Source organism: Chrysemys picta, chromosome 14 (genome assembly GCF_011386835.1).
Source record: "Chrysemys picta bellii isolate R12L10 chromosome 14, ASM1138683v2, whole genome shotgun sequence".
In the NCBI taxonomy this organism is placed as follows: Eukaryota; Metazoa; Chordata; order Testudines; family Emydidae; genus Chrysemys; species Chrysemys picta.
In genome coordinates, this window is record NC_088804.1 from 21,457,092 (window position 1) to 21,601,270 (window position 144,179).

A 144,179-nucleotide genomic window follows, 5' to 3' on the forward strand; every position below is an offset into this window, starting at 1 on the left:
CATGGACTGAGCTACTCGGCGGTTGAGACCAGACACCCAAATGGTGGGAGAGATTATGGACAAGGTGATCCTTGAACAATTTGTGCAGGGCCTCCCAGAAAACCTACAAGTCTGGGTCCGGCGGCACCAGCCGAATACAGTGGAGGCCGCTGTTAAACTGACAGAGGAATACGCGGAGGCGGATTTTCCTCGAAAAGAGGGTCGGGTAGGCCAGGGCCTCCAGGAGAAGCCCATAGAAAGGAAAGAGACTAAGGAAGCCCCTAGTTACCCGGGACAGCTGGTGTGCTGGTGATGTGGGCAGCCGGGACACACATGCCGGGACTGCCTGGAAATGGAGTGTGGACTAGCTGAGTTTTGGGACTGGATGAATGGTGGAGGGCGGAAGAAGGGGCGAGGACTGGCCACCATCTCCGTGCAGGTGGGGAGGAAGCCCCAGAGGGGCTTAGTGGACACAGCCTCAGCCCGGGGATCACCTAGTGGAAAATAGTGGGCTCCCCCGGAGCAACCTTCCAGGCAGAGGGAGAAATGGCCAGACCAGGCCCGCCGGCTGTTGCTTAAGGGGGGAGGTGTGTGGCAGGGTACTGCTGGAGAAGCCTTTAGTGAGCTCCTGCCACTCCAGCCCCAATCAGGGAGAATGGATTGGGGTTGGGCGAACTGCCCTGTGTTTGCCTGGTAACTGACCACACCTTCCAGCCTCATTAGCAGGAGCTATAAGGCTGGAAGGAAGTGAGAGAAGTGGCGGGGGGTCTAAGAGGGGGAGTCAAGCTCAGAGGGAGTAGGAGCCTCCTAGTCTGTTGCTGGCCAGGCCTGTGGTAGGCGAAGTAGTTGTAAAGCCTGTATATAGTTGGAAACTAGTGGTGGGGAAACTGATCACAAATAAAGAACATGGGTATTGCACCAGACTGAAGTGTCCCTGATTCACAGAGGAGAAAGGCCAAGGGGCCGAATCCGGAGAGGTGCAGTGTGTACCGTTACATCCCCCTCCATTTGTTAAACTTTTGAATACCTTATTTTAATTTTAAGTCTAACTGAAATATACTAACATCAAGAAATTGAACTGTGCACCAACATTGGGAAGACCAGTATTAAATAGTGTTACTGTAGATGACAGCCTTAGAATGTTAACCCTAGTCATTTAGTTCAAAAGCTTGCTTTTCTCGCCTTTGCGAACTGAAGCACATCATCAGAGAGATCCAAAGACTGGCCAATGGCATTTTCATGTGATCAAATAGCAAGGCATGTCAGTCTCTCATCGGCAATCAAGTCTTAAAACACAAGTGCACTTCCACAACGTTCTAGGAGGTTGAAGGAAAAGTCTGGAAGGTTCCACAAAATTCTACAAAGGTCCAGAACATTCTAGAAGGTTAGTGAAAAATGACTCCTCATACGGAATACCTGAGACATTTTACTTCATCCATACAACCTTTCACTTCTAGGTTGCTGATTCAAATCTATACCATATGGGCAGTGACTGAAATAAATATGGAGGCCACACAATCTAGTTTCTACCTAGCACAGTGGAATCATCACAATTGGCATCCCTGTTGACATCCCCACCAACAGGAACAGGGCAAATTATCGAATGAACCTGATAATTGAACCTCACAAAAATCTTTCTTCTCATTCAGAGTTGAGGAACATGGATGGGATTTTTCTGGGGAAGCAGGCATACTATTGCTAGTGCTGCTTCACGTGCATGAATAAACAAGACTGCATTCCCACTCAGCTCCTCTGGCTAATGTCTCCAGTGACTGGCAATGCAATGATGAGCCCTGCGAGCCCAAGTCAGCTGGCACAGGCCAGCCATGGGTATCTATGAGTAGACATACCCTTAGTCTGCCTCCAGTTTACCCTGTTCTCCTTGTCCAGTGGGCAGGAAACCTCAGACTTACACTTGTTCAGATAGTTCTTTGTACTAGTCCTGGGTTTATGGGTAATATTTTTTTTGCCCTTGCCTATATGTCTGGATGCTGTTCTGTGGCATCCCTCTAATTTAAACAGGATTAAACAGGCATCTGATGCATGGAATACCATTGCTTTAGGGGAAAAAGTGTGAGTGTGGGCTTAGCAGACACCATTTGTGGTCATCCCACTCTTGTGGTGAAGCTCTATGCAGGTTTTCCCTGTTTTGTCCTGTGGGAGAAAGATGATACCCGGCATGCAACTCCACTCACAGACTCCACTCATAAGTTTACAAATGAAGCTATGTAGCCAAAATTGTAGCAAAAGCTGTTACTAAGGGACAATTCAAGGTGACCATTCAGGTCACCTGCATAACACTTCCAGAAGATGAGACTGGGAGCTTAACATAATAACTTTGCTAGACACTAAAAATCGTGGTCTTAATAAAGACACTGAATTTATGGCTTATTACAACAATCTGTAACCCACTAAACCCCCTTTTTTGTCCTATGACTATAGGGGCGTTAATGGGCCACTTCACCTTGAATCGGCCCTTAGTTTAGCATAAGTAGTTAGCACATATTCTATCTGTCTGATCTTGTATGTATCTGTGACACTGAGACCTTTCCCATACCTGAGGAAGAGCTCTGTGTACAGTAGACCCTCGTTATAAAGCTCTTCCCAATAGCGAACCTTGGGCTATAATGAGCGTGGTCCCTGGATCCCACCTCAAGTCCCGCCCCCCCCGTGCTGGGGGTCTGAGAGCTCCTCCAGCCCTTGGGCTGTAGCAGGGGGCTGACAGATTTTCTGGCCCTGGGGCCGGGCCAGGACAAAGTGCTCCTTCAGCCCCAGGGTGGTCAGAGAGCTCCTCCGGTCCTGGGGCAGAGTGCTTGTGGGGCCTTGGCTGGAGGCCAAGGCCCAGGGCTGTCTCTCACTGTAACGGACCCCTGGCTATAGCAAACAAATGGCTTTGATCTCCAGGAGTTCACTATGGCAAGGATCAGGGGGTAGCCGTGTTAGTCTGTATCCACAAAAGCAACAAGGAGTCCAATGGCACCTTAAAGACTAACAGATTTATTTAGGCATAAGCTTTTTGGGCACGAAAGCTTATGCCCAAATAAATCTGTTAGTCTTTAAGGTGCCACCAGACTCCTTGTTGTTATGGCAAGGGTGTACTGTAGTTCAAAAGCTTATCTCTCTCACCAACAGAAGTTGGTCCAATAAAATATATTACCTCACCCACCTTGTCTCAAGCATAAATAGGGCATTCAACATAGCGTTACTTTAATGTTGATTTTTTTCCCTCCAAAAGCAATATCTGCTTCTCCCACATCTTCCCAGAGATCCCACTCCACTCAGAGCCATTAGTATTAACTTAGGTGCTCAGTAATATAACACATATGCTGTAAGCAGTCTCTATTTTCTTTCAATTCAGCCATTTGTTAAAGTTTTCAATATTTTTATTTGATCATGTGCAGGAATTTTTTTTTCTTATTTACACACACAGTTTGAAAATGATTTTGAGTTGTCCTGCTACTAGACTCACAATTGGGGTGGGTGGTTTTGGTATTCCCTGTGAGAAGCAACTGTGTTAAAATGGAGGCACTGTCATTTGAAAGAAAATGAGCCACATAATGTTAGTCTGGCACTCACTGATCAAGGACTTTTTTCTCAGACACCATGCTAACTGCAGCAGGAGCCATGCATTCAGTAAATTTGTTGGCAGACAAGTCAGTCATGGAAAAGGAAATTCTGAAGCATGCTTTATGAGAAAGCAAATGAGATATTGAAAGCAATAGGTTCTCTTTATAAGTTACCTCTGAGGCCTGTGTTGATTTCATGTGCACTATCATTTGGACTATCCATCAGTTTCAGAGTTGTAAAATTATTTCCATCTACAGTACTTTAAATTCCAATAGTATTTTTGGGCCACATGACAGGGCTTGGGAACAAACAGAAACCTTATTAAAAAGCTGTGTGTGACCAGGTGCCTTAACCAGTCTGTAGAACTAAGTCCGTGCACTACTATATGGAGTCAAAAACTCACCTCCTTCCTGTAGTTTTCTTTTTTTAAATAGAACTGGTTGAAAATTTTAAATTATTTTTCTGAAATTATTTCACAATTTTTTAAGCTAACCTGCAGGTTTCAAAAACAAAATAGTATTTATTTATTCAGCATTTTTCATGGACTTTCTGTATTTGGAAATTTTTGTTTCAAAATGATTCCTCTACCCACCCTTCTCTCCTAGCAGAGGACCATTACAAATTCATGCCTACTGAATTCATTCAATGTCACATTAAGACCGTTGAAAAGAAACCAAAAAACCACATATTACACATCCCATTATACAGGGTTGCTGTGATAGAAATTTATCAAACATAACTGAACTGCTATTTAGTGTGCTTTATATGGATGTACATTTTAACTATGGCAATGAAAATGTGTTTCACAGGGAAATCCAATGCACATAATCAAAAAACTATTTAATATATTTAAACTAGAAATTATGTAAGTTTTGAAACTGGGTGAATTTACTTGTGGAAGTTGCTCTGCAGACTTGGAAAGCATGCAAACCAAAAACAAAACAAATATATCTCTTGAATAAAGAAGAGATTAATACAGTTTCCAGAAAGGTTATGGACTTTCATAAAGGACTCTACATAATATTAATGTTTATTAAAGTTTATGAAGGTTTTATGAAGTAAATTACTACATCTATTTGATCAATGCAGTTATATGCCACCTTTTTTATTGCACATTTTTATTGCTTTTGATATAAACAAAGGTTCTGATTACTATCATAGCTTTTGTTGGCATTTTTCAGTGTTCAGTAGAAATTTTCAAAAAAAATTCATATATTTTTGATTTTGTTGGAGAAAAAACACCACTTTCAGTCCCACTTTTATTCCATCCTCCCCCTATTTTTTCTATTGAAAAGATGTTTTTCTCCATAAAAAGAAAACATTTTTTAAATTAAAAAAGGTTCACTTAAAAAAACCCCTAAAACACAGAACCATATAAACAAAAAGAAATATATTTATATATCTGATCAGCTCTTATTAAGCACATTCAGAAATCTTTGAACTTTTCAGGAGGGTGGAGCTACTGCCTTCTTGGAAAGCAGTAAAAGCTAGGTGCTAAACCCCAAAGGGACACTTAATTTTGGGAGCAGCAGAGAAAATCACCACAGCAGAATATAAACATACTGTATTTTCCTTGTCAGTAGGAGCCTGCAATACTGCCCTTCTGCCACTATGAGTGCTGTGTGACATTATAAAACGACGAGTATTCTCAGGCATACTCGCATTCCAAAATGGCCTTTCCTAGTACAAAGGAGGCACTTCTGGCTTCAAATTCCAGACAAATAAATCATCCCCATTTCTAATGGAATTAAGTAAAGTGATAGCGTGGCAAGCAGGAGGCTAAACTTGCAGTAGACACCCTGATATTGTATCTCTCCCATGGATCTACTACTTAGATTTTTGGGAAGGTCAGATTTCTGGGTTAATATCCTCAGAATGCAATACGAATAGGATACCTCCCCTTTCACATCCTTTCTTCTTAAATTGCTGCAGCATAGCTTCCTCACCCCCCAGTGTTTCTGGAAAATGCCCCTTGCACAGGGGTAACTGCATATTTCATTGAATGATAGAATGTGGCTGTAGCCCAGCTAAAAGGTTCATGTCACTTATTGAAAAAGAAGCCTTTGAACATTTGTTTCCTTTTGTTCCCTCTCCTCTTATCCAAAGTGGTGATTGTATAAATTGCCCACTTATTTTCTGGCTACTAGTAGCCATTAAAACCTGGCTTGCCTAACTGAAACTCACAGGTGCAGCATTTACCAATTAGTGGAAATCTGAAGCAACAGGTGCCTTCTGAGATATTAAAAACATTGCAGTAGCAAGCTACTAGGAGAAAGTCAATGTAGGTAACTGCTTCACAGAGGGAGGATGCAGAACTTCAGAAAGGAACTCTCAACTGCTAACTTGCAATAAGACTTTTACTACTCTTAGGTAACGGAAAGAAACTATCCCATGTTTCTCTGGTTTGGATTATGTCTGTGTTGCTGTTGTTAAACCCAATATTAGTTAAATAATTGATTTCAGCTATCTCTAAAGTACCTTTTCTTCTGGTTTTAACAAGCCAACTCACCTGCTTGACTCTCGGTGTCTGCCCATGTTATCTGTGGAGTAAACACTACCCCATCTCATCCTTTCCTGCTTTGTAGCTTTCCACTGTTGATCACCTCAGCTTGTTCCTTTGTTACTATGTGTTTGAATTATTGTTGCATATCATGTACTAGGTTATCTGTATTAAGCTCTGATTCTGCAAACTGCTCCGCATGGTGTGACCCCTGCACAGCTTCATTAGCTTGAGTGTGATTCTGTACACTCTCAGTGGTGTGACCACATATAGTTCTGTAGCCTTATTTTGTAAGTGCTTCCAGACAGTGGCTATGTTATGTTTGTAAAGCTCGATGTATGCGTTCAATGTACCATAGGTAAATGTTGCTCCTTTGTTGTGTGGTAGCAGATTTTCAGGACCTTGCAGATCAGTTTCTGGTTTGGAGCAGAAATCAGTGATGCAGAGTCAGGTATTTCTTTAGTGTAACTTGTTTATTTACCAAATGTACATGTATGCTGTTTCCTTGAACAGAGATAGTAACAGACTGTACTCGGTCTACTCCCTACTTCAGAGATTTTGGTCCAGACATTTCTGCCCCACAGCTTTATTGTTTCTCTTTCTCTCTCTCTCTCTCTCTCTACAGGTTATCTCACTGCATTGCTGATTTACACAGAGCAGCAGTTGTTCAACACCAGAATTGTTTACATAGGAACCCCCTTGTCCAGAACTCCTCAGCTGAGACCAAATGTAGCCTCTTTAACTGAAAAAAGTTTTAGTGTTAGTGCATGAGAGAGCTGTGAAACCACTGAATCTACTTATCAAGATTCTAGATGCGGTTACTGAATAGCATCTTAACTCTTTTTAAGGGGATTTTCACCTTTGGTGATTACATCAGTGACCCCTAATTGCAACCCATTGTAATATTAACAGTAGTAATGACTTTATCCCCTTAGCAGTGATCATAGTGCAAAGATCTGTGTGGCCAATGTAATTTTTAGAAGATAATAACTCCACCCAAAAAATAATAAAATGAAACTAGACCGAAATCAGTCCATATACATTTTAAAAAAAGCATTGAAAGTGCTGGTATATCTGGAAATCCCAGAGATTGGCAGAATTCTTGTATTATGTGATATCTGAAGGTGGAATGGTAAAACAGGAACACAGTATGGTTTTTCTGAGAAATACAACTATTTTAGTAGCGACTAGTACTGTGGAGGTCTTGGACTAGTCAATTGGCTGTAGGGTTTTCAAAGTGCTTCTGCAGGAGTGACAGTAACTATATACTCTGTATGTTGGAGGCAACTGTGAAAATGCATTTATGACGTAAGCAGGCTATCTCTCATTTCCCCCTCCCCCCACCATGGATGTTTTTGATTTACAGGTCAAGCATTTACAGTACACATAAGGCTTAGGCTCTGGAGGTAACTCGTAAACCAACAAAAATCTGAGTATTTGGAATACCCTTCTTTTAATCATGTCTGCTTTAGGGCAGAATCTATGTGTAGTACATTGACGTTTGTAGAGAGGGCTTTTTAAAATAAGATACAAGTTGTCTTTTAGTGGCCACCTCAGCAATTATATTCTATCCATTGTGTCCACAATTGTCTGAGCACAATAATATGGAAGCATAATTAGATGCTTTGTTTGAAAATACAGTCCAACTCTCAGTGCAGTGCCATGTTGCTTGTGATTGTGAGAAATCTTATTTCTAATTAGAAGAAATAAAGAAATGCTAGAGAACCAATTCAAGTTGTGTATGCCTCTGGGTCAGTACTGACTCCACTGGCATTACTTTTTAGAAACACCTGTGGGATATTCTTCTTCACTTTGAGATCAAGTTTGCTGCTTTCTTGTGGCCTGAGGAGTGGGAAGACCTGCATAGAACCACCCTGTGTGGCAGTATTGGGCAGTGACGATGCTACCAGCTTTCTCTTAACTCCCTGCAGTATTGCTTACAGTGTCTCTACCAGGGATGCTGGAACAATTTTTATAGTGGAGGTGCTGAGAGCCATTGAACCAAACTGTAAACCCTGTATATAGTGGAAATCACTTCAAACCAGGGGGTGCTGCAGCACCCCTAGTCAGAGCTGACCCTTGGATAGGGTGAATTGGGGTGACTGCCCCACGCTTCATGTTTTGGGGGGGCCCCATGCTTCAATAAACTCAGGACTGTCCCGATATCTAGACCTTTGTCCAGCATCCCGACCAACGTACAATTGGGATGCCATTTGTCCCGATATTCAGGTGAAGAGGCTTGTGGCAGGTGGGAGGGGGGAGGGGGGTGAGGAGGTGGGCGAACAGCAAGGAGGAGAGCAGCAGACTGGGGGGGGGGAGAGAGGGGCATGTCAGATGGATGGCAAGGAGACTAGCAGGGAGGCGAGCAGTGGGCGGGAGCGGGGTGAGGAAGTGAGGGGCAGGAGGATGGCGAGGAGGAGGGCGGTGGGGGATGAGGAAGTGAGGAGCGGGTGGGCCGGGCAGACAACGAGGAGATTAGTGGGGAGGCTGATTTGTCCCACCTCCACCTCCCAGAGATGGCCCTGCCCCTAGTTCCGGCACCTATGATATCTATTTCTTTGATCTCTTCAACCTGCTACCTCTCCTCTGTCTGGAATCAGATGTGCTGGGTGGCAGAACTGCTCAGGAGTCAGTGGTTTGGCTGAGAGGAACAGCTCTTAAGACTGAAGCATAAAAATCATATTTCCCACAGTGAATCTGCTATACTGGTAAAGGTGTGTGTACAGAAAAGGGCCCTACAATAGAATATTACATAGTGGGAATAGCAATTTTTTTTCTTTAACTGTCTACTAGGGTCTCATTTCTAGGGTCTTGTCTTCTCTGCTTAAAATGGTGTGATTTTTACCTCTGGGTAACTAATGTGCATAAATGTGTGAGTTATCCTGGGGTAAAAACACAGGGCACTTTAGATTTACCATGAGGTAAACAGCCCTATATCCCCTCCAGGGATTGACCTCGGTTAATTTACCTCTTCATAAAACTGAAGTGCCTTGTCTTTCCTCTGACAAAGTGGGTGCGGTAATATCTTTTATTGGACCAACTTCTGTTGGTGTGAAAGACAAGCGTGGGAGATGACACTAAGCTCTGCATAAGCGTTAAACCTCGTCTCTCTCACCAGATTAGTTGGTCCAGTCCACAGAAGTTGGTCCAATAAGAGCTATTAGTTCACCAACCTCTGTCTAATATCCTGGGACCAACATAGCTACAACACCACTTGTCTTTACTGTGTTTTTTTACCTCCGGATAGCTCATGAACATTTATGTGCATTAGTTACCTAAGGAAAAAGATACCTTTTTAGCAGTGGAGACAAAGCCTGAGTGAAACTCTGAGGAGTTGGACACTATTGCTGCTTTCTGCCTCTGAGGTGGCTGCATTTCAGTAGTACGGCGTTTCTAAAAAGTACCTGAATGATTTCTTTCTGTACAAACATATGCTCAGATATGGCAGCAGTCTTTGTACAGGCTAACTTACACAGAGCTCCAGAAAAATGCCTTAAGAGACTAGACTGACAGTTGCATAAATGAATGAGGTTTGTGTTCTGCTATGAATTTTTTTAATGCTAAAAACTATTCATCATATGTTAAATGTCAAAAGAGGCAAAATCAGGGACACTTTGACTTGTGGACCGATGGAGTTCTACACAAATGTATGTGTCTGGAATTAGTTGCATGATTGGATTTGTGAAGTGTTTGAGATCCTTTAGGATAAAATATTGTCTTTTTATATGTTTCCTTTCATTCTGGGGACTCCCAAAAAGCTTCCATGAGCTCTACAGAATTAAAATACAGTCACCTGCATAATTGTCAACTCTTGTGATTTTTATCACATCTTGCAGGAGTTAGTGTTTTTTCTTAGAGCATCAGCTCCTGGAATCATGTGAATGTGAAAAATCTCAACTTTCATTTTTTTAAAGTTTCTTGCCCTAATGGCTGTTCAGAAAAGCATAAATTGTGAAGGTTCAAAACCGACAAAGTGAATAAAAAGAACCGAAGTGTAAAAAAACAAAAAACTTTAAGGCAATCTCAGTGTATTTTTGGGACTGGGCTCCTCTTTTTGAAGGCTTAGGTTTGACGATACAGCCTCTGGTGAAGAGGGTGGTACCCAAGTGGTGAACTGTAAAGCAAAACAGTGAGGTGCAGGAATATTTTGGTCCAGGACAACAGTAACAACCCTTTCCCCCCTGTAAAGTGGTATGCGATCTTGAACAGACAAGACCTAGCTTTCGAAGACCTCACTTGAAAATTGCACACATACAAAATGGGAAATTGCTCCCTAGGAAGGTGTACTGCGGAAAGGCAGCAGGAGGTCATAGTGGATCACAAGCTAAATATGAGTCAACAGTGTAACACTGTTGCAAAAAAGTAAACATTATGCTGGGATGTATTAGCAGGAGTATTGTAAGCAAGACACAAGAAGTAATTCTTCCACTCTACTCCATGCTGATTAGGCCTCAACTGCAGTATTGTGTCCAGTTCTGGGTGCCACGTTTCAGGAAAGATGTGGACAAATTGGAGAAAGTCCAGAGAAGAGCAACAAAAATGATTAAAGGTCTAGAAAACATGACCAATCAAAGAAGATTGGAAAAAATTGGGTTTGTTTAGTCTGGAGAAGAGAAGACTCAGAGGGGACATAACAGTTTTCAAGTACATAAAAGTTTGTTACAAGGAGGAGAGAGAAAAATTGTTGTTCTTAACCCCTGAGGATAAGACAAGAAGCAATGGGCTTAAATTGTAGCAAGGGCGGTTTAGGTTGGACATTAGGAAAAACTTCCCAACTGTCAGAGTGGTTAAGCACCGGAATAAATTGCCTAGGGAGGTTGTGGAATCTCCATCATTGGGGATTTTTAAGAGCAGGTTGGACAAACACCTGTCAGGGATGATGGTCTAGATAATACTTAGTCCTGCCTTGAGTGCAGGGGGCTAGACTAGATGATCCCTCGAGGTCCTTTCCAGTTCTATGATTCTATGCACATATAATAAACTGTATGGTACTCATTTTAATTTCTCCTCTGAGGAATGCAGGGCTGGGCTGAGCCTGCTGGGATTTGACTCTGCAATTCCAGGAAGTTGGTGTATTAGCTAGGAGCATGTCTACAGCAGCACTTACTGTGCAGTGAGCTGGCGTGTCACTCTATAGTGCTGCAGCAACCATGCGCCAGCTATCTGTGTGCACCCTGCTGATGCACACTGAAAGTTCTCTACTGTGCATGTGCTACTGTTGTTTCAAACCACAGCATGTCAGAGTCCACAAGGGAAATTTTAATAAGCATCAGTAGGGTACACATGGACAGTTAGTGCACCGTGCGGTGAACACTGTAGATTGACACCCCAGCTTGCTGCACGGTAAGCGCTTGTGTAGAAATGCCCTTAGATCACTGGAACTACTGCCTCTGGGGGGGAAAATCACACTCTATTTTATTTTAATTTTTATTTAATGGGAAAGGTGAATGTGAATGCTCTGACACAGCCCCTTAACCTAGGACCTGACCAGCTGCAGACAAGCTAATCCTGGGAGGCCTTCCCACTGTTTCAATCAGAAGGCAGCCAGGGTGTGCTCTGGGTGTACTTGCTCGCATGGTATTTTAAACTGAGTTATTTCTAGAGCTTGATGATAAATGCACTTAAGAAAAAAAGAGAGACAAGAAAACAAATGAAGCTGAAAAGTAGCAATTTATTCCCCATGCCAATGGGGGCAAGTGATGTGCTCTTTGAAACTATAAGGAGATATTAATAAGCAGCTGAGAATTTCAGAATGTGAATGTCGCATGGCTGTAGCAGGGATGAGTTTCAGCAGCTTCAGGTTTTTATGGCATACTGTGGTTTACTGGCTTTCTCTATAAAGATACAGCGTGGCTACGCTGCGCATCCCCTCTTAGACACACTAGCATTGTGTATACAGTTGTATAATGAATGTATTCTGTAACTTGGGGTTACATTCACAGGGAAATATTGATGACTTTTGCTGCAATCCTTGCTGGGCAAATTATGATTCTCATGTAGGGATCAAGGGGTGTAGCTTAGGAGGACCGTATTATCTTCCACAGTCTGATGCCTTTATCTGAGCCAGCAGTTTGTGATGCTGTGAACTGCAGGATTCAAGTGACCTTTCACAGTGATATTCACAGCAAGTAGTACTAATAACAAGTGTGCCCAAAACAACCAAACCCCAAAACAAAAACCCACAACAAAACACTTCCCTAAAATGTTACTTCATTATATTTAAAGACTTCTTGCAACAATGGGTGCCGCCATTATTCATGCAGCAACCATCTGAAGTCTGGTGCCTGACCACTGGCTGTGATTTCATTATGCTTAGAAACACAGAAAAATGGCTGTCTCCGTCCTATTATAGGGAGATGCTGTTTTTTATATTCCCTCGGGTTAAATTCTTTTCTGTACTGCCACAGTGGACACACTTCATTAATACTTCATAAAGTCATTCTCTGGGATGCTGCTGTGTCAAAGTCACATTCTGTAACTGCTGCGTTTGCTTCACACTCAGCTTAATTCATTTCACTGAACTCTGGTCCACATGGTTCTTGCTGGATCTATAATAGCCAGAGATAATTCTGGAGACAATTGTCATTGAATCAGGTGGCTTAGCATTGCCCTGAATTAGCTAAAAGCAGTTCTCAAACACCGATTTGGCCGAAATTGATATAAATTTACAGTATCTTTTGTGTATTACTACATTTTGTTTATATAATACTTCTGCTTATTTGGATAAAGGGGCGTATTTATCAGTGTGCTTTGTTTGTTTTTCAGGGGTTAGTAATGCCACTCCACTGAATGCTGATGTGTACACTTTGCACCTATGCTCTGTGAAGGAAGAGGCAACTTAGAAATGTTCTCAGTGTATGAAGCTGCCTCTTTTTACCATTCCTGTATTTTCTTCTGCATCATTAATGGTTGCGAAGGCTGTGTGCTGTGTGTTTGAATTTTGTGGGAACTCAAGTAAAGCCTGAGTTAAGACAAATATCTTGGTATTTGTAATCTTGCTTTTTTCATAGGCTTTTTGAGGCCAAAATTCTGAGACCTGGTGGACTTCAGACTGGAGATCTCTGGTGGAATATTTTTTTTTAACTCTAACACAATTTCTGGCAGTTTTAAAACATTATTGCTGAAAACTTGCCAATTCTTAAAATCTAAGCTTATGAGCAATGTATTTGCAGTAGAGGTTTATGAAGGAAGAACATCTACCATGGTGATGTGCAGCAACTTCTTAGCCAGTACAATTTAGCCCACTCTGCTGCTCATGCTCTTGATAACTGTATGTCCCTGTTTCCATAAGAAATAATAACTGGAAATGGCCACACAGTTTATCTGTGGGGTCATGGTGTGTTATCTTCTGGTAACACAGCAAATAATATGCAAAATTAAATCCTAACCATTAAGTTTTCCTCCCTGCCGCCGCCTGCCCCTCCCCCCTAAAAAAAAATCTGGTATGGCTCATGAAAGTAAATGCAGGGTTTTGTATAAAAAGGCCACGTCTGTCCTTGGTAAAAGGTGTATTTTTTAGTACACAATCTGAAATTATAGGGCTAAATCCTTCCCACTGGCATACAGACTGAGTAAAGGCGCTCAGACAGTAGATTCATTCAATAGCCACTTTGCATGAAGGAACTACTGTAACACTTTCCCTTAACATGGTAGTAAACCTGAGTTGTCCTGTTCACATTCATTATAATTGAAAGGGGGGGCGGGGAGGTACACAACCATGTTAACAAGTGGTGGGGATGGGCTCTCAACAGCCATAGTGTGTTAACACAGTGATCAGCACAACCTATAAACTACAGTGCAGAAATCATCTCTATCCCTATGAGCTGTCTTTCAATAATTTCTTCAGGCAGCAGCCTTCCACAGCAAATCCTAGGTAATACCCAAGTTGTTGCAGGATCTGGTCAACTGCTTGACAGACTGATACGCTTATCTATTTAATATTCTTTTTAAAGAAGCATGACTAAAAGGTGGAATTTTCTTCACATCCGCAACAATGAACACGATGTTTGTATGAGAACTAAAAGAGGGAAAGAAATCCTGGATCTATGTGTATGGTTATCAACAGGGCTGGCTCTGGCTTTTTGGCCGCCCCAAGCAAAAAAACAAAACAAAACAAAAAAAAACCTGCGGTGCGGCCGGAGCGTGGGTGCAGGGGGACTGGCTGGGAGGGAGGGAGCGGGAGGGAGAGAGAGAGAAGGGGGAGGCCAGGGCTACAGCAGGGGCGCTGCCACGCGGCCCCTCCTGCTGCATCGTCTCCTGCCACGAGGGCTCTGCTCCGGTCGGCGGGGAAGGAAGGAAGAGGACTGCTCTGCAGGGTGCTCTGGTTCTTCGCGCTGCCGCCCGCTACAGGGCTGCTGGAGGGAACGAGAACAAAACAAACAAATAAACAAAAAATGCGGCCATGCCACCCTAGGATTGGGCAGAATGCCGCCTCCAACATCTGCCGCCCCAAGCACCAGCTTGCTCAGCTGGTGCCTGGAGCCAGCCCTGGTTATCAAGAACTGTTTAAAATTATCTCATCCTTTAACAAGCAGGTGCTTGGGGCGGCCAAGGGAGAGGGGCAGCACCTGCGGCAATTCGGGGGCGGCAGGTCCCTCACTCCCTCTAGGAGCGAAGGACCTACCGCTGAACTACCGCCGCCGCCGATCACTTCTGCTTTATTACTTGCTACCATTAATCTACGATCGCGGCTTTTTTTTTTTTGCTTGGAGCAGCAGAAATGCTGGAGCTGGCCCTGCTTTAAGTGAATATTTCTCTTCATGTAACAAACACTAGTGACCTTGCTGAAGATTAGGGCTGGGTGACATGTTTCTGATTCTGAATTATCTTTCATTATGTAAAGACAGATCCCCTTTGTTCTAATTGCATGTGCCTGAAAAGACTTGACCAGGCATCCAGCATGAAATAAAATCCCGTATGCTGATTTTGTGTAATTTAATACGCAAGATGTGGATAGTGTTTCACGGCATTGGAGGAAATTATATCCTAAATTTCATCCAGCACCAACTGGAAAAAAGTAAAATAAAATCTGGATTCTCTGTAATATAACTGGCCTGTTCACAATGAATGGAACAGGACATCTCCAGACACACAATTTAACACACAGCTGAATTTGAGTCATTGCTCATCTTGCAGATTTTTAACAGTAAAATACCCAGGCAATGTAAATATACTATAGTTTTGAAGACTCATAAAACTATTTTTATTCTCTCCTCATATTAAAAATTTTGAAGATTTATACACAACATAAGTTGTCTAGATTCATTAAATGGGTAATGCGATACATCAACAATATGTGCAGTAATACTCCATATTATGTAATAGTCCATATTAATAAAAAGTGCTGACAATAGATTACATGTCAAGAAAGAGCAGTTTTAAAAGATGGAGTTGAGTTTTATTGTCCAGAGATAATCAGGGCTTTGATAAATACTCATTTATCAGTAGAAGGCTAGTCCAAAGCCCACTGAAGTCAATGTAAAGACACCTGCTAGCTTCACTGGACTTTCATTCATGTCCTAGAATGATAGATAAGCACAGATATGTTGGAGTGGGCTCTCTGTTAAAGTGCTAGAGAAAAACGTGCAGTTAAATGACAGGAAAAAGTTTGAACTCAGATGGTTTTAAAAATTCTCTGAACCCCAGAAAGAGTTACAAGATTTACAAAATTTGATTCCCAGCAGTTTGTCCATACTAAGTAGCAAGTCTGCTTATCATTTTGAATCTGGTTATAAAGTTTCACATGTTCTTTGTAAAAAATTTGACCTTTTGATTTAAGAACGACTTCTGCCTTTTCTTGACTATATACTTCACAGGACAGTCATTCAAGCATTGTCAATTAAAACCAAAAACATTCTAGAAAATTGCCTGCCATCCATAGTATTGATGTGTCCAAATGTTAAAGAGCACTATGAAATTAACACACAGTAATATAAATGATTTTCCATTCTTCGCTGTTCAGATTAAACATGCTAGAATGGGTAATTAACATGCATGAAAAAGAGCTCTGTGAAGCTCGAAAGTGTCTCTTCCACCAACAGCAGGTTGTCCAATAAAAGATATTACCTATCCCACCTTGTTTCTTTCATATTCTGGGACCAACACAGCTACAACAACACTGCAAACTTTTATTTATTTAAATTTGTTCTGCAAGCTTGTTCTGGGAATACTGTAGTCCATTTCTTTTATGGGGAAGAAGAAGAAAATGATTAAAAAACCCTTACTAATGATGTTCTAATATGTTCCAAAATTTAAATGTAGCCAAGCAGATCCCAAGACTAGACTATCCCAAGCAGATAATGTTGTGTATCTCTTAAGACAGAACTTTTCTGTGTGGCTTAAATAGCATTTTGCCCCTTGAAAAGATCCCTGATCATATTGAATTCTGACCCTCCTTTGTTTCACACTTTTCCTGTGGGCTATTAAATGGAAGAGCAAACCAATGGTGGTTTAGATTCAAAGTTAACTGAATTTAAACCCTATAAAAGTTAGTCTGAAATGCCTTAATAATGTAAAGTGTAGTGCACTTCATAGAAATTTGTATGAACTATTGAGATTCTTTCTGAATCTTGAAATCTAATTTTAGCCAAAAGGTTCAAAATGAGAGGGTTTTCATGCTTGAAACAAACAGGTGATCTCTAATTATTAAGAGAAATTGGTTGCTGAAGATTGCAATTTGATGGCTGACAAAGGTGCTCATGTGAAAATCCACAATAAATCATTGGTGCTTCTAATTGTCTTAACTGAGACCAAAATGACTTGGGCCCCAATTCAGGAAAGTATGTGATTAACTTTTAAGTAATGGGGTTTAAGAATGTAATGGGGTTTAAGAATGTGTTTCAAGTTGAAGCATGTGTGTCACTGTCTTTCTGAATTGGGGCTTTAGGTTTTTGGGGTGTGACTGTATTTGCTGGGGGGGTTTATTAGGCTTCTGATCTAGTTTGGATTACAGACCTATATTTCTTTCTTACTATGTGATACTCATTATTTGTACCACATAACTGCTGGAGGGGTTGATAGGTTTTCATTTAAGCAGCTTTGGTGTTTAAGACTTCTATGCTTTATCAGTGTTTTCTTCTGTGCATCAGTAGCCATAAATATTATCTTTTTATTGTAAGTTATTCTAATTTCCTGTAAATTGCAGTACATAACTCTGATGGAGACTCACCTTGCCTGCCTGAGGTTAGGGTTTATTAACTGTGATCTGGCTAATGGGTACATAAATATGTCTTGAACTTTATGCAGGCGATTGCTGCCTGTTGTGCTTAAATTCAGAGTTTGCTAATATTAAAACCAAAACAAGCCCAGCATGTTTGCTTTTTCTCCAATGCACTACATTGCACTGATTCTCGTGTAGAATCTCAGACGCTTTAGTGGCATCATACTCACAATCTATAAAGATATTTTGCTGCAAATTGCTGTTGCACCAGCTGTTTTTAGTCTTTAATATGCTGTGATTGCAGTACAGACCTTTGTGTAGTCTCATACAATATGCCTGCCTGGATAAGAGAGTTTGCTCTATTATATATTCCATATAGAGGAGAATCTTTAATCCAGACAGATATATTCCTAATATTCTTCACTGTTCATTTGAATTTGTTCAGGGATATATAGTAATGTACTCCTGAGTGTGTGTGTGTGTGTGTGTGTGTACATACTCTCTCTCTCTCTTTTTCTCTCTCTCTCTCTTTTTATATATATAAAATGTCTCTTTTCCTCCCCCCACCCTGGTGGAATGTCACATCAGCATGTGTGACCATGTGACCTTATTTCTTTGTGGGCTTTCCAAAAGAAGATCTCATATTACTACAGAAAACAGATGATGATGATGATGATGATTTAGCTCTAAGGGCCTGTGTTTTGGGAGTTTGAGCTTCATGATTGGCCAAATTCATATAACATTACAATCCATGATGATGGGTAAATGCTGCTAATGAGGTGGTTACTATACTTCAGCATATTCAGATGGTAATTTCATTGTGATCTCTAGACTTACGCATTCAATTCACACACTGCAGCTTTAAATATGAGAAAACGTTGAAATTTTCTGGAACAGGAAATTAGACAATTTACAGTATTGCCCATCACAAGCTACAAAATATTGCTGAAAGTCTATAATTGACCTTTATAAAATCTTTACTTGTGATCAGACAATTAGCTAAATGGTGGCTGGAACTGAAAGAACAATTGACATATAGTAATATGATATGTAATTTATAATTCTGAGGCACATGCCATTTTAGAAACTGTATTAAATTTTAATGGTCTCAATTTTCTCTCCGACAACCTACAGTAAGTTCTTCAGTGATGGTAAAGATATGTTCTGCTGCAGTATCTCGAGGGCAGAAAGTATTCTCTAGGGTGTGGTTAATTTAGAAGAACTTTTTTCCCTGCTCTATGTTGACAAGCATTTCAGTTACCAACACTATCTGTCAGGGTTGACCTGTAAATACAAAAGCTTGGTGTTTCCCTACAGATGACATTTCAGTCAGGCTGGGTCAAATCCCTTAAGAAATCAAAGATGTCTATCTCGAATGTCAATGGAAATGTATTTTTCTATTGATAGATTCTAAGTTTCTTTTAGAATTAGGGTCACTCCTAAAGGAAGTGCAGTGTTTACCACCACATTGGAGCATGCAGTGTTATCTTGGAAGTCCAAGATCCCCAATAGACCCGCCTACTGAAGGCAATGGTGGTGATTGGAGGCTGCTTTGAGGTCAATAAAGCCAATGTCACTGCTCATTAAAAAACCTGTAAACATGCTAATTCAGAATTAAATGTGGTGATGGGAGGAGAGAGTAGAGGAAACAGATGTCATCTAAAGGAATAAATTTTGCTACATGTTTTCAATCCAAAATATTGGAAGTCCTGTGATTACCATTTTCAGTTTCCTTCCTACATGACGGTATTAGGTCTTTCTATCCTCTCCCACTGCACAATACATTGCTACATTGATTTGGTTTTAAAAATGAAGCTTATCCAACTTACTAAGGGTTACTGAAAGACAAAGAGCCTGAAAACAGTTTTTTCTAAAAACAATGCTTCTGCTTTATTACTTGCTACCATTAATCTAGTAGGATGCCTATGAGGTTTCAAATATTCCTAATTTATGTCTCATATATTAGAAATAAAAGCATTGTTGGCAAAGCCCTGTGAGTCTCTATGTTGCTACTTATAAATTGGCTGACCTAAATTTGCACCACATTTAAGGTAAAAGAAATGAACCAGAGTGGGCCATATGAATTCATGGAAGTGCAATGTGTCTGAGTGACTTTCCTCTGGAAGCATCCTAAGGACTCTGGGTGATATTTTCAGCTGGTGTAAATCGGCAGAGCTCTATTCACTTTGGTGGAGTTCTGTCAAGTTATTCCAGCTAAGGGTCTGGCAGTCTGTGCTCTGTCCAGGTTCTTTGGTTCTAGGGCTGAGGGTGCATACCTTAATCCAGGATTTCCATTGTCTGTCTCATTTTAGCTTTGACCTCAGATAAAAATGCCAGCTTGAGAATGTAGGTAGAGAATTGGATGATCACTTGACAAATGAGCTAAGGTGTCTAAAAGGGTGAAATTATGATCCAAGGAGGAAGGGTAGAACAGCCAGGTGAAATCCCTACCCCAGGGAAAACAGTGATTGTTTTACCATTGACTTCAGCAAGACCCTGATTTCATTCCAGGTCTCCTTGCTTGGGCTTTGGGAATTTAGCCAGATGTGTCAGGGGAAATGCCACCTCGGTACCCAAGGTTGGCAGTGCATGTTCCTGGAGGTACCATAAATAGAAATGAAAAGCTGGCCATGTTCTCTTCATGGTGATCACAAGCTTTCTCACATAAGTACATGATCATTCTGAATTGAGAGAGTGCATGGTTTGCTGATTCACCTAAATAAATATTACTGCTATTTGTATTCTTGTAGGGTGAATTAATTATCTATTTCTTATAAGCAATCTCTGCTGTATCATTCCTTATGTTCTATGAAAGACTATAGATACAGTAAAGAATATCCACCGGAGATTACAATCTTTTAATAATGAGGCGATCTTAAACTGCCCTCAGCAGCAGAAACAATGCTACTAAAACCCAGTGGTTTTTTTCTTTGACCCGGCAAGATGAACTTACTATTCCTCAGTTGCTTATACATTATTGACACTAGTGTGGCAACTGATAACACTGATCTACAATTTTTGAGAAGTAGTCTGCTTCAGAGGTAAAAAGTGCTATTTATTATGTATTTTGATGTGCTGAATTCAAATATGACAATTAAAACAACTGATTGGCTACTGTTTCTAAGATATTTAAGTTTTTACATTTTATGTCTATGTATATTGTGTAGATAGTAGAGTTTTAATCATAAATCGTAAACCTAGGTCTTTTCATGTGTTTATGGTTGCTTTACATGATATTTCACCTGTCCTGTTTATGTAACACTTTAAAAATCAGCAAAAGGGTTATATAAATAAAATTTATTATGAAACAAAAGGCAAAAAACTATTATGTACATAGTTTAGTCCTATTCAGTGTCTACTCGGCGCTTCTTGGCTTGTCTCTTGTATTCATTAAATGGAGCATCTCTTGTCACTGTCCAGCAATAGTCTGCAAGCATTGATGGGCTCCATTTGCCCTGATAGCGTTTCTCCATTGTTGCAATGTCCTGGTGAAATCGCTCGCCGTGCTGGTTGCTCACTGCTCCGCAGTTCGGTGGAAAAAAATCTAGATGAGAGTGCAAAAAATGTATCTTTAGTGACATGTTGCAACCAAGGCTTTTGTATGCCTTGAGGAAGTTTTCCACCAACAACCTGTAGTTGTCTGCCTTGTTGTTTCTGCGACAATTTATTGCCACTAACTGGAAGGCTTTCCATGCCGTCTTTTCCTGGCCACGCAGTGCATGGTCAAATGCATCATCTCGAAGAAGTTCACAAATCTGAGGACCAACAAAGACACCTTCCTTTATCTTAGCTTCACTTACCTCCGTGGAAAATTTCCAAGGTTACTTGAAAGCTGCTTGTGTTTTGTCAAAGGCCTTGACAAAGTTCTTCATCAGACCCAGCTTGATGTGTAAGGGTGGTAACAAAATCTTCCTTGATTCAACAAGTGGTGGATGCTGAACACTTTTCCTCCCAGGCTCCATTGACTGTCGGAGTGGCCAATCTTTCTTGATGTTGTGGGAATCTCTTGCACGACTATCCCATTCGCAGAGAAAACAGCAGTACTTTGTGTATCCAGCCTGCAGACCAAGCAAGAGAGCAACAACCTTCAAATCGCCACAAAGCTGCCACTGATGTCAGTCATAGTTTATGCACCTCAAAAGTTGTTTCATGTTGTCATAGGTTTCCTTCATATAGACTGCATCACCAACTGGAATTGATGGCAAAACATTGCCATTATGCAGTAAAACAGCTTTAAGACTCGTCTTTGATGAATCAATGAACAGTCTCCACTCATCTGGATCGTGAACGATGTTGAGGGCTGCCATCACACCATCGATGTTGTTGCAAGCTACAAGATCACCTTCCATGAAGAAGAATGGGACAAGGTCCTTTTGACGGTCACGGAACACGGAAACCCTAACATCACTTGCCAGGAGATTCCACTGCTGTAGTCTGGAGCCCAACAGCTCTACCTTACTCTTGGGTAGTTCCAAATCCCTGACAAGGTCATTCAGTTTACCTTGTGTTATGAGGTGTGGTTCAGAGGAGGAGGATGGGAGAAAAAGTGGTTCCTGTGACATTGATGGTTCAGGACTAGAAGTTTCATCCTCTTCCTCTTCCTCGTCTGACTCAAGTGAGAATGATTCTGGTGCATCAGGAACCAGCAGTCCTCCTCCGTGGGGTACTGGGCGTATTGCTGATGGAATGTTTAGATAATGCACAGTCCACTTTTTCTTCTTTGACACACCTTTCCCAACTGGAGGCACCATGCAGAAGTAACAATTGCTGGTATGATCTGTTGGCTGTCTCCAAGTCATTGGCACTGCAAAAGGCATATAGATTTCCTTTTCCTGTTCAACCACTGGCGAAGATTTGTTGCACAAGTGTTGCAGCATATGTGTGGGGCCCACCTCTTGTCCTGATCTCCAATTTTGCAGCCAAAATTAAGGTGATAGGCTATAGTGGTTATACTGCGCTTTTGTGATGCAAAAGTCACTTCACTACAAACGTAGCAGAAGTTATCTGCACTGTTCACCCAAGTACGAGGCATCTCTGCTCACTTTGGCTAAACAGAAATGTGTCCCTTTGCAAAATCAAACACTGACAAATAAGAGAGCACGACACTGTATGATTTCTAGAGCTGATATAGGGCAATTTGTTCAGCAGAGTGATGTAAGCTTCGTTATGATTGCATCATCCATGACTTCTAGGAATAACATGATGCAATTCCTATCATGTATGACGCAATACCAGCTTCAGATTGCATCATTCATTGTTTTGCCTAAAAAGCAAGTACTGTCCAAACCCAGTCATAGATTTATTCATAGATCCAGTCAAAGATGTATTTTAGTCGTTTCTGGTTTAAATTGAGATCCCTTCCCTTTATAACTCACTTATCCTCCGCCATTCCCAAGTCAAGGGTCGTATATACTGACCCAATAGCATATCTTGAAAATTAAAGCCAATCAACAATTTTAAGCATCATTTTCGTTCTCAGTGACGCAGAATAGTAAAGTTTGACTACATTTATTTCAGAAGCATTTTGGCTGTAGAGCAGTGTAATAGGGAAGAAACATGTTTAGACCTGTACATCAGCAGAATTACATGAACCATAGAAGTGCTGCAGCTATTTCTGAATTTATTTGTAACATATTTAAAATTCTAGAACATGGTAATTCCGTATGATAAATGAAACAGTTCCATCAAAACTATAACAAAGTAGCTTTATGCCTGAATTCAGCTGTCTCTCTAAAACATTGAGGTATATCAACATTTGATGATGGTGGTCATAGAAGGAGATTTTACTAAACATATATCAATGTGCAGGTTTCTGCATTATTTTAATTCAGGTTTTGATAAATTATGTAGCACATACTTGACTTTTGTTAATATCATCACACTGTACATCAGGGTTAGACAAAGTTGTTTTCTGCTGGGAAATGTTCCAATTTCTAAGGCTAACAATACAATCCTAATATGTAATTGTAAATAATTTCCATTCTACCAAGGAGAATATTGTTAAAAAGTAACACTTTACCAGGATATAAACCTCTTGATTATCAAGAGGTAAAACTGCTGGAGAGGACCCCTCCATCTAGAAAAAATGATTTTTTTTTTTTTGGCATTTGTTATGTACCCAATCATAAGAATATAAGAACGGCCATACTGGGTCAGACCAAAGGTCAGGTTAGCCCAGTATCCTGTCTTCTGACAGTGGCCAATGCCAGGGACTTCAGAGGGAGTGAACAGAACAGGTAATCAAGTGATTGATCACTTAGTTCCCTCCGTCCCCCCGATACCGAAAAATATTTTTATTTGTAAACTGCTTAAGCATGGGTATTTACTAGCTGTAAGACTTTGTAGATAATATGGAGTTATATCTGGTAAACTATGTTGTCACAAGTTGGTAAGGACTTCATTGTTTCATATTTAATTTTTTTTATTAAAGTTAATGTTTAAAATTAAATACACAAGTTATGAGGGAAGGTACGGTACATATGGAGTCAGGCTTGAGTTATGAGGGATTACAGGTATCGGTTACAAGGATTACGAGATACATACATATCACATAACCAGCATAGACCCAGATTGGGGTGTGGGAGTTTTTAAAGCGTTAGTGGATAAGTGGGCTTTGGGTATGCCACCCATGGAATGTATTAAAAGTCCAAGTCAGTATCAGTGTAGCGAATAAGTACATGGGTGGGGTGCGTCCCTTGGTTTGTCAGGGAAGGAAATGGGTTATTTCCCTGGTCGGTGGTCTCAGTTACTTGACCTGGTACTGGCGATGACCCGTGATGTTCTGTATAGATGTCTCTGGACCACCTGATGGTGTCAGACACCATGAGCTGGGCGTAGCGTTGACCAACTCTGCACATTCTCCGTACCGGCTTGTTGTGGGGGTCCCACAAGCCCAGGGCTCCCATGATCAGGGTGTGTATCTAGACCTTGTAGTCCTGGGCTCTCAGGGTGTTGGCCAGCGGGGTGTACTTAAATACATTTCTTCTAAGCCAAGTGTATGTGTGTACACACAAAATAAATGTAAGTTCTAGATATGAGTCTGAGATGATGCAAAATTACTCAAGATAGTTAAATCCAAAGCTGACTACGAAGAGTCACAAAGGGATCTCACTAAATATTAGCTGTTACCCCTCAAGAAAGAAATCTTGGAGTCATAATGACTAGTTCTCTCCAAATATCTGCTCAATGTGCAGTAGCAGTTCCTTCACACCCTCTCTCCCTCCCCCCCCCCCAAAAAGGGGGCGGAGAAAACATAATAGAATGTTATGAACCATTAGGAAAGGGATAGATAATAAAACAGAAAATATCATAATGCTGCTGTCAGGGCTGGATCCCCACTTTGAACTTTAGGGTACAAATGTAGGGGCCTGCATGAAAAACTTCTAAGCTTAACTACCAGCTTAGCTCTGGTTCGGCTGCCACCATTTCAATAGATTCCCTCCCTGGGAAGCCTTGAAAAACCTTCACCAAATCCCTGGTGAAAACAAATCCAACCCCCCTGGGATCTACAACAAGGGGAAATTAACCATCCCCCCTCCTTCCTCCCACCAACTCCTGGTAAATCAAGATCCAAAACCCTTGAATCTTAAAACAAGGAAAAATCAATCAGGTTCTTAAAAAGAAGGCTTTTAATTAAAGAAAAAGGTAAAAATCATCTCTGTAAAATCAGTATGGAAATTAACCTTACAGGGTAATCAAACTTAAAGAGCTCAGAGGACTCCCCTCTAGTCTCAGGTTCAAAGTACAGCAAACAAAGATAAACACTCTAGTAAAAGGTACATTTACAAGTTGAGAAAAACAAAGGAAAACTAACACGCCTTGCCTGGCTATTTACTTACAAGTTTGAAATAGGAGAGACTTGCTTAGAAAGATGTGGAGAACCTGGATTGATGTCTGGTCCCTCTCAGTCCCGAGAGCGAACACACTCCCAAACAAAGAACACAAACAACAGCCTTCCCCCCCCCCCCCAAGATTTGAAAGTATCTTGTCCCCTTATTGGTCCTTTAGGTCAGATGCCAGCCAGGTTACCTGAGCTTCTTAACCCTTTACAGGGAAAAGGATTTTGGAGCCTCTGGCCAGGAGGGGTTTTTATAGTACTGTACACAGGACAGCTATTACCCTTCCCTTTATAGTTATGACAGCCGCTATATACATCGCTGGTATGCTCACACCTTGAATATGGCATGCTGTTCTGGTTGCCTCATCTCAAAAAAGATGTATTAGAATTGAAAAAGGTTCAGAGAAGGGCAACAAAAATTATTAGGGGTCTGGAACAGCTTCTAATGAGAAATTTAAAAAGACAGGACATGTTTAGCTTAGAAAAGAGATGACTAAGGGAGGATATGATAGAGGTCTATAAAATTATGAATGGTGTAGAGAAAGTGAATAGGGAAGTGTCATTTACCCCTTGACATAATAAGAACTAGGGGGACACCTGATGGAAATTAATAGGCAGCAGGTTATAATTGGGTTCCAAAAAGAATTATATAAGTTCATGGAGGCTAGGTCCATCAATGGCTATTAGCCAGCCTGGTCAGGGATGCATGATTTGGGTATCCCTAAACCTCCAGCCGCTGAGACTGGATGACAGGATGGATCACTTGAAATTGCCCTGGTCTGTTTTTTCCTTCTGAAACATCTGGCACTGGCCACTGTCAGAGACAAGATAATGGGCTAGATGGTCCAACGGCCCGACCTAGAATAGCCTTTCTTATGCTCTTATGAGTCTGTCATCATCAAATTGTCATGGCAACTGGTTAATTGCATGCCATTTCCCATTGCATACCCTGGAGATTGACTGATTAATTTTGTACCATTTTCTGTGCTTGCTACTATCTCTCTGGCACAAAATGAAGTATCAGAATGTTAATGATCTGTAATATTCAGTGAATTATGGAAGAATGGTTCCCAGCATACAGAACCATTTAAACATTATTTGATTGGCTATTTCCACCTATTCCACCCCTCATGTATGGGGGAATTAGAACCTGCTAAACAAAATACTGGATGGTGTGTTGCAAAGGCACACCATCATATTTTACAGAATATATTACAATTCTAATAACTCATTACCTTGACAAACTATAATAAGAACAGACTATGGCACAAAATGTATCCATTCATATTATAAATTATATTGAAAATGGGGTATGATACATTAATATAGTCTTTTAATAGTTTCACAATTAAAATCTGTCTTCAATCAGCGATTTTTTTCCTCCTTAGCTATATCTAGCATCTCCTCCCTCTCACTCTAATTATTAGAATTAGGCAGGTGAAATAATGCATATGCCTGCACACTTACCACAGTTGTACTTAATACTGCAGTAACTACACGCACAAATATATAGACCTGATTTGAGTACACACAATGTGCATGCATTTCCCCCCCCCCTCCCCCTCCCCGGTTCTAAATCTGGGCCTCTGATTCTTCTGGTGAGAATTAGGGCTTGTCTACATGAACAATTAGTTTGCAGGAAGCTGCAAGGTGAATCTAGCTTGCCACACATTAACTGTGTGTGTGGACCCTGCTGATCTGCACTAGCATTCCTTAGGCTACATCTACACTACAGGGGGGAGTCGATTTAAGATACGCAAATTCAGCTACGTGAATAGCGTAGCTGAATTGACGTATCGCAGCCGACTTACCCTGCTGTGAGGACGGCGGCAAAATCGACTTCTGCGGCTTTCTGTCGACGGCGCTTACTCCCACCTCCGCTGGTGGAGTAAGAGCGTCGATTCGGGGATCGATTGTCGCGTCCCGACGGGACGCGATAAATCGATCCCCGAGAGGTCGATTTCTACCCGCTGATTCAGGCGGGTAGTGTAGACCTAGTCTTAGTGTGCTTTGGTCTAGTCCCATTTCAAATCAGGCTAAACCAATGCACATTAGGGAAGTGTTAGTGCATGTCAGCAGGATCCACATGGACAGTGGTGTGCAGCAAGCAAGTACAAGGTAGATTTACACCCCAGCTTGCCATGAACTAAATGTTCATGTAGACACGGCCTTAAAAACACTAGCTCCTTAATATGGTCAGTGCTAAGATTTGTCGTCTTCCTTGTCCATTAGGAGGCCCCATGATAGCACTTTAAATAATAAAGGAGTAAGATTAGGTCTTAACTTGACCAGTTTAGCATATGATAAAGGCATTGTTTCTTGTCTATACTAGACCTTTAAAAATGTGTTTAACGTGTGTTGCTAATACCACACCCTTAAATCCTAGCCTAGACAAGGCCTTAAACTGTCATGCTATAAAACTGGTGCAGTTCCAATGAGGGGACTGTAGAGCTGGACAGTCAATGTTGTGATTGATCCATGCTCTCCAGTACACAGGAATGGTGGGGGAGTGACACAGTGGTACAAATAAATACATATCTCTTATGAACAGTGCCTGGTGGCCATGGTGAGTCTTTAATAATTACGCTTAGAATCACTTAATATATAGCCAAAGGGTAACTGTGCCTCAGATATTTCTAAAATACCTCATGGGAAAGGCCTGCTTTTTTTGTGTAACAGCCAAAGAACACTATAACACACTAAATTGCAATAAGATTGAGATTATGTGCTTTGTTTATGTGCAGTTAGCTTCATTTGTGGGGGGAGGGGAGAAATGGACTAATTTTTGAGTAATTTTGCTTGTGCAGATAGGTAAGGGTTTATGCTGAATGTGCTCTTGTGAATGAACCTCAATTTAAAGCATTACATGATAAAAGAATATTTGTTATGATCTTTTTACAAAATAGTATTACTTGCACAGGAACTTCTGATGCGGTAGATGGAAACTAGGATCTAGACCAAAATATAGAACTTTACATTTTTAGCTTCTGTATTTCCCCTCCAAAATGCAGCTATCTTTTTTTTTTTTTTGTGCTATGAGAATAACTAAAAGGTTAATTGTGCAGAGTTTACTGTCTAGACTGACAAACAGTAGAGTCTTAGGGGGATTCATATCACCAAGGAACTGAATGGTTTATTTCACTAAAAAGGACTTCATTTGTAAAGGTCATATGGCAGTAGTGCTAACAATGAGGGTAGTCATGGTCTGAAGGTCTTTCTTTGCTTTTTATTGCTGAACAGGGGAAATGGATTGCTCCAGAAAAAGTAGAGGAAAAATGAGGTCAGAATATACTTTAAGTGTATCCTCTAATTTCTAATTAATTTCTTTAGTGTAAAGGGTCTTCTATAATTAAAGCTGAAATACAGTAGCGCAACAGTGAACCCAATTTCTGCATTAAACTTAGAATCATTATTTCCAACATAAAAGCAGAAAGTGTGGGAATAAAGTAAGAAATAATGTGAGATCAGACTTCATGTTCAGACTCGTTATTCAGCAAATGGTCTAATTCATAATAATGGTCATTTCTGACATCCTAGTTTAGAGAATAGTCTCAGTGGATTAAATGCTGTTTTCTAACCAGATATTAGGAACAATGAAAAGGCCCGATGTATCTTGTATTGATTTTTAAAGGTTGAGATTAGAGTTGGGCAAAACTTTCACAACAAGCCAAACAAGGTGAAATGAGCTTGGCTTAGATTTTTACAATTAAAAACCCCAGACTCGGACCAGATTTTCAAACCTTTATTTATTTTAGGCATTAAAATGAACAGGGGAAAAAGAATATCTGTGGTTCCGGTAGCTGGGGTAACATTTAATGGGCTACTACTCCTGGATCTTTAGGGTATTACCAATCACTAGCTGGGCTCAGGAAGCTATTGCCACCTATTTGCATGAGTGACTGCATTATAGGAGATTTTTATATTCCTCTGGCCACTATCAGAGATGAGACATTGGATTAGACAAATAATCAGCCTGTTCCAATATGGCTCTTATGTGTTCCTTTAATACTTTGAACAAGTAATAGTCATGTTGAGCCAGCACCAGCAAAAATTGCATACCGTATATACTCATTCATAAGCCGAATTTTTTTAATAAAAAAGGGAAGCACCAGAGACGGGGGTCGGCTTATGAACGGCTATAGAGAGGGAGAGGTGGGACACAGCCCCTCTCCCCAACAGAGGGAGCAAGGAGAGGCAGCACAGTCAGCAGAGCCAGAAGGAAAGAGGCGGGGCCAGAGTCTCTCCACTTCTCGCCACGATGCTCTTCCCCCCCCACCCCCCAACCCCAGCCTCCAAAGCGCCGGAGCACACTGCGGCTGTGCCGCCCAGTCTGGCCCGCTGGAGCAGGCTGCAGCTGCGCTGCCCAGCCTGCCGGAGCAGCTCCAGCCAGGCCAGAGAGATCCTCCCTTGGCCCTCCCCAGATAAGGTGGGAAGGGATGGGATGGGGAGAGTGTGGGGGTCCCAGGCTGGGGGGGAGGGTATGTGGGGGGTGGTCACGAGTTACTCCCCTGACTCCCAGCTTCTCCCCCTCCCCAAAAAAATTTCCTACCAGTTGCTGTCCCAGCCGTCAAGGTAAGCAGCTGGCGCACCGGGACATTTTGTTTACTTAGGTTTACCTCCATGCCTGCGGACGCTCGAGGTAAACAAACCATCTCTGACCACCAGTGGCTTATCCTGATGGCCCAGGAGCCAAAGTTTGCTGACCCCTGAATTATAGGGTCAGCTTATGAACGGGTTATAAAAATTTTTACTTATCCATCTTGGAGGGGGGGTGGGGGTCGGCTTATAAACAAACCGGCTTATGATCGAGAATATGCGTTGGCAGAATAGTAACATGCTAGACATTAGCTAACCAAGTAAGCACATTCCTGACTGGAGAGGATGGTCCAAGAAAACACAGTAACTATATAAACAAATTCCTATGAGATGGTAGAGGGACACACAGACCTCTCGTAAGATAAGGAGGGAATGGCAGGATAATGGCCGAGAATGTTTTGTTTGAAGTAGCAGGTCCAAGGTATAGGATAATAATAAAAAGCATATGAAATTTAATACATAACTTTTATTGATGTATAAAAGATGAATGGAAGGAAGGGCAACTTTATACTGGCATAGGGAACAGCATCATGTTACATTGATTGAACTGGTACCTTGTTGTGGGCAGACGTGTTAGAGTACCTGTAGCTCCTGTGAAGCAAAGTACAGTACTTTGTCAATAACAAAACTAGCCGAGCGCCTTCGCTGCCAAACCAAGCATCTGATCTTCTTTCTGAGTAACATCAAGGTCTGTGAATCAACATGCTGTAATCTCTGCTAGCGCAGCTCATGCTGGAGCTTCAAGGACAGCAGCTCTAACCGCATGAACAACACTGCAGCAGCACTTAGCAACACGAACTACATGTATCAGATAGCCTATGTGACCATCCCTATTTTATGAAAGCTTTTATTTATTCTCAGTCCAGCCAAGAGTCTTTAGATATTTGTAATCATAATAATTGCTGTCCATATGGTTCTTTATTCTATTATGAAGAGCGATAACAAGGTTGATTTCCCTTCGTACCCAGTGTTTGTACAAAGTGGTGTAACTACACCTCTACCCCGATATAACGCGACCCGATATAACACGAATTCTGATAGAACGCGGTAAAGCAGTGCTCGGGGGGGGGGCTGTGCACTCCGGCGGATCAAAGCAAGTTCGATATAACACGGTTTCACCTATAACACGGTAAGATTTTTTTGACTCCCGAGGACAGCATTATATTGAGGTAGAGGTGTAGTATTAAATTGGTAGGGGTCAGTCTCAACTGTCAGGCTGAGTAGTATCTTACTCCATGAACAGTCCCATTGACTTTAATGGATTTTATGCAGAATAAGGCATTATTCAGTGTGAGTCAGGATACCTGAATGTGGCCCTACAGGCGGGAGAGAGCTGGTACTTCACACTTGTATATTGTGTAGATAAAATTCCTGCAAGCACTGCCTGCAAAAGGGAGTTTTCCTGGGGTGAAAAGATCATAGGTCTCACCAGGTCAGCGTGGTTAACTTGCAAAGCAGGAATCAGGATGCTCAGTTGTGTGTGTCAATCACCCATCTCTGCTTGTAACAATTTCCACAAGAGATCAGTCTGTTTGGGTTTATGCATCTCGTTGTGTGGGTGAAAATACGGATTGTGTCCATATTTTCCTGAATAGTGACATGTTCAAAAAACACAACTGCTCTACTACCTGGTTTCCCCATAGTTCTCTGAGTGTATGAGGATGATTCCTCTTCACCTGCTGAGGCATTTAAATCATAGAATATCAGGGTTGGAAGGGACCTCAGGAGGTCATCTAGTCCAACCCCTGCTCAAAGCAGGACCAATCCCCAAATCCCTAAATGGTCCCCTCAAGGATTGAACTCACAACCCTCGGTGTAGCAGGCCAATGCTCAAACCACTGAGCTATCCCTCTTCTCCATAGAATGCTATCAAGGACCCCAAAGCTTTTTTTATAAAGTATGGTCCTGATCCTGTAGACACCACAAAGTATGAAATTTGCTGTCATGAATAGTTAATTTCAGTGGGATTACTTGCACTGGTAAGAACCATGCTGAGGAGTAAGCATTTGTAGAATTTAAGCCCAAAGGCTAGGATGCACAAAAGGAGTTAGGTTTCAGAGTGGTAGCTGTGTTAGTCTGTATCGGCAAAAACAATGAGGACTCCTACGAGGAGTCCTTGTGGCACCTTTAGAGGCTAACAAATTCATCTGAGACATGGCAGATCCCTGTTCAAATCCCTTCTGACCCTCAAGTGGAGGGGGGATTTGAAGCAGGGATCTTCCACATCCCAGGTGAGTACCCAAACCACTGGATAGAAGTTATGAGGGAAGTCATGGTCCTTTTCTTTCCCCCGCCCCCTTGCAAAAACAATATAGGCACCTAACTCCAAAGCTGTGACTCACAAGCAGAGAGGCACCTCCCTCCAGCCTGGATTTAAGTACCTATCTCGGTGAGAGGGGTGGGGCTTAGCGCACACTCCTTTTGTCGGCATCGCCCATTGTTACTTAGGTGACTCCCTGCCCAATTTTCTGGTTTTTGTGCGTGCCATTCAGAGACACTGTCTCTCCATTCATTATATAGGCACTTAGGTGCCTAACTCAGACTTTGAATTGCACTGATTTTTTTTCTAGGTGCCTAAAAGTTAGGTGCTGTAATTTACATAGAAGAATAGTTCAGTTTGTGCTGATTGCCATAAATAGCTGGAAAAAGGTCTTTTTCTTATAAAACACAGTAGCTATACCAAAATAATGAATACAAACATTTTAAATGATACCCTTATGACAGAGTATCCTTGGGTCATTCTAATCAGAAGTGTTTTAATTAATTCAGTCTTAGTATAGGCTTCCCGTAACTTTCTTGTTTGGGAATATCAGACAAAACCATTAACTTATGATTCAGAGTTTGTTACTGAGGGAGAGTTACTATGATACTTTAGGTATACAGAATATTGGTCTGTTAAATGACTCGTGTTTATTTTTGTTCTCATATAAGTATATAGCTACTTGAAATACTTTGGTTGTAATTCAAGCATTTTGGTATAGTGATAAGAAATATGAATACATGTACAGTTTATGGCACATCTTGGGCATTCTGTAACATATGTGCAAGTAACTATTGGTGAGGAGGTTTCTTTCCTCCCTCCCCTCTTCTCCCCCACCCCCCGTATCCAGGTAGAGGGGTGGAGGAAATCAATGAGAAAACACTTTTTTCTCTTTAAAGAATTTTTTTTTAAAAGCTGTGTTGTGCTCCTCAAGGTATTAATGTCTGAAGCAAGGATGAAACCTTGACCCTATTAAAGTCAATGAAAGCACTCACATTGGTTTCTATAGGGCCAGGATTTCACCCTGAGTAATTTATGTTGTGGTTTACCTATAAGGCTATAAGTAATTTGGAGGTACCTGCAGATACTGTAGCAACTTGTTACAGGCATGTAAACTTATTATATTATGAGATATGCAAAAGCAGAACCATTGTCAAATTCTCCAACATGTCTGTATTAAATAGCTTCCCAATAAGCTATTCAGAAACAGGGCCGGCTCTGGCTTTTTTGCCACCCCAGGCAAAAAAGCCTCCCACCGCCCCCCCGTCCCCTGGCGGGGAGCGCGGCAGGGGAGGGCGCCGAGCCTGGCCGTGGCCCAGCTCTCCCCGACTGGCCGGAGCGCCGGGAGGACGGTGGCGAGCCCGGCCGCGGCCCCGCTCTCCCCGGGTGACGGGTGACCGCCGCCCCCCTCCAGGTGCTGCCCCAAGCACGTGCTTGGAGGGCTGGAGCCTGAAGCCGGCCCTGTTCAGAAATATAGTTTTAAATTAACTGCTTCTTACATGGGCACCAAATCTGTTAATCAACAGCAGAAATACTAGCCATGTACTGTATCTTCTTTTAATTTGACAATGAGTCCTGGTCAGCAAGGATGATTATTGCGAACACTTTAATTTGTATGTTGTGTCGTGAGATATTGTATCTCCTGCTTTGAGCAGGGGGTTGGACTAGATCTCCTGAGGTCCCTTCCAACCCTTATATTCTATGATTCTATGTCATCGGGACTTAAAGTAGTATGAAATGCCTGCTGTATTTCTATCTAGTATGATGCATGAAAAAGAGAGAGAGACTGAGAATCAAAGATACGTTGGATTAGAAAGCTGACTGGAGATTAACTTTTTCATTGATTTTAATTATCATAATCTGTGTTTTGAGTTCTGTACCTTGGGCCCAATTGAAAGTATTTTAATATTCAGAGCAGTGAACTGGTAACAACTTCCGTGAGGGAAGAGTAGGTTAGCTAGAAATTGGATCAACTCAGAATTATTAATAACATCGAAGCCTCTGAAGGGTAACTCTTTGTTGTGGTTGGGTCAGGTCTGAACCTACCATCGTTACAGCTATTGCATTTTGTAAAGCAGTATTGTGAAGAATATTTCTGACCTCTGGAATCCAAGTGCTGATAGGAATGCTGTATGTCTTTGATACGTTGCAGTGCATGAAGCACATGTAATACACATTAATAAAGCAAGAGCAAATTGATTTACGAACCTTTGTTATTTTCTGGGAATCCTTCTGTTACAGAGCTTATCATTTATATCTGTTGCCTTTTTGTAGAATAGGATGCTTCAAATGACACTTTAAGCTAATATTCCATCTACCTGCTTCTATAAGGAGGAAGATTGTCTTACACTTTGGCTGCTCAGAATGGCTAACATCCCATGAAACAAATGCTGGGGTGCGGATAATATGAAGCAAATAATCCTTCCCCCCTCACCCCCGAATTGGACTTTTAATTCTTATGTACACAGCCAGCAGCATTTTATAAACGCATAAGAACAAGTATCCTTCCCTGAGGAACATATAATCTGTAATCATTCAGACATGTACAATACACCAAACAGTGCAGCCACAAAAAGCTGCAGTTATGACTAATGAGGATTTCATTGTTTGATGACCTAGTGAAACAAGTATGTTAGGGAGTATTTGAAGGTGAAAAGGCCTTTTGGGGCACAAGGTGTGGACAGTCTTTCCAGACACAGGGATGGCATGAAAAAAGGCACAAAACTGAGTGTTGTAGGAGTAGGCAGAGGGAACTCTTAGGAAAGGGTTTGTCACTGCCTCCATAACACTTTGTAAAATGTAGAGCACTTTGTGTAATCCTATGTATTGTGTACATGTGACTTGGGACTCTATAGGTGGCATTATGGAATTCCATGGTTATCATGCAATATTTTTCATATCAAACTTTCTCCGTTTACTAGAGAATTTGTTTTTTTCTAAAACGATCCCTGCAAACTTGATTTGAGATCTGAAAGTTAAGCAGGCAAGATTCTGCCCTCAGTTATGCTGGTGCATCTCTGTTATCCAGGAGTGCTGGAACAATTTTTATAGTGGCGGGTACTGAGAGCCATTGAACCAAACTGTAAACCCTGTATATCGGGTAGTCAATAGGTAGACCGTGGGCCAGGAACGGACCCAAAAATCTTTTTATTTCTTCTTCTTTTTTTATTATTATTTTCTCTGGAGTCTGGACCTTGACTATACTTTGACCAAGAAATTTGGACCTTGACAAAAAATACACTATCCTTGCTGTATATGATGGAAACCATTTCAAGCCGGGGGTGTGACAACACCCCTAGGTTCAGCACCTATGCCGTTATCTTCAAACTATGCACGTGGTAGCATCGGTGGATGGATTTGCGCAGTTGTAACTGATTGGCCTTGTAATTGGAGTTTAGTAATGAATCCAGGTCACTTTCTTAGCTATATTGGCTTTGGGAATAGGGAGACTTGGTTTCTATTCTCTGCTTTGCCACAGACCTATTATGTCCCCTTCGGTAAGTCACTTCACCTCTCTTTCCCTTCCACTTTTTGTGTCTTCTCTGTTTAGATTGTTAGCTCTTCTGGATAGGGCCTGTCTCTTGCTGTCTGTCTGTTCAGTGCCAATGGGGCTCTAATCTCAGTTAGGGTCTCTAGGCACTTCTATAATGCACACAATGAATAGTAATAGAAACCTTAAAGGAAAAAAAAGCTGAGTTAATTTAAAAAGTAAAATTAAAAACGACACTAAATACTTTGCCTTTGGTGGCAAAGCCAGAAAGCTTGGTCTTTCAACCTTTTGTAATCATTGGAGTTGGAAGCTGAGATGTAGAATAGCCTTACTCATTGCAGAGAATAGTCCAGGCTTGCTTTTCAAAAGAACTCTTCATAAACTGATTAGCTCTAGCAACCTTCCCTACCCTACCGATGATGAGCATCTGAACCCCGGGGGAAAAGAGGCGGAAACATTATTTTCCTCACTCTAAACCTGACTGATCCGTTTTGAAAGTTGTTGGCTCAGCTAATAAAGCAGTCCGAGTAGAAGTTATTCATCCTTCGGAGATGAAAGAATGGCCAAAATGAAACACAGTGAATTGCATTGTATCTGTGAGACTAAAATCTGAAAGGAATGGAGAGCGGAACAGAGACATTCCTCCTAATATTCAATAAAAAATATCGATCTGTTGGATACGAAGCTACGAATATGCTCTCTTCTTTACAGGGGAATCCTTTCAAGATTTTCTCACTTCTTTTAAGTGAAGTCAAAAGGCCTACAGCAAATGCCTCTGTAAGAACTTAACAGCTGCAATAGACCATGGTCCATCTTCCAGTGGCCTGTATCAGAATGCTGGGGCAGTGTACAGAACAGCGGAATTACGGCGTCCTCCACATATTAGTCTGTTGCAGCCCCAGCTGAGAAACTGTGGCTCTTTAGCTCAAACTTATGCTTTTAGCTCTGGAGGGCCCTGGTTCAAGACCTAGTATTTTGGTCAAGATGACAACTGTCAGATCTTAATTGTGTCCTAATTTGATCAATTAGGCCTGATCTTCCAAGCTGCTCCATTCAAGTGGACTCCTGCACCTGTGTACAATCGTGTTGCAGTCAAGGTGTAAAGGGGTCCACTTGCATGCAGTTCCTTGAAGAATCTGGGACCTTAAACATTTAGCCTTTTTTCTACCCTTATTTTCTCCATATCTGTCACAGCTCTCTCTGTCTTAATTGCTTTTTTTCTAACTCTTCTTTTTTGTATTGTGAATTGTCCTGGATCAGGCATTTCCGTGTGTATGTGTGTTTGTGTGAAACAAGCAGTAATTATTCATCTTTACAGTTAACAGACACTAATGTGCAAATTCAGCATCAAGATGTATAGGGCGGGTAAGGGAGGTGGCACAGTAGTTGGGATATTTCAATTTTTAAACTTAAAAAAAAAAAGGGTATTCTTCCTGATCCTGAATATTTGCAAATGCAAAATTTGTGAAGAGGAGGGATATTCTTTCACTCCTGAACCGCTGGCATTCAATGTGTACTTTCCAACATGGTGTAAGCACAGGATTGATTCTCTTCTCTCTGTACACCAGTGCAGAGGTGTTGGATGTCTCAGGGTGAATCTAAAACATAATCATTCTGTATGGCAGTGTTTTTTTTTACAAGAGCAAAATGATCATTTTACATCCTCTGTGCATAGATGTCTAAAAAGAGAAACAAAGGATTCTCAACTTCCTTAGGTGTGTTAAGTGTCTCAGATTTTCTTAAAAGCATGAGTGTATTTTTGTTTCCAAGCACACATTGCATCATACACCTTCTGTTGATTACTTGATGCACTAGAATTGATTTTTTTTATTTTTTTGGTGGTCTTCTAGTATTTGATGTGAAAGTTTAAAGCTGTGTCATAAAACTAAGTGCCTGATTTTAACCTACGTGTTGAGGGGAGGGGCGGAAACTGAAAATCTAGCTTCAGAAGACCTGATGTAGCACCGCACTCCAGAGAAAATATGAGACTTGGATTGCTTTATTAATCTAAACTAACCTTAGTAATGCATTGAATCTGCTTTGTGTAACTGCATTATGGGTGGCAAAAATATTTCATAAGCTGGAGCCAATGTACAGACCCCCCCCCACATCCATACCACAGAAATTCATAAATACAGCATTCTAATAATGGAAAACAACTTTACTAAAACATCCCTGAATTAGTTTTTGATGACATTAGCAAAACTGTCCACATGATAAAAGGAAGTACAATATATGCACACACCTGAAATGATGCTCCAATGACTGAAGAGAGTTGGAACACAGACAAAAGGAAAAATCACATAAAGATGAACATTTAATAGACACTCAGAAAATGGTAATAACAATTCATCTTTGACCATACTGAGCTTTGAAATACAGTCATACCAACCATGAATGACCTTCATTAAGGCTGAATGACAATACTACAAAATCATCAGCAGGAAAAGAATGGACACGAACATTGTAACTGATGCAACCAAATGTGACACAGCAAAATTGGAAATGAAAATTACCTCTGGAAGAAAGGTTTTGTTTGGGGGAAAGAGGGGAGAGGTAAAATAGTGGGCGGAGAAAGGGAATAACAGCTGTTTCAGCCTTGGCATATTACAAGAAGCAAGAAAATCAAAATAACAAGTTCATATCGGAAATGTAAAGAGACACACATCTTCAAACTGTTTCTACTATCAATTTAAACACTTAGCAAAAGAAATGAGTCAGATTGAAATGGATACAGCCAGTCAATGTCTCCAATATCAAAGAGCAGTACGTCCATAACAGAAAATAAATGACAAGATCCACATAGCTTAGTACAGTCAAATCCATAACTCGGAAAATGAATGGCTTCACCTTTTGACACTTGTTTAAAAGTATGGAAAAAGTCTAGAAAAGTCTTTCAACTTCAGGGGAAATGTTCTGTTAAAATCCCAGGCAGATCTAGTACTGTAACAGAATGTAGGAATTTTATGCTGTTGTAGCCAGCATCAGATTCTGGTTAATTAGGAAGAATGGTCAGAGATACATAAGCACCACAAGAACCGCATTAATGTGCACCAATATTCTGATTCCGAACAGTCTAACAAAAGTTCCTAATGCTTGTGTACTCTATTCTTTCTTGAAACAGGAGTCAATTGTAAAGGTGGCTGATTGGGCTTAAAGGCCATTACTACACTGAGTTATGTACTTGCATAAACATTGACCATGCTACATTTTCCTCACATGACTTCTATTGGTCTCTATTTTTTTTTTTTAAGTGCTCTGGTATTTTGGGTCTAGGGTTGGGCTGAATATCTTCTGTTGTGCACTGTAGCACCTAGCAGGGTTTTTCTAGCACATGGTCACTATGTGTAATAGAATTTAAAGCATGGAAATTAGAGGAGAGTGGTGAGGGGAGAGGTGGAACTCTTTGAAGGTCTAGTCCATCTCCCTGACAATGAACAGTTGTTCCCTACATTCTCGAGTACCACCGTTAAACAAGTTTTAAATAACTCAAATCATGGGGAAGTTGCTATGTTCCATGTGAGACCAAAGAAAAAGAAAATGTACCAAACTGAGCTCTTGATTTTCCTATGTGCTGATTTCATGCACAGAATGTTTAAATGGGGTCCAGTACCCAGAGTGTTAATTGCGGCAACTTTCTTGTCAAAGCACACAAAACAAAATGTTATTCCTGCCTTAAAAAAAGACATTTCTCTCTAAATGATGCTTTTATGACCCCTCCCCCAAAATGTACAGCTTCTCATTTGTGAAAATAAGTTCATTAAGAGTATTTTTCAATTTAGCATAGAAGTAGTGAAGCAATGAAATACAAATTTAGATTTACGAGTTAGTTTATACAAGATCACTTTGCTATTTAAATGGGAGTTCTTGATGTCAAAGCATCTTCTGGCCTGGACTGTACTTTTGAAACACATTCGCATCATACATTTATTTATATGTATGGTTGCCAGGTGTCTGTTTTTTGACCAGAATGCCTTTTGTCAAAAAGGGATCCTGGTGGGGCCGGTAAACGTCCAGTCGGTGGCACAGCAGGGCCCTGGGGCTAAGGCAGGCTTACTGCCTGCCCTAGCTCTGCGCAACTCCGAGAAGTGGCCTCCAGATTCTTGTGGCCCCTGGGCGCATGGGCAGCTAGGGAGACACGGAGCCTCCCGGCTGCCCATGTGCCTAGGGGCTGCACTGCAGGGACCTGGTGGCCACTTCCTGGGAGTCGCGGTAAATGCCACTGGGACCCCATACCCCGAGTCCCCTCCTGCACCCCAACCCCCTGCCCCAGCCCCAGTGAAAGTGAGTGAGACTGGGGGAGAGTGAGTGACGGGGGGGGGGGAGAGGTGTTTGGTTTTGTAGGAGTAGAAAGTTGGCAACCCTATTTATTTGGAATCCCAAAGCATGTTAAGCTCTTTACATGTTTATTGCTAGACTGGGGACTAATATTTTAGACAAAAGAGAACCATTCATATTTGAAAACAATGGGACTGGGGACAAGGGACCATCTATGAATATACTTATAAAAATAGCTGTTGCAAACTCTCTCTTCATTTCACTTGACCTTTTCTCATGTCATCAGTGTTTCCAAGTAAGAGTGGGAGGGAAGCCGAGAGAGGTCAATGCTGAATGCTTTTTCAGAATCACACTGTGCATTGGTGTGGTAGCTGTGGGGAAGAAAGGGAAGTTCTTTTGTGAAATACTGTTTTCCTGAAGTCTAAAGTATCTAGAGTCTTTAAAGATTTACAGTGTCTGGTGGGGATGCAGATTATTGTAAATAGACAGTTAGACATTTTCTCCAGTGCTACAACCACACACTTACATAATTCATAATTAAATAATTTCCTGCTACTGTTTATAGCAGATCAGTTTTTCTTAAACCTTTCTGGGAAGAAGTTCAAAGTTGTTTGCAGTGTAAATAGAGAGAGAGAGAGGTCATTTTGAGAGAGTATTTTTCACTTTGAAACCATTATAAGATGTCCCTTTGAGTTTCCTCATATTCTGTTCTTGTCCTCACTACCACTTCTTTAACCTTGAGTCCCTCTGGGTATCATCTCTGCTGAAGTCCGTGTTAGTTGCCGAAAAGCAATGTCAGACACATTTAAAAGTCAGAATGCAGGGACAAAAGGCACTCATTATCCTGACTCTCAGCAAGACAACAGAACACTACAATAAGGGAAATATTCCATAAGGCTAAATGATGAGCTGTGTCCTGTTTCATACAGTGTATATCCTTTAATATTAACAAAGCCCAGTGTACAACTTTCATGCCATTTTTGAATTTCTACAGAGGAGTATCCTAGATTTTAATGCAACAGAATCAGAGAACAAAGCTGAGGTTAATAGTGAAGAGGAAATAGAATAACCAAAGACAATACTGTTTCTGACTTTTGTCATGTAAGTTTTCTGCCTGCTGTGTGGTGCTATACTAAACATGAAATGGCAATTGTTTATTAAGGAAGGGTTGGGTGAGAAATCCTTTAGGTGAAATATCCACAGCAAAAACATTTTGCTTAACTATGCATCTTTTTTTCCTCAACTCATGCTCTTTTTCCTTCTATGCTGAGAAACTGGGCAATAATAAGTGTATCAAGTGGGTATGTATCCTATACCAGGCACAGTTCTGCCAACCCTAAGCATTCTAACATCATGAGACAGTCTCTACAAAATAATGAAATTGGCTTTAAAATCATAAGTTTTAAAAAAAAATTGGGAGGGGAAGAGGATTTATTTGTCTTGTGGATTTCTAACCTTTAGGGTTCATGTTTTCAAGCTTCTCTCCACCACCATCAGGGATAGAAAGCTGAGATTCTCAGGTAATGATGTCAAGTATCAGGAGGTAGCCGTGTTAGTCTGTATCTACAAAAACAACAAGGAGTCTGGTGGCACCTTAAAGACTAACAGATTTATTTGGGCATAAGCTTTCATGAGTAAAAAATAAATCTGTTAGTCTTTAAGGTGCCACCAGACTCCTTGTTGTTCAGGTAATGATCTGACTCCTGGAGGTTGTAAGAAAAATACCACATATTTTGAGACTCCTGATAAAATCATGAGTTGGTGTGAGGACTTCGGAATAGGCAGTTTTTAGAAATAGGTTGATATTATTTATATTAATATCTAAAACTTAGAATGTTTTTGAATATTTATTTTGTATTTGTATTAATTTGTTAATAGCTATTTGTTATGTAATGAGAGAATTGGGAACTGACCCTTTAAGGACAGAGTAGGGGCATTTGTATGTAGGCCACTTGTCTGTTTTAAGCTGGACAGTAATGGTTTAGCTGTTGTCCCCTGTCCAGTACTGAGACAAAACCAGATGTGTTTTTTTTTTTTTTCTGGTATAAAGCACGGAGGAAGTCATTTTGAAGAGTGTGGGGCATGCAAGGTTACGCTGGCAGGGGTGGGTGGTGACTTTGCATGCACTGGATGTGTGAGGTGACAGGCTCACACTGTTCCCAGAAGTACTGGAATGTCAGGTATTGTGGGGATGTCCGTGGTAACCCTAGGCACTTGGAGAGACCTCCTGCATGGGCCTCTAAACTGTGCATATGTGTTGTCGGCAGGTAGCTGGGCACTGGGGAGGACTTGGCCTGAAAAACGCTGCCAAGGTTAGAATTCCAAGAATAAATAAAGTTCTCCTTCATAAATTTGAGCCTTGCTGTTGAAGGTGTAACACTGGCAACATTGCAGGCACCAGCTGCCCTAGAGAAGGAAATATAACATTTGTCCTGAATTGATAGCCTGTGGATTTGTTGAAAGAAAGATTTGTTCCTGGATGTAAATAAATAGGATATCGCCATTAATTTATAATTTATCTCCTAGAACTGGAAGGGACCTCAAAAGGTCATCACGTCCAGTCCCCTGCCTTCACTAGCAGGACCAAGTACTGATTTTTGCCCCAGATCCCTAAGTGGCCCCCTCAAGGATTGAATTTACAACCCTGAGTTTAGCAGGCCAATGCTCAAACCACTAAGCTACCTCTCCACCCCCACCTAACATCAGCTGGGAAGGCTGGGGGGAGGAGGGGAAGAACCTAACAAACCAACCCATTTTTTGTATGAAATTCTACCCCTGTGTAGGGGGCCTAGATAAGGCCTATGTATAGCAGTTAAATCCCACTTAAACCCTCAGAAATCACTTGGGACTTGAGTGGAGCAGAGGTCTGTAATGGTTAATTTAAGGTACAGTGAATAAACTGTGCTCACCACCTCTTCCGTATCTTATTTTTTCTGACTGTGTCCTCCTGACCTTTTTAAACCTGTTGGAACAAAATCAGTCATTTTGGTCTCAATTCTCCTGTTCATTACTATGCAAAGTTGATGGGTCATTACCAGTGTAATGTGGGGCAGGATTTGACCATTTGGTATAAAATACTCACCCAAAGGATGTTTATTATGTTCGGTAGCTGACTAGGGTTTTTTGTTTTTTTTAGGTACTGTCAGGAGGCTTTTGTTGTTCATCACCATTGTAAATAATGTCTCAATAGTAGTTTAAAAAGAAGAGTTAAAAATTATCCACAAGATGGTCACAGGAATGGCTTTTCTTCCACATACGTCTTATTTCATTTCTTCCTTGCACATTAATATTTTTTGCTTTGGGGGATCATGTGATATAGAGAATCATTCCAATTTATAGTGGGTCTTAGTGTTTTCTTTTGTAAACGACAATATTTTGATTCATTGATTTGTGTTAATAAGAGTGAACATATTTTTATGATGACCTCATTGAAAAAAATCAGGCTATTGCTAATATAGCCCCTACTTATACCTATCTCCTAGAACTGGAAGGGACCTTGAAAGGTCATCGAGTCCAGCCCCCTGCCTTCACTAGCAGGACCAAGTACTGATTTTTGCCCCAGATCCTTAAGTGGCCCCCTCAAGGATTGAACTTACAACCCTGGGTTTAGCAGGCCAATGCTCAAACCACTGAGCTATCCCTCCCTATTTCTGTTGCTATTCCTTTTAAATAGTAGTTGTCTATTTAAAAAAAAATGTTTTAATGACATAAGTGTAAAGCAGCTCCCACTGACTCCAACTAGTGTGGGGCTAGCAGTTAAACAAAGGAAAAAATTCATGAACCTTTGGAACATGCTCAGTAGGGCATCTCAGAGGGTGGGGCCAATTCCACTCCCAAGTATAAATTAAAAAGGCACCAAACTCTTCAGTTAGTTCATCCAGACCCAGCAGGAGACCGTCATACCAATGGGGAGGTGAAGAGCTCTGCCTTGAATGCTGATTGGCCTGCGTTTACTAATTGCAGCAAGAAAACCACAAGGAGAAGGTTACCAGCCTATTTGAAGAACTGGTGCTTACTGCCTGTTTAGCTCAGAGCAGTGTGGGGATATTAATGCCAAAATGAGTAGTGTATGTTTTAAATGCATAGGATTTGAGGTGTGTGTACCATTTGGTACTGAAGAAATCTGTTTGTGTTTTTTTTTTTTGCATAGTATTTGCTGTATTGCTGATATTGTGTTTGGATTTATGAGGAGTCTGTTAGCCCTCAAATTGTTTTCTTATAAACCTAAAGATTATTTTCTTTAGTTTGAGCAACTTTACTATGTTGTGGGGTCTTTCTTCCAAACCGGAGCAACTCAGGGTATGGGCATCCAAGACTGTCCACATTTGCATATTTATCTGTTATCCACAGGTGGGAGTTCCACTGTCAAAACAGTCTGAACCCACTCATTATTCCTGCAGTAAAATGGAATTATAGTGGGTACTTGTGTAATCCAAGTTTAGTGGGTTACACTAATATTTTCAACAGGTTTGATTTCCAGTATAATAGAGTTCCCTCTGTCTTCACAGAAATCTGTTAACTCTCATCTTCAGAGTTGTGTTCATTTCCATGGTAGGGTAACTTGTTTGTACTGATAGATCTCTGGCAGGAGTTAAGACTCCTGTGTCTTGTTCCTAGTCAGCTATAGACTCACTGGGTCACTAATAGAAAAGTGCTACAGATCTTTTATTTCTCAGTGAAGTAGCTAAGAAGGCAATCCACGTGTGCATCCTTACTCATAATTCCTTCCAGAACTAATGTATTTTAATACTGATTCCAAAAACCGAATATTAGGATTCTCTGCATGGAATACATCCAAAGAAGGTTTTTTCAATAGCTTTCAGTATCCCACCTGTGGATAACAGATAAATGCCTATCAAAATTCCAGTTTTTTTTTTCTCCAACTCATGGATGAAGCAGCCCTTTTTATTAAATAGTCATGAAAAACCTCTGTCAGTGAGTAAAGATTTGGATGAGAGCAATTCAGCCAACATGGCAAATTCAAAGGAAACAACAGATTCTACTCATTTACTGGTGTTGAGAGACAGGGAGGAAAGGAATCCAATTTACAGCTACTGTGCTACCCAACGAGAATATTCTATGGGAAAGGTGAGTCAGAGAGCAGAGGGTAAATTATTTCTGTTCTTTGGCCAAGAATGAGTAAAAACTAACAGGAAAACTGCAAACACTAAAGCATTTGAAAGAGCTACTGCCAGGGGCAGCTCTATGTTTTTTGCCGCCCCAAACACGGCAGGCAGGCAGCTTTCGGCGGCGCGCCTGCGGGTGGTCTGCTGGTCATGCGGATTTGGTGGCATGCCTGCGGGAGGTCCGCCGGTCCCACGCCTTCGGCATCCCCGCCGCCGAATTGCTGCCGAAGCCACGGGACCGGCGGACCTCTCACAGGCACGCCGCCGAAAGCCGCCTGCCTGCCGCCCTCACAGCGACCGGCAGGCCGCCCCCCGCAACTTGCCGCCCCAGGCACGCGCTTGGTGCGCTGGTGCCTGGAGCCGACCCTGGCTACTGCATATTTAAAACACATTTCTTTCGTATATATTTTTCTGCATTCAACTAACTGCAATGCAGTATTTTTTATCAATAACGTGTAAGCACAAATTGAAGGAGGGGTTGTATCTATCAGAATGATTCTGTAGCTTTTCAGGAGCTAGTATGTTCATTTGTGGTCACATCTGACCATAGGTATCTATCGCCTCACTTTTTTTTAATGCTGCATTGATAGAGGAGCCTATATAAAAAGACATACAATCTACATCAGTGAAGAGCAGTGATTTACAAGGTACATCAGCTATCAGTTGGTAATTTCACTGTCAGTCAAAAGAAACTAGCAAGTTGGTGATGCACAGATTTGACCATCTTGTGTTGTTTTGATTGCCAGTACAGAAAGGTATGAAAGTAATCCTACTAATATTCTGCTGATTTTAAAGTAATGTTTCCATAAGTATATATAATTCTGTAGATAAGAATACAGTAATGTTAATATTAACTGGATTCTAAAACGTAATGACATGGTAAGTCATTATATTCCATGAGTACAGTGATACCTGTACTTATAACACATGCTTTCTTCAAACAACTGGATGTCAATAGCTGGCAAAAAGCTCAGTCCTTATGAGAGTACTTATCTACTCCCATATGGATGGGATGGTGTTATAAACATACAGCTAAGGGTAGCATAAAATTTGTCCTTTACTGGTAAAGCATTAAGAAGCTTAAATAACCTGGTTGGCACCTGACCAAAAGGACCAATGAGGGCAAAAAATACTTTCAAATCTGTGGGGGAAGGTTTTTGTTTTGTGTTCCTTTGTGTTCTCTCCGGGTCAGCAAGAAATCAGGGCAGAAATCAGCATCTCCCAAAGCCATACCTAAACTAAGCATCTAAAATTACAAATTGTAAGTAATAAAAAAAAAGTATTAAATTATCTTTTGTTTTAGCTTGTAAATTGTCCCTATGCTAAGAGGAAGGTTTATTCCTGTTTTTTTTTTTTTGGTAACTTTAAAGTTTTGCCTAAAGGGAAATCCTCTGTGTTTTAAATCTTATTACCCTGTAAAATTACTTTCTATCCTAATTTTACAGAGATGCTTCTTTTACTTTTTTCTTTATAATAAAGTTCTGTTTTTTTTTTTTAAATCTGATTGGTTTTTAGTGTCCTAAAAACCCAAGGGTCTGGTCTGTGCTCACCTTGGTTACCTATTTGGTTGGTATATTATTCTCAAGCCGCCCCACAAAAAGGGGTGAAAGGGCTTGGGGGGATATTTTGGGGAAACAAACTCCAAGTGGTTCTTTTCCTATTGTGCCTTGGGAAAGTTTTTAACCTAAGCTGGTAAAATATAAGCTTGGGGGTCGGGGGAGGTGAGTCTTTCATGTGGGTCCCCACAGCTGTACCCCAGAGTTCAAAGTGGGGAGGAAACCCTAACAGATGGTAATCTGTTAAATGCATTTCTAGTCACCTGCAGATTAGATCGGTTGTATACATTTCATTTTGCTAAGGCAACTGGAAAGGGAAGCTGCTTCCACCTAAGGGTTTTACCGAATGTGGTTTTAGACATTGTGCTATAAACACTGTTCCATACACATGCACTATAGAAAGAAACATACTTAACTTTAAAGCCAACCTCCCAGGAAGAGGGGTAACTCAAATAACAGAACATAAACATAAGCCTAAGTTTGCTATCTATCTTGGCTGTCCTAAAGTTTTCCCAGCAGTGATGCCTCCAGTTCCCTCTGCCTCTGAGAGTCACCCCTCGTGCACTTAGACTGGAATGAGCTAATTGGGCACATGTGAATCCACTTCAGGAACTTGGCAAATATTAACCTGCATTGTTTATGCAGGATTATAACACCTGAGTTTAAGATGACTCAGTGGAGGAACTGTGCAGGGTCCTGGAACCTGCCAACCTGATACCTTAGTGTATCTTGTACTGCTGATACCTCAAGCAGTCTAGTTTCTCCACTGATTATGTTCAATCACTAGTTTGGTATTTCCCAGGTGATGCCAGTGCATTCAGTATCCTCTGTCACTGTCTTCTGCTCGTTCTTCCTTGGCCTTTCTTGCTTTCTCAAGTACCCAATTCAATGTTTACTTAGCATGTGTCCCATCTTCCATATCCTAACCCACCTGACCCTTCTTTCTTTGATATTTTATAACATGTCCTGGTCTGTCAGCTCCTTTACTCTCGCATTTGTTGTTTTTGTTTTTCCATGAACAGCGTAATGTCTTTCTCAGCCATTTGTTATGGGCAGCCTTCACATTTTTGGTTAGCCACTGTCATTGGCTAAGTCTCTGCTCCATACAGTAATGTACTCAGTAAAATTGCATGGTATGTGAGTGTGGTATGGAGACCTCTGGTTGACATGATATTGTTCATCCTACCAAAAGTCATATTTGCTTTTCCTAATCTCATATGAATATCTTGATGGCAGCCACTTTCAAATGTCTTCACTACCCCAAGATAGCAGATCTCTTCTACTTGTTTGATATCTTTTTCCGTCCACATACACATTTGCATGTGTTGTCCAGTTTCCTACCTTCATAATCTTGGTTTTCTCTGAATTGACTTTCAATACAATTCTTGCTGTTTCAGGTTCTACCTTGTAAGGGCAATCATAAGAACATAACCCAATCATTCTGTTTCATGTCATGCTTAGTAAAGCAATGTCTTCAGCAAAGTCAAGATCATGTCAATCATCTCCACTAATCCATTTTACCCCATCCATGATACCTTTTGTTGCTTACTTCATCACCCAGTCTATTGTTAATGCAAAGAGATTGGTGATAAAAAAACACCCTTGTCTAACTTCAGTCACAATATTGAACCATGCACACAGGTCTGTATCTGATCTTGCTGTGCATCATATAACTTCTTATGTTGCTTAGTTTGTTTGGTATCCCATAGCTTCTAGCAATATTACACAGGACGTCTTTGTGGTCACTACTGTTTTCCCTGATACAGTTGAGATGGTTTAACACTTAAATAGTCTTTGTTTATTTGCTCATTTAGTTTTTGTATTTTTAAGGCTTAGAGTGTGTGAGTGAACATGCATGTAAGTCAAGAGAGCTTTCTGAATGGTCACGTTTTATTAAGCAGCCAGAAGATAGAATTCCTATGGTCGCTGCTAACAAATCTCACTGTTTTTTAGTGCAGTTGCTTTTTCCTGTGACCTATCTCTCAGAAGTTTCCTCATATAGGAAATCAGTGTCTGTGTAAACTTTGTTTACTACATTTGGGGCTAGACTTTCACAGGGCTTTCAATCCAGTCTCCACTTGCCATGTGCAGGCACCTTTTGCATGTGGAATTTTTGCTCATTATTTGTGGCTATGAACGATACTTACACATGTAAAATCCATTTGCAATCAGTTTACACTTGGAAATTGGGGAGAGGTGGCAGCGTGTGAATTCTGCCACTTGTGTATGTATGATAGTGTACAACAGGATTTTTGTGTGTCTCACTGTTACTTAAGTGCAATTTATTGCTTATGCATAAATGAGGTGTGGGTTTCTTTAAATCTCTTCTGCGCAACCTCCCCCCGCTCCCCCCCCCCCCCCCCGCCGTCTCAGGATATGTAGTTGCTATGCAACATTTCATTTCTTACTGATGCAAATTCTTATTACTAGACTATTTTGCTTCTCTTCCTGTATCCTCAAAATGTGTTGAAAATTGTCTCTGCCATCCTCACATTCTCAAGTGTCCTGCCTAACATTCTTCTGATTACAAACATGTTTTGCTGTGGAAGAATGCAAAATGAAGTTGCAAATTTAGCCATGTTGTTGTAACGAACTCGTCTAACAGGGGTTTCTAATATAACAGGCAAGCTGCAAATATTTCTTTGCTGTCCTTTGTAAAGCTCATATTCTAGTACTGACTTCTTGAATCTGGTAGACTTTCCATCCTATTCAGAGCCTTTGTCCTGTCGCCTATAAAATAAGCAAATGGAATAGTTTTCTTGTTAACTTTAAAACAAAATTGCAGCAGTTCATTTTTTTTAAAGTCAAATGCTACAAAAGACTGACTACTTTTCTCCTAACGGGGTAACCAGAACTGTAGAGCTGGCCATAAAATGCTAATTTTCATGTGGGGTTTTTTTGTTTTTTTTTTTTTTACTCTCACGAACATGTTGGTTTTTCATGAAATTTTATTAAAAATGTTTGGCTTTTTTAAATACATTTTAAATGGACGACACCCTTCCCCCTCCAAGTTTTCTTCTTTCGCCCCCCCCTTTGTCCCTTAACTATCCCTTTTCTTTTTCCCCACTAAAAAGGGGGGTTAAATGAAAGAAATGGGTGTTGGGAACACAAGAACGCTGAAACTGGGGGAGTGGGAGATATTTAATTGAAAAATTTGAAAATTCCAAAACTCTTGTTAAATTTTTTCACTTTTGAAACAGGCCACTTGTTGCGGGGAGGGGGGAAAACAAACATTTGTATCAGTTCTATGTACCAGAGTTCTGATGGAAATCTGCCTGGCTTCCTGTCAGCTCGTCTGCTCAGACTCTCAGCCTAGGTTTCCAGGCTTGCAGCTACTTGGCTGCCTGGGACCCCCATCTCTGAAGCAGTCTGCCTAGCTTCTTCTCATGCTGCTGGGGGTCTGGGTAGTTTGAGAAGCCTCTGAAACATTTCAAAAAGGTTAAAATGAATGACTCTTCCTCATTCTGCTGGAAACTTTGAAATTTCATCTTCATCTATTGTTGAATTTTCTGTGGAATGGGAATTTCAGTTGCTGACCAGCTCTATTGTCAATAGAAAGTTTACCCATGACTGGCACACATAAATGTGTGACTTAGTAGTTTTAATAAAGTTGTTTTTTAAAGTGCTAATGGTTGCCTGAGTCCAGCTCTTCACAGGGGAAATTTGGGTGCCCAGCAGCCAGGAACGTCAGTGCCTGTTTTTAAATGTTTGGGAAACTGAAGGGAGTCTTCAGTACTACAGTTCTGAAAATTGCATCCTTTCTCTAGGTCTGTAAACTGCTTGAGTTGAGTGCTCTGTCTAAAGAAGCTGCATGTTCAGCCACTAGGATTGGTTTTAACTTCCTGCCGTTTAAGGTTCTCTAGAGTGATAGGTGTCTGGATAAGGTAGAATTGTTGTGCAGTTGGAGTGGTAGCAAAATGTTAACTCTTTGCAATAGAGTAAAAATGTAAACACAAGCTAATCAGCCACTAATTTGTTTTATTTCTACTACTTAATGAGACCAACTAGTTGGAAATAGACATTGCACCACAGATTATTATTAGTGTCGAAAATCATAGATACAATTTGACTCCTCCTGCAGTGTGCTTCAGACTTGTCAAATTCCAACAGAAGTATTCTTCCTAAAGTCTTTCTATTAAACAGCTGACTCCAAAGAGTCTCTCTCAAGAACACTAAAAGGAGTAGAGTTACAATGTCTTACTTAATATGAACTTTTATTTGATAAAGGAGCCATATACTTGAGAAGTAAGTGAATTATGCTTTTGCCTTAGCAAATATGGACCCCTCAGGCTATGATGGTAATCAGCCTCCTTCAGTGCTTAGGAAGGCTTACTGTAAGAATGCATTTTGAATATTCATGGTAAAAAGGAAACGAGTGCAAGCTGTTTTGTCTAGCTTCAGTATAGGGTTTTTGTGTGATTATATATATTTTAGATATTTATTATGCTTAGTCTGTAATGTAAGCCATCTTGCTATATTAGAATATCTTAATCTTGCTCTTACAATGTATGTTAGATATCTATTTATTTTAGGCCTGGTCTACACTAGGAGTTTATCTCGAATTTAGCAGCGTTACACCGAATTAACCCTGCAGCCGTCCACACAACGAAGCCCTTTACTTCGATATAAAGGGCTCTTAATATCGATAACTGTACTCCTCCCCGACGAGGGGAGTAGCGCTGAAATCCGTATTGCCATTTCGGATTAGGGTTAGTGTGGCTGCAATTCGACGGTATTGGCCTCTGGGAGCTATCCCACAGTGCACCATTGTGACCCCTCTGGACAGCAATCTGAACTCGAATGCACTGGCCAGGTAGACAGGAAAAGCCCCACGAACTTTAGAATTACATTTAGAATTACATTTCCTGTTTGCCCAGCATGCAGAGCACAGGTGACCACAGAGAGCTCATCAGCACAGGTAACCATGCAGTCTGAGAATCGAAAAAGAGCACCAGCATGGACAGTACAGGAGGTACTGGATCTGATCGCTATGTGGGGAGAGGATTCAGTGCTAGCAGAACTACGTTCCAAAAGATGAAATGCCAAAACATTTGAAAAAATCTCAAGGGCATGATGGAGAGAGGCCACAATAAGAACTCACTACAGTGCCGCGTGAAAGTTAAGGAGCTCAGACAAGCCTATCAAAAAACAAAGGAGGCAAACGGTCGCTCCGGGTCAGAGCCACAGACATGCCGCTTCTACGCTGAGCTGCATGCAATTCTAGGGGGGGGCCGCCACCACTACCTCACCTCTGACCGTGGATTCCGAGGCGGGGGTAATCTCATCAGCTACACCTAAGGATTCTGCAGACGGGGAAGAGGAGGAGGAGGAGGACGAGCTAGCGGAGAGCACACAGCACTCAGTTATCCCCAACAGCCAGGATCTTTTTCTCAGCCTGACTGAAGCACGCTCCCAACCCCCAGACAATGAGGCCATGGAAGAGACCTCTGGTGAGTGTACCTTTGTAAATATAAAACATGGTTTAAAAGCAAGCATTTTTTAATAATTTGCTCTGAGGACTTGGGATGCATTTGCGGCCAGTACAGCTACTGGAAAAGTCTGTTAACGTGTCTGGGGATGGAGCAGAAATCCTCCGGGGATATCTCCATGAAGCTCTCCTGGAGGTACTCCAAAAGCCTTTGCAGAAGGTTTCTGGGCAGTGCAACTTTATTCAGTCCTCCATGGTAGGACACTTAACCACGCCATGCTAGTAGCAAGTAATCTGGTATCATTGCATGACAAAGCCTGGCAGCGTATGGTCCCGGTGTTTGCTGGCATTCAAGCAACATCCGTTCTTTATCTTGCTGTGTTATCCTCAGGAGAGTGATATCGTTCATGGTAACCTGGTTGAAATACGGGAATTTAATTAAGGGGACAGAGGTGGCCGTTCCTACTGGGCTGTTTGCCTGTGGCTGAAAAGAAATCCTTCCCTGCAGTTAGCCAAGTGGGAGGGTGTGTGTGTGTGTGGGGAATCTTCCCTGATACCAGCCACGTGGTGGGGAGGAGGGATAAAGCAGTTATCCCAGAGAATTGGATGGGAGGGGGGTTAGTTTGGTTTCTGCTGCTGCACGTTAACAGGAAAACCGCAGCACTCAAGGGGCTTTGTTGGGTATGTGGGAAAGGAGGGTGCTGCTTGTAGGAAAGCTGCAGAAGCCGAAAGACAATGGTTTGGCAACATGCAAGCCGAATTCTGTTGCCCAGACCTGCGTCTGTGCGGTCTAACACCAAAGCCACAGGCACTCAATATTAAAAGATGCAAAATGCGACCTTGTACCGAAATCACATGTGCTATGTAATATGAATAGTGTTGTTCACCGTGAAAGAGTATAAGCATTGTTCTCTAAAATGTATCTTTTTAAATACTTCTCTCCCTTTTTTCCTTCCATCCCGCAGCTGCAAATTTTTCAAGCCTCCCTCCTCCGTCCTGAAGCCTATCTCAGATAAGGCGTTGAAAAAAGAGGTCACGAGACGAAATGTTCCCGGAAATCATGGAATCAACCCACAATGAAAGAGCTCATCTGAATGAGTGGAAGGACACGGTATCAAAGTACAGGAAAGATGCCAGTGAACATGAGGACAGGAGGAACGCTCGAGATGAGAGGTAGCAGGCTAGAATGCTGGGGCTGCTGCATGATCAAACAGACATGCTCCGGCGTCTGGTGGAGCTTCAGGAACGGCAGCACGAGCACAGAGTGCCACTGCAGCCGCTGTATAACCTCCCTCCCCCCTCACCATGCTCCATAGCCTCCTCACCCAGACGTGTAAGAACACGGGGGGGGGGTGGCGGGGGAGGCTCCGTGCACCCTCCCAATGCACCCCAGTGGACAGCCCAACCAAAAGGCTATCATTATTTTGAACTTTTTTAGTGGCCTTTTCCTTCCCTCATATCCTCCTTCCAAACCCCAGCCGGGCTACCTTCTCAGTTCTCTCCCTCTTTTTATAATCAATTAATAAAGAATGCATGATTTTTAAATGATAGTGACTTTATTTCCTTTGATAGCAAGCTGGGATCGAAGGGGGAGAACGAGTCAATCAAGGGGGTGGGTTTTCATCAAGGAGAAACAAACAGAACGTTCACACGGTAGCCTGGCCAGTCATGAAACTGGTTTTCAAAGCTTCTCTGATGCGCAGCGCTTCCTGGTGTGCTCTTCTAATCACCCTGGAGTCTGGCTGCGCGTAATCAGTGGCCAGGCGATTTGCCTCAGCCTCCCACCCCGCCATAAAGGTCTCCCCCTTACTCTCACGGAGATTGTGGAGCACACAGCAAGCAGCAAGAACAATGGGAATATTGGTTTGGCTGAGGTCTGAGCGAGTCAGTAAAGATCGCCAGCAACCTTTTAAATGTCCAAATGCACATTCTACCACCATTCTGCACTTGCTCAGCCTGTAGTTGAACAGGTCCTGACTACTGTCCAGGCTGCCTGTGTATGGCTTCATGAGCCATGGCATTAACGGGTAGGCTGGATCCCCAAGGATAACTATAGGCATTTCAACATCTCCAACTGTTGTTTTCTGGTCTGGGAAGTAAGTCCCTTGCTGCAGCCGTGAGCGTCATGAACCCTTCCCGGCCATCCCACGTTGATGTTGGTGAAACATCCCTTGTGATCCACCAGTGCTTGCAGCACCATTTAAAAGTACCCCTTGCGGTTTACGTACTGGGTACCCTGGTGCTCCGGTGCCAAGATAGGGATATGGGTTCCATCTATCGCCCCACCACAGTTAGGGAATCCCATTGCAGCAAAGCTATCCACTATGACCTGCACGTTTCCCAGAGTCACTACCTTTAGTAGCAGCAGCTCAGTGATTGCTTTGGCTACTTGCATCACAGCAGCCCCCACAGTAGATTTGCCCACTCCAAATTGATTCACGACTGACCAGTCACTGTCTGGCGTTGCAAGCTTCCACAGGGCTATCACCACTCGCTTCTCAACTGTGAGGGCTGCTCTCATCTTGGTATTCTGGCACTTCAGGGCAGGGGAAAGCAAGTCACAAAGTTCCATGAAAGTGCCCTTACACATGTGAAAGTTTCGCAGCCACTGGGAATCATCCCACACTCACAACACTATGCGGTCCCACCAGTCTGTGCTTGTTTCCCGGGCCCAGAATCGGCGTTCCATGGCATGAACCTGCCCCATTAACAGCATGATCTGTGGTTTTGAGAGAATTCCATATCCATGTCCTCATCACTCTCGTCGCCGCGCTGCCATAGCCTACTCCTCGTCGCCTGGTTTTGCAGGTTCTGGTTCAGCATAAACTGCACGATAACGTGCGAGGTGTTTGCAATGTTCATGACTACTGACTTGAGCTGAGCGGGCTCCATGCTTGCAGCAGTATGTCTGCACTGTTCACCCAGGAAAAAGGCGCGAAACGATTGTCTGCCGTTGCTTTCCAGGAGAGAGGGGAGGATGTACCCAAAACCACCCGTGACAATGTTTTTGGCCCCATCAGGCATTGGGATCTCAACCCAGAATTCCAATGGGCGGAGGAGACTGCGGGAACTATGGGATAGCTATGGGATAGCTACCCACAGTGCAACGCTCCAGAAATCGACCCTAGCCCCAGTACATGGACGCACACCGCCGAATTAATGTGCTGCCGAATTAATGTGCTTAGTGTGGCTGCATACATTCAACTTTATACAATCTGTTTTCAAAAACCGGTTTCTGTAAAATCAGAATAATCCCGTAGTGTAGACATACCCTTAGTGTATTATACTACCACTCACCATAGTATCTGCCCACCTTCCATGTGAAATCAATAGTAATAGCCATAGTGGAATTAATGGCACATCTCCCTTTTGGGGTCAAAATTCTTGTTGGGGAGGGACGTGGGTTTTATTTTATCAACTTTCTTCCAGGAGATTAGGGGGTGTCAGTGTTTGTAAATGTCATTCTTATGGTGGAAAAATTTTCAAAGAGGGAGGCTTTGCAGTGTTTCTTAAATGTGGTCAAAGAATAAATAAAACTGAGTAACTGAAGTTGTTGCTTGATTATTTTGCTATCCACTCAGTCAGTCCCTACTGATTGTCTGATGGTTCCACAATACAAATAGTTTTCTTAAAGTATTCCCTGGCTCTCTTCCCTCCACCCCTGTAACAATGCTGGTTCTGGTGGGACCCAACTGAGAGTGCCAATTCAGAACAAATTGCTTAAAGCAGGGCAGTTACAGCCCAAGGCTGGGGTTTCTCCATCTCTAAGGCAAACCAAACCAGCCAGCCAAAGAGGACGTTGGTCTCACCCCACTAGCTAACCACAAGTCACACAAGCAATTCCCTTAGACACTCCAGTTTCCCAGTATCCCCACCAGTGCCACTCGTTATGGGGATGAATGGTTATAAAAACCAATACCCCAGTAAAAGAAAAAGGTTCTCCCGATCCCAAAGGACCAAGCCCCAGACCCAGGTCAATATGCAAATCAGATCTTACCCACAAATCATGCTGTTGCCAATCCTTTAGAATCTAAAGGTTTATTCATAAAAGGAAAAAGATATAGATGAGAGCAAGGATTGGTTAAATGGACTCAATTACATACAGTGATGACAAAGTCCTTGGTTCAGGCTTGTAGCAATGATAGAATAAACTGCAGGTTCAAATCAAGTCTTTGGAGTACATCCACAGCTGGGATGGGTCATTCAGTCCTTTGTGTAGAGCTTTCATTTGTAGCAAAGTCTCTCCAGAGGTAAGAAGCAGGATTGAAGACCAGATGGAGTTGAGGCATCAGCCTTTTATAATCTTTTCCAGGTGTAAGAACACCTCTTTGTTCTTACTGTGGAAAATTACAGCAAAATGGAGTCTGGAGTCACATGGACAAGTTCCTGCATACTTTGCTGAGTTACAAGGCGTATCTGCCTTCTCTCAATGGGTCAATTGTATAGCTGATGGTCCTTAATGGGCCATCAAGCAGGCTAGGCAGAGCTAACACCAACTTGTCTGGGAGGTCACCCAGAAGCATAGCATAAGTTTGAAATATAGACAGTATAGAGCCAATATTAACTTCAACTACAAAATTGATACACACATACAGAGAGCATAATCATAACTAGCAAACCATAACCTTGTCGTAGATACCTCATTTGACCCCCTTTATACAAGACTTGGTGCCACTACAGGACCTTGGTTGCAACCATGTTCTATACGGTCCCAGTTCAAGTCAATAATGTGACAACCCCACAGAAGAAAATTTGCTACAGAAAGTTATTTTCCAAAGCATGGGAAGAGCTGGAGAAATAATTATGAGAGTATTCCATTTCTGAAAGTAATATTCTCTATTGCTTATGATTAATGATAAAGAAAATGTAGTTTTTACCTTAGAATTAGTGATATACATTCGTGATGGGAATAAATTATTTTTCCATTCCATTCTTTAAAAGTCTGAAAAACAAACCAGGGTTTCAGCAGTGGAACCAGAAGAGCTAAACTTCCTTATGGAAGTGTTTTTTAATCTCAAGGTCCTTGACTGGGACTTGAGAGATCTGGGATAAATTACTGCTTTTCCTACAAGCTTCCTATGTGACCTTGGGTAAGTCATTTAAGGAAGGAATTTTCAGATATTTATTAACCTAGAAGGATTTTTCAAAAGCTGCTATGCACCAAATTCACATTGAAACTAGTGTAGAGTTGGTTGAACTTGAAATTCCTATTCTCTGGGAAAGAGTGAAATTTTAAAAAGTTCCAATTTAGAATGAAAAATCAGAAATTTTAACACATTGTGTTAAATGGGAATTCTAAAAGAAATCATTTTGGAAAAACTGAAATATTTCATTGTGAAAATCTCAAAATTAAACCATTTTCAGTTTTTTGAAATAAACTCAAAATAGTTCAACATTTCTATTTTAAAATGTATTTTGTCCTTAAAAATAAAATAAAGATGTTAAAATTTTAAGTGTAAAATATTTAAATTTAAATTTCACTTTTTAAAAAAAATATGTAAAATGGTTGCTACTCTAATAAATGCCAAGTAAAACATCTTATTTCATTTTGTGCAAAGACTCTTCTGTTTGATATGAAACTGACATTTTGAACAACAACAAAAAAAAGCACTATACTAATTAGAAGAGATGCTATTTTTAATCTCCTAAATAAATGATTCCAGGTTCACAAAAGGTTATTAAAAATAGCTACTACTCTAATTAGTACAGTGTGAAATGTGCTTGGAGTTTGTCAGAATTTGGATAGAATGTCCCATGGACCACTTCAACTTTGAATCAGCATTTTCCAATGGTAAACTATTCCTTTGAAAAATGTCCAACTAGCTCTAACTTCACTTGAAAACCCCACTGGGTGCTTATAGGCTCCTAAATATCTTTGAAAATCTGACCCTTCATTTCTGTCTCTCACTATCAGTTATCCATCTTTCAAATTGGAATGACACTTCCTTTCTCCCACCCATTGTTTGTTTGTCTTTCCTATTGAAGCTGTGTATAAAGCAGGAATGATTTCTAAGTGTGTATTTGTATATGTGCTAGCAATATGCCCTGTGTTCTGCTGCTCATATGACATGAGCAATGCTTCAGAAATTTATATTCAACTTGTATAGGTTCAACAATTTTGTGATAAAATTTTCATTTTGATTTTAATACAACAATACCAAGATTTAAGATTTGTATATGAACAAAGGGCACTTTCAGTGCAAAAAGTATCTTACACCTATTTATCATCTGTTGGTTGATAATGGTAATATTGTGTCTCAAAATGCTAGGGTGTAGAGTAAAGTGTGCAGAATGTTAACTTGATTATTTTCATCACCTCTCCCTTATCCTTTCTCCGAGTGAATGAAATGAATTTAAACCGTAATGGATGTGGGATTAGTACAGAATGCCTTTGGCGACACATTTGATCTTGGCACATTTAATTAACATTTCTACAGCAACCAATTAATATTTAGCATTGTATTATTTACATTATAAAATGTACCTTGAAACTATTTAGCTTTCATAGATAAATTTTAGCATATGGTTGGTGGGAGTGAGGATAATCAGGGAAATGTAAGTTTACAATTTTTTTATTGTTTATAATTGAGGCTGCTTTTAAGATGATATAATCCATAATGTAAGTAAAATAGCTTTGAAAAACATAGAAATAGGCATGTCTCATGGATTTACATCATTCTTTGTTCCGTGCATGCAAGAAAGGTTAGGAAAGCTTGACTTCTTCTGCCAAGCTCCTTACCAATGGCTACTATACTTCAGCTGCTTTCAAAACCTAATATCCACAAAATACCATTTGAAATGAAGACTAGTAATACATTATTTGATTTACAAAAGTAAAGCTCTTGGAAGTAGACTTGTTGGGGAACTTGCTAATGTTTTAAAGGCCCTATGTTGTTTATAGCTTTTTCATGTGCACTCTTCATTACAATTACCAAGCCAACTCCTTGCTAACTTTTTGCTTTTCCTGATCTAAGTATCTAATGCAATCGGGCTCCAATTCCCAATAATAGTAAATAATATTACAAATAGTGGACCACAATCTGATCTCAGTAAATGTAGAATAACTCCAATAGAATAAAGTTAACAAGGACGCATACCAGTATTCAGAAGTCAGAATCAGTCCCAGTGCTTGCACAATAATATGAAGGTGTAGCAGGATTTTATTGTAATAAAAGTAAGTTTCTCCTTGGACACCATGAAAAGCTAAACACTGAGGCTTGGTCTACACTAACCCCCCAAATCGAACTAAGGTACGCAACTTCAGCTACGTGAATAACGTAGCTGAAGTTCGAAGTACCTTAGTTGGATCTTACCTCGGTCCACACGCGGCAGGCAGGCTCCCCCGTCGACTCCACGGTACTCCTCTCGTCTAGCTGGACTACCGCAGTCGACGGCGAGCACTTCCGGGTTCGACTTATCGCGTCCAGACAAGACGCGATAAGTCGAACCCAGAAGTTCAATTGCCAGCCGCCGAACTAGCGGCTGGGTATAGACGTACCCTACATTAAAACCTAAGCTGTTGTGTCTCGATTTGGTGGTGATTCAGTGAACCTGAGATGTTGCCCTTTGCTGTCAATGGGAGGGAAATCATGCACACAGCACTCACCTAAATGTTTAGGCCATTTCAGTTAAAGCTGTGTATATATAATATGTGATTGAACTGACTGAACAAGATTTTGACAGAAGACTTTTAACTGAATGCTGTAGTAGTTTTAAATGGTAACCCCCACACTTTTTTTTTTAATGCAAGGTTGAGTTCATTATGCAGGCTTCATATTTGTTTTGTTATAATTAGAATTGACTAGTCTTTTCCATTTGTTTCCAGATGGCTCTCCCTTTGTCTCTCCTTCTCCCATTCCATTTTTTCCCGTGAGATTAAAATTTCGAGAGATACAGATTACAAGCGTTTTCACTGCAAGAATCTTATTATAGAATTAGGCAACATTATCCAGGATTGTTGTAGCAGTTTCATACAGAAGATTCCATTAGTAGTGTATAAATATCAAATGATGATCAAGGTCAGGTACAAACTGTCAGGACTGTGGCTGTAATAAATGCAGAAGATCAGAAAATTGCTTCATAAAATATATGGCCTTGTTCCAAAACCAAATGTGCACCACAGAAACATATTAGAAGTGGGTATTTCAAGAACACTTGAAATAGGCCAGTTATAAAACATAGTGATGCATCTGAAATTTATCACATTAGCTGATTTCCTAGCAGTTTTTAATTAAAACTGTTCTCTTGTCAACAAAGCAGCTGTAATATTTTGTTTGTTTTTCTAACTTTAATATATTTTCTTAAATGTACAATTTTTGATGCCGGCACATATCTTTGATCTCTAGCAGGTGGGTAACTGCAATAGTAAAAGGGTATGCCACAGAATTCAGGAAAGCCTCTTGCAGGAATTTTTTCCCCTTCTCCATTCCTCAATCCAACCTAACTCTCAGATAGTGGTAGCAACTTAACATCTTTTAGCTATTGGAGGAAGAGAATGATTCTTGAAGCAGGAATGAGGTCTGGAAACCTATTCAGTCATATTACTTCCCTAGAGATCTGTTTTGAATCTTGGACTTCTTAGACTTAAAAGCCTTCAAGTCAAAATTCAACATGGAAACCATGAAATACATTCTCTGCTCTCTCTCAGGGATACTTCCTGACTTTGATCAACCTCCTGTAGCAGGTCTTATACATCCCAATCCATCATGGATGCCTGGAATTTTCAGAAAACTTAATTCAAATCTGGCCCCTCACTCTGTTCAAGATCTGGCAGACTTTACATGCATGTATTTCCACTGAAGTCAATGAGAGGCTTGGTTGCACAATTATAGGATCTTAAAATACAGCGTGTGAGAGAACATAATGAAAATACATTCATTATAACTTCATTCACGTAGTGGGGCTGTTCATCTGCTTGAAGTTAGTTGATGTACTCAATTGCCTTCCTGGTCAAGGCCCTAAAGCTGAAGATCTGGAGCAAAGGAGATCTGGGGAGGAGTAAAGTATATTCATGGTTGTTCCCATGTTGATTTGGGTATTCTTACAACACACACAAGACTAAGGAAGATTAAACATAATGAAATACCATGCAATTAAAAACCTTGGCATAAACAAAGGTTTGCTTTACTGTAGCAAAGTGAAATGACAATTGTTACACTACGAATCAGTTATGATATTTTTGAGCCTCTGCTTAGATAATTGCAGACCATTTCGCTCTTTATTTTTCAGTGTGTGTTAGTGGACAAAGTGTTAATTTGCATGTGTATGATGAGTGCAAGTATCTCTAGTGTGCATGTGCAGAATATAAGCAGAACACAGAAAAAATAACATCTGTGAGCAAAAAACAGTACAATGCTAAACAAAAATGCTTTTACCATCCACCTAGGTTTAATTTATTACAGAACCCAAGTGACTGTAAATTTACCTGACTGACACTGCTGTATGAACTAAATCTTTGTCTGAGGAATCTTGAGCCAGCATTCAAGTCATGCCCAAGGTCAATTCATTTACATTCAGTAATTAAAAAAGGCATATTGAAATGCAGTGAATCCTGAGTAGTATGCATGAAAGCTCATTTATCAGCCTATTATGACAAACATTTTATGCTATTAATGACTTTCCTTCAGACATGCTTATACATTTCAGATTGTAAAATGACAGGTTTGTTGGCTTCTTGAAGAGCTTTATTGTACTGAATGAGCTAGTTGGAAATTTTCTACATTCCCAGTGGACTACAAGGTTTGACATGAAGAGGTTCTGTGACATATGTCTGTAAGCTGGACATGCAAAAGAATTTTCATCTTTGTTCTAAATGTGCTGTGATGACATTCAGCTAGGTACAAGTGGAGAATTTTTTTTTTTTGTCTGTAACAATGGCAGGGCTGGGAAGTGTTCCTTACATAATTAAAAAATAGCGCTCTATTATGCTAACTTACAGTTCATACAGGAAAATACAGTCTGAATGTCACCCCAGTTTTCACATTGACTGTTTTTCACTTTCCTCTATCCTGAGATCTTGGTTTACATATTGAAAACCTGCTTTGTAGCCTACTGTACAGTCAAGACTCCATTGCCAACCCAGCACAATTTTTCAAATATTCTGCCCATTCCCATAAAAGTCCTATAGGTTTTTTTTTATTAAGAAATTGTAATAAGTCATTATTTAATCTCCTGCTCAAGCCTGTAACAATCATTCCCACATGGTTGCCGATATTTTTACAATCAATTCATGATGTGCTTTCTGAAATTTTCTTGCAATAGTGAATTTAATTCCACAGAACGAGGTTTGCACTGCTGGTGTATGTCTGGTTTAAGACAGGATATTGGACTTTGCACAAAATAATTCTTTTATAAATAAAAAGGACAAGGATTCCCATGGACCCAGTGCCTGAAATGGTTTTATTGTATCTGTAAGAACAGGAAGAAGTATAGTAGTCTCTGAAAAACAAATTTTGCATTCAATAGCACCTATTCTAGGATAGCAAGAAATCTTGAATTCAAGTTTTGGAGGGGATGATATGAGGAGGTTGCCTACAATGCCATATGGTCCATCTGTGTCTACTATTAGCAAATATTTCCAACTGCTGGCGAAGGGGCATTAGATAGAGAGGGCTCTGAGTTATTACAGATAATTGTGTCTGGCTAGTGGGTTTTGTTAACGTGCTCAGAGTCTAACTGATCATCCTATTTGGGGCTGGGAAAGAATTTTCTCCCATGTTAGATTGGCAGAGAGCCTGGGGATTTTTCCCCTTCCTCTGCAGTGGTGCATCAGTCACTTGTGGTTTGAACTAGAATAAATATGTGGTGGATTCTCTGTAACTCAAAATCTTATAGTTAAGATTTGAGGGCATCAGTAACTCAACCAGAGGTTATCAGGCTATTCCAGGTATGGGTGGGTAAGGTTCTGTGGCTTGCAATATGCAGTAGGTCAGACTAGATGATCATGATGGTCCCTTCTGGCCTTAAATTCTGAGTCTATGTATTATGCAAATAGACAATCTAAATTAACACTGCATGCATCCAAGTGAACAATAAAAATGAAAAGGCCATTTCTGAAATATAATTCCTATTTACTGTAGTAGTAATGAACCATATGACCTTCCATCTAGTACTTAGGATGGCAATGGGAGCTGGCTTGCCTTGAAAAGATAGAAGTGAAGTCTAATAGAACTGAGGCAGATTGGTAAAAGGCCAACATAACACTAATACACTTTCTACAGCAATGGCCTATCAATGTCTTAATAGCAGTAGTGGTGTGCTAGTGGTGTTTTTTTAATAAGTGATGTAGCAGGGGTTTATCTATATTACTGATCTGAAAATGGCCTGCCCTTGATGGTTATGGCCAAGGCCCCTGGAATTCTGCAGCACTCAAGTGCCCATTTCTGCTGTAAGAGCAAGAGGGTTTAACAAAGATTTTTATAGATTCTGTGCCATTGCTGCACAATAAGATGCCTGATGAGTCTCTTATTAGCAGCATCGTTCCAGAGAACCTGCAGGAATGTTCTCCTCTAGACAAATACACACAAGTATAAAAAGCCAGAGTTTTTGAAGTTTGCTATATGAAAATGCCTGCCTACATTTACATATATTCTTTACTTATGCAAATTCACAATGTGTTTACCCAATGCCACATCAGGAATTTGTGCATACAATTATGACCAGTTAGCCACCTCACTGTGCACATCCAGTATTTGTGCATAAACTGTCAAATGGAAGTATGTAGCTGGAAATCCTATAGAGCGGCATCATCATTTTAAAAATAAACCTCGGAAGTACTTGGTTTTTATTTCAAGGGACATTTTTGCTTGTTAAAAAAATTCCTTCTTTCCCCATCTCTCATGGCTTTTCTTCTTTCTTTGTTCCCACTTTCTCCCGCTCATCTTGCCCCTCTCAATGTCTTGTCTTCACTTTTCTGCTCCCTCTGCTCTCCTTTATGTGCCTCTCCCTTTCCATCTTATTCCACCCTTTGTGTTTTTTCAGAAATGCTCTTTCAGTTAAATGAGTGGAAAAGATGAGTGAAAAGGCATGAAGATTCTTGTCAGCTTACATTTCTTCAGTGGCTTGTCCTGAGCAATGCAGCATTTGCCACAAGCATAGAATCACAGTAAACCAAAGTGAGACCAGACTAGCAATTTTCACCCCTCCTATATTTTTTAGGCTTAGATGATGGCCATAACTAATTTCATATTCATACTGCAGAATAGACCTGAACTAACCCCCTGGAGAGAGAATAATACTCAATCATTGATAACGATGGTTTAATCATGCCTGACCACTGTTAGTGTCTAACATAGCGAGTGTAGCTGAGGCATTCTCGGAATGGTCCACGCTCTCTCAGGACTTACTGTAAATCTTTGGCAAGAGTTAAACTATACAAGAAATGTGTGTGCAATACTGCATCTGTTATAAGTAAATAGTGAAATAGAGTATTTTAATTAACATGAATCCAACCTGTATGTTTGTCACTGAAGTGTGGATTAATAGTTCTGACTAGAGACATGCATTTATATTTTTAAGACTTAATTGAAACACTGAGGTTTGAAGAGGAGCAGCTGAGCTTGAAATAGTACCAATGTGAATCCGTTTGTGTTTTCTTGCAACATTACTGCTCTCTTATGGGGTTGGCTTCTGGTGGTCTGTCATTAACTGATATTCAAAGGCTTTTAGTAAATTTTTATTTATTGAAGTAAGGAATGAAAATCTCCCTTCCTCCCCAACCATCCCAGTGTATGTTACTAATGCATTTTCAATATAGTTATACTCAGTGGCTCAAATAAGTCACTTAATGGCTGGCATATTGGCATCTCTATTTACCTGTTTAGTGCTTAGATACTTTGTAGTGCCTTTCACTGTAGTAAGATAGAAAAGCAACCTCTTATTGAAGGTTTGTTTATTTTGAGAGAAAAAACAATATTGGAATCACTTATCTGAACCCCCTAAACCTGGACCTAAACCACTCCTGGTTTCAGGTTTGGGTTTACAAACCCCAACCCACTCCTGATTTTGCTTACCTCTGTAGGTGAATTCACCATACAAATGCATAGTATCAAGATGCGTTCACCTTAGAGAGCAAGTATATGATTTTACACACATTTGGGATCCCGTTTCTAGATTCATTTCGATTTTAAAAAAATGTTGAGGGTTCAAAGAATGGCAAAACCTCACTTCTTCCATTGCCCTCCTTCCTTCTCCTTGTATGTCTTCTCCTATCTTCTTATTACTCCCCCCACTCCAAACATGTTATGTAGTGTTGTCTGGTTTTGTATGGTTTGGTCTTGCAGCTTGAATAGCTGTAAAATGCACAACAGCATAATTCTATATCTGATCCTGTGACGCATGTGGAATTTGGAAAGAAATACAAGCTGTAAGTAGTTTATATTTTTGTACTTTTCATTGGCTGTTTCTTTATTAAATCAATAAAAACAAATTAATCACAAGTGTTCCTGCTGGATATATATGTTGCTTCATGATACTATTTGTTTTAATCTGATCCCTGGGGTTTTTACTGAAGATGACAATGCACTTTGAACTACTTTTTATTCTGAGGAGTAGAATTGATGTCATGTACAGTACAAAGAGATGTATTAATGTTCTGCAAATAGTTTCTGTCGACTGCATTTGATTCACAGTTAAGTCATTGTCAAGTTCTCAGTCTTTTTTTAGCTACGGCAAGCATGATTCATGAATGAGGTAATCATATATTTGCTTTTTCCACTGCCCAATGTGCACAACCTTCAACCCTATACAATCAATGCATAGAAGTGAGATATATACCAGCTATCTCTATTGTAACCTTAACCATAGTGGAGCTACTCATAGAAAATATAATGCCTCACTTCAATTTTTTGGGCCACTATCTTTTGATAATCTTCCCAGAGGTACTTCAAGAAGATTGTACTTGTACAATTGTACAAACACTAGAGTATTTACTGAATGGTGTCTGGATATTGTTTTAAGATATTACTTATGAGAGAGAGATGAACTTCAAAGGGGGTTGAGAAATAGCTATGGGCTTCAGATCCCCAGTCACTCTCAATTTTCAGAAGCATTATATAGTAGCTATAGTGACTAGTAGCTGTAGGCCTGAACTACCTATGTGCTTAGAGCCTTCTATGCTGTCCCACATTGCATGCATATGATCAGCCCATCAACCAGAGCACAAACCCTGCTTCCATGTCCACAGTCCTGTTTGGCTGGCACCCCTGGAGTGTTGCAGGAATTGAATTCCTTAGCTACCTTGATCTACATCTCACCTAGAAAAATATCCTTTGGTTCGGACACCTTGCTTCCTAGACTATGCTGACAGGTTGTCAGGTGTCACAAACAGGTGTGCACATGGAAGGGTAATTCTAATCTCAGAGACTTTGTAAGTAGGCATGGGGTGTTCAGTGGAGTGTCAAGGCCTCGGCGTATGGAGCTGGAGTCATAGGTGTGAAGGGAGCTACTTACTTTGCATAAGGGCTGGCTCTGTTTACTCTAAATGGAGGCAATCCTGTCCAGTTCATCTGTAGTTACTGAATCTGCCTGTGGTACAGAATGACTTTGAATGACAGTCCAGAAGATATAACTATAAAATCAAGGAGAGCCCATTGTTCTACAGAGTTACTTCTACAAAGTTAATATAGCCCTGAACTTTTGACTGCCATCATAATCTCCATTTGTCAGTTGTCACATTTCTTATCCTTCCTTTTTAGCAGCAGAATGAATTTCTGCAGTAGGTTCATTCAGGATCAGTGGATTAATCACTAGCTGGTTCACCATTCACAGCCTCAAACATATAGGAAATCTTGAGACGCATTATTTCACTGGATATATTTTGCTTCTACCTAAAAGCTTAGGTTTAATGTTTTATCAAGGGGAAATGGAAAAATACAAAGATGCATCTCGTTTGAATACTAAGTGGTGGTGGGGGGAGTTGGTACTGCAGTGTTCATGGGAGAGAACAAATAGGACTCAATTGCAGGGGTTATAAATGGGGATAGTTCATTTAAGCTGCTGGACACATGTACTGTGTAGTGGTTCCGAGTCCCCTAGCTTCCAAGCTAACACAGTCTATGCTGCCTACTGTCATTACTGGGAGCTCCCCGAGTTCTAGTTTTGAGTAAGCAGATCACTGAATGTTACACTGGGCAGTTGACTCACTTAGAATTTTAGCTGAGAGAAATTCTACCCATTCTTCTTTTGTATAGAGCAGAATAATTTTAAATGGTCAGAAAGCCGTAATTTGAAAATTATTTCCAAAGCAATCTGTAGGAAGCAAATTGCACACTGTAATGTCTTCAGCAATTTTGCTGTGCAAGATACAGTACATATTGATTTTTCATTTTACAGGTTTGATAAGGCTTGTGAAATGTTTTAGTTATTAATCCAGAATATTTATTCAAAAAGGTTGCAAGGTGCCAAGTTTGAAGATGAATTGCCTTTTTTTTTTTTTTTAAAGTATCAGATCAGCATTTTTTTCCTGAAGGGAGTTTTATTTTCCACACACCATACTGGGTCACTCATACTGTGCTACTTAGCTCTTATAAAACTGGCAAAGTTTATCTGTTGCTTCAGGGGAAGACTTTTTTTTTCCAAAGTCGAGCACGATAGTTTGGCACCCAACTCACCTCATTGTCGATGGGGCACCTGTTTTTGAAAAACTCCCCCTTATTCTCACATTTACCTCCATATCCCACAAACCTGGTATTATCTAATTTGTAGTATTATAGAGTATTGGGAGCTTTAAAATACAGCTGATACATACTGCGAGTACGGGAAGTATTATTTCTGACATTTTAAATGTGCAAGGAATGTATGTTAGTACTGGACAGTACCGTTTTTTTTTGTCATAGTGGCACTAATGAAAGACTGGATATATTTTACACAGACATATTTCAGTCTTTCAGCTGTTGCTAAAATATTGATTTTGCTATTCACTATTCATTATTTTATGACGTTCACCTGAGTCATGACTCACATTTGTGCTCTTAGAATTTGTTACTGTAGCTTTTATAAACGAGGGAAATTAGAGATTTCCAGATGGCACACACACAAACAAAGTATGAACCTTATGAACCATATTTACCTGAGCATTCATGGGATTATTATTGTCATGAACATCCTCTCAAACAAATAAACAAAAATCACTCATGCAGATATTAACTGAAAACAAAAAGGGTCACAAATAACACAGCAGTGAATCTGAGGTTTTTATTTGAACGTACACAAATACATTTCTGGCATATTTACTCAGCACTATATATTACTCACAAAGCACAGTTACATGTTCATAACTTGTGACAGAATCTATCCTGGGGACCAGATTTACAAAGGTGTTTAGGCTCCTAAAGATGTAGATAGGAGCCAAGAAGGTTTTCAAAAGCACCTAGACTTCAGTTGGAGTTAGTGCTATTTTCAAGAGCATCTAGGTGCTCATTTGTATCTTCAGGCACCTAAATAGTTTTGTAAATCTGACCCCAGATTTTTGTTTTTCATGGAAGTAAAGATATAAAGAATATGACCAATATACTGTATTTCAGGTACAGGTAAACTGGCATGATCACTTAAAATGTATGTCCTGTTCATTATGGAAAAATATAGGCACGCAGGATTCTTTCTTTGTTTCAACTACCTGTACCTGGACATAGGTTGCTGCAGTGAGGATACAGTAAAGCAGTTCAAAGAGGAAGTTTAAAAAGCAAGGAATAAAATGTAGATGAATGTATTTGAAACGGGAATCTAAGTTTTTTCTAGATTGGTTAACTGTTTTTTGGGGGTGGGAAAGTTATAGTTAAGGGGACTGCAAATACCACACTCATTGAATGATACAGTAAACAGAAAATCTTATTGGTGTCTTGGCTCGTTTTCAGTACACCAAACTTGGAGAGGTAAACTTGTCATGTCATTGCATTGTCAGACCACGGATTGTTCTTGTACAAAGTTAGGAAAATGGATAATAAATGGCGGAAGGAAAAAACACTTGTAAGATTGGCATTTTAATTATAAAAACAACCCTATTACAAGGTTCTTGGTGTCTTACCATGTATTCTTTACAATCTATTTCCCATGAACAATTAAGATTTGGACACAGTAGGAATAGAGTTTGTTGTTGTTACAGTGTATTTTGCAGTTGTAATGGGAACATTTTGTAAACCTTCACTTCTCAATAAAAATAGTAGTAATATATTCCCATTTTCTACAGCCTTGAGAGGCTTTATTCCTCCCCTCTCCCCAATATACTATAGTTTTAGGCTTAAATAGAGTGGTGCTTTTCCTTTATAATCTTTTTGACCAGCTTTGCTCCTTGACATCTTTGATGAAGCTACTAATTAGTTTTGTGTTTCATCTGTGTTTAGGAAAGAGATTTATTATGATAGCACCCGCTTGTGCCGCTGCTAATTAGTCTGCCAGCATTTTTCATTACAATTCTCTGGTTTTCGTGGGAGTAGAGTGCTCTCCACTTGACTCTTGAGAATGTTTGTGTGTGATTGGGGCACTCTGAGGGACTTGCAAGCCACCCACTAAAAATCTAAGGGAAACGACCTCATGAGTCACCCTTACATCTGGAAGGAAAACATGGTCCATCCTTCCTTTATGTTAAGAAGGAGGGGGGAGGGGAGAAACAAAAATGGGAGGTGTGAAAATGGGTTTTGTTAGCAGGCAAGCTACAGTGCAAATAAAACATTCTAACAAACTAGAATATAGAGCTGCTATTTTCAGATGTTCGCACAAATATCTACTTAATATCACTGCAATAGCTACATAACCCAATAACCCAATAGAAGTGATGTTTTTTCCCAGCTGGAAAACAGTTTTTATTCCTGGACAGTCTGTTTTGTGGGTAGGTCTCTACCTTAAAATGCCTAATTTTTATGTTACTGTATGTGGCATATTATCTTTTAATGGGTAACAGGTCTGTTTCTCAAGAACATGAGTTCACTAATATGTGCATGCACTTGCACATTCTAAAAAGCAAGTACAGTTGTGTGCCCAACTTGGGTATGTGGCTGGCTATTTGCATATGCAAAACACTTGAATCACCACCACCAGGGTAAATTTACACACACATCAGATCCCACATATTTGATATTGCAGTCTCAATCAAATAATTTGGAATCTGACCAGAATTGCTTGCTGTTCTGATTTTGGAAGAATTCATTGCCTCCTCATATCAACTATGTTTAGTGGTTTGTGGTGTAGCAGAACTATCCCTGCAACTTGAATTGGGTCTGATCGGATTTTTTAGGATATGGTGCAAAGAATACTAGGAGAGTGCTGCTGTGCACTGGTAAACTGCTGCCATGATCCACCCCAGAGATAGCTGCTTATCATGACAGGTGAGGTGGTTAGTCCAAGTATAATTTAACATTTATAAAGTGCTTTGTGAAAGGTAATATAGCTTTATGAATAGAAGGTAGCTTTACTGATTGTTGCATAGTAATAATTCAGACACTTTGAGAGCCTTTCAAGTAAAAGTCTATGCGAATATTTTTTGGTTGTTGGCATCTTTAACATTTGTAAAAGCGAGAAGGTGGAGAAAGAAATGGAACTATATTGTAGCTTTCTTTGCATTGTATGCATGGCAAAACCCCATATAGAAGGTGTATTAAAATCTGTTAAATCAAGTCTTTAGCTAATATCACAACATACTGTACATTTAATTATTCCCCTTTCCTATCTAGTCTTTGACTTATTTCCTCCTCTTAATTTATTTTATCATTCTATGTTGATAAAGCTGCTCTCAGAAATAGTAGCTCCTCAACTCCTTCCAGCCTATATAGCTTTTTACACATAGCTTGTAACTGGTGTCTTTAAGGAAAACTAGTTAGAAATGTATAGTAATTGGAGGGGGTGAGGGAGGAATGAAGCACTTTGTGTTCTGACACATTGCTACAGTTCTGTAGCTTTTGTCCTTTAGAGGGCAAAGACAGAGCTAATAGTCTGAGTTCCAGCAAAATCAAGCATAAAACACTTTCACGTCAGTGATGATCAAAAGGAGGAGAGGAGAGGTTCATGTCCTCTGCCAGGTAAATTGAAGTTGTGAATACAAAAATTCTGTTACAGAATCTTCCACAGCCATCTCTGCCCTATCAGGAAGCTCAGTTACGTTTTCTGTTTTACCAACAATCTAAATTTGTTAAACTTTGGACTCCTGGCACAAGACAGAACCCTTCCCTTTAAAAGCCCCCAGAACGTATGGGCTAATAATGGCACTTTCAAAGAATGAAAATATTAGTGTACTGAAAACTAGGAAATGAATCCAGAAGTGTTTGTTTCCTGCTCTGTAGGATGATCTGCTAACAAAAACCACTTAGTGCGTTCATTAAAAAGATATAGGCACATCTGGAGATACCCAGCACAACTACAGAAAAGGGAATACAAATGTACCATAAACTCCAATCCTGATAATCAGTGTATTCCTTACAATGCCACAATTAAATCTAGAAGACTGGGAGAACACACATATACAAATTAGTTGAGATAAGTAATATATTACAGACTCTGAAAAGTTTAATTATCTTGTCAAAATCCCACATTACCAGTTGGTCTGGGCTTAATGACTGGGTTTGAATTTCACTGAACTTCAAAGACTGGGAGATGTTTTCAAATCTGATAGGTAAAAATGAGAAATGATGTTAGAAGTTATTCTCAGCCAGATAGAACACCGAGTTACTGTCTTATTATTGCAGTGTAATATATCACAGAGAGCAGATAAACAAACCCGCTTCTGATTAGTTTCCACCTCATTTATCTACTTTGCACAAATTAACTACTGTCCTTGACATCTAGAGGTGAAACACTCAAAATTCCTAGTGCTTGCAGACTAGTAATATTTCCATGTGTTTAGAGCTTTTCAGTATGCTGCGCTACACAAACTGCTGACTCTAATCTTGGGCTGTGTGTGTGCGTGCACACCACCATGCAGCCCCTTCTCTCCCCCACACAAACATTTTAGTTGGGGAGGGGAAATACAGACACATGCACAACTATCTATTTCAACCATCTCTGTCCAGAATAAAGGAATGCTACACATTAGTTTAAGATGGAGTGAAGAGGATATCCTATCCAATTTAAACCATAGTGGAAGTTTTCAGTAGATAATTATCCGAATTGGTGCTTTATTTAGCTAAATACATGTGACTGATGACCAGATTTTAATAAAATATACAGAAGAATTGTATGCCAGCCATCAGAATCTGAAGTTTACATCTCTCCCCACTCCCCCCAATAATCCCACTGGCACCATGTCAGAATCAATATTGACTCAAAGGATAGACTGCCAACTGCTTAATGCATTATCTTGTTTTCCTCTCACCCCATGCCCCTCCTTTCTTGCTGGCCTTTCATACAAGTCCTAATCTACTCCAGTCCTTGGTTGTGATAGCTCAGTGACATGGCAATAGAATAAATTATTTAGAAATCATGAAATAATATGGACCAGGTATTTTGTCACTGGCATTCAGTACCAGCTTCAAAAGATGGACAGCAAGAAAGAAGCATGAGGAGGAGCAAGAAGTTGTCACTTCTGGAGACACAAGGCACAGAATACGGCCTACTGTCTCTCAGGCAGAGGGAAGCACGTTGGTACACTAATGTGGGAGAAACTTGCCCTACAGTTGCCATATTCCCAGGATTTGTGTACTTACTAAATAGAGGGTAAAACTCTTTATCTAGCACATTTTTAAGAGCACTAAAATTAACTGCAATTTATGGTGACACTTCTTTGATACATATTTTGAGGTCACTGAAAAGTGAATTTTCAGCAGGCCTCTAAAAATGATGTGATTGCATGAATTTGCATGTTTATGTGAAAATTAAGTACTATCATTAGCTCTCTGCCTAAGGAGTTTGAATGCACATTTGCCTGTACTCATTTGCATGCTAAAACAGTTTTGCATGCACATATTTAGTCAAGTTTTGGAAGTACATTGAGAATTTGGCCCCAGATTTAAGTACCAAGAAAAGATTGTAATCAGAACAGTGTGATAAGCACAAAGTGTAGATTACTTCCTATTGCACAGCATTTCTAAGCAAAAAGGCATGTCTGAGAATGCATCTGAATTCCATGTGAAAACTTGGTACGGAAGAATAAAGCTGTCACTTCTGCCCTAGAGGGTAAATGGCAAGCGTGGTTTTCAATTAAATATTGCCAGCACTGATCCAAACAGTCAAAACTGATCATTACAATGAGGTGGCCTGTAGTGTTTGTGCTATGTTTGGGAGAGTGGATTTCAATGTGATCAGATACCATGCCTAGTGCATGTCTAACAAAGACAGCCACTTTAACCAGTATGTGAATCAGCAGACTTGGAAAACTTCTATTATCTGTCCCTTCTGTTAAAACTTCAACGCTATTCAAATAATTATTTAGGTAATATAACTTAATGAACAGCTTCAGATAAAATGCATATTATGCATCTCCTGTGAAACTTTAGAAAGACTGGTTTAGATTGTTTAATTTTAAACATGTCTACATGTTAGCATGTCTATGAATAAAAGTAATTGTACTAAAATTGTTTTAGCAGTATAGAATGACTAGATCTCTAAAATATAATCCTTTCTCCATACTGCTTAAGCCTCATTGAAACAAATACAATAATCTCTTCCATCTAAAATAACATAAGAGGACACGGGCAAATGATGATTCATATCCAGGAGGAACACTGGAGATGGGAAGTGACAACACAAATGTCTGTGCAAGAATATGTTCATATCATTCTGTAGGACTGAACATAACATAGTCTCTTTACCCCCAAGGGTAGTAACAAGCAGATATTGACTTCTTTGGAGGTGAATATCTTCATATATTGACTGTGTGGTGAAGCCAAAGTCAGCATTTTCTTCAAGTGACAACAAATTTTGATGTTCAATGAAATAGGAGGAATGGGTTTTGGTTTTTGTGACTTTGGTCCAATGTGACAATCACTTTCTCAGGCAAGTTCCGGGAATGGAAGGATGTTTAGCAGTCAAGTTTACATTGCTCTGTGTTTCCAGCTCAAAGAAATTAATCATGCCTTCCATTTTCCTGAGTGCTGAGACTCCCCTCAGAGATGTAGGGTAGAAGTTTTACTACACAAAACAAAAGTACTGTCACAGGCTTATGCCCCCCTTATCACACATGTGACTGGTGGATATGGGGAGAGACTTGGGGTAATGCAAATTGAAATGTTCTTCTTTTAGGGGATGGGGCTATCTGTCACCCACTCTAGGGAAGGCAGGTGCTGCTGTATGCTGGCTCTGGCTTCATTAAATTTCTTAGAAAATCTGATTTAAACATTATTCTTTTGGATACCCTTTTTGGCACAATAGTGTAATAAAACAACAAAGGATCCGTCCATGTAACTATCTGAGAAGTGTATAGCTACTGTGCATTTCTTTAAAAATGTGCTGTAGTTGGAGGTTTTCTAACTTTCCTTAGTTTAAAAATCTCTTCCTCCTTTTGCCCTTGTTCTGCTAAAAGGTTCTCTATTTATCCTCTTATCTTTTCAAAGTGTACAGTGTTGCTAGGCCAACACTTAGAAACTAAATGCAGCTAAATAAGCAGCCTGATTTTTTGAGAGATAGTGAGCACCTGTACCCTCCCCCCCCAAAAAGTCACATTTGCATTTAGAAATCGGATTTTGCAGGTGAAGAGTAGGTAATGTAGTTAGCTTTGCGTAAGGAATAATTGTATGTGCAGTTTGCGGAAGGCACTTCATTGATACTGTTAACTGGTTTATTTTGTACTTAATTGACAGGCACAATTAATGTTTCCACAGCTGTCAACCTCCCCTTCCACTGTCCCATTTCCTCAACAATATGTTAAACCCTCTTGTTATGCACTGTCTTGTAAGCGCTCAGTGGTAGGAACTCTCTTCTAATGCAATGAGATCTTCACTGGGATTTAAAAAAAGAACAGGAGTACTTGTGGCACCTTAGAGACTAACAAATTTATTAGAGCATAAGCTTTCGTGGACTACAGCCCACTTCTTCGGATGCATATAAGAAGTGGGCTGTAGTCCACGAAAGCTTATGCTCTAATAAATTTGTTAGTCTCTAAGGTGCCACAAGTACTCCTGTTCTTCTTTTTGCGGATACAGACTAACACGGCTGCTACTCTGAAAACTGGGATTTAAATGACTGTTAGGAATGCAACATTGAAAACTTGGGCCAGAGTGTGTGTTTTATTTAATTAAACTGTGCTGTGCCCTTAAAATAAAAACAGAGTGTGTGTGTGTGTGTGTGTTTGTGTGTATGCGAGAGAGAGAGAGAGAGCAGTAAAACTAGTCAGACCCTGACATGTTTTGTACCTGGCTCATGTTTTATCTGAACCCAAAAGCTCCAGGGTTTTGAATAAATGGCTCTCATTTGGGTCTGTATTTAATTTCTGGTACCACAGCCAGGTTACAATTTTCTCTAATGAATCTATTGATGTAAATTATTTATTTATTTGTGAAATGTTTAACTCTGTGGATTGATCATAAACAGCTCTCCGTAAATGTTCAGTATTTGATATTGAATCTACATTAGTTGTCATTGGACAAAAAAGGCATATGTCATAGTTTCTGTTACAGTAGATTCTCTAAAACTTTGTACAGCTTTATTTCTCTGTTACAGTATGTGTGTGAAAACGGATCATTCTGCACATACACACTAACTTAATCGCTGGCCCAATTTCACTATAACTTCCAGAAACAGAACTATTTTACTAGTGAACATTTCTAACTTTATCCTCTGAATAAAATAATGAATTTTCCTCCCAGATAGAAATTTACTATTTCTACAGAGAAAACAAATTTCTGTAATGAGAATTGCCACAAAATGATTTTATTTTCTGTAAACCTGATTGGTATTGGAAAATGATCAGAATTGTTGTACTACTCTAGCGTGATTAGAGAACCGAGGATCACACTTACTACATCTACACTTAAGTGGCTTAAGTCTTGATTTAGCAATGAGCTGTATGTTGGCAGAGATCCAATAACTGCAGTCAGGCCCTGCATGGGTCTGCCTACTCATTGTTCATTGTGGGATCAGTACTATAGTATGTAAGTCAATTCAATGAGAGGTTTATATGAGTGATAAAAATGCTTTTGTTCCTATTCCAAAGAGAAAATTAATACTCTATAGCTGAAGTTGAGGATATACAGTACATACTAAAATTCAAGAGGCTTTCAGTAATGATAAATTACTGAAAACGCATTCAAATATACTTACTGAACTATTAAAATAGAAATAAATTGGATATCCAGTTAGGAAAAGCTTATAATCTGTTTCTTGGCTATACCAGGTTCCATGCCCTGACCTATAAAATTGCTCTCTCTTTTTTTCTTGGCAATGAGATTAATCATAAATGCAGGCATGAATTTTTTGTACACTCAGCTTCTCATTTCAGCTGTATAAGTGGCAGAGGAAAACAATGAGGCAGAATTTAAACCAGAGATTAACTCTTATCCAGAATAAATCTGCATCTTGGTTGTAATTCAAGAGGTGCATAAAAACTAATTTTTTGTCACTATAATGGAAGCTGAGCACAATTCCTGGGCTTTTTTTCTGTTTCATTGCTACATGTGAAGTGAGTGGTAATTTTGCCATTGACTTCAACAGAAAGATTGCGCCTTTTGATGCATGTATGTATATGTGTGTGTGTGTGTGTGTGTGTGTGTGTGTATGTATGTGTATATATACACACACACACACACACACACACACACACATATATATATATATATATAAAAGGTGCATGTCATGCACCTGGATTTCCTTCAATTCCTAAAAAGTGGCAGTTAGCTGGTCAGAAATTTTCTGATGAGAGATTTTCCAATGGAACCCTGCCTGGCAAGCTGATGGGGAAATTTCAGAAAGCCTGAGTTTTGGCCTGCTCTTTCTGAGCCCCCTTTTTCCCTCCTCCCGCCCCCCCACAATATGCTATAAAACCTCCATGGCCCACCTACCTGTGCCACAACAACTTTTTCTCCATATCCAGTAAATTAAAAGCCAGGGCTGGTGTTAGGGGGTAGCCAGCAGGGTAACTGCCTGGAGCTCCATGCCACCGGGGGCCCTGCAAAGCTAAGTTGCTTGGGCTTTGGCTTCAGCCCAGGACCCCAGTGAGTCTAATGCTGTCCCTGCTTTCTGGTTTATTTTGGCAGACCACTTGAAACCACTGATTTAGTACATTTAGTGGGATATCTAGATGGAAGCCAAATCAGCTTTTAACTCCAGGCTCTTTTCCAGGCTTTCAAATAGCAGACCTTATTCTAGTACTTCTGGATCCAAAATGAAGAAGAGCCTTTGCTTTCTTTAAAGATCCTGCACTTCTGCACTGCAGTTTCCTCCCCCCCCCCACCTCTGGGAACACTGAATTCTCAAACAAAAATGAAATGTCTGTGGATGTCGTTCTTCACGTCCAAGTTTAAGGGGCACCATGCTTGCCATAGTCAACTCTGCAGTATTTAAAAGGAAGCTCAAAATGCTGATAGGTTTTTAGCTGAAAAATAGATTAAGACAGCTAAGTGACTTCTTAAAGGCTAAGTCTTGCTCTCAGAAAAACAAAGACAACCTTCTGGGCTCTGTTTCCAAAGACTTAAAAGACTTTTCTGGATAAATAAGCTAATTTTGTCCTAAATTGACTTGTCTACTAGGAAAATTGCAAGTCTCAAAAATTGATTAAGGCACCAGAAACAACTGCAAGTGACCTGTTAATCACTGTACAATATGAAGAAATTGAAAGCATGTAACAGAAGAACCGAAAGGCTCTAGAGCTGAAGATAGACCTGATTTCCCTCAGCCTATAGACATATCTGACAAACCCATACACTCCTGCAATAGTCTTAAAAAAAAAAATCAATAACTTAATCAGATTTTTAGAAAAGCAGCACGTGCAAGGAAAACTATCATGGTGGTTATTTTTTTTCATATCTAGGTAATTCATGCTCTGTTTTGCAAAAAGAAAACATCCTCTCTCAAATGGACAGGTTTTCTTTCTTTTCTTGAATCCTTGAAGGTCATGGTCTCTGAAAGAAATTCTTAATGTACATGTGGGTGATGTGTAGTAGAAATGGGTTTTTAAAAAAAAATCCTAAAAACATTTTTTCTAGGTCGCAGGGATTTTATCACATTTTAGCTGCTACGCTTTGTGTAAATCCATACAAGATTCAAAACTACAGGAGTGAGAAGAGTCGGGTCTTTTAAGTACTTCAGTATGATCACTTCTGTCTTTTTTCCTATAACACACCAACTCTTTTTTCAGAATATCTTTTTCAGAGAACCCTGACTTACACCGTTAATGCTGGTCGTCTAGTTAGGGCTAGCATTTTCATAGGAACTGTTCTCTTAACTAATAGCTTCAAACAGTGGCTAATGAGTGAAACCTCTTGGTGTACTGGCCAAAGAGGAAGGGGAATTGTAGATGAGTATTATCCCCAAGCTAGGAGAGGAAGGGGAGATCCCCTTCTGCTTTAAACAGAGGAGGGACAGTTGTGATATCTCCAGGATCCACCTTATTTGAACACCTGGATCCAAGAAGTGTCTTGAGAGGTGATGGATTTGTGTGTCTGCTCCACCTCAGACTTGCTGTATGTCCTTTGGCAAGTCACTTCATTTTTCTGTACAGATGTGGAACTGATGCACCTTTCTGCATCGTAATGGTGTTGAGGATAAATACATTAAAGATGGTGTGGAGCACAGTAGTTGGGGGACCATATAAATACCTGAGAGAAAGATTGTCTTCTGCATCTTATCATTGTCATGGCTGTACCCTGTGTATGAAGGATGTCATATAAACTCACTTTGGCCCTCAAAGCTGTTCCTCGTAGTTAGTGTATATAGCATAAGCTAATAGTATATTAGATGATGGAACACCTAAGAATGGCCATATTGGGCCAGGTCAAAAGTCCATCTAGCCCAGTATCCTGTCTTCTGACAGTGGCCAATGCCAGGTGCCCCAAAGGGAATGAACAGAATAGGTAATCATCCCCGTCGTTCATTCCTAGCTTCTGGCAAACAGAGGCTAGGGAGACCATCCCTGCCCATCCTAGCTAATAGCCATTGATGGACCTATCTTCCATGAATGTATTGAGTTCTTTTTTGAACCCTGTTATAGTCTTAGCCTTCGCAACAGCCTCTGGCAAGGAGTTCCACAAGTGCATTATGTGAAGAAATACTTCCTTTTGTTTGTTTTAAACCTGCTGCTTATTAATTTCATTTGGTGACCCATAATTCTTGTGCTATGAGATGAGTAAATAACACTTCCTTATTTACTTTGTTCACACCCAACATGATTTTATAGATCTTTCATATCTCCCCTTAGTCATTTAATTTCCAAACCGAAAAATCCCAGTCCTTTACACACAATATTCAAGATGTGGGCGTACCATGGATTTATATAGAGGCAATATAGTTTCAGTCTTATTATCTATCCCTTTCTTAATGATTCCCAACATTCTGCTCACTTTTTTTGACTGCTGCTGTACATTGAGGGGATGTTTTCAGAGAACTATCCACAAGGAATCCAAGATCTCTCTCTTGAGTGGTAATAGCTAATTTAGACCCTATCATTTTATTTTTGACATGTAACCAAGTAATGGATATTAAGTATAAATTGCTTTGTGGCTTGTTTATCCCTTGCAGATTTCCTTCAGTAATTGAGGGCCCAGCTCTGCCTCACTCTTGTGTGAGGAGAATGAGTAGTCCCATTGCAGTCAGACTATTCATGTACATATCCATTATTTATGTGACTGAGGCTTCAAAGAGTGGACTTAGGTGGCTAATGGCTGTGTTTGGAGATGTTCAGCTGGGATGGAAAAGTGAGTCTCACAGTGAGCACTGCCAATTTCATGACTGCCATTTTCTCAGTCTCAGAATTCTCTTCTTTGCTGTCACATGGAAACCTTCCTCACTTGAGGCAGACTGTAGTGCTGACACACTAGCAGAACGCCAGTATGCCGCAAGACTGAAAAATCCTTTCTCAAAGTTCGCCATGCTTGGTGAAGTGTTTCTTTTCAAAGCACCAGGGCCACACAAGAAGGAAGTGCTAATGACCTTTCTCCTGACCATTCTCCTGTGCCTGAAATTAGGCTTCATTTTTCTTGATGTGAGGGAAAGTAACAATGTCCCTTCAGCTGTCAGCTTGCTCTCAGCCAGAGAGAAAGGAACAGGGAAAGACTAGGCATCAGTTATCCGTAGAGAGCATCAGAAAGAACAGTAAATAAAGGCAGAGTTGAAGATTACAGCAAGTTCTCTCTCGGCATCTCTTCCTAGGGGTCCATTTGGGTTTGCTCAATAGGAGATTCCTCAGAAATAACAGCAATTGGTATGTTAATAAACCTCTTTTGTTATAAGAGTCTGTTCTCAGGAAACTGTTAATTTTTACAGGAGCTGAAGGCACCCAGGAAAACTTCTAGTAATATGGGAATCACACGAGAGACTTTCCATAAAGGAATTCTGGTGAGTAAAGTAAAACAGGTGCTGAGCTACCTGAGGCCACAGGCTGGCAAGTAGCCCCTATGTATTCATTGCTAGGTAAGTGAATGAGATTATTTGAATCCAGAACATTTGCTACCTACTTATAGGGCAAACAAAAACCTGTTGGGCAGCCTCCTTTTCCATCCAAACACCAAACATGACCTCTGGGGCATTCGTACCTTACTGGTATCCCTATGAACAGTCAATTTGATTTCTAAGATCAGTGTCTGATCCCCAGTTGTGGTGAGAAATCTCCCTTAAGAGTTCCCTTCCCCAGCCCATCATGGAGTACTAGAAGATAATGTTAGGTTTCAGAGTAGCAGCCGTGTTAGTCTGTATCCGCAAAAAGAAGAACAGGAGTACTTGTGGCACCTTAGAGACTAACAAATTTATTAGAGCATAAGCTTTCGTGTGGGCTGTAGTCCACGAAAGCTTATGCTCTAATTAATTTGTTAGTCTCTAAGGTGCCACAAGTACTCCTGTTTATTTTCTAAAAAAAGAAGATGTGACATTCATTATCAACAATTCCATGATGGCAGGGGCATATGCAGATATGTGGTGCTTGCAGTTCTAATTCTGCACTTGCAGTGTACCTAGAGTGGAGAGAGAGAGATGGGAGGAAGGAAACTGAGAGGATTGAAGTCCATCTTGAATCTGGTGCAGAAAGCAGTGTGCCACTTACTAGGTGCTTCTGAGAACTTACCATGCATGCCCAGGGCCTGTTGATTTCCACAACCAAGACTTTGAATTTAAAGTCAAGGTCTTGGGCCCTGCCTATCTGAAAGACCACCTCTCTCCCAGTACCCTGCTGCTGCAGCTGTGGTATGTAGAGGGGCTTGAACTGGAGCCTTCTCCTTAAGGAAGTGGCAGTTGCCATTGGGGTGTTCCTCCATGACAGACCTTTAGGCTGGAACTTGCTCCTGGATCTTTTGACATTTAGAGCTAGGCCTTTAGGAGAGGGCTGAGGATATGGCCTGTGCGTGGGATGAGGGAGATATTTTACTGCATTACACTACCGGCTGGCTACATTAATGCGAAGGTCTGAATGCTCTGTGCGTTGTGAATCTAATTTATCAGGGCATGTGGCTGATCTATGGGCTGGCATCTAAACACACACACACACACATACACACACACACAGCAGTGATTAAAACACAACCGCTCTTCTCTGTTGGGAGGTGGATGTGTGTGCTGGCATAATTGGGAACAGAACGGCACCACCTGCTGTATATGTAGTAGTTCTTGTTAGCGTGAAACAGCTCTTGCTTTGTTCTCTTATCCTTATGGAAGAAATGGAGAGGTGCACAGATGAGCAAGTAGAGGATGACAAAAGAAAATGAGGTCTTTGATGCTCACTGTGATGGTTTCCCCTCAGAACACCAATAAAATAAATTGAGTCACAGATGGCAATGGCTCGGCTTGTTGATGGCACTTGAGCAATAGGTGTAGCATCTGAAAGCTGAACCAAATGTTCTAATTGTAAGCCAATATACCTGAGCTGAAGTTGCAGCTCTCTCTCTGAATCTCCTTGCTTCCGTTTGCTTATATCCCAACTTTAACTTTTTAAATGTTTGTGTTTAATATTGGACAAATGTTTGTAGCCTGACTAGTGCCTGAGTGTTGCATGTATTTATAGATAGAGTGAGTTAGGTCCTGTGGTGCAGTTGAGCTCAGAAGACTTTATTCAACCAGTGTAGCTCTTTGAATCTGAGGCTGAATGGAGGCCATTTGGGAGATATGGGGCACTCTGACTTCATCCGTCTTCCCCTGTGACACCCTGGGATACAGAAAGTGTCAGCCCTAGGACACACAGGGCTATGTCCACATTGCACACTGAGCCCAGGCTCTGACTTAGGTTTGAGCCCAAGGCCCTCTTCCATCCACATACACACCAGCCTGACTTGGGTCAGCAAGCACACAGGACCTGGGTCCTAGGACCCTGCTAGAGGAGTGCATCAGAGTCCAAATCCTGCTATGACTCAGGTCCAAGTCTTGTCATGTTTCAGTATGGATGCAGGTCAAATGGCAGGCCTGAGTCAGAAAGTCTCTGTAGTGCAGTATGGACACGTTAGCATGGCTGTGAAACCAGGGTCTAGTAATAGTTACAATGCAGTGTGGATGCTCAAGCATGGACGTGGAAACATTAGACCCACAAGCATGGGACCCAGGTTTATAATGCAGTGTAGAAATACCCCATGATATTTCCTCTAATCTGACTAAATCCTCAGGAAGCTGGTTAAGTTACCCTTTGCTCTGATATTATGGCTCAAGTGGGCTATGTAAAAGTGAAGGATCTGGCCCAAAAGCTGTTTATCTCTATCTAGTCTATCTCCATTTAGTCTATTGCTATACATACTAATACTGTATTGCTTGGTGCCTAGTGAAGAAGAGATTCTGATGCTTATTACACACAAAGATTTGAGATTGTGTAAGTAAATAATGTACAGCTTCCGCATACAAAGTACAAAATGTTGATTTGAATAAGCATCCAGAAGTTCAGAGGCATATTTGAATTTCTCTGATCATCTTTGGTCTGGAAGTTTAGCAAAACACTGTTTAAGAATAAACACTATGTTGTGATTTTTGAAACTTCAGGGTTCTTCCCAGAAGGAAAATGCCACAAGAACAGCTGAGTTCATGTTCTATCAGTACAGTTGTTCCACTTTCCAAAACCAGGAAATGAATATGGAAAATTAGTGAAGTGCACATTTTCCAACCTCACAAAAGGATTGATTTAGGAATGGTTGTATCTATTTTGGGGGAGATTTTTTTAATACAAATTGATGGGGTTTGTTCTACTTTGTACCCCTCTACACCCACTCCCAAAAAGTGGGTGGGAGCTGTAGGAAAGGAGGCCTTTGCGGGGTGGGAGAAAGGGAGAGGGGAAATCATTTCAAGAATGTTACCTGTAGACCTGCTATTTTCTCTTGTTCTCTTTGGGGGGGAAAAAAATGCAATCCCCTTTTAGAGTAATTCTGTATAATGCTGTTAAAGGCTCTTGTCCCGCAAAGGACTTAAGCATGTGCATAACTTTAAGCTTCCAAGTAGTCCCATTGACTTCAATGTAACTGGTCACATACTTAAAGTGACACATTCACTTAAGTGCTTTGTTGGGTTGGGGCCAAAATGGGAAACTTTCTTTCTCTGACTTCACTAGCAGAAGTAGTGAACCCTGTGGAAAGATTTGAAACTCTCTTTGGAAATGATCACAAATATACTCTTCATATTTCATATATATTTCTGATATAAAGATCCCTTTTGTAGTTCAGGGGACTACAGCAAACTTTGAATGCATTTAACGGGAGTGCTTGTGGCCAGAGTTATAAACTGCCCACTGTAATCCAAAGTGAAGAGCCAGTGATATGGCATTAGACCAATTACTCAGCGACTGCAAAATAAAACCAATATGAACAGCCTGATGTGAATGATATGGAGGAAGAGGGGGAACTCTGCTGTCCAGGAGCAGTGGCCAGGGGATAAACAGCCTCTTCTCCCACACTAAACTTCTGGCATTCCTTTCAGGGCTCTGTCTCTGAAGCCTGCTCAGGTGTCAGTCTTTTCTCAACCTCCAGTTAGGTGTCTGATAAATTTGAAGCCACTCCAGAAAATCCACTCTGGCTGCTGGAAGGGAAAAAGTCTCTGACTGCTAGGATGGCTATGTATGTGTAGGGTCTCTGCTACTCTACCCTCTTGTCTGCTTTTTAGGGGAAGGGGTGTCCTCCCCAGTAAATAGTCTTTTCCTGTGGTGTATTAAAGAACTTTCCTGAGCAACAGTGTAGTGAAATTGACCTGCTAAAACTTGTCAGCTTCACAATTCCTTGTTTGGGTTCTCAACACCAGCATTAAAAACTGTATCAGGACTTGAAAGAGTTTTCAACTTGGCAAAGCTATGAGCAGCAACAGAGGCAATGGCATTGTCTAGCAGACTTAGTAATTAAGCACTGTATTGATTTAGATTGGTTCACATTTAGGTTGTCTTCATAACCAAAAGGGCTAGAAACCTTGTTAAATTTCAGATTCTGCAGAGATTGATGCCTCTCACTTGGGAAAGCTTCTAATTAGCCATGGGAAAGTGGATTATCAAGCCTTCTTGTACAGTCTTAGCTGATTTCTCTCCATATATTTGTATGGATGTGTTCTTACACTCCCTGTAATGCTGGCAGGCTAGGTGCCAGCCCCTGCCAAGGTCCCTACGTGTCAGCTGGACACAGGGCCGGCTCTAACTTTTTTGCCGCCCCAGGCAAAAAAGAAGAGCACCGCCCTGCCGTACCACCCCCGTGAGTGCCGCCGAAATCCCGCCCCCCCCAGCACCACGCCATCTGAAGCCCCCCATGCTGCCCGAAGCCCCGCCCCTCCAAGCGCCGCACCGCCCAAAGCCCCCGCCCCTCCTCCGAGCGCTGCACCACGCCAGCCCCCCCCGAGCACCACGCTGCCCGAAGCCCCGCCCCCCCAAGCACCATGCTGCCCAAAGCCTCTGCCCCCCCTCTGAGCGCCACGCCACCCGAAACCCCGCCCCTCTCCGAGCGCCGTGCCGCTGAATAAAAAAAAAAAAAAATAAAAATAAAAAATCAAGCACTGCCCTGCTCCAAGGTGCCGCCCCAAGCATGTGCTTGGTTGGCTGGTGCCTGGAGCTGGCCCTGGCTGGACACTGACGGATACATAGCTGGCGTCCGTCTGGCTCACTTGTGGGTTAATATTGATGAAATAGGTATTAGAATGATAAGCAAGTGTTTAGACTCTATGGAATGCTTGACAGTGGCTGCATGCATTAATCTTACTTGTAATCTCTATTTTCCATATTGTAATGTTAGATCAGAAAGGTTGTATTGTTAGCCTCTGTGACTGTAGGAATCGCCATACAGGAGAGGGCCATTAATTAGTGTGAAGAACTGCTTTTCCACAGAAATTGTTACCCCCCCCCAAAAAGAGGGGACCCATTGATACCTGGTGGACTATGGTTGGATCTTACAACTGGAAACTCCCTACATCTGGATTGAGAAGCCATGAATTGAAGGACTAAAGACTTATTATTAAGCCTGTGAATCATTCCTGGAGGTTGCGGAAGTCACGGCTTCCGTGACTTTCCGTGACCTCTGCGAATTGTGCAGCGCTGGGGCGGCTGACCCCAGGACCACCCCAGCAGCTGGGGAAGCCCCAGGACCAGCCACACTGGTCGCTGTTCTGGCAGCCCCAGGCAGCTGGTCCCCAGTGCTGCCCTGGAGCAGCAGTCCGGGACCAGTGGTGGGGGGGTCCTGGGCTGCCCCCTCCCCGGAGACAGTCTTCAGGGGTGCCCCCTCTCCCAGCAGGGAAGATTTAGTTACAGGTATTTTTAGTAAAAGTCATGGGCAGGTCACATGACCCATGACCTGTCCATGACTTTTACTAAAAATACCAGTGACTAAAATGTAGCCTCACTAATTATTGTTTCACTTTCCTCCCTGTGAAGATGGGAAAGGTCCACTTACATGACTCATCAGCTGAGTTTTCAGCTCAGAGCATGTGGTAAGACTGAAGTGGGGAGGGGCAAAAGAACCAAGGATCTCTATGCTGCTTGGACGCTGGGTGGGGCAAGATGTTTCTAGGCAACAGATCTCCAGGTGCTTGCTTAGCCTAGGTTAGGCCTAAAGTACAAAGAGATTTTGCAGATTATAGTTTGAAATTGAAGACTTTAACTCATTTGTGTGGCTGCTTGCCTTAACTTTGTAAATTATCTCTAATTTCCTTTTCCTATGTATTAAATCTTCATATCATTTACTAAGTGTTGTCTTTGGTGTGAGACCTAAAGCACAATTGACTTGAAGTGATTGGTCCTTTGGGATCAGGAGTAACTTGACTATTGCTGTGATCCTTGGTGTAAGGGGCCTCTATCACAGAAATAGGTTCACCTGTGCGGCAAGACAGTATCCAAGGGGACTGATGGAGACTCCATGTTAAGGTTGTTAAAGTGCCTGAGAAGTTTGAATTTGGTGCGGTTGGTTGGTGAAATCTAATTTTAGAACTCACAACCAACGTCAGGTTTGTGCCCTGGTTTTTAACAGTCTGTCCTGAGGTTGGTATTCATGCTCTTGCATCACTGTTGGGAGCTTCACAACCCCATCCTAGAAATCTCTACATTTCTAACAGAAATAGAATATTGATGCAGCATAAATTATAGCAAATAGATAGTTTTAACAACATAATTGCTGATTTTCTATTTTCAGACATTTCTGGTTTAGTATTTTATGAACACAAAGTCACTTTTGTATTTAAATATTATTTTTCTCTTTCTGAAAACTGATTCTTAATTCCATCAACAGAATTCTTTTGTTGTAGCCCTTTTTATTAGGGTGTATTATGTGTAAGAGAGTCAAATATATGCCTTTGATTTTTGTGGCGATGTTAGGAACAGCTACAAATGCTGTGAGGCAGACCGTTTAAGTCTGTCCAATTGTTGAGTGTTTCTCTGAAAAATAACTTCTTGTTCTTTGGATCACAGATTGTACAATTACAATTTTAATCAATCCAACACAACATTCATTGGGTCTTGCTGTGCAGAGCACATAGTCACAGTCCAATAATTCTGTTTCTCATGTGCAGATCAAGTCTACGGGAGCCTCTATAGTCTAGAGATTATAGACCAATGATAGCCATATTTGCATTGTCTGTGTATTTGCATGGAATCAGACATACAGTAGAGGGTGTTGATATTGTTCAGATTTCTAATGCAGCATTTTGTAGCTTGCACTTGAACTAAAAGGAATAATGTACATAACTGTATGTACATTATTCCTTTTAGTTAAATTGTATAAATTGCTTTGTGGCTTGTTTACCCCTTGCAGATTTCCTTACAGTTGTTTAGTTTGAGGGGGGAAAAAGAAGCCTTATTTCTTTTATTGAAAAGTGTTAACAAGTCACTTGGTAACATGCCTTAATCATTGATGCTAGAGAGAACTCTGTATAAGCTTGAAAGCTTCTTTCTCACCAATAGAAGTTGGTCCAATGCAAGGTGGGTGAGGCCATATCTTTTAGCTCTAATATCCTGGGATTGACATGGCTACAACTGCATTCAGCAATGGAAGCTATTGACTTTCATAGATAACTGACAGTTAGGGTTGGCTGTAAACCAATAGTTAGTTATGCATAACACTGAGGTTTCAGTTCGTTTTCATTCCAATACAGGAAGAAAACAAGACTGTACAGAAGTTTGCAGGAAATGGGGTGAGAAGTCAGAGGGAAGCCAGGAAGCGGGGGGGGGGAGGGGGGGAGAAAGACTATATAGTCCCAATCTCTCTCTCTTCCGAACAGTTAAGGCACTGCCCTGACCTAGGTTCAAGTCCCTGTTCTAAATCCCCATGTCTTTCATTACAATACACTATGTAGCTGCTATGATTTTCATTTTATTTTTTCCCATTAGCACTTCATAATTGATTAAAAGTAACTTTTAACTTTTTTTTAACTAAGCCTTACCTCTGTCTGGCTATTAGTGCTCCATGGACTAGGCCTGTTTAAATTAAAGAAACAACTGTTACAGGAGAGAGAAGAAACGTTCATCACCTTCTATCAGTGCTTTTAATAGAGTGCCAATCACCATGGTATCCAGACTCCTAAAAGGAAGGGAAGCTCTGCAGGATACAGCACCTAGCAGAGGATAACTTTTGAGCCACTGACCCCTGTTCAGAGGCCTGACATGCTTTCACTCTGCAACTTCCCTGCCAGCAGCCCCTTGAGTAATGGTGTCCCTTTTCCTCCTATTCACTGCTGTGCTGGTGGTTTTTACTATGAAGTCCAAGACTAGAATCTCCCAGTTTTTCTGGGGGTTTGTTGTATGTCAATTTAAGCTTTTTTCCATATGTTTAGCTTGTTGTGATATTTAAATTTTCTTTATTTTGGACTGTGTTTTGTTGATGTCTATCCTCATTTCAGTGGGTTTATTAGTGGTTTTGCAAAGCCGTGCATGTTCACGGCATTCACAATACAAATAGATTTCCCTGATGTCAAGAGTTTAGTTTAAGGACTGATGATGCAGTTGGATCCAGGTGGGTTAGATCCCTATGCCTGTATGGCGTCCCAAGTCAACAGGAGATTGTAAGATTGTCTGATCAGATCCTGTTGGAGGATCAGAGAATTAAGACAAGAAGAGGTAGCAGTGGGGGAAGGGATGAGGGATGGGAATGGCTGGAGAGTAAAGGGCAAGAGACAGGAATTTGCCTAATTATAGGCAGCACAGGTAGTGCCACCTATAATTAAGCTAGCTTAACATTTTCCATTCTAAGACCTTGTTTTCAATAGTAGCTTAAAACTTTTGCCAAACCATTCAGGCTGAAATATTCCATCTGTGTGTCTGCCTAAGGTGGAATTTTTTGGGGGGGAAGTTTCACCTAAAATGGTTCACCCATTTCTGAGAATGAGATTAGGGGAAAATGTTTTCCCCTTTAAAAAAAAATACTGCTGTTTCATTAAGAAGCTGTAGTGCCTCTATACTTTGAAACGAGTTTGAAATTTGCCCTGGTGTCAGGGGTGAATTGCCATCTCTGTGAAAGTTTGTTCAAATTTAGACAAGTTATGAGCCTCCAAAAATATGAGTTTGCACGTGGTTAGTAGAGATTTGTTCGAGTTTCACAGCTAAATTCGAAGACTTCATTTGCACTGAGCATGCTCCATTCCCTCATGACTCCGATGTGTTGCCTGGGCTGCAAAGGTACTGCTCAAGACAATAGGGGTTCAGCAAGATGGTCCTAATAGTTGTTGCTTCTGGCTGCCCAACACTGCTGTGGTGCCAGGCACAGGAATTGAGAGCAGATACTTTTCTTTGCTCACAATGCCCCCTGCTGGTGCCCCTGTGTGTGGAGAAAAAGGAAACAGTCTGACTTGAATGGGGAAGGGAGTAGGGGACCAGTGTGTGAGGGTTAGACAGGAACGTGAAGTGTGAGGAGAGAAGTAGAGGTGCAGGAGACAAATGAGGAGGAGGATAGGAGCAATGGGTGGGAAGCGGAAGATCCATTGGTGGGGAAAAAACATGGGCAAGGGCTAGGGGCAAAGGCAGAAGCAAAGAGAGGGGAACAGGGAAAGAAGCTGGGGGAAGGGCGGAGGAGGGGTTGGCTGGAGCTAGGTGGGTACAGCAGTAGGTGAGGGGCAGCCAGAGAGTGGGGGGTAGGAAGAGAAGGGGATAAGGAGAAGCTGGCACAAGCTTTTTGTGGCATTTTTGGCATTCCTAACTTCTGAGTACTTGACTTTGCAACTTGAACATTCTTTTAACATAGTGGATTTTTGGACGCAAGCTATAAATCAGGGTGGATTCTGGCAGTCTGTCTAATCAGTTTTTAAAAAAATCTCCCTCCTCTTTCCTTGAACTTTTCACCCCCCCCCCCCGCTTAATTCTGAATCTCTCTGCTTTTCTCCGTTATTTTTGTTTCCTATTTCCTTGCCTATTTCTCTATTGCCTTCTTAACCTTTTACTTTGGTTTTTCTGTTGGCACCTTTAAGCTTTTCTTTCCTCTCCTAATGTCCCTTCATTCCACTTACTTCCTTTTGGCCCTCATTTTCTTTCTCATCACTGCTCCCCTTCTCTTTGGTGCTGCTTTCTGTGACTTTTGTTGGGCCTCCATATCACTTCTGGACATTGCTTGCTAGGAGCAATATCATCATCAATCATTCTTCATTCAGTAATACTTTCCAGGAAGTACTAATGTCAAGGGAGTGAGGATGAATGTCTGAGTGATTTCATTCAATACAAAACCATAAGTTCAGAGAAGGGTTGGGAAGTCAAAACAATCTACTCATAGGTTTGGGCACCATTCAGTTTAGAGGCAATTCAGTGTATTTCAGAGCATTCAGCCTCCCTCTAATCCTAAATAATGGCATTTGTAATATTAAATTTCATGAACAAAAGGAACAATCTATGCAATTTCAAGTCTCTGTGCAAAATGTAACTTACACTGGACACTTAGAAAACCCAAAAAAGAGCAACATGACTCTTAACTAAAAAGCCCCAACATCTATACACTCTAAATTAGAGTACTACTGTGGGTGAAATATTTGCTTTAATAGGTGTCCCTTTTGGTAGCATGAGAGCTTATGACATAATTAAGATTTGAAGAGAGAAATAATTCTGAAAAGATTTTTTCACATTTCTCTAGATTCTTTTCTACTCTTTTATGAAGCATTTGGATCCTTCAGGATGTTAGGTGCTATGAATATAACATTATTTTCATAACCCTGCAATGTCTTCATAGCAATGTCATGCTCAAAAATGCAGCTGTGCTACTGTGAATGTGTTTCCTTGGCACATGGAGGTAACAGTAGATAATGCATGCTTAAAACAATTACGCTGGCATTCTAGAAAATAAGAAACCATTAGACTGTAAAGGAATAGACCCAATGTTCATATCAAGTAACATTCCTCATTGCAATATGCTATTCCCTGTTGTTCACTGATATTGCTATACTCTACTTATATTCAACCTGCTGACTCATCCCTCTAGAAGTGGCCTAAAGAAACAAGGCTTTCAACTGAGAAACAAAATCAAAACATGAGTGTTGTTTGGGGGGAAATTTCAGCCACTCAAAAGGATTTTTTAAAGATATTTTTAGACACTTGGGATTAGATGTTAAAGCTCTGCAGATATAACTAATATTCTACTCCATACACAATTCTGTCTCCCTTCCTTCTAATTTGTTTTTTCCCCTTAAAAGATAGGATAACTCATCTATTCACAGTAGCACAGGGTAAAATATTCAGAAATGTTTAAGTCCCATAAAATAGTCCAAAACAGACATGAGAGAATCATGGTCTAGAAGTGTGAACAAAGTACTGATAGCCCATGATTTCACAGTTCTAATTGACTGATACTGACACTGACCTCCTTTGTGGCTAGGCAAGTCACTTAACTTCTGATTTTTTGAAAAATGGAGATAACATGTGCTTTCCTCACTGCGCTGCTATGAAGTTACTGTTCATAAACTGTATTGAAGATGAAAAGTGTGGTAGAAGTAGTAGTGTCTGAGAAGTCAAACTGTAGGTTTGACAATAAGTACAGAGGCCCCAGTTCAGGCAAGCACAGGCTAAATCCATTCCTATTCAGAAGAGTCTCCAATGAGACTTAAATATACACTTAAGTGCTATCCAAATTGTAGCCCAATAAATATCGATTTGCTTCTTCCCAGGCAAATGTTATAATTAGTGGACTCTGTTTTCCTCTTAGAATCTTTTAAGCATGAATAGCTTTTCCAGGCCTGCCACATAATTTATTTTCTATAAGAATGCAAAATGGCATGGGAGATGTCCATTGTTTTCTAACAAATTATTAAACCTGAGGTTAATGTATATGCCTGGGCTCACCGAATTCAAGGTGTGGTAAATTTTAGTGGAAGGGATAGCTGACTGAACACCTATTAAGATGGTGTCTTTTTGGTATTTTCCTGTTTTCATATGTCGTGATTCAGTCTGTGTTTTGCTTCATAACAGGCAGTGACAATTCCTTGGGGTAGTGTTAGTTTAGAATTTCAGGACATGCATGTAGGTTATGAAGCCACATGTAAATATGTTCAAGTATATTTAGCCTTATTCTACTGTTCACGGTATTGCAAGTATAGCCCCCTAAATTTAGGATACCAATTTCCCCATGTAAATCTCTCAGCATTACAAAGTGGGGTAGGCTAACCTGCTCTGGTAGAGTTGAATGCACAATCTTCATTCAAGAGAATTCTTGGGAAGGGAGATATTTGCTGCACTCCTTTGGGAATACCTGTCCCAAGGGCAGAACCCTTGCAAAAAGGCCCCTGTGAATGTGGGATGGAAAAGGCGTCTGCCTTGTTCCAACTGTGTCTTAGCTAGCATTACAAAAGCCACACTTTGTCAGTTGACACTCCTTTAATTTGATTGCTTATTAGTGCTGTCAGCAGCTCTTGCTACTTATTTGTCTCCTCACTCTAAGATGCCACTAATCTCCTGAATAAGGGGAAATCCTAGTGGGAGAGCATGAGTGTTATGATCCAGACATCAGAATGAGACCAAGGCCCTAGGGCTTCTTGCTTCCTTGTAAGAATGCAAGAGCATAACTTTAGCAGATGTTCTATGGTGGAGCATAATGAATAAAGTACTGCCTCATTACTTAGTTGAAATTCAGTGTTAACAGCAAAGTGATTCCTCAATATCTTGATGACTGCATTACAGTTGGAAGAGAGGAAATTACCTAAGACCCTCAAATGTTACTCTTTCTCTTGTATCACTTAAAATATACAATTAGTGTTGTTTGTTTGTGAATTATATTTAATGAAGAAAAGGTATGGAAAGTGTGGCTACATCAGCTCCTGTATTCCTTGCATTTTCATTTTGTGGGCTTCCTAACTAACTCACCAGTTTTTCCTCTGTGCTTAGCTTGCCAAGGCCCTGATCCAAAACCCATTGAAATCAACATGACAATGGCCATACTGGGTCAGACCAAGTATCCTGTCTTCCACCAGTGGCCAATGCCTGGTGCCCCAGAGGGAATGAACAGAACAGGTGATCATCAAGTGATCCATCCCCTGTTGCCCATTCACAGCTTCTGGCAAACCGAGGCTAGGGACACCATCCCTGCCCATGGTGGCTGATAGTCATTGATGGACCTATCCTCCATGAATTTATCTAGTTCTTTTTTTGAACCTTTTATAGTCTTAGCCTTCACATCATTCTCTGGCAAAGAGTTCCACAGGTTGACTGTGTGTTGTGTGAAGAAATACTTCCTTTTATTTGTTTTAAACCTGCTGTTTATTAATTTCATTTGGTGACCTCTAGTTCTTGTGTTAGGAGGTGGAGAAAATAACATTTCCTTATTTACTTTCTCCACACCTATCATGATTTTATTGATCGCTTTCATATACCCCCTTACTTGACTCTTTCCCAAGCTGAAAAGTCCCAGTCTTTTTAATCTTTCCTCATACAGAAGCTGTTCCACACCCCTAATCATTTTTGTTGCCCTTTTCTGAACCTTTTCCAATTCCAATATGTTTTTTTTTTTGAGGTGTGGGGACCCACATGCACACAATATTCAAGATGTGGGCGTACCATGGATTTATATAGAGGCAATATGATATTTTCTGTCTTATTATCTATCCCTTTCTTAATGATTCCCAACATTCTGTTTGCTTTTTGGACTGCTGCTGCACATTGAGTGGATGTTTTCAGAGAACTATTCACAATGACTCCAAGATCTTTTTCTTGAGTGTTAACAGCTAATTTAAACCCTATCGTTTTATATGTATAGTTGGAATTATGTTTTTTCAATGTGCATTACTTTGCTTTTATCAACATTGAATTTCATCTGCCATTTTGCTGCCCAGTCATCCAGTTTTGTGAGAAATCAATGGAAGTCTTTTTATTGACTTGAATGGGCTTTGAATCAGGCTCCAGGTTAGCTTATGAATAGGAAGAGGAGTTGGTTGGAAAATGTTCCCCCAATGGAAAATGTAGAGTTCTTGTAAAAAAAAAAAAAAACCTAAAATTTTTGTTTTTGTGATTGGAAAGTTAACGTATTTCCATGATCTCTACTTCAGACTCAGACACTTTCTGGGAAAGGGCAGGGGAGGGGGACCCTTTGTTTAATCAAAATCCCAAATCTCTGTTTAAAAAGAAAATTCAATGGAAAAATGCTGAGCCTTAGTACGAAACTTTAGCATACGCTATTATATTATTATTCATCCCCAATGTTTTTGATATTTTATAAGTTTTTGTTGAATATTGAGACTATAGATCAGCTTCTGAAAAGGGCCAACCCTCCTTTTGCTGTTGTAAGATACTCCAGGGAAGTGTGAATCTCCATGATTCTGCCAGCGTGTCAGTTGTGGGCACAAAACTGAATACTTGGGTTTCACATTAGCTGATTGCTGGAACACATGTTCAGCAAGATGCTTAAGTAGGTGCCAGCTTTAAGCACACTAATAGTCTCAACTGACATCCGTTAGAGTATTCACATTGTTAAGATTAGGCCTGTGGTTAAGTGACTTGCTGAATTGGGCGCCAGAGTACCAGTAACTTGGATTTGCACCTGAAATTCATTTTGGGAGCTCATATTCCCCCCCCTCCCCCCCAAAAAGACATCTTTCCAAAAATTGAATCTGAAATGGTTCTAAACAAAACAAATAATCCTGTATACAGATCCATTACCTTTGCTTCTATCTTCGTTTCCTCTTATCTGAAAACCAATAAAATATAAGTCAATAACCCCACCAGCTCATTAATGAGAACTCTGAATAATATATAGGTACCTTTGCTACACCTGAGGATAAACATTTTTTTTGTTACTCTCTGATTCCATGGCTGCAACAATAGTAAATACCTGCCAAAGACTTCTATTTATGTTGAAGTAGTGGCAGATTTCTGTCAAAAAGGATATAGCAAATATATTTTGAAAGTAGAATGCACATTTGATATTGTCACATGATAGGGTGGTCTGTCCTCTTTATTAAACCTTTGCAATTCTTGGGTCTTCTGGAAACTATCATGGAACTTCTGTGGCAAAGAACAGTCCGTTTTCTCCCTCCCCCATTTTCCCTATTCCTTTCTTGCTATGCTTTAGAGAGAGCTTCAAGAAGGGATCTACATTCTTTCTCTGCCCAGATCCCTGACCCCCAAGACCCTGCATTGAAGTTTCCATTTATAATGGAATAAATAATCTCTGTCCTGAATGTGTGATGTGAATGAAATGACTGTTACGTAACTATCTCTTTCATTTCTCCCCTCTTTTCTTCTAAATTTTGTTAGAGGTCTGTCTTTTTAGCTCTTTCCTGGAGCAGTGAGGATACCATGCTCTCCTTTCTTCCCTTATTTTTGTTGTTCAAGTCACTTGGTAATAATCTGGTGCAGTGAACCTAGGTGAAGGGAGCCTAGAATCTCGTAGTGAAAGGAAAAGGCCTTCATTTAGATTGGTTTTCACGCTATTTTCAGCCAGATGCTACCTGAGAAAATAACAGTGGCTCCCTCTTCCAACCTTTATCCTACAACAATCAGCCATTCCTCAGTAACTGGTCCATTAGTCACCAGCTAATCCAGCTGTCTCTGATCTCCAGAATTACAATCCAATAGATTGTACATCTGAAACTGAAGCAGTGTGGGTGAGTCTATTATATGAATCATCTAAAGCAGTCACCTAATATTGGTTCAGCTATCTACAAGACCTCTAGAGAGGCAGGCTAGTTTGAAACAGTTTCTGGGGCTGGAGTCATAGATTTCCTGGCCATGCCAATATTTTTGGGCAAGGTGTAGTTATGTTCATTTTTATTTTCAATTATTTAAAAAAGCTTGATTTTTAATTTACCTCCTCATCAGCTTGTTCTGAGCCATCTCTCAAGCTTTCCACAGCTGTTCAGCTGGTGCAATGCTACCTTATTTGCTTCTATTTATTGGGTTTGAAAATATTGCATACAGAACATGACAGTACATGCTTTTGACCTTGCAATGCTGACTTTATAACTAATATATTTCATAATATCTTCTGCTGAAGAAGATAAGGTTGACTGAACTAGATCTGTTTCGAGCCATTGGGCATTCATCCACAATGCTAAAACCAATTTCAATGAGGTCACTTTTCACACAGTGAATCTATAATAGTTTTTGTCTCCTGCTGTCTGATTTATACTTCTGGCAAGGAATGTTGGCTTCCCTGAAACTGAAAAGAGATTTTTTTTTTTTACAGGAAATGGTTATTTTTTTTACTTTTAAGAACATAATATATTTATAACTAGCACTGTACTATGCAATAATCATATTATTTAGCAATTTTCTTTTAATCTTCTGATTATTGTAGTCTACTGCATTATTTATATTGTGAGCTGCAATTATGTTACTACACATAGTAGGCAAAATATTTAAATACTTCCCTGTTTTATGGAGATAATTATAAGCTCTATTTCCTGAAGAATGAAAGCAAGACCAGTGTGCAAATCGTCAGATATCACTCATCTAATGAAGCAGATGTAAAACGAGTACCAAGGGATTAAACACCTTGAATGTACTTTGGATTGTCTCATTAAATATCATGTCCCTGAGACTACTGTAATTACCCCATCTTTTCTGTAGTTCCTCATTAATTACACTGCCACTAATGCTGAACATTTTTTTCATTTTCCTAGAGTGCTTTAAACAAACTAGAAAGTGGAGAGTATATGTCCTAGTGTGATCAAAATGGATGTGTAGTGAATCTAACAGATCCAGTCCTTGGGCCTGAATGGGCTGCACTGCAGACTATGTCAGTGGCAGTGCTGGATTCCATTCCAGTCCTGCATTAAATAGCCTGGGTGAGTGTGGGGAAGGGATGGACTGGAGAAGGATTGGAGGAGTGACTAGTAGATTTTCAACGTAAAGTCAATTTTTGGGAGTGTAGAGACTCTGGTCTGTGTGGATGCTATTTTGTTCCCACATTTTTTGAAGTTCTGGTGATGGTGTGCACCCTGATTGAGATATGAGCTACACAATAAATTATAGTAATTGCTGACACAAATGCAGATTCACGTGTAAGCAGTTATGCACCCATTTTTTGCTTGCAGACTAGGGTTTCTACCTACTGAAAATTTGATCCTTAAAAGGAGTATTGTTTGTTCTTGTTTTTGTGAGCTCCTGGTCAGAAATAATTAAGTTTGTGAACACCCTTTCTTCATCAAACCATGTTAAAACTCATTCACTCTGCTGTATTATTAGCATCTACTTTACAAATGTTAAATGTTAAAATATACAACAAAAAATAGTAAAATACATGAGGTTAAACAATCCTATTTGCAGATCTGGATCTATTTTAGGTTTACAATCTAAAAACTGAAGTTTCAGAAAAGAAAGATTAAGGAAGTCTTGCCAAATCAGAGATTAGTTAGTTCATTTATTCTGACATCTTTTCTTGATGCTGATCACTTGTTAGTCCAGTGAGACACACTTTTTTGACAGTAAAACTTAACCTTTTTGTTTGCAGTCACACTCCTGGCTTTTCTGAATGCAGCATAGAGATGGTTATGTATAGTACTTTTTTCACTGAAACAGCACGCTTCTCCAGTTTCCTTTTCCAGTAAGAAAATAGACCTCACATTTTTGGTTGTTGCCAGTAATGTTCATTTGGAGAAATTAGTAATAGAAATTCAAGAGTGGTTCTAAACTATTAATTTAATGGCACAACTTTACGGGTTGCCAAATCCTCAAATGTAATACCATATAAGGTAGCGAATTGTCTGATGATAGCACTAGGTTTTGAAAAAGACTATTTGCATAATTGATACATATGTTAGGATATTATTAATAGCTTTGGATATATTTAAACAGGTGAGCCTGTAGGGTACCCTGAAAACGCTAGTAGGAACAAAAACAAACAAAAAAAAGGCGCGAGAATAGTGACCGGGTAAGCAATTTGAACTGTACTCCTCCTAAGATGAAGCAGTCAGAATTGTAAACACCTATAAATGGATGGAGACCGTTTTTAAAACCAAAAGGTTCTCTTGTGTTCAGATCTCCATGTAAATGAACTACTCTGTTATTCTAAATAGTAGTTTTAGGATTCTTACATTTGGAAATTAGGCAGAGCAAGACAATAGTGATTTGTATATGGAGGCCTCCAAGTAAGATCCAAGTCCAGACAGAGTCAGAGTTTGCCAGCCTGACTCATTTTTGATCATATGCTTATTCTTGCCATATAATTATTCTCAGACTCTTCAGTACAATTGTATCTTCAGGGCTATGTTGAATAATCAGCGTATATATGTAATTTTCATAAATTTCATCCCTGAGATTTTTTTATATCACACATGCAACATGGATTCACTTTATTTTATATTCTTTGACTCTGTTAAGAGATTGTCTACTCCAAAACACCTATTGTAATCTCTTGAATTCTGTAAAACCAGTGATGGAAGATAAAGGAAAGCAGCATGATGTGATGGGGTAAAATGATGAAGTTCTAGCTTGCAGTCAAACCTTCCTGCAGATAGTATCTCAATTTGGAAAGGAATGATGCCATTAATTCTGATAGTAAAGTAGCTTCCTCCGCTGACTTACAGTGTAAATCATCATGACCTGACAGTTTATCACTGCTGGATGCCGGCCTCCTACTTCTCATAGACTAGCCTCACATGTAAGGAGTAGGAGGTTAGCTTTTCATACTCTCCCTCAAAACGAACACTTTCTTAAAGTTGCTCCAAATAAGCAATGGCACATTTTATTCAACTTCCTTTATTCTGTCATGATGTGTAGACTTTAAGTGTTACCTGTGGTGAGCTGAAAATGCTTCTGTTATTCAGGCAGACTGTGAAACAGTCTTCTTAGTGTTAATATTTATAGCTATAATGGTTATGGCTAAATTACACAGATCCGGATTCACTTTAATAGCTTTAGATACAAGGTTTCTCCAAGGGAGGAAATTCCAATAATCAAAATATTGTATTTTTGCTGTCAAAGCCAGATTTCCACCATTACAGTGTTAATATATGGTGCCATAATAAACTCCACCGTTAGGATGTAAAGGTAGATTAATAGTGCCACAGGTCTATGATAGAAATTTTCTTGTGCTACAAAAGTGAATTTCAGCCTTTCACGATTGTTGTAACTTTCTCTAGGGTAGTGTTTCCAGCATTACAAGTTTAGACGATAGCTCTTTCTTGGTAAGATATACCTCTAGAGAGGGAGTCTCATTTTTTAATTACAATGCTATGCCTCTAGGGGGAGAATTCCTACACTTAAATCATGTTACTTTTTTTCTTCCAAAATAAATCTCCTTTCTGGACCAATATGTCTGACAGTACACTTTTATAGCAAAGCTTCCCGAAAAAAATTCCCAGCACTATCTTTAAGACATACATATATCAAAGAACCTGCCCAGCCATAATGACCAGCAGCAGTATACAACAAATGTGTATAAATATAATTAATCTGTCTGGTTCCCCCTCTTAGTTTCTCCCTCTTCTCCTTCCTTCACGGAAGCCTCGTTGCTATATATCCTAATTTCTTTAATTACTTTGACACGCGTGATGTTTCCTTGCTCGAAAAGAGTGCAAATAAATAGTCAGGCAGAAGGTCAATATATTAAATAAATAAACAAACAAATAGCAGAGATCTGTGCAGTCATAGCTGGTAGCCTCATTTAATGCTTGGGGCTCTCACTTCCTGACCATTTTTCATGTAGTGCTGGTATTCCGGTACTTTGACAGACCTGAATTATGTGACAACGAGGCAGGATTCATGAAAGAGATAAGAAGTTACAGTATATCAGTACAGTGATGAAAAGGCATTCATAGCTGTAATGCATGAAATTCCGCCTTGGGTCGTGACCTGTCTCATTATGATTCTAGGAACACTTACCTTAAAGGCAGATGCTAGTATGGGACAAGCACTAACTTTTAATGGTGGAAATCTGACCTTGGCAATGAGGGCAAATTGGATTTCTTGTTTTGTTTATCGGATTTGGGTTTTTCATTGTAATGAACAAATGTCATTTCTATTCAATATGAATCTACTTCTGAATTTTAGCAACATAGTTCAGGGGTCTGGATTGTAGCACTGTACCCCAGGGCGGGCAGGGAGTGTATTTCTCAGCCTGCTGGCGCTTCAGTCACGTAGAGCCAAAATAGTTGAGTTTTATCTGGGTGAAGGGAATTCTATCCTATGTTTTTTTTTCTTTCTTTGGACAGTATTGTCAATATCAAGCATTCAAAAATCAGGAGTCAGGTCTCCAAAATCATGAGACTAACTTACAAATCTTGAGGTTTGTTCAAAAATAAATAAATTTTGAATTCTATTCCTGGGACCTTTAGGGTGCATCTGGGTTGCATTTTCAGGTTATTCATTGCAACCATGAATGCTTTTTTTTTTTTTTTCAACGTAATTTAAAAAATAAAAGTCCTGAAAGCTGAGATTCCCATCTAATTGCAGGACTCCAGAAACTGGGGCTTTAAGGAAATATAATGTGACTCGTGGGGGGTGGGAGGGGGAGAAACATGTGTGCTTTGAAATACTGAGCAAGCACTTTCCTCTTAGTTGATATGGGGAACCAGGGATTCTACAAACTAGCATAGACACCACACTGTAAGGCACCGTTTTGGCTACAATATTAAGTTCTACTGCTTTCATGTGCTTTAATTTTAAACTGTGTGGCTACTTTTCTCAAATTGCATCAAAGCTATGACTTCTGTCACTCTGTAATGGACAAAGCTGTCTTTTCATTCACTGGCAGTAATTGCCTCTGATCACTGAGGAAAATAAATTAACTGAAGAGAGCAAATTGCTAAAACAACTTGAAAAAAATCTAACTCCGTAACCACAATCCAACAAACCAAATTGGGAGTCTATCAAATTCTCTGTGAGTGTAAGAAAGGGAGGGCCAGCCTACTTAAACTTGTATTTAAGGCTCTCTTCACTGCATTAGTACGTAAGTAGAGGGGGGGAGAAAGAGCCATTCCAAGACACAACCTCCAGCAGGTTTTAAGACACAGTGATGAATACTGAAGTTTGTGTATTTCTGGGGGGTGCTAAATGCTGTTGCTCACTTACCACTGTAGCATGATGATGCAATATCTGCACTAAATTAATTATATTATGCATGTATTTAAGATTCCAGGTTTCTGGCTCTTGGTAAGGCGCAAACACCTTCACCGGGGATAAATGGGATTATATTTTCTTCTCTATGATCCTCTTCAGAAGACTTGTATAAAACGTTCAGCTTTACTCCCTTCCTTAATCCCCTTTGCACTCATGTCTAAGATTCATAACTTCTCAATTTAAGAAGACTTTAAAAATACCTAAAATTGTGTTAGACAATGAGGAAAATTGCCTAACTGCATTATTCTCCTAGTGACGGCTTTGGAACATTTCCAATTACTATACCACGCAGAAATCTTTAGCCCAGGGGTCGGCAACGTTTGGCACGCGGCTCGCCAGGGTAAGCACCCTGGTGGGCCGGGCCAGTTTATTTACCTGCTGACGTGGCAGGTTCGGCCGATCGCGGCCCCCACTGGCCGTGGTTCGCCGTCCCGGGCCAATGGGGGCGGCAAGAAGAGGCGCGGGCGAGGTATGTGCTGGCCGCGGCTTCCCGCCTCCCCCATTGGCCCGTGACGGCGAACCGCGGCCAGTGGGGGCAGCGATCGGCCGAACCTGCCGCGTCAGCAGGTAAATAAACTGGCCCGGCCCGCCAGGGTGCTTACCCTGGCGAGCCGCGTGCCAAACGTTGCCGACCCCTGCTTTAGCCAATGTATTGGGAGTTATCGGTTTGCTCTGTATGGGGTGGGAAGAAGCTTGCAGAACTGCATTGCACCTTCCTCTACTGGTCCCACCTTCCTCTGCCATGCTCCCATGCAGGGGATATATGCAGTCTGCAGGTGTTGGATTGGTCTTAAGAATGGGCATGGGTCAGGCCAGAGAAAGGGAGACCGGTCCCAACCATTTAAGAAAAAAGGAAAAGTAACCAAAAATCCTTCCTTGCAGCTCTTCCATGCCACTGCTTATCATTGGTGAGGGGGCAGTGTGTAATATTTGGGAGGGGCTGTGTCACAGTTACAGAGCCAGCTGCACTTTAGACCCCTTTCAGTCCCTTAAGTACAGCCCTCAGGTGCCAGGTTTGGCTGCCTTCACCTCTATCAAAGGTGGAACCAATGATCCTATCACTCTTAAACTGGATCTTTGGATCTCTTAAACTGCAGCCCCCTGTTTAACCTGACAGGCCCAACTGTGTTTGGCACCCATAAGACCTTTTCCTCTAGAAGCCTATCACCAAGGAGCTGAATAGTGACTCAAACACAGTTTCTTCAAGACAAAGCATTATTATTATTTCACCGAAGGGCACAAAGCATGCAGAGCTAAGGTATAAGGAAAGAAAAGGCCTATACACGTATCTCCCTTTATTTATAAAAGTTGCCATGGAAAGATTAAAGTGTAAGTTCTCCTCAGTCCAGTTACCGCCATCTCTGGCAGGAAGAGACACTGCCTTCTGCAGCATGCTTTCTGACTATCTCCCAGTGTGAGTGCCTGTCAGAGTGCGAACAGCCCTGTCCTCCTTCCTGCCTAGGCTAGCATTGTGAAGGTTTTAATATACCCTTTGACCCTATGTTAAGCCTGGGAAGAGTAAATTTTGACAACCTAATGCCAGGCCAGGGGTATTTCCTGCTTAGTAACTTCTCCATTGTTTTTCCAAAGATCCTTGGTATTCCTTATGATAGCACCTTATCATTGCCATTCTTTCATTTCCTCTTGGTTTTCCCCTTCCCTGACTTCTTTGCTTTAATTTTATGCAGTCAGGCAGGATAATATCACACAGGTGAAGTATTATTTTTAAAAAAGTACACAACTCCCTCATCCTCCACGCCATGCCTGTGTTACCAAAGATTCTGTGGTTATGTGTAGGCATGGGAAAAGGGGGATGCCGTAGCCATCTCTCTGGAATGGTTGGCAACTCTGCCTTCTCCTTTCCATGAAAATGGGGCCCATTCCAAGCCAACTGAGACTCAGTTTGAAATTTGAATTTTCATGCTATTGATTGCAAAATTGGTGGGGGAAGTAAAATTTGCGGGGTGTGGAATAGCTTGAAATGAAATTTCCAACATCTTGTGAAAAAAACTGTCACCAGTCTCAAACTGCTGTAATAAGAATCAAGATGGGGTGTTATAATGCCTCTGGGCATTCCGAGCCACGTTTACATTAATAATTTAATGAGCACCTTGAAGACTAACAGATTTATTTGGCTTTCTCATAAGCTTTCTCGGGTAAAAAAACCTCACTTCTTCAGATGCATGGAGTGAAAATTACAGATGCAGGCATTATATAATGACACATGAAGAGAAGGGAGTACCTCACAAGTGGAGAACCAGTGTTGACAGGGCCAATTCGATCAGGGTGGATGTAGTCCACTCCCAATAATAGATGAGGAGGTGTCAATTACAGGAGAGGCAAAGCTGCTTTTGTAATGAGCCAGCCACTCCCAGTCCCTATTCAAGCCCAAATTAATGGTGTTAAATATGCAAATGAATTTTAGTTCTGCTGTTACTCTTTGAAGTCTGTTTCTGAAGTTCTTTTGTTCAAGAATAGTTACCTTTAAATCTGTTCTAGAATGCCCAGGGAGGTTGAAGTTTTTATATGTTACCATTCCTGATGTCCGATTTGTGTCCATTTATTCTTTTACGTAGGGACTGTCCAGTTTGGCCAATGGAAAACAATCCCTCACTCTCACAGACCTTGGGAGGCAGGCCAGTCCTCGCTTACAGACAACCCCCACACCTGAAACAAATACTCACCAGCAACTACACACCACACCACAGAAACACCAACCCAGGAACCAATCCCTGCAACAAACCCCGTTCCCTACTCTGTCCCCATATCTACTCTAGCGACACAATGAGAGGACCCAACCACATCAGCCACACCATCAAGGGCTCATTCACCAGCACATCTACTAATGTGATATATGCCATCATGTGCCAGCAATGCTCCTCTGCCATGTACTTTGGCCAAACCGGAGAGTCCCTACATAAAAGAATAAATGGACACAAATCAGACATCAGGAATGGTAACATACAAAAGCCAGTAGGTGAATACTTCAATCTCCCTGGACATTTGCAAATTTAACACCATTAATTTGGGCTTGAAAAGGGACTGGGAGTGGCTGGCTCATTACAAAAGCAGCTTTGCCTCTCCTGGAATTGACACCTCCTCATCTATTATTGGGAATGGACTACATCCACCCTGATCGAATTGGCCCTGTCAACACTGGTTCTCCACTTATGAGGTACTCTCTTCTCTTCATGTGTCATTATATAATGCCTGCATCTATAACTTTCACTCCATGCATCTGAAGAAGTGAGGTTTTTTACCCATGAAAGCTTATGTCCAAATATATCTGTTAATCTTTAAGGTGCCACCGGACTCCTTGTTGTTTTTGTGGATACAGACTAACACGGCTACCCCCTGATAATTAATAATTTAAGTAGTTTAATTGAAGAAACTGGTGACAAAATCTATATAGTCTGGCATTATGAGGTATTTGGAATCTGCTACAGTATAGACAATACATTCGGAACAGTCATTAAAGCCTTAAGCCCAAAATACTACGGAACAGATAATTGTAATTCTAAACAGCCATATACAAGTGAAGCCAGAATAAAAGACTATGTCTTTTAAATTTGGCAATGTAATGTAAAAAGAATCCTTTTCAGAATCTCCCATGCGTCTGTCTCTTCATCCCAGTCCCTTTAGGTTTATCAGATGCCCTGGTTTTATAAATTGCAAGATGTCTGTTAGTTGCCATGCTACTCCTTTCTTTGTTTGACTGACTGACAGTTGATGGACTCCTCTGTGTCCGCTGTGGCGAAAGAAGGAAGGTTTTCAACTTCAGTAGATGTCATTCATGCAGGCCAGGAGAACAGCCTGACATCAGTGTGTTTTTCATGGGGAATTTCCTATCTAGTAACAAACCCTTCCCCGAGTTCACCTTATTTTCTAGCCTTTTGAGGATGAAACTGTTACCACCACAAGTTCATTAACCCTGCATCTTCCCTTGTTGTGTGTGATATGGGAGCAATGGGGAAGCAGCCTTTTCCATTGGAAAAGAGAAGCATATATTTAATTTTATCAGAATAATGCTGCCAGTAGGGTCAGTGATTGAAAAGACTGGAATTGGTTATCTTAGAAAGGAGGGTGATTGGAGTGGATATGATAAAAGTATGTAAAATAACTAGGCTTTGTAAAATTTGATTTTCGGTTTGATAATTTTGATAGATAATCGGTGTTTTGAAACTTTTTTTACTCGATTCAAATTTTTCAGATGAGCAAAATTATGGGCTTTAAGCATTTTTTCCAATTTAAATTTTCATAATTGCAAGAAATTATTGGCGGCGGGAGGGTCAAAGTAAACATTCAGATTCAAACAATGTTTTAATAACAATTAACACAAATTGTTAACATCACATGTCAAAATATACAAAATATTGAACTCTTAATCAGCATTTTTTTTTCTTTCTTTGCCTATCTGTAAATCCCAATTAATATCGATCGAAATATTTTTAGTCCATTTCTGAGTGTGTGTGTGTATGGTGAAATTTACATTTACTGACACTTACTGTTAAAAATCTAATCCTTTCAAGCTTAAAAATAACAGATGGCAAAAAAAAGGTTGACCAGGAGCATCTGTTCTCCCTCTCTCATAACTCATGAAGAAGGGGACATTCAATGAATTTAAAAGGTGAGAAATTCAACACCAATCAATGGAAATACTTTTTCTCACAATGTGTGATTATGCTGTAGAACTGACAGCAAGAATTTAAGACACATTTACGACAACTGTAGATGCTCTTTATATCCATAAAAATGGTTAACCTCTTTTTGTAACAAATTTTGAAAGGGATGTTAAACCTTGTATTTCAGGACTCAATATCTGATTATTAGAGACCAGATGAAACCTACTGTGGGGGGCAGATAACCCTACAGCATCTTACTGCCAGGTTCTCACATCTTCCTGTGAAGCATCTGGTTCTAACCACTGTCCAAGAGACAGGATACTGGACTAAGTGGACTTCAAGTCTGATCCAGTAGGGCAATTCTGTACAAGCAGAAGTTTCATTAACAACAAAACAGACTTTGTCTTGGTGGTGGAAAGAGACGAATAGAGCCAGCACAATCCAAAGTGGTCCTTAGAGAAAGACATATTAGAGAGAGATTCGGTTTTTCCATTTCATAATAAACAGAGACTGACAAAGTCGAAACCAGTTTCAAACGAATACGTTCTTAAGAAAGAATTATGATATATGGTCAATAGCGGTCATTGGAATAAGCACTCTGTAGCGTGGTGGATAAGGTAAGAAAAGTTGTGCAGGCAGTGACGGCAGCAAAGGGCAACTTGCAAATAAAGAAATGATATTAAAAGCTTGTTTCGCATTAAAAACTAGGACCGAAATCCATCTGAAGCAGGTGCTTCAGGAGAAATTTACCTCAAAGGAAGAGGAAGGGAGATCCAGACAAGTGTTTCAAAGCCACAAATATCAATGTAGCAAAGAAGAGTGTGTAAATGGAAATCTGATAATAAAAGAAGTCACGAAACACAAGTAGACTGGTTAGCAGAAGAGTTAAAACCATCATTAGCTGGTCTGCAGGCTGACCGCCTAGAGAAGAAAAACATACATCTCAGCTACAGGTTATATCCTATCCCTTTGCTCAGGGCTTGTTTTAGTTCCAAAACCAAAAACTCCATGCCAGAGTAAATCAACTCAAACTACTTTCCAGCTCCAGCCATCTGGGAGGGGAAAGGAAATACTCTTCCCTTATGGTAACCTCCTTAGTACCAGCTTCCTCTAACAACCCAGATTACCCATGTCGTAGACTGGAACCAATAATGCTTCATAGGCCGCCTTTACATCTTGTCATAAGCCAACATAAAAGTAAGACGTTATGGGTGAATTGAATAATATAGCAAAACAGGCTGAGAAGGTAGCTAAAGGAATAGGGGGATGAATGCAGAAGGAAGGTTTTTAAGTAGTGAGGAATTCTAAATCAAATTCTGTCCCTAGTCCATTGGTGCAATAACTTTAGTCAGGTGAAATCTGTATAGCTCTCAGTAGCAGCTCAGGATATATAACATATAACATGTGGTCCAGGATTATGAAGTAGAATCAGCAAGCTGGGGAGACTATTTCTTCATTACAAAAGACCACTGTACAAGGGAAATGGGAACAGGATAATTCCCATTATTTGGCCATCACAGAACCTTTCAAATCTTTGAACAAGACTATGAGAGACACAGTAGAAGTTTATAAAAGGAGGATAGCTTTATATCACCAACCATTTTCATTTTAAAATAAATTGCAAGGAAGCTAAACTTTGTCACCCACTCTCATGGGTTATAAAATACTTACTGTTGTTGAATCCTTTTAGATGTAAACTATCACCAGGACCACATGCTATTTCTAAATCATTTTTCCATATACCTGCTTTTCACTTTGTCTAATCTTTGGTCATTGTTTCATCAATAAAAACATCCATTTTTTATTTTAAGTTGTATCTATACTAAAATTGTGTTGTTCTTACATATTACTTTATTGAAGATGGGATTTTCCTCTACCAGACTGTTCATGTAATACCTGGATTTTCTCTAATAGAGCAAATACAGCCTCTGTACACACAGATTGAAATGGCAAAGGACTATTAGCTAGAATTGTTGATGTTTTTGATTTAGTCCAAGCTAAGGCCTGTAGTTAGTTATAAGTAACTGATGTATGTAATTACTTGACAACATTTAGTTGAATCATGGGACTTGAGCCCATAAGACACCATGAAAACTGATGAACAACCATAAATCCCAATAAAATCAAAAGTCTTGATGCTGAGCTAAGAACACTTTTTGAAACTCCAGAGACGGACAGAATCCAGCCCAATAGGAGTTGAGGGTGCTTTGCTCTCCTCAGGCGAAACCTGGTACCTCATTAAGACAATATTAGAGAAATTAATAAGGAACTTTTCCCTAGGTTTCAGTTCGGTGAAAAGCAAGCTCATAGCCTGACACGTTGACTTTGAATGTGAGGCTTACAGCCTGAAAGGTAGGAGATGAATGCGAAAATTTGAAAAGCCTTCAGAAATGCAGAATTTTACTTGTAAACCTTTGAAGTAAAAATCCAAAGGATTGGCCAGTATATTACTCTTTCTTTGTTACACAGTGTTTCCTAGCTTATCTGCTTTTAGAGCTTTTTATCTAAGCCTGTAGTTACTAGATGTTCACAAAATATTCTTTTCCTCAACAATTCTCAACGTAGACTACTTATATTAAATTATCAGCCTTGTTTACAGAAAATTAGTCCTTCTACAGTTTAAAAATGAGAACAGCATGCTTAACTTGCAATAAACATTTACAGCAGCCATCTGTGGTGAAGGAATTCAGTGATTAAGACTGAGTATCTAAAAGTGTAGGTCCTAGCAGACGTAACCTAGAGGAGGAAGTGAGAACCAAACAGATTTTTCCTCAAGATTCTGATGTTAGTATTTGTACCATACATTTCACAGAATTCACACCATGGGTGAGAGAACTTTCACATAGTATCTTCAATGTTTTTGCTCCAGCTTTATACCAGTGTACCAGAAGTGCTGGACCTAGGGGTGCTGGGGGTGTTGTCGAACCCCCTGGCTTGAACTATAAACAGGGTTTACAGTTCGGTTCAATGGATCTCAGCACCCCCACAGTGTGCAACTGGTCAGAAAACACACAATTTTCCTTCAGAACATTTTGTGAGGAGAAAAATCCCCTTTTGAAATTTCTTCACTAGAAAATGTAGAAACTAAAGATTTTCTGTTTACTTTTGACTTTAAAACATTTAATTTGGTCTCATTCAAAATTTAAATTTTGAATAGCATTTTCCAGCCAGAAAATAGTACAGTTTAATTGACATCAACATCATCCTGTAGTAAAACCTTCCCTTCTTTTTTTTTTTTTTTTTTTTTTTTTTTTTACAAACCCATATTTTTCTGATGGGGAAATTTTTCACTGAACACCAGTGTGATAGAGAACAGAATTTTCTGATGCTCTCTTCTGCAGACCATTACTGAGAAGATGCCTTCATAGTTGAAGGTGTATTTTATTTAATTTATCTTTACTAAATGATTATTTCCTGAGAAAACATCTGTACTATAGGAACACTTGTAGCTTACAAGGAAGGGAGGTAGTGTTCGTTTTTTTTGTAACCAGTTATTGGCCCTGTAATAGAGTCCTTGGAAGGAGTTAGGCTTAGTGCATAGCGTACCTGGTGCCACCTCCCAGCAGGATGGTCTTTCAGTATAGTCCCTTTTCTTAGAAGAGGAGAAGGGAAAGTGGAAATGAGGCTTGTGTCCATCTTGCAGCAGGGGCAGTTGGTAGGGGAACTCAGGCCTTCCCACCCCACCTGGGTCTGACCCTGGGCCTAAGAGTGTCAACACTGTCTAGCACTCTGGAATGCCCTCTGAGATACCCTCCCTGTGTCACTTCCTACCATCTGCTTCTCTTCCCCAAATCCAAGTCCAATTTAAGGGAAAAAGAAAAGATAACTAAACCCTCAACTCCAACTAGGCTCAGCCTATTCCTCTGTGAGGCTTTTCTGGTGCTTTTGTCCAGGAAACCTCAAGGTAGGTCTGTCTTCCTTCCCACACTCAGCTGGCCTAATTACAACAAACATGCTTGAACTGTGTCCGCACAGCAGCAGCTGCTTTCAGTACGACCATGTGTCAAACATACTACACAGTCGGACTATTTTTGTATTCGTGAGTTCTCTAGGCAGCTGTTCCATACTGTTGGAGCAAGTGTAAGAGCACTCAGAAAACATGCATCAGAGTAGGGTGACCAGATGTCCTGTTTTTAAAGGGACAGTCCTGTTTTTTGGGACTTTCTTATATAGGCACCTATTACCCACCAGCCCCGTCCCTTTTTTTCATAGTTGCTATCTGGTAACCCTACATCAGAGGCAATAAACTCTCTGATGCCTTATCGCACAGAGAGAGAAGAAAGAAGACTGACCAAACTAGTTGTACGGTTAGATAGGGCCTGGCCATGATACTTTCTTTTTTAAACAGTGTTTGTAACTAGTTAGTGGCTCTAAATATGGTTTGTATCCATGCAAGCATTGCTAAAACTTTAGTTGTGCTGACACCCACACTGAGAATTCAGGGAGCATAAGGAGCCCTTTTACTCTCACATGTGGCCTGCCTATCTTACAAAAGCCTGTGCGGAGGAGAGAGAATAATAGTGGTTCAGCTGTCACTTCCCATTGGACCAAGCAGGATGCATGGACCAGGTTGTGGTTCTAAGATGCCAGAATTGCTCCTTTCCTGCTCTGGGAAATGCACCTATGCACTGCCCCTTTTGCAAGCTGGACTGTAAGGTTACAATCCAGTCCCACATCAGCAGACTCATGGAGTTCGTATTAAATATGCCAGGGATTTAATTTAAAAATTGTTTTTGAGAAGGACACTTGATTTCATCTGATGAATGTTAATTATTTCACAACAGAATAGAGCATTCATTGGAAATGTAATTCATCTGGATTCTAAAAGAATCTCCATGCTCAATAAAATCTGAACCTTTTAAATTGAGTAATCCCATGCATATTATATCTAAGTTCAAGCAGCTAGACAGTTACTCATAGGGAAAAATTAAATTGGCCATATAAAAAATTGCCCAGGGAAATGTGACTGGAATGCATGAGCTTGACAGGAATGTAGAGATTTGGGGTTAAATAAAATACAGATATCTGAATTCCCCTTCCAATTATTGTTTATTTTTGGTCTTCTCTTATGGATCATCAATTGCTGGAAACTCAAGATTTTTCTATTTCCTCTATACTTCATCAATTTCCCCTCAATTTCTTGTCTAATTATCAACTAGATTATACTTTATAGGCAACTGATCCAGGGCTGTAAGTGTCTTTTGGTTTCTATGGCCTAGCACCTACTGCTGATCATTGGATAGAAGATAGTTCATACCTTTTGTCAGTGCAAGACAAATTGGTTAAATAGAAATCTCCCAGACCCTTCACCACCACCCTTTTTATCAGATCAAATGCTTGCCTGCAGCAGCAGCAATTCGATAATGGTCTTCATGCAGCTACTACAGAACTCATTACTCTGAGCAAATTGCTTTATATACTAGAATGTGCTATGTTGGAGTCTAGAGGGACATGGAACCCAAACAGTGCTTAATACAGACTATAAAATATTTTTTAGAGCTTGATCCATTAGTTTTAAAATGCTTAGGAATGTAAAACTTTATCCAAGAAAAGAGAGAGGGGGAAAAAATCATTCTGCTCCCATTAAGGCAGTGATTTAATAGAGTTTTCAGTACAACGTATTTACTCTGTGATAATCAATTACCTCCAGCAAATTAAAATATAAATTAGGTTGTCTAGGAAAAAAGGAAGCACTAAATCAATTGGTTCTAGATGCACATAAATACAAATTTTACAGTTGTGGTTTCCTAATGTCAAAACTAACACATCATGGCAGAACTTAAATAGTATTAGCTTCTGTGTTCCTTAACCTATCAACTGTGTTAATTTGATTTTTTTTCCACTTCAGCAGAACAAATGTAACCTTTCTTTAAAACTTCTTTGACTCTGCATTACATATGGAGATATGCACCGAACAGATCATGAATTGTTTGGGCAACAAGACTTATTCTTCACAAGCAAAGCGGTTTCAAAATTTCACAGATTCCTCTGTTCTGCCTTTTCCAGTTGGCAAACACGCAGTGAATTGGAAAGTTCATTTCTGGTCAAAAATACAAATTATTATTTCCAAAAAGACATCATGACTCATAAATGGGCCAATAATACTTCAGGATGTTCTCCTAATCAATGTGGCATCATATTCTAGGATATCAAAATACAAGGGGAAAGAGTCATTCTAAAAGCTGTAGTGGAGGGGCAATATACACCCAATCTGTCTGTCTATTCTTCCTGCACTTTCTCCATCAAGGACAGTTCACTTCATAACAGAAAACCAGATAGAAATTGAAATCTGAATAATTTCTAAGTTGTATAATAAGTCAGTCCGGGTTCTTCTTAGATTGGTTAGGTGCAATGAAATGAAAAAAAAGATTTACAAGTATTTTGTAGTGTTTGTGAAGATGCAAGAAATGTAATTAGTAATATCTAACCTCATAGCAGATTTTGAAAAGATGTGTGAAACCTTAGGGCCAAATTCTGGACCAGCACATAAATGCTTCTCATAACAGGCATATAATAGGATGCGGACCTACAAATCTGCACTCAAGTAAATAGTGTTATTGATTTCAATGGAGGGAGGAGCAGTCTGAGTGGAAATGCTCAGAAGAAGCATTATTTGTGCCTGTATTCTAGGTGCCAGCACTCCTGCTCCCTCCCATCCTCTTATGCAGAGGAGGAAGTAGTAGGAATAATCAATATTGATGGATATGGATTGCATTGCATTGCATTGTGCTGTGCCCCATAGGCCTGTCCTGTAATTCTTCTCAGGTGCTCCTCTTCGAAGGTTTGTAGAGATGCCCTTCTATGGGTTAGAAGGAGCCAGAATTCACATGGAAAACTTCCACTGTGCCCTGCCTGTGCTGAGCCTGGGTTTCCTGGTGGGTGACTATGGAAACAGGCTTACCACAGTTTGTCCCTACATCTGCATACAAATGTCACTTATGAATTTTGCAACCTTACAGCTTTGCCAATGATTCTCCTCTCATCATACACTGGCTGCAGTAGAGTAGAGTGTTTTTCAGCGCGTGCCCTTTTGATGTGTATTACCTTTTAAAAATGATTGAAGCTCTTCTTTTACATTGTACATGGTTGTGTTTCTGAAGACAGATAAGCTCTGGCTATAAATGCAACAAAAGTATTTGGAGTAACACTGTTAAGGTCAGTCTTTGCATTCCAAGAGAATGATTGATTATTTAAATCTGAGGGAGACATTCCTGACGTTAGTAAACAGCTATGCTACTTTAATCCTCCTCACTTGTAATGATCATGAGTGTTTTTTTGCAGCACAGTGGCAGGGAGTAAGTATGGATCGTCAGCTTCCCAGCAGTCAACAATATGTTTCAGTACTTCTGACCAAGTTGATTTTTAGACATCTAGTACATCAAGGCTGCTTGAATTGTAGCTCTGAGATTTTCTGCTGCATCTTGGTGTTGTAGCAGATAACAAATGATTCTATATTAATTTAGTTCAATTAAAAGTGAGAGCCTGATTCTGATCTCACACTGGTTTTACATAGGTGTAGTTCCTTTGACTTCATTAGATTATGCTATAAATGAGCCTTTTGTTCTATTAATTCAGTGCTGTATACCGCTGTTTGAGCCAGAATGGGGCTTACCTGTTCACATTTTCTCATTCTTTCCAACTTTCAAATGAAATTCTCAGCTTTAAGTGGCAGACTTCAGTGATACAGCATCATGACCATATTGTTAACATAGCAACAATTTACACTTGGCACTACTTTGGGCACTCGAAAATCAGGGGAATATTTATTTAGGGTGTGTGAAAGGTGCAACAGTCCTCTATAGGGCCCCCCACAAAATGGTAGAACATTTTACTGTCAGTGGAAATTAGAAAAAAAATATTCCTAGTGAGCTGTAAAGGTCAGAAAGTCTTAGGACATGTGCTTAAAAGAAACATGGCTACATTTTTGATGTTCATGGCGATTTCCGGCGGATTTTAATGGGGAGCTCCATTAGACGTGGGTGATAGAATTAATTACTTAAACTCTGATCCTGCTTGCTCACATGCTTAAAATTAGGCATATTCATACATGTTTGCAGGATTAGAACCTGAGAGAGAGGACACAAGAATGAGAGGACTAAGAAGAAATACATTTCCTTATTACAAAGTGGCAATAGTGATTTGATCTTATTGGGTAAGAATGAGAGCTCATCTGAATATTCAAGTAAATGGAATATTTTTCCACACTTAAACCAAAAGTGATAGCTAAGAAAGTTGTAAGGTACAATTAACTTTTTTTCAGCTCTTATGTTCATCTGGTAATTTACTTCTGTAGTGAAAGGCAGTATTTATTTTCATTATTAAACTCTAGCACAAATATATCCTGTCCAGGAGGAGATAGAATTTAAGGGTCGTGGGGCAGTTGCCCCACACCATTGTTTGATGTTGGATGGGAGGAGAAAGGAGCAGGTCAATAAAAGCCACCTAGGTTTATTGGAACAATTGTGGCAGTTTCTGGAGGCCATACCCAAAAGCCAGTACATTTCCATGTGGAGTTGTACTCGGGCTTTAAATTGGTTGTAAATGTAATTTGTGCCCACTTTCCGGCCCATTTATGATGCCAGAGCAGAATAAAGTGTGAATGAGAATCAGGCCCATACAGCTCTTGGTCCCCAGGGAGGACAAAGTTGTGTTGTGGGGGGAACTTTAATAAAGGGAGGAATTGTGCATTGGAGGCCATTTTCTAGCTCTTTGTCCAAGCAGATGGTATCTTTGTCTTCACACACAAAGCGCCCACTCCTCACCTGCTCTTGTTTGTAGGATTGCTGTTATGCAGTATACAAGCCCCTTGAAAGCCCCTCGTGGGCCAGAAACATCTACCTCGGTTTAATACACACATTCCCAAACCTAGGGGGAAAGAAGGCAGGAACTGCACAGCTGCTTCCTTCCCTCTGCTCTGATTCCGAGAGCAGGGAGCAGTTGTGTTTTGCTCACTCAGGGAGCAGCTGGATTTAATTTCTCTGATAAGGAAGCCTCCTCAAAAGGATGTGGGTTGGGAGAAGAGCAACAAACAAAATGGTGACTTGACTGGGGGACTCCATACCATGGGGTAAATATTCTAGTTTTGTGTGTTTATTCTGGATTATTTTATATTGAGGTAAAATGAGGCTGGTATCCAGAAAGGCTTCCACAGCTTTTTGGTTTGTTAGTTGAGCTGATGTTCCTGTAACTCTCACAAATCAAAATTCAGTCTTCAGACAGGTGTGGGTATTTGTGATATGTGGTGGGTTTTTGTTTTTTGTTTTAAGACTGGGTGGCTCTGTTTCATCTCCTGTAGTTGCCTGTCCTCTTCTGCCCCTTCCTGTCATGAGGTAGATGGGACTGGTTGGGATGTTTTTACTCTCTTTTAGCCAGCTACATTCCCTGAATCCTCACTACAAACAATGTTAACAAGGTCAAAAAGCCATCTTCCCCTCCCTTTGTAATGTGTCAAATGGGCAACCCTACTGGGGACAAAGGGTGACAATTTATGTCCTAAGAGATACTATGCTCACTTAAGGCAGTAAACCAAATATGAACTTCACACAGGGCTGGCTCCAGGCACCAGCCCTCCAAGCATGTGCTTGGGGCGGCACCTGGGGAGGCAGCGCTCACCCGGGGAGAGCGGGGCCGCAGCCGGACTCTCCGCCCTCCTCCCGGCGCTCCGGCCGGTTGGAGAGAGCGGGGCCGTGGCCGGGCTCTCTGCCCTCCTCCCGGCGCTCTGGCCTGTCGGGGAGAGCAGGGCCGTGGCCGGGCTCGCCGCCCTCCCCCCGGCGCTCCAGCCGGCTGGGAAGAGCGGGGCCGCCCTGCTCCGGCCAGTCGGGGAGAGCGGGGCCCCGGCCGGGCTCACTGCCCTCCCCCCGGCACTCTGGCCACTGGGGAGAGCGGAGCCGCGGCGGGCTCACTGCCCTCCCCCGGCGCTCCGGCTGGCCAGGGAGAGCGGGGCCACCGCTGGGCTCGGTGCCCTCCCCTGCCATGCTCCCCGCCAGGGGACAGAGGCAGGGCGGCAAAAAAGCCAGAGCCGGCCCTGACTCCACACAGCCAAAAAGAACTGATGTGAAAAGATGTTTTTGTACCTTTGTGTGCCAGTGAACAATGTCACAAGCTATGGCCTTGAAAAATGGCAATGCAAGCACAGCTCAATAAAGCAAAGCTTCCAACCTTCGTGCATTCAGTATTGTGAAGTGAAAAGGATAACTTCCTTCACTATATTGCATTCCTGACTTTAAAACAAAACTGCATCATGGTGAAATAGTCATTAGCAACAAAGAAGTTGTGCTATGCGATCTGTTAACAGTGCCCAGTGCTGAGATTTAATCTATCCCTCCCTCATCTAAACTGAGCACCAGGGAGTCAGTGAGATGAGCAAAATGATATAGCTGTATTGGGTGTAAAACAATTTTGTAGATTTGGTAATCTAGATATCAAGGTTGTAGTTAATCCAGGCATATAGTTTTGTGATAAATGTAATGTATGTAACTGTGGAATATTGACATATAATGCTAAATTGAACTACAGTATTTTCAAAAATATGTGATGTTCTTTTGATCACTAATCATTTTAATAGTGTTTATGTAGAAATGGGTTGAAGGGCATGGATACTAGATATTGTTGTTAATCCTTGCTATTTGGCTTCTATTTTTAATGAATCTGTAAATTCAGGGGTGTTACCCTATGACTGGATAATTGCTGATATAGTACCTATTTTTAAGGAAGGACAAAAAATGATCTGGGAAACTACAGGCCCATTAGTTTTGACCTCAGTTGTATGCAAAGTCTTGGAATAAATTTTGAAAGAGAAAGTAGTTCAGGGCATAGAGGTAAATGGTAATTGGGATAAAATGCAACATAGTTTTACAAAAGATAGATTGTGCCAGACCAACCTGATCTATTTCTTTTAAAAGATAACTGATTTTTTTAGATCAAGGAAATGCAGTAGATCTCTTCTACCTGGAGTTCAGTAAGGTGGTTGATACGATTACACATGGGAAATTATTAGTTAAATTGGAGAAGACGGGGATTAATATGAGAATTGGAAGGTGGATAAGAAACAGGTTAAAGGGGAGACTACAAAGGGTCATACTGAAAAGTGAACTGTCAGGCTGGAGGGAGGTTACTAGTGGAGTTCCTCAGGGATTGATCTTGGGACCTATCTTATTTAATATTTTCTTTAATGATCTTGGCACAAAAAGTGGGAGCGCACTAATAAAATTTGCAGATGACAAAAAGTTGTGAAGTATTGCTAATATGGAGGAGGACCAGAATATCATACAAGAATATCTGGATGATCTTACAAACTGGAGTAATAGAAATAGAATGAAATTTAATACTGCAAAGTGCAATATCATGCACTTAGGGACTAGCAACAAGAATTTTTGCAACAAGCTGGGGACGTATCAGTTGGAAGTGAAAGAGAAGCAGAAAGACCTGGGTGTAGTGGCAGATCACAGGATGACTGTAAGCCACCATTGTGATGTGGCTGTGAAAAAGACTAATACAGTCCTAGAATTTATCAGGCGAGGTATTTCCAGTAGAGAAAGGGAAGTGTTAGTACCATTATACAAGGCACTGGTGAGACCTCATCTGGAATACAGTATGCAATTCTTATCTCCCATTTTTAAGAAAGACACATTTAAACTGGAACATGTGCACAGAAAGGCTACTAGAATGATCAGAGGAATGGAAAACCTGACTTATGAGAGGAGACTCTCAAAGAGCTTGGCTTGTTTAGCCTAACCAAAAGAAAGCTGAGGGGAGATATGATTGGGCTGTATAAATACATCAGATGGATAAATACCAAAGAGGGGAAGGAGTTACTTAAGTTAAGTGCCAATGTTGAAGTAAGAACTAATAGATACGAATTGGCCATAAACAAGTTTTAGGCTTGAAATTAGACGAAGGTTTCTAACTAACGGAGGGTCCTGTGCCACCTTTAAGACTAACAGAAGTATTGGAGCATAAGCTTTCGTGGGTGAATGCCCACTTCATCAGACACAAGCGTCTTGCGTCTGATGAAGTGGGCATTCACCCACGAAAGCTTATGCTCCAATACTTCTGTTAGTCTTAAAGGTGACACAGGACCCTATGTTGCTTTTTACAGATTCAGACTAACACGGCTACCCCTCTGATACTGTCAGAGGAGTGAAGTTCTGGAACAGCCTTCCAAGGGTTGTAGTGGGGGCAAAAACCTATTTGGCTTCAAAACTGAGCTTGATAAGTTTATGGAGGAGACGGTATGATGAGATCGCCTACAATGACATGTAGCCGATCTGCAACTGCTAGTAGCAAATATCTCTAATGGCTGGTGATGGGACACTAAATGGGGAGGGCTCTGAGTTACTGCAGAGAATTATTTCCCAGGTGTCTTGCTGGTGAGTCTTGCCCACAGGCTCCGGGTCTAACTGATCGCCATATTTGGGGTTGGGAAGAATTTTCCCCCAGATCAGATTGGTAGGGACCCTGGGGGTTTTTCACCTTCCTCTGCAGCATAGGTCACTTGCAAGTTTAAACTTGTCTAAATGGTGGATTCTCTGTAACTTGAAGGCTTTAAACCATTATTTCAGGACTTCAGTAACTCAGCTAAAGGTTAGGGTCTATTACAGGAGTAGATGGGCAAGGTTCTGTGGCCTGCAGTGTGCAGGAGGTCAGACTAGAGAATCATGATGGTCCCTTCTGGCCTTAAAGTCAGAGTTTATATGCTTAAGTCCTTTTTGTTACTCTTCATTTAATCTTTATTTCCACTTTACCAATTAGTCTCAGTAGTCAATATTTCTGTTGTTTGCAGTCTTTCTGTTTATAGAACATACTACAGTAGAACCTCAGAGTTCTGAACACTTCGGGAATGGAGGTTGTTTGTAATTCTGAAAAGTTATTAATTTTGAACAAAACAGTAAGGTGGTTCTTTCAAAAGTTTACAACTGAACATTGACTTAATATAGCTTTGAATGTTACTAAGCAGAAGAAAAATGCTGCTTTTAACTATCTTAATTTAAATGAAACAAGCACAGAAACTGTTTCCTTACCTTGTCAAATCTTTTTCAGATTTTCCCTTTTTTTATTAGTTGTTAACATTTAACACAATACTGTACAGTATTTTCTTTTTTGGTCTCTGCTGCCTGACTGCGTACTTCTGATTCCAAATGAGGTGTGTGGTTCACCGGTCAGTTTGTAACTCTGGTGTTCGTAATTCTGAAGTTCTGCTTTATCTGGATTTGAGACTCTAAACTGCAAATCCAGCACAACATATTTTAGTTGGGTGGTAATGTTAATGATAGTTTGTGCTTTGTCCCTGTCTACAAATAAAAGCTCTGGATTGAACACCAGCGTGGCTGAAGCAGAGTTAGTAGTGGCTTGCTAGCTTTGACGGACATGATTGGTGAATGGCAGGCCCATTTCTCCCCTCTGTCATCATTTGGAGTATCTCCTTCTTAATTTTTAGGCTCTCTGGGAAGGAAGAGAAGAACTAACTTCTGTTGGTGCTTTTGAGAACATTGGATAGGCTCGGCCAATGGAAGATCCTGAGGAAAAGGCTTGTGACTTCAATCATCTGAATTTTTTCCTGATGTGAAGCTTTCATAGGAAGCTTTCACAGAATCTGCAAACCTGAAAATAGATTAGAATGTATTTTATTGTATTTATTTTTGCAGCTCTAGTTGCTGTTTTTCCATGGGCATATGCTTTTGTAAAGAGGGAATAGTGTTGCAGTCATTGGTCTTGATTCATCCCCAGGTACCCAAAGACACAGCTGCACTAGTGAAAAACATTCACCCACAGGGGCGGGTAAATAGTAAATTCGCTGCTGCTGCCCTCCCCCAAGGGTTTTGCCTGGGGAGACCAACTTCAAACTCTAGTGGGAGGTTGATGGAGGCTTTTCTGGAGATGTGCTAGATAACTAAGGGCTTGTCTTCACTGCAGAGTTAACTCAAGTTATAACTAAAGTGTTGCCCCTACTCAAGTCCTGTCCACACACACGAGCCCCTAAGTCAAGGGTGTGGCACTTTTAAGTCAAGTTGGCTGGCCTGCTAATGAGTATAGACTAAAGCTTGAGTTAATAAAAATCCTGAGGGTGCCAACACAACTCTGTGCAGTGTTGCTTTGCGGTGTTGTTGCTCTTGTTCAAGCTAGGCTAATTCAAAAGGAATTAACCTGAATGTAGATAAACCAAATTAACTCTGCAGTGAAGATGTAACCCAAGTCACTAGATCTCAGATTTTTAAATGTGTATGCACTTTTGCTTGACACTGAGTTGCATGGGCAAAACACCTGATGCACATGTGCAAGTCAAAGATTTACGTACTTGCATATTTCTGTATATGCACAACCCCAACTGGGATATGCTTATTGGGGATTTAATACACTCATAACTTTAAAATATGCATACATTCCTTTACAAAAAAAAGTCTGAACCTCTGTCTTTCTCCATATCTAAAATCAAAGAATACCTACCTACTGCTAAAGTTTGTTAATGATAGTAAAGCATCCTTTGATGGAAAATGCTATAGAATTGCAATATATGACTATTATGAAGCATTAAATTTGTTGAGGTTTGTCCATCAGTGATATACCATCTTTTCTGCTGTGGTTTCCTTCAGTCCCTAGAATAAATCTTAGTCATGGAGGCCATCCTATGTAAACCCTTACTTGAGTGTAAGGATTTGCAGAACTGGCCTTTTAGCTAGAAGAGGAAACTGAATCATACCATTGAGAAAATGCAACTGGAGCTTGTTTTGGGGAAAAACCCCTCTCCTTTTAATCCATTCATTTAGCATCTGTGTCTGATCTATCTCCGTTTTTGACAGAGTCAGAACTGTGGCAGGGTCACTTTTTTTAAAATGAATTCTACCATAGTGCATAATTTTTTAAAATCTTCTATAATAATGAACCATTGTACATGTGGGAAATGTAGATACATTTACTTAATGCATTGCTGTCTCTTAGGGTTTTGTATCGCTGCCTATCATTGTAGTATCTGAGTGCCTTCCACAATAGGTTGGCAATAGGGAAGTCCCTAGTGAATTTCTTGACGTTTCTAGCTCTCCTCTCTCTTCAGATATTGGAAAATTCTTCTGGGAAAGGTTTTTTTGCGGGGATAGTTTTAAGGAGGGGGCAGGAGCAACAGGGAGCTGATTGGTGCTATGAACATCATCCTGGTTATAATGGCAAAACTTTATCATATCAGGTTTTGCATATTTCCTAAAGGTGGTCAGGCTCTTGATTCATCTAATCTTCTCAGGAAGCTTGTTTAATAGCCAGATCCCCTCAGATGAGAATGCTTTGACAGGTCTTGCATGCTTTGTTCTAGACTTTTGTGATCTACATTGTCCTGGGAATCTGGCAGTTTATAGCAGGGGAAACAAGTAATTTATTCTCCATTGCTCTGCACCTTGAGGTCATTTGAATCAGTGTAACATGAGCCTAAAACACTACCCTATTGATTTAGTAGCATTTTGCCCCTCTTGGCACTCACTTTGCACTGGGATGAATGGCTATATATGCAGGGTATTGGAGAATTGAGTCTGCAATCTATAATCTATTAACACAATCTCACTGAAGCAAGGATTGAGCAGTTGGATTGGCTTTTAAAAATGTGTGCTCCAGACCAGTCAGGGCTCTGTTAAATTCCCCAACTATTGGGATAGGAACCAAACCAACAATATCTATCACCATAAAAATTCCTTAGCCCAAAATGTCATGAGGATTACAAGACAGTTATGGCTCTAAATTCCCTTTCCAGCTTCCTACCCTGTTGGACTGCTATAAAGTTCCTGGCTTCCTGTACCTTGAATCATTCATTACCCATTGGAGGCACCTTTGTCTTCAGCAGTGCTTGGCTAATGTAGCTCTCATAAAGATGCAGAACAGCCGTGTCACATTCAGACATGTCAGCATTTCAATATTGTTAGTTTTCAGATATGTTAGTTACAACTAATTGGTTACAACTAACAGTTGTTACTACTTCTATCTGCCTTCAGTTTGCACCATTTCATTTTTGCTTGATGTACAAAGTATCCATATTCCTCAAAGAAAACTATGTAACTCTTAATAAAAGAGATTAGTGAATGCTTAGCCATGCATCTCTTGCCACATTTTCCTCCCACATAAACAACCATACAAAGTAAACAGCAAAATAAATTGCCCATATGCTGCAATAAATCAAAAATACAATCTTAGCCTACTGTAACACAAGGCAAATACAATAATGGCAAAATCTATAGCTGTAGAGATGATAAAGTATCAAGTGTTCTTGGCCTCTAATCTGAGGCCTGAGTATATAATCTATTATTTAAATGTACAGTAAGCAGTAACAGTGATCAATACTTCACAATTCTCAACTTTTAATAGTGTTGGTATGATCTTAACACTGAAAGATTAATGGAGGTGCAGTAATGACCACGTAAGACATGCACCACGGGTCTGATTCTCTACTGCTTTATTCTTTGCATGGGTATTTACACCTCTGGGAAATGGCGTTAATTGCTACTAAAACCACTTTGAATAGGTGTAAATGACTGCACAAAATTCAAGGAAGTGAAGAGTCATGTCCTATCTTAAGAGAACACCTAAAGCATTACTAGGGAACACCAAATTACACTTAAGCGATAGTGTTCTCTAACTCCAGTACTTCCAGGTTTCATGTTTTTGTTGTATACATGCCACCACTTATCAGAAAAAAAGTTAGTGCTGTACAGTATTATTCAGCTCCTTTATTAAAACTGTGGATGATCCGATAAATATTTAGGATAAAACCTCAGCCTTTCACTTATGGGCCATCAGGATCAGTGGAGTCTGACAAGCCGAGTTAAGATGTCTTCATTGTCTCCCCATAATCCATTTTGTGTGTGTGTGTGTTTTTTTAAATCATACAAAAATACCTTTTCTCCCATGCAGTGCAATGGATAACTTCAGAATAGGAGAGACAAAGAGCCAGATCCTAGCTGGTATAAGTTGGTGTGCCTACATCAAAGGTAATGGTGTTATGCTGATTTACACTGGCAGAGGATCTGGTCAAGGAACCAAGTCTAGTCAGCTGGTGGGGGAAGTCCTGTAAATCTAAAGCAACACCTTAGCTAAGCTCGCCTTATGGTTTGGCTGGAGGTACAATGTACTGCTGTGTTAATGAGTCAGACTGAAATGAAACCTCAAGACCTCAAATCTTCAGTTAGCAGGTGTCCTATTCTTCAATAATTTCCTTTTAATCTCCCACAAAACCATTCAAATTAAAAATCTTCATTTAAAGTTTTTTCTTTAGTTTAAAAAAAAATCTCCTGCAGGAAGTTTCAGACATTCTAAATGAATCATTTTGTTTCAGATTAACACATTTAAATGAAAGAAAAAAATGCCGTTTCATTTCAACAGCAATTTTTAAAAAATCAAAAATTGTGTTAACATTTTTCCCTTGGAAAAGTTGACATTTTTCCCATCAGAATTGATGTTTCCATGTAGAAAAACTTCTGTTTCCATTAAAATGGTATTTTGTTGTGTGAAAAATTTCAGCCAGATTTATTTTGCCCACTGGGGACCCTCTCTGTGCAGATCTCACTTAGCCCATGTGATACAGCTTCCCAATTCCTTGGGATAAGTATCACATCTTGGTGACCACCAATAAGAGGGGAAGGCAGGGAGGAGACTGCACAGTCTGGTGAACTCCAACTTTAACTAATCAATGGTCATAACCTCTCAGTCAGGTAGGTAGATATTGTGTTCCTTTTACAGGTGGGGAAACTGAAGCTGAGGTCAGCCAACTTTACTAAGGCCATAGACCATCGGTCAGAATGAGCAATACAGCAGTCTTTAGCTCTCAGAACCTTGCTTCATCTCCTTTTGGCTAGAGACTACATTGGCTAGTGCCTTCAGCAGCTGCCAAGGCAATACCACCACCTAATTGAAAAGAGCTCCTTTAAAAAATCATGGTATTTGTGGCTGTAGGTTTTATGACTCCATAAAGCTGCAAGTAGCATTTGTGGAAGGACCCCTACCCCAGCTGCATGCTGAGCTGAGGGGTTGACCCTCATTTAGACCTCAGCAAATGTTTATAGTTACTTGTGGGGCAAGCTGTTGAGATAACAACCATGGTGTTGTTTGAGGAAAACTGAATGGGGTCAGATGAAAATGTACATGAAAGTGGATGAGTTGTGATGCGCTGATTAGAATGGGGAGGAAAGGGCACTGTTTTTGTTCTTGTGTTGATTTAATCTAAACTGAAAACATGATGTGATTTTTCTCACATTGAAATTACAGCATGTGAAGGCAGCAAAAGGAAGGCTTTAAATGTGATCAAGTCATTATCAGGAGCATAATTTTAAGAAAAACACTTCAAGGAATTACAGACAAAAGCAGCAGGAAAAGATATCCTTCAGTTTCACAGTTTACATACCCCAAACCAAACTGATGTGTGCTGGGGGAAGAAAAAAGAATGCAGTAGCATGGCAAAGCGCTCTAATGCAAAAGCCAAGATATTCTAGATAGGACAGAATCGAGACCATAGGGCACAATTTTTGTCCCCTAACTTGCGTGGAGTAATGTACTATTCAGCATTAGGAAAGTCACTGCAACTGGATCTATGTGGATTGATCCTGAACATATGTGGAGTCTTGCTGACTTCAGGGAGGCTCCACGCAGGTTAGAGGGCAGACCTGTGTGGATCTAGTTGCAGGACTGGGGTGCTTTTTGTGCAAATTTGCTTCAAGGAGATTTCTTGTCTGGTGAAGTGAGGATAAATAGTGGTTTTCTGATGTATTCATGGAACTTTTATGCTGTAATTTCATCTTACAGGGATCTGGGAAATAATGCATTTTAAAATTGTTTTAATGACTCTTTGATGCAATTTTATATTGAGTTGTGGTGGTCATGGGGGAGGAAAATAAATATTTGTCATTTTAAAATGAAACTTTGTTCATATGAACAATTTAAACTTCTTAAATCACTCTGTTCCTCCTTTTCTAATAAAACACTCCAATGTGACAGTCATTGTTGCCCTGGCCTATGAAGTGCAGCCTAGAATGATTTAAAATTGTGGGAAAGCTTTACATTTTTTAGGAGCACTTAAACTTTTCAAAACCAACTTCCAATTTTGGAGACGGCAGCTCTTTTAAACTTGTAGTCACTTCATAATGTTAAATTATGCTACATGTTCTTAGATTGAAAACTATTGTTTTCTACTACAAGCACTTATAAAAATTATTGTAGAAGTTTATTTTTATTTCAGGGAAGGCTTGCAAAGGGGAGGGTACATATAAAGTCTGCCAAAAAATAGCCCAACTGGCCTTGGACACTTACATGGTTTCCTGAATTGGGGCAAACAGTAACATGTATATTAAGGATTTGCACCTTTTCTGTTTTAATATTTTGCCCTTATTCAAGTGTTAGGTTCTGATTCAGCCAAGCATGTGCTTAAGTTCCATGGAAGTCAATGGAATTGAAGCATCGTGCATAAATCCCTTGCTAAAGCCTTAGGTTCTGACATGAACTGGTGCTGTCCACAGCAGGAACAGGATGCATGAATGGTAGCAGTGTTTGGAGTCACAGACAGGCTGAATGCAGGCCCATATTAATGTTGCTTTTACAACGTTAATACACTCCTGTGAAAGCAGGAGTAGCACTTAGGGCGTGATTTTACCCATGTCAACCCTATAACTGAAATTTACAGTGAAGTCAGGAAATAAGTATAACTGATATTGTAGAGTTCCAAGTCGGTGTCTCATTGACTTCCTTAGCAATTTACAAACCAAAAGATAACTCTTCAGATGATCAGCCCTCCAAATATAACTTGTGGTCTGATAGTCAATCTGTTTTTTTTTTTTTTTCTGGCTCCTTTACATCATTACCAGTAGCAAAGCTTCTGCCAACACAATTTACAGTAAGTAGCTGACAGTTCTGAGGATATATGAAGCAGAACAGAATTCCTCTCGCTATTCTATACTTGTTCTGGTTCTGTACACCTAGCAGAAATAAATAATTGTTTTTGTCAGTAAAGTAAGTAGATAACTTGATACACGGGAGCAGAGCTGATGAATAAGTTATTTTAATATAGTCACTCTTCTGATCTTCTGATCACTTCTAAAAATGTTTAATTGTTTTAAAAGGTGATACTGTATAGCTGTTAAATTTTAAGATGGATGTAACTAAAGCTGAAAGCACAATGCAAATTTTTACACTAGTGTTATTTTGACACAATTTTTGGTTCAGGACATAGGACCTGCTCAGGAGGGGGAAAGTGTGAATCTGGATATAATCAATAGGAAGAACAAAAAATTAAGGGAAACTAAGGCTCTTTAGGGAGAATAAAAAGCCTATTCTCTATTTTGGGACTTAGTAAAGTTAAGCACAAGATCAGAAATTTCTGCTCTCTTAGTTTCATTAAGGAATGTGTAGATCTCACTGATTCCAACTTATTTCCTTTATTTCTTAATATTTCTACATTTTATTCCTCAATGTATGATTTGTTTGTTTAATAAAAACCCTAAACAAACAAAAAAGCCTTTCCTAAGACAGATGAAGTTGACCAAAGCATTCCTACGTTGGCTCAGACTCCGGAATTGGCAATCAGTAAAATTGCCTGCCAAACAATAAAACTATTAGATGGATTTCTCAAGCATATCTGTAGAGAGCCATGTTCTGTTTGCACAGCAGGATAGAAGCAGATTGCTAAGATTACAGTAGCAATATGTAACCTACTATACAGAAGCAATCACTGAAAAGTGCAAAACAAGTTGAATTATAAATGTTTGGCTTTGAGCACCTTCTGAATCCAGTGGCATTATTAAATCTTTCTATTTTTGTCACCATCTTTAACTTTCACTAATTTTACCTCTGAGACTGGCCCTGCCCTGAGTTCCAAGGCTCAGTGCTTGTTGGGCTAGAGTTTTAGACAACACTTGGAAACTTTGGTTTATAATTTACTGGGGTGAATGATAAACACATGCCAAACAATTTCCAGCTGAATCCCCACCGACTTACATATTTGTAGCATTGGTGCTATCCATTTTCAGATGCCAGTGAACTGCTTCATATAATGTAATACTGAGAAAACTTAAGCTTTTCTATATATTGATATCCGTTATTTTGTTTGGATAGCTATCAAATTGTGTAGGTTTTTTTTAGGAATTTTAGTGCTGGGAGGGATTACATTATATGCTTTCTTACAATTAGAAATACTTTAATTCTGGTTTTAGATATTCTTTCTGTCTATGTACATTGCTAGATTATGGCTTATCATAGCAGCATCCAAGTCACTTGCGTTACTGTTTTCATTTAGTGCCTTCTGTATGGGCTCCCCCATCCCTTTTTTAAAAATCTAGTTCGTGTCACCTAAGCTGCACATAAAACAACATGAGAGGGAGGTGAAATGATATTTTTTTCACTTAGCCTGTTCCACTGACTGTTGGTAAATAACACTGGTCTACAATTTTTGAGAAGTCGTCTGCTTCAGAGATAAAATGTGCTATTTATTATGTATTTTGATGTGCTGAATTCAAATATGACAATTAAAACAACTGATTGGCTATTGTTTCTAAGATATTTAAGTTTTTACATTTTATGTCTATGTATATTGTGTAGATAGTAGAGTTTTAATCATAAATTGTAAACCTAGGTCTTTTCATGTGTTTATGGTTGCTTTACATGATAATATTTCACCTGTCCTGTTTATGTAACACTTTAAAAATCAGCAAAAGGGTTATATAAATAAAATTTATTATGAAACAAAAGGCAAAAAACTATTATGTACATAGTTTAGTCCTATTCAGTGTCTACTCGGTGCTTCTTGGCTTGTCGCCTGTATTCATTAAATGGAGCATCTCTTGTCACTGTCCAGCAATAGTCTGCAAGCATTGATGGGTTCCATTTACCCTGACAGCGTTTCTCCATTGTTGCAATGTCCTGGTGAAATCGCTCGCCATGCTCGTCGCTCGCTGCTCCGCAGTTCGGTGGAAAAAAATCTAGATGAGAGTGCAAAAAATGTATCTTTAGTGACATGTTGCAACCAAGGCTTTTGTATGCCTTGAGGAGGTTTTCCACCAACAACCTGTAGTTGTCTGCCTTGTTGTTTCCGAGAAAATTTATTGCCACTAACTGGAAGGCTTTCCATGCCGTCTTTTCCTTGCCACGCAGTGCATGGTCAAATGCATCATCTCAAAGAAGTTCACGAATCTGAGGACCAACAAAGACACCTTCCTTTATCTTAGCTTCACTTAACCTTGGAAATTTTCCACGGAGGTACTTGAAAGCTGCTTGTGTTTTGTCAATGGCCTTGACAAAGTTCTTTATCAGACCCAGCTTGATGTGTAAGGGTGGTAACAAAATCTTCCTTGATTCAACAAGTGGTGGATGCTGAACACTTTTCCTCCCAGGCTCCAATGATTATCGGAGTGGCCAATCTTTCTTGATGTAGTGGGAATCTCTTGCACGATTATCCCATTCGCAGAGAAAACAGCAGTACTTTGTGTATCCAGTCTGCAGACCAAGCAAGAGAGCAACAACCTTCAAATCGCCACAAACCTTCCACTGATGTTGGTCATAGTTTATGCACCTCAAAAGTTGTTTCATGTTGTCATAGGTTTCCTTCATATGGACTGCATGACCAACTGGAATTTATGGCAAAACATTGCCATTATGCAGTAAAACAGCTTTAAGACTCGTCTTCGATGAATCAATGAACAGTCTCCACTCATCTGGATCGTGAACGATGTTGAGGGCTGCCATCACACCATCGATGTTGCTGCAGGCTACAAGATGACCTTCCATGAAGAAGAATGGGACAAGATCCTTTTGATGGTCACGGAACATGGAAACCCTAACATCCACCTGCCAGGAGATTCCACTGCTGTAGTCTGGAGCCCAACAGCTCTGCCTTACTCTTGAGTAGTTCCAAATCCCTGACAAGGTCATTCAGTTCACCTTGTCTTATGAGGTGTGCTTCAGAGGAGGAGGATGGGAGAAAATGTGGGTCCTGTGACATTGATGGTTCAGGACCAGAAGTTTCATCCTCTTCCTCTTCCTTGTCTGACTCAAGTGAGAATGATTCTGGTGCATCAGGAACCAGCAGTCCTTCTCCGTGGGGTACTGGGCATATAGCTGATGGAATGTTTGGATAATGCACAGTCCACTTTTTCTTCTTTGACACACCTTTCCCAACTGGAGGCATCATGCAGAAGTAACAATTGCTGGTATGATCCGTTGGCTCTCTCCAAATCATTGGCACTACAAAAGGCATAGATTTCCTTTTCCTGTTCAACCACTGGCGAAGATTTGTTGCACAAGTGTTGCAGCATATGTGTGGGGCCCACCTCTTGTCCTGATCTCCAATTTTGCAGCCAAAATAAAGGTGATAGGCTTTCTTAACCATAGTGGTTATACTGCGCTTTTGTGATGCAAAAGTCACTTCACCACAAACATAGCAGAAGTTATCTGCACTGTTCACACAAGTACGAGGCATCTCTGCTCACTTTGGCTAAACAGAAATGTGTCCCTTTGCAAAATCAAACACTGACAAATAAGAGAGCATGACACTGTATGATTTCTAGAGCTGATATAGGGCAAATTGTTCAGCAGAGTGATGTAAGCTTCTTTATGATTGCATCATCCATGACTTCTAGGAATAACATGATGCAATTCCTATCATGTATGACGCAATACCAGCTTCAGATTGCATCATTCATTGTTTTGCCTAAAAAGCAAGTACTGTCCAAACCCAGTCATAGATTTATTCATAGATCCAGTCAAAGATGTATTTTAGTCATTTCTGGTTTAAATTGAGATCCCTTCCCTTTATAACTCACTTATCCTCCGCCATTCCCAAGTCAAGGGTCGTATAAACTGACCCAATAGCATATCTTGAAAACTGGAGCCAATCAACAATTTTAAGCATCATTTTCGTTCTCAGTGACCCAGAATTAGTAAAGTTTGACTAGGTTTATTTCAGAAGCATTTTGGCTGTAGAGCAGTGATAATGTATTGACTTTTAAAATTCCTGCCGCTACAAGGTCCTGATCCTTTCTAACGCCATATCTTCAGTCCATTCTAAAACATCTGCATGTGTATATTTGTATAGTAGAGTCATCTAGACATACCATGGCAAATACTAAATGTGAAACAGAAAAATGTATGCATTGCTCAAATTAAAGAAATAGAGAAAGTGTGGGGTGTGTGTGTGGAGGAAGTGAGACGATGCCAAATGTATACAGTGTACATCATGTTTCAACACACAGCAGCTCCCAACAGTGCACACACATTCATAGCACCTATTGAAGCAGAACTGCTTTTAACCAAGACTGAAACCTGTGTCGCTCTCTACTAGTCCGAGGAGCTAGAAAATGTTGCCCTAATAGTCCCAACAATGAAAGTAGTCTACCCAATACTTTCACAGTACACTGGTTTAAATGGGTTGTCAATATCTGTAGTCTACTGGCCTAGAGTTGAGTTTTCTGGGAGCCTGTGGTGGGGCGGCTGCCCCACGCCCAGAGAGTGTGGGCTGCGGCAGGCCCGGGCGCCTGCGTATTCTGGCAGCCAATAAGAGAAGGGCTTGTTGCGAGCCAATCAGAGAACAGAATGGGGACAGCCAATCAGGGCCCAGCTCAGCCATATAAAAGACTGCTCAGGGAGAGAGCGGTCAGTCGGTCCCAGGCCTTCAGAGGGGAAGGTCTGTCTCCAGAGCTGGGAGGCCAGCACCATGGACAGCGCAGTGCAGGCCATCCTTGGAGAGCAGGAGAAGGTCCTACTCTGTAGCCTGCCAGGCCTGGAAGGAAAAGGCCTAGCAGGGAGAAGGGCCGTTGGGGGAAGCAGTCCAGAGGAGCAGTCAGAGGAGGAAGGAGAAGGAGGACAGCAAGGCTGTCACTAGAGGGCCTCTGGACCGGGACTCAGAGTAGTGGGTGGGCTTGGGTCCCCCCCTTTCTTCCTTTTTTGTTCCCTTTGGCCATACACTCCGCCATAGGCCAGCCGGAACCACACCAGATCCTGGACTGTAGGGATCGGACTTAAAGGTGTGGGACTGTTGATCATCCAGCCCTCCTCCCGCCCCCCCCCCCCGGGGCGCGAATGGACAGAAGGACACTGTTGGAGGACAGCATTCCAGAAGAGGATGCTGTGCGTTGGGAGCAACGCGAGTCTGCACGCCAACCAAAGGCGAGACGACAGACGGAACACCACCAGAAGAAGGCGCTCTACTGGACCGAACCAATTCCCCGAGACCTCCAGTAGGAGGCACCATGGTGGTGAGTCCCAACCCTGTCACAGAGCCCATTAGTAATATATGTTGTATTGAAAACCCTGGAGATCTCAGCTGCATGCTATTTCACCAACAGATTTGTCTGTTACTAGACACTTTCCAATGAGAATTTGGGTTACAAGTCTGTTGCCAGCTGGTCTGAGGTAGATCACAGAGGAGCTGGTGAATGTCTGTGGCCACAAAAATCCCGCTGACCTCCGTTATAGGGAACGTAAAATGTTTTGTGGAGCAGGGCTTCGCTCCATCCAATAAACTTCATTGAGACATAGCACAGGGGGTCACTTATTCCAGGGGTGGAGATGGGGCTGCGAATCTTGCAGCACTAATTTCCTTGTTTATAGTTCCTGGCTAGTCTTGTTCTCTGGCTGTCTGCGGGAACTGTATGCTAGGTACTAAATGCAGTGCAACTGCAGGGGTGGGCTAGATTATATGGAGCAGTACTCCACCTGAAAGAAGATGTCTTGCCTAACTTTACCATCCCACTCCTTCCAGTTTGAGTCATCATAAGGGGATGACTCTCTAGGTAAGTCAAACCAGGGTTCATATACAAAGTTATTTGTACATGTTGCTCTGTATTTTAACTGATATGAAACTTGTCAGTGAAATGTTAATTACATAACTCTAAACAAAGTGGTCACAGCTGGTTCTGCAAATTCAGTCACTTTTAGTAGTACGCACATCACATAATTCTATGCAAAAGGCCCTGGGCAACAAGAAGTGCCAACCTGTTGCTAGGTCCATTGCTGCTGCTGATCTAATAAGTTTCCCCCTTATATAGATTTGTAACCGTTTAAAGTGAAAGAGGCATTTTTGCTGGTTTGACTGGTTTTTGTGCTTTTAACACACTTATTAGTGATAATGGGACAATTCCTCTTGACTTCAGTGACAGGTTTGCCTTAATAAGAAATTCAGGACTCGGACTAATTAAAAAAGACCCCACCATGAAAAGTTTAGATCCAAGCTTTCTGAAGTTTACATGTGTTCAGATATAGAGTTTTGCTAGCAGGAATAAAAAAAAAATCTATCAAGTAGCTGCTTGTGTTGGGTAGTGGGAGAATATACATCTAGCTAAATGCATTGAACCCCAACTGGAATTAGCTTTTTTTATGTGTGTGTGTTTCACAGGCAAAAGCATTATGTCCCTTGTTATATGCATTTAACTCATGTATAGTAGTGGAGTGAGTGAAGTTTACTGAAAGCAGCAGTTGCTATAGTTGCTCATAATTACCTTCAGGTGCAAACGAATTCATAATGCGTTCAATTTTATTTCAATAGTCCTGAAGTAAATCGAAATAATTTATTATTGAAAGACTTGTTGCACTGCTGGTTCACTGGGTGCATGTAAGACATTTAGGTATAGTATGGTATATAATGAGCTGAAATGAGGGTGATAATTCTGGAGATGTTGTTATAAGCACCTTCACATCTACAGTGGAATGCTTATAAATTGACTTACACATTAACATGAAGGCATAAAAACAACAAATCTTAGAAATAGTTGATTTGGATATTTCATTTCCTTAAAAATAGCTTTAAAGATGTATTCATAAAAACAAAATATCTGAAATTGAAATATTTTTTCCCCCAGATGAACATTGGAAGTGTGTCTTTTGGCAAAAAAAGGCTTGCAGCTTTCATGTAGAACAAAAGTGGCATATGTTGATTTTTATTTTTCAATCATTCTGAATATTGATTGATACTTGCTATTAAATCTATTAAATAGTATTATTTAGTGGTTGGAAGAGATTGGTTTTTATTCCCAACCCCATCACTGAATTACTTCATGTCCTTAGGAAAGATACAAAACCAGTCTGTCAGTTTACCATATATAAAATGGGTACTCTGAGATGGGCACTTTGGATGACAGGCTTTCACAGCATTATATTCTTGAACTGGAAGAAGCAAATGGTAGGTGAAAGATCCTGATTTGTCTTTGAAACCAACAGAATCTGTATCCTAAGTAAACTTAGCACATTATATAGTCTGTCCTGGTAAGTGCGTTTGTCCTTATTTTAATTTTAAAACATTTACCACGAGAAAATTTGGAACCAAAACTATTTATGCAAAGCAGTGGTCACTGCAGTTAGTGTTTTTTTTAAAAAAGTATATGGTTGCTAACATAAAATGAATGAACTGGGTTCAAAAATGTAACAGTGCTGTGAGTCAGGTGAAGGACAGCTGTGGCTACAGGGAGTATGGCTGGGAGCACAGGGTAGTGGAGAGAAAAGGACAGGCAGATGAGAATACAAGGTAGAGAAATGAAACTGCTCCTCTTCCTGTACCTGTGTGAATGCCACAGCAGATGGGAATGAAAGTTTAGGAGTAGAGACGACATACTTTATTGAGCAGCTGAAAACAATTTTCCAGCCTGTGAAAATTTTTGAGATTCGCAAAAAATTTCCTGTTACACATTGGGATGAAACTGAGACCTTTTGACATTTTTTGCAAAGAGAATAGCCAGTAGTCTAGAGATTAGGGTTCTCACCTGTATATGGGAGACTGACATTCAGGTCCCTGCGCTTCCTGTTCTTTGCTCTGGATCCCCCACATTCCAGAAGAGTGCTATAACTGCTGGGCGATTGGCTATTCTGGCATCTCTCTCTGGCTTTGACCAGAGATTCCATCCTGGACCTGAGAAACTGTTTCTTGACAAAGGTTCACCCCAGTAATAGTTTCTCTTTCACTCTTGTCTATATAGATTGTGAACCTTCTCATGCAGGAACTGTATCTCACTATATTTGTACAAGGCCTAGCATAATGGGTCCCTGATCTCATTTGGGGCTTCTAAGGACTATTGTACTGTAGATTAATAATCATTGTAGGGATTACTCTTAGATTATGTGGATAACTGTCTACTACTAACTCTACTGGGGGCATCAGTTGATGTCACTTAGGTCACCAAACACTTTTAATGTGATAATCAGTTTTAATCCATATGGACATGGCAGCCTAGAGGTCAAAATCTCTATTTCTGTAACAAATCCCCTGAGCCCTGAACAATTGAGGAATTTAAAAAACCAACAAAATCACTAGTTGGGATCAGCCAAAAATGTGAATACTGTATTCCTGTCTGTGCTACATGTAGCTAGGGAACAGGGAGGGGGAAAAATCAATATAAAAATTATAATGGCAAGGTTTTTTGACACTAAAATCTGTATTAAAACTGTTAGGAGTCGAGCTGCAGTCACAGAGCAGTAATTTGTCACAGAATTTCATAATAGCACAATCAAGAAAGGACATTTGATTTGCATATTTCTGAGATTTCACACATTTTCTTCATCAGAAAAAACACCCCACAGTAAACAGTCACAGGGGAGGCCTATCACCTTCAAATGCACAGAGAGGGTTTCAATCAAAATATTCAACAGATGTCGCATTTCATCAAGGTACTTTGAAGTTCTGTAATTGCAGTGCCTTATATGACAATTAGAGCTGACCTGGAAGATTCAGTTCCAACCTCAATAAGTGAAATAAAGTAATTGTTTTGCTTGTTTTTAAGGAGATTGTATGAGTTCTTGTTCCAGATAATCAGAACACAGAAAGCACAATTTGTCTGGTTTGACCTCCAAACTGTGGATACTTAAAAGCTGTAAGACTTAAGGGAGCAACATGTTAAAAAGCTCATATTTTCCTTCCACCTGACTTCACCGGCTAACATTATATTTAAAACAAGCTCAAGTACCTTTGAAAAAAATGCTGGCAAGGTTGCTGTAGGATACCCAGGGTAAAACAGGCAAATGTATTTGACAAAGCAGAAGATGCGACAAGCATGATTTTTAAAAGGCGTAATGTATATAACAGGTCAGTAATCTTAGTGTAATGAGTGATTCAAGACCCAATATCAGTTTTAAAATATTCTTCATTTTGCTTAATTATTTCAGATGCAATCTGAGAGAAAACACAACTTAATAGTAACTTCTTATGCGAACAGATTTCAGCATTTCCTGGCATGCCTTTCACTTCTGTGCCACACAAACTCCCTACCATGAAATCCTGCCACCCATATCACTTTTTTTCTGGAGCATCAACTCTTGTTGGCATTAAAGATGACTTAGGAGAGGGTACTTGAAGAGTCGAAGCAAAAACGGAACCAGCGTATGCTCACTTATGCCAAAGTGAGACTTCATGCTTGCATAGTGCGGTGGCTTTACCCTTTTGAAAGCCTCACTCAGCTGCCTGGGTGCAATGCCCCTTCTAATGAGCTGGATTCCAGGCAGCCCAACAGCAGTGGAGGCACTTGGCAAAAAGAAATGAGACTCCATATCCTTTTATTTTAAGCCTTTTGAAGGTAGAATCTTCTGGAAGATTCTGGCCCTGAGTGTTGGGAGTGTTGATTTTTCCAGGCTAAGCGTAGTCCCTCTGGGGGAGGAGAACTTCAGGGTAGAAGGGTTTGAATGGGGGAGAGGAGGGGAGGGCATAGCAGCCCCTTAGTGTTTCAGGTCAAGCAATGACAAGCATTGCATGGTATCTGCCTTATTTTGGATGTAATTGTACTGTACAACATGTTGCCCAGCTTGGAGTAATGTTTCAGGTTATCCACTTGGAAGCAGATATGCACACATAATTGTACTTCAAGTTAAACTCTCCCTGGCTGTGGTGAATGGACAAAAATTGATGCAAGGCAGATGAGACAACATTACCAGAGGGACGCATTTAAAAGGGTAAACAAGGCATTTAGAATAACAAAGGAGGTAAAACTGTCTAGCAGGGGAGGCAACTGGAAGTCAGTCCAGACTGGAATTACGTTCTGTTCTCTTGGCTCCATGCAATTTAGGTCACTATCACTCAACCTTTGTTTCTTCCATCTGTAAAATAGGGGGGATAATATTTATGGAGCTTTCTTGTGCGTTTCAGTTCATAGGATGGAAGGCATTATACAAGTGCAAAATACTGCTAATCATTTGGAATTATTGCTATAGATGGAAAGTACTAAGGCCTTGACTTGGGAAAGCACTTTAGGGTATGCTTAAATCTCACTGAAGTCAATGAGACTTCAGCGCTTTACTTGAATCAGGATGTTAGGGAGGAAACTGAAGGAACAAAATTGGTGGGAAATTTAACCATATTGGGCTTCAAGGTGTCCCCTCTGAGCAAATTAAAATCAAGATCTAGCATGACTCCTGCTGCTCCTATCAAGTCAGGAGTTTTCACCTGTCTCCCACCCCCACCTCCCCCTTACAAAAGAGCAGGATTTGCTCTAAAATGTCCAAGGGAAAAAAATGTTCTTAGAAAATTGCTCCAATTTGGCTAAAAAACAAAACAGCCCCCAACACACCTCAAAGTGGTAAAGCTTCTTAGTTTCATAGTCCTAACCATAATGCATTCCTGCAATACTGCAGAGCCATGAATAATTGTTATAAAGCCTTAATGTTTCCTGACATGTACTCCAAACTGTAGCAGACAAAACCTCCCAGGTTTTGACAGTGATAATATAGCCAGATCTTTTCTCACAAAATTTCAGCGTTCCTATTAGTGTCATTAGCGATTACAAAGTAAACCGCAGTGATGTTGATAGTGGGTCCTTAAAGTTCTTACTTGGGCAAAAAGGTTCATTTAATGTTTTGTATAGTGCATTAGCCAAAGTGACACTATCATGATTCATCTCACTGACTTGATTTTAATCATCTTTGTCCTTAACAGACTAGCAAGTGCTTTCTAATGCACTAGACTGTGACTTCTTATGACACTTGTATTTATATAAATTAAATTTATTGGTAGCTTAAAAGCCAAAGTAACTGACTTAAAACAATAAAATATTCAGCCCACCCTTTTTAAGTTTAATATGGCTATCTCCCTGTTAATTTCAACTGTAAATCTCTGAAGACAGGAAATAAATATAGCTAGCTGAGAGAAAAAGACAAAGGTGACATGCAGTTGGAAGGACAAAATGTTGGTTGAAAATATGGGCATGCCAAACAGAACACTACTGGTCAGATACAGATACCTCTTGGTTGTTCCTACAGTTGCTGGATCTAATTTTAGTTCAGCTTCTAGAAAACATGATTACAATAATAAAACCTAACTATTATTTTTCATCAGTAGATCTCAAAGCTCTTTACAGAAGGGATCAGTATCATTATCTTCATTTTACAAATGAGGAAACTGAAGCACAGGGGGGAAGCTGTGACTTCCAAAGGTCACCCAGCAGGCCAGGGGCAAAGCTGGGACTAGATCTCACATCTCCTGAGTCTCAGTCCAGGGCTCTATCCACTAGACCACACTACCCCCTGTAGTCTTTATATTGTGGTCCACATATATGGGTATAATCATACATTAATTTGCACAATTTGAAGCTTGAAAGAGATTTGCTTATCTCCCAATCCTGCAATGAGCTCTTCCCAGTTGAACCCTTGAATTTACAACATATCCCCTAGCAGAGACTGAAGCTCTGGTTTTTTTGTTTTTTGTTTTTGTTTTTAAATGTGAGTGGCAGATAAGGTTGCTAAATGCCTCTCTGAATTGGGCCCTATATTATTACATCAAAATAAATTTCCACCTCGAGCTGTCCGTCTGTACAGTAAAAGAAAAATAATCTGTCGTGACTGAATCTCAGGGTATATTTATATTACTCAGATACCGTGCCAAATTCTTAGAACATAAGAACGGCCGTATTGGGTCAGATCAAAGGTCCATCTAGCTCAGTATCCTCTTTTCTGACAGTGGCCAATGCCACAGAAGGAATGAACAGAACAGGAAATCATCAAGTGATCCATCCCCTGTTGCCCATTCCCAGCTTCTGGCAAACAGAGGCCAGGGACATCATCCCTGCCCATCCTGGCTAATAGCCATTGATGGACCCATCCTCCATGAATTTATCTAGTTCTTTTTTGAACCCTGTTATAGTCTTAGCCTTCACAACAGCCTCTGGCAAAGAGTTCCATAAGTTGACTGTGCATTGTGTGAAAAAATACTTCCTTTTGTTTGTTTTAAACCTGCTGCCTATTAATTTCATTTGGTGACCCCTAGTTCTTGTGTTATGAGAAGGAGTAAACAACACTTTATTTATTTTCTCCAGACCAGTCATGATTTTATAGACCTCAATCATATTCTCTTGCCCCTCCCCCCAGTTTAGTAATCTCTTTTCCAAGCTGAAAAGTCCCAGTCTTATTAATCTCTCCTCATTCAGAAGCTGTTCCATACTCCTAATCATTTTTGTTGCCCTTTTCTGAACCTTTTCCAATTCCAATATAACTTTTTTTTTTTTTGAGATGGGGCAACCACATCTTCCCTGTTACTCCTTGGCAGTCCAGTTGAGATCACTGGACTGGGGAGATGGCTGGGTTGTATGGATGTAAATGACAGAAGAAGCAGATCTAGTTAGCATATTTTTAAGGTGTGTTCATCATTTTATCACTTATCTTTTCTTAAAAAAAAATCCATAGAGGTATTACCCTAAAATCTGTCTGTCTCACCAGTGTATATGCACCCTCATGGGTTTGTTTTAGGGTTCCTTTTGAGTGCCCAGGTGCATTTTAAGAGTCTTCTGTGACTATTAGCGGGGCAGAGCAGATGTATGAGGGGATGCAAAGTGCCGTCACTAGTCCCCCTGTCCCCGTTCCCTGCAGTACAGGTTATGCGGGAGTAAACCAGGCAGGCTCTTCAGAACTGCTACATCCTTCATCTTGCGCAGGAAAGCAGGAGGAGGTGAAACTAGCAGGGGAACTGGGCAGAGCTTTGGCTCCTCCACCCCGTCCTCCTGCCTCTACGCACTAGCCAGTTTAACTGTGCTAGGGAAACATAGACTGCTCTGGCTATGTTCTGTTACTTTGTTTTAATTGCAAGTAAACTCCCACTACATACACTTTCACTGATATTAATTAAATAAAAGCATTAAGCAGCATAGCTGGAGGGGAGGAAGAAAAACAGTTGTACAAGTGTGTATGTTGGAAAGTGTCTGTGGGGCAGCATTGTGTTCCGGCACCCTTTCATTCCAAACAAAACATTGTGCAAAGGATCATGAGGTTTTTTAACTTATCTTTTTCTACCTATGTTTACCTGATTACCAAAATGTATTTTACAGTAATCTGTTCTTTTTTAGTTCTCTGCAAACTTTGCTACCTTACCTTCCATTTTCTTAATCTTTTCATCTGCTCTTCTCTCGTGTCAAAGTCAGACTCAGGACTTACAATTTGTCAGACCACTCTGTTTATTAGCAAAGCGCTCTGCTAATACACCCAGATAGTTTGAGTCTTGCATGGTGCTCACATTATCTTATTTATACAGATAAAAGGGCACGAACTTAACAAGATAAAAAAAGACGCAGAACTGATAAGTTTACCTGGGGCTAGACATGCATCTCTTATTTCCTTACTAACTATTACCGATCTCCTGTTAATGTCCCACCATTAGCTTAAGTGGACCCATTGTTTCATACCTTAATGTTTCTCTTCCTGACAACTATATTTCAACATTCCTTATTCCTGCTTAAAGGAACATACAGAATTTCTTTAATCCATTCTATTTTAACAATATAATTCATTCTACTTTCACACTCACAAAGCCATAGCTTTAGATATGAGTTTTTGCATTTTGCTTAATTTGTAACTGTTTTCGTCCCTAAACCTCACCCTGTGGTGGTGGTCTCTAATTTTCAGTGGCTGAGTTTAATAGGGCTGCTTACATGAGCTATGTACAAGCATCACCCTTTGCAAGACATGACCCCAAATGTTGAAATGTGTACTCTAAATAACTTTTCCCAAGTGATTTAAATCACTTGTTTTTGATCATGTACTGCAAACAGCGTAAGTATTATTAAAGGTTTATTCTTAGAGATTATGGGGAAATAACATTACTCCATCTCACAGAACTACAGTATGTTTAAGAAATGTTAAGAGTCTTAGTACAATATACAAAAGAAGGGAAGTTCAAGGTAAAAGCTGAAACTTTTTTCTGTAGCTCCTCTCGTATCTAAATTGCAAGGGTCCCTAAACAATGTTGTTGTTTTTTCCCATAGCATATGCTTCATACAGGGTTGTGAATAAAATTAATTCAAATTAACTGTTGGCTTTTTTTGTTTCAAAATTTGGATTCATATAAAAATAAATATGGACTTGCTTTCAGATAAAATGTTGGCACATCTGTTCAAAGTATGAAAAAGCACGTAGTCAATATGTCCAAAAATATATGTACACTAGAAATAATCAAGATATGATTAACAATGGCACTCAATGATCTCTCACGTGTACAGCCTCATCCTGTAATGTGCAGAGCAACTCTGTGATGTGCTGAGCTTCCTTAGCTCAAACTTGATCATACAGTGGAAACTTGAGTATTTCTAAATGCCTTTAAAACATACACTATTCCCAAATATCAACTGTTGGGGAGGTTCAAATGTGATATACTGCACACAATTGGTTGCCTTGTCATCTATTAGATTTGTACAGAAATAAAATGCCTCCATGCCTTTTTTGGTTGACTGTGTATTTTTAGAGATGAGGTGTGCCATTCAGAACTGACCCACAGGAGAAAACTGTTTCCTCTTCAGCTTTCCTTATGATTAGGGATCTCCAAAGAGGAATGTCAAATTCCAACAGAGAAATCAGAAGCCACTGATCACTACAAGCCATTTTACTACCATTTTTTGCTTCATTCCTTAAGTACTCCCACGGAAATCAACGTGAGCAAGCATAACAGAATCTGGCCCTATATAACTAAGGCCCTTATCATTAATAGGATCTGTACAAGTGGGCTTTCTGTACTGAAGCTGTGGGCTTCAGTGTTCCTATTGAGATAATCCATTTAAAACCATCATATAAGGGTTAAACACAATACCACAAAGTCACAGAGACTCTCTTGTACAGTGTTTTGCACTTTTACATGACATCATTGTGATAAACATGCTGTGAAAGGAATTATCTAAACTAGTAAATTGGGATGAAAAGGGAATATTTAAATTTTGTTTGCTGGACTGCAAGCTGTCTCCATATCTTCCATGCCCTGAGGCTTTTTTGGGTCATTTGGAGGCACTCCAACCCACTTAAACACCTATTGCATGAGAGATTGGAAGACAACAGCTGTTCCAAGCCCCAAAAGGTTGTCAGAGCTGCCAAGACCCTTCACTTTTGGCAGTATATAAGCAGAAATATGGAAAGATCCATTGGGAAGAGAACAAGCATTGGCCTAGGTCAGGGAAAAGCCTATGTCCGCAGCATAAACACAGCGAAATTATATAAATATATAAAATATTCTTGCTGGACTTTTTCAACCTAAAACTACTTTGTCTTAAAATTCAGAACCCTAACACACACAAACTCAAAGCAAAGGACAAGGAGGCTGCTCCCAAAACAGAGCAGCGCAACTTACCCCACGTTACTCTAGGCTGACTTTGCAGACTGGCTCTGATTTCAGCTTCCTCACAGAGCCCCCTTGCCTGCTAGCAGGACCAGGAAACCCCTTACAAGATAATGTGATAGCTTGTAATTTTAACACTGTTTTCATCACACCACAAAGCCTATGTAGGAAAGGAAGAGAAACAGAAGCATACCAAGGCAATAAAGCGGGAATCAATACTATCTGGCAAAATTATGCCCTGCATAGAGTTACTTCTATTCCAAGAGAGGGGACTAGGATTTGAGTCAGGTTAAAGAAATTAGGAGGAAGGGAAAGATGGAGTCAAGCCAAGTGAAGGTCTTGGTTGGATAGGCACTTTGGACTATATTTTAGCCTCAGGTCTCATGAATGTAATTGTGAGTTGTGCGTGTAGGCATACCTAAGATCACCAAGTCATTTCACCTAGACCAATGGACAGACTAGGGTTGCCAACTTTCTAGTTGCACAAAACCAAACACATTAGCCCCGCCCCTGCCCCAAGGCCCCACCCCCACTCACTACATTCCTCCTCCCTTGGTGGCTCATGCTCCCCCACCCTCATTCACTTTCACTGGGCTGGGGCAGGGTTTTGGGGTGCAGGAGGGAGTGCGGGCTCCAGGCTGGGACCAGAAATGAGGGGTTCAGGGTGTGGGATGGGGCTCTGGGCTGAGGCAGGGAGTTGGGGTGCAGGAGGGAGTGAGGGCTCTGGGCTGGGGATGAGGGGTTTGGGGTGCAGGAGGGGGCTCCAGCCTGGGGGGTGGGACCAAGGATTCAGAGTGCAGGAGGGGGCTGTGGGTTGAGGCAGGGGGTGAGGCGCAGAAGGGGGTAAGGACTCTGGAGTGGGGCCAGGGATGAGGGGTTTAGGGTGAGGGAGGGAGCTCTGGGCTGGGGCAGGGGGTAGGGTTTGGTGTACAGGGGGTGAGGGCTCTGGGCTTGGGGTGCAGACTCTGGGGATGAGGGGTTTTGGGTGCAGGAAGGCGCTCCAGGTTTGGAGGGGGTTCAGGGCTGGGGCAGGGGCTTGGGACTCAGGGTTGGGGCATGGGCTTACCTTGGTTGGCTCCCAGTCAGCGGCACAGCTGGGGGTGGGGGCAGGCTGCACTGCACGTGCCCTGGAAGCGGCCAGCAGGTACGGGTCCTAGGCGGGGGGGCCTGGAGGCTCCGTGCACCGCTCTCACTTGTGGGCACTGCCCCCCCCCAGCTCCCATTGGCTGGGAACCGGCAGAGTGCAGAGCTGGTGCTCGGGGCGGGGGCAGCACACGGAGCCCTGTCCCTCCCCCCCCCCCCCCCCCCCCCCCCCCGCCTAGGAGCCGGACTTACTGGCCGCTTCCAGTGCACAACACGGTTCCAGACAGGACAGGTAGGAACTAGCCTGCCTTAGCACCGCCAACCGGACTTTTAACGGCCCAGTCAGGGTCCCTTTTCGACCAGGTGTTCTGGTCGATAACCGGACACCTGGTCATCCTAGAACAGACTCCGAGGTCTTCACTTGAAAAGCAGTATATAAATACATGTACAACATAAGCCTTTACCTATATAGACTTATTGTGTAGTGGTATCTGTTTACACATATTCCGTTCGTTGAGTAAGAGCCTTCAGATGGTATTTGCTACCACCAAATGAACAAGAGTTGGGCCCATGACCTAATGCTACCTCACTAAGCCCCTGAGTTATTTAAGTTGCCTGTATTTCTTTCAACTTTTGTGACTAGCACAAAGATTGAATTTGCTGGTTTTGCTTTAGAAGTGAAACTTTTTTGCACAGTTTTACTGTTTTAAACAAGAGAGTTGGCAGCTGGCCTTTTAAATTTAAATGCACAAGAGCCCACCAGCTGTTACTCAGCTATTCACAACAAAATAGGGGACAAGCATTGTGCAGAAAATTCCCTCTAAAATAGGTCTCATTTGCCATCAAAATAAATTAATTGCCTTTCTTAAACATCATTACCATAGTGTCCAAAATGCATTTGTCAAGTTGATCTTTTAGATGTAAAAGGCAAGTTGCCAGCTGGCTGTCAACTATGTGGTCACAACAGAAGAGATTTTTTGCTATAAGTGACCATTTTCTTAAGTAATTTCCCATTTACAATGTTATTTTCACATTGTCACATATACATCTGCAAACTTTTCAAGGGATCAACATGAGTCTGATGCCAGTTGACTTCCAGGTTGAACGATTACTTCTCAATTGTCAGTTGCATATTTAGCAAAGAACAATGGAAACAGTTTTATTTCTGGAAATATGTCTGATTTCTGTTGTCCAAAAGATGCAATTATAAAATAAACCACCCAGAATACATCTGACCTTTGGAGGGTCTCTTTGAACCACTTATAGCCAGTTGGCTTTTCAATATGAATAGTCATTGACCAACTGTTCTAAAGCAGAAAATGTATACAGCTACAAATAACTCTCCCCATTATGAATAAACTAATTTCACTTGTCAAAAACTGATTCTAAATTATTAGACACACATGAACTGACAATTTGAAGCACTTGTCCTTTTGGATTTGAATGACCTGTAGCATATATTACAAAACAAAAAAAACTTTCAGCTTAAAATTTTATTATCGGGTGTACCCTCAAATTTGGAGTGGTTAAAACATTGCATGCGCACACACTGGTGCTGTCTACAAAACACATGTTGAATCATTAGCCAATCAATTACAATTGAGTCAGCCGTCAGATAGTTTTAATTTAGTAACTATGTATAAATCACAGTTACTAAGAATATGCCAGGGTGTGTGCCCAAATCTATATGCCAGGAGCACTAATTCTGACGGTCATATCACTTCCTTGTATGCCACAAACACCATTTGTAGCCCTGACCCTTATTTCCCCCATCTTTAAAATGGACATAGTTATACTTCAGCATAGCAGTTAATGTTTGGAAATACTCTGAAGATACAAGTGCCCTGTCAGCGCTGAGGGTATCCAATGGTGGTATTATCTATACTCTCTCTCTGCTTTGTTTTTAAAGGTAAATTATTCACCAGTTGACAATGACAACTTCTAAATATGAGTTTGATGCAAGAAGTACTTGGTTGTGTGGGGAGGAAAGCCCATAGAAGTCATTTGGAAGTCCACGAATAGGCATATCTTGAATTTTCAACATGTTAAGTGCATCTATTGACATCAAAGGAACTATCCATGTGTCTAAAGGTGGGCATGTGCTTAAATGCTTTTCCTGTATTAGGGCTAGAGAGGACTTACAGCATAGGGCCTTCTCTTTGTCTGAATGTAACTGACACCTTAAAGGAGAAATCACTGAATTTAGATGGTAATATCTGGTCTTCTCTGAAATCTTTTTGCCAGTTC

The 144,179-nt window shown here is 40.6% G+C and overlaps 1 long non-coding RNA gene across 1 annotated transcript; it reads left to right on the forward strand.

Moving 5' to 3' along the window:
* The first annotated feature begins 5,811 nt into the window (after positions 1-5,811).
* LOC135975693 (uncharacterized) lies at positions 5,812-121,537 on the forward strand. The gene is made up of 3 exons (XR_010592693.1): positions 5,812-5,916; positions 80,108-80,179; positions 118,779-121,537. It is a non-coding gene; the product is annotated as an uncharacterized LOC135975693 (long non-coding RNA).
* Positions 121,538-144,179: the final 22,642 nt, after the last annotated feature.